The sequence below is a fragment of the Cynocephalus volans genome, chromosome 9 (genome assembly GCF_027409185.1).
Source record: "Cynocephalus volans isolate mCynVol1 chromosome 9, mCynVol1.pri, whole genome shotgun sequence".
Taxonomy (NCBI): Eukaryota; Metazoa; Chordata; class Mammalia; order Dermoptera; family Cynocephalidae; genus Cynocephalus; species Cynocephalus volans.
The window spans coordinates 12257588-12401766 of record NC_084468.1 but is presented as its reverse complement, the minus strand read 5'-3'; the positions used below and the strand labels follow the sequence as shown (position 1 = coordinate 12401766).

Below are 144179 nucleotides of genomic sequence, written 5' to 3'. Positions count from 1 at the left end.
TCCTGAAACAGAAATAAGTATTGTAAGTATAATAGAGGATATCATTATGTGAGGATAACATGATTTATTATTTATAAAAATCCAAATGAATCAAACAAAATGCTATTAGAATTAATAAGAGTTATAATTAAAGAGGCCAGAGAGAAGATTAGTATATAAAAATCAGTGGCATTCCTCTAAATCAGCAATTACTAGTTCAAAAACATAAGAAAAACATAAATCAAATGCATAATGTCAGGTATTATAAAATATCAAACAATAATTTTGACCAAAAAAAGAGTGCATGCACACGTGTTTGTATGTTTGTACATCTCTACCAAAACACGAATATGATTTGAATAAAAATCACCCTATTCCTAACCAGGAGTAGAAAAGGGCTTGGAGTATTAACCCAATGGGGACATAATGGAGGTCTTCCTTCCTATTGGATACCAACGTCAACAGAAGAATAGCTGTCAGAAACTGGGCCATTAATCTCAGGTAGTGTCCCCACTAGTGATAAAGGAAGAATATTCTAGGGATGCTAACAGACATGACATGGTATTGTGTAATAAAGAATTTGTCTGGTCTTCCTCCAGTGTTCCTGGCACAAATCTTTCAAAACCCTTGTAATTTCTCAAATGTTAAAAATGTATTTGTTATTCACGACTCCCTTGGACCACACCTGAGTTTATGATAATGAGATAACTCATGTTAGGCCCCTAGATAGCTTCAGGATGGAGTTTGGTCACCAGAAAGACCGGCCACATGGTCAAAGGGCTGGGACCTTGAGCCAGCCTGACCTCTAGGGAGGAGACATGGGGATAGAGTTTGAGTTAATCCTGTAGCCAGCGATGCAATCAATTAGGCCTATGAAATGAAACCCCAATAAAATTGCTGGACACCAAAGTTTGTTGGAGCTTCCTGGTTGGTGAATATGTCAACATGCCTGGAAGGTGAGGTGTCCTGATTCCATGGGGAGAGAGCACAGCAGCTCTGCGTTCAGGACTCTCCCAGATCTTGCCCTGTGTATCTCTTCGTTTGGCTGTTTTTGAGTTGCATCCTTTATAATAAAACTATAATTATAAGTATAGATCCTTCCTGAGTTCTATAAGACATTCTAGCAAATTATCAAGCCAGAAGTTGTTGTGGAAACCCCTGAAATATAACCAGTGTATCAGAAGTGCAGGTGGCCTGGGAACTTTACTTTCAGCTGGTGTCTGAAGTGAGAACAGTGTTGTTGGGGGCTGTGTCCTTTGACTTGTGGGGTTTGCACTAATTCTGGGCGATTAGTGCCAGAATTGAATTGCAGCAGTACACCAGCTAGTGTCAGAATAGATGGAAAACATCTTTCCTTAAGCAAATAATTGTGTTTATTTGCCTATTGGGCAGTTTTAAATTACTATATCTCCTAGCCTTTAATAGCAGCTCACACTCTCTTATCTGAAGCCCTTTGGGCCAGATTTTTTGGGGGATTTAAATTTTTTAGAAAGTTCTTCTGTAAGACCCTTGACAGAGTCTGGGCAGCACCTCATAATCAATCACTAATATTTTTACAGGGATACATATGAAAATTGATACTAAAATCAATAAAGACCATAAGTAGCCTCATTTTGGTTCATGTCATGTGTTGGCACCATGTGAGTTAAGTAAAGCATTGGTTTCAGAGCTTTCCAGATTTCAGAATTATTGACAAGGAATTGAGAATCTCTGTATAAATATATGCTGTTAGTCTTCTGGATAGCAATCTGGCATGCACTGCACACTCATTTCGCCAGAGAACATGTTTTTGTTTTTGCTTTTCCAGAGGACAGACAATAATAGTGGGGAAAAAAACCCACAAAGTTTGAAAAGTGTAGAACCAGAATTAATCTCTGGTAAATTCTTTCAATCTTTTTATGTAAAATTGCCAATAGACAATTTGGTGCTTATCAATGCCAGTCAAAATAGAAAGTTTTTCCAAGTAGTATATGTGATAATGCAGCATATACAATTACAATCCTGAAGGGAATCACACTAGTATCAGAATCACTGCACCTGTAAAGCACAAACTTGTAATAATGCCTTTGCTAGGCAGAAATTACAAAATGGCCCCCCGAGATTCCCAGCACTGGTCTACACACACCTCTCTCCAGTTATTCAATTAAAAAATAATCTGGGTACTGCTATAAAGGGATTTTGCAAGTATTATTGTACTCTCAAATCCATTAACTTTAAAATATGGAGACTATACATAAGGAGGAGTAAGGGCTGTATTAAAGGTATGAGCTGTGTAAAACTGGGAATTTTCTCTGGCTGGTTGCAGAAGAGAATGACATAGAGACGCACCCCAGCTGGCTTGGAAAAAAAAGCAGACATTCATGTTGTGAACTTCCTGTTGGGGCCACATGACAAGGAACTGCAGGCAGCTTCTAGACACTGATAGTAGTTTGGGGATAATAGCCAGAACAAAAACGGGAACCTTAGTACCACAGCTGCAAAGAAATGAAATCTGTCAACAACCAGTAAAATTAGTGAGCTTGGAAAAGACTCTGGATCGCAAATGAGAATGGCAATCCTGGCTGACACCCTGAATTCCTGCTTGATGAGACCCTAAGCAGAGACTCCAGCTACACTGTGTCTGGACTTTAGACCTACATAAATTGTAAGGTCATAAATTTGTGTTGTTTTAAGCTGCTAAGTTTGTGGTAATTTGTTATATACAGCAATAGAAAACTACTACAGGCCAGTGAGTGCACCTGCACGAGAAGTCACATGCCTTATGCAGCATGCACAGATCTGATATGTCCCGCCCTGATGCAATGGGCATTCCAGATGAAACCGCACTAAGAACTGCCGTCAACGAAGTGAAGCAGTCTAAAGACACAGTGTTCCAGTGAGAAAAGTCCTAGACAAGTTGATCAATAAGTCAGTGTGCATCATACAACAGTAATTTGATTACATATACTTGTGTAATTTAATAACATGCCTTGAATTACTTTTGCATATGCCCTAAATTTGTCTATTCTTCAGAATTATTGGTTAGACGAATTCAAAAGTATATGATAGGTAGGCAGGACAGATAACTAAAATGTTGTGTTATTTTTGTAGAGTTTGTGATATTTGTGGTCATTTGAGATTTTTAAAATATATAATTTGCCACATTTTTTATCATTTTAAATGAATATTCTTCCACACATAATTTGTATTAGATGTTTCGTATTCTTTGTTTTTTAAAGAAGGTCCCCCAAATAGCACCGAGGTTCAGTACCTGCAAAACCAGGACACCCGAGTAAGATAAACTATAATTTTGTTTCCCAAAATACAATTTGAAAAAATCTTGGGGGGCCGAGCCCGTGGCGCACTTGGTAGAGTGCTGCGCTGGCAGCGCGGCGACGCTCCCGCCGCGGGTTCGGATCCTATATAGGACTGACCGGTGCACTCACTGGCTGAGTGCTGGTCACGAAAAAACGACAAAAAAAAAAAAGAAAAAAAGAAAAAAAAAAGAAAAAATCTTGGGGAGGCCATTATTACTCAGTCAATACTCTCCCTCCTGCCTTCCTCTTTCTCCAATTTTATTCTTTCTTTTTTAATTGAAACTTAATCGATTATACATATTTGTGGGGTACAGAGTTGAACATCGGTATTTAGGTACAATACATGATGATCAAATCAGGATCATTACTATATTCATCATTATAAAACATACTCATTTGTTGTGTTCATTAACCAATTTCTCCTTCCCTCCCCCCTTTCCCACCTCTAGTAACCACAGTCTCCAGTTTTATTCTGACTTTCACTCTCGTAGTGCTCAGTGAAGCTGGCCATGCCCCAGCCCTGTAATGTAGCTGCTGATTTGCCAAAACCAATTGGCAATCCCTTCCCCTTACCACTGATTGGAGAAAGCCTCTGTCACATGATGTCAACCTGGCCAATGAGATGTATGGGAAGGTCTGCTGGAGAACTTTGGGGAAGAGCCTTTCTACTTAATTAAAAAAAAAAAAAATACTTGAAAGAGGAACTGACCTGTGTGGCTCTGGAAGTTGTGACAGTATGCCATGAGGGCACGAGCTGGGGCTGAAGCAACTATCTGGCTGACTTTACAACAACATAAATTGTGAGATCACAAATTTGTGTTTTAAGCCAACACAAAAAGTATGGTCCAGATAGAAAAACACAGCCTTGCAGGTATTATGAAGCTGGTGAGCTAAACCTGGAAAAGTCCTGCCTCGGGATTTCCTGTTGGTAAGGGCACAAATCACTGCTCATGGGTTAGGCTACTTCATTATTAGATGTTCTGTTACTTGGAGCAGAAAGCCTCAAGATATAGTGAAGATGCCTGAAACAGAGACAATGTGGCTTCCTGAGGCTCCCGCAGTGAGATGCCAACGCATGTGATCATGTGACTTCACTCTGGAGAAGGGTTTACTAGTGTGAACAGGACAACCTGACTTATTTAATACAAGTCACATTGAAATCCCAAAGGGAATTTTTGTTTAGAATATTGACAAAATGATTCAAATGACTACAAATTCACCTAGAAACATAAGCAGAAAAAACAATTAAACATTTCTGAGAATAAAAATATATTGCTATGACCAGCCCTACAAAACATTAAAATACATAAAGCTATAATAGATAACTGACTGTGGCCCATGTGCAAGTATATATGCTCAGTTAATAAAAATGAAGAGCTCAGAACAGACCCAATGACCCCCTAGCAATAGAAGAAATGCAAATTAAAATAATATATGCTGTTTCATTTAATCATAAAATTTAAAAAATAATTCCATACCCATAGTACTCATCAGTGTGTGTGATGGATGCTCCCATATTCTGCTGTAGGGAACATAAATTGGAAGGACATTTCTGGAAAACTGGAAGTTTGTAGCAAGAGACAAGTAAATCTGTATGCTATGATGCAATTATTCCACTTTAACAGTAAATTCTAAGGAAATAATGCTAAATAAGGAAAACACTTTATTCACACAGATGTTTATTACTGTAATAATGAAAAATGGAAACTAATTAGATTTGTAATATGCAGGGGGTATTTAAGTCAATTACCGCACATATGCTCTCTTCTTGTGCACATATTAAAAATGATGGTTGTTAAAGCCAAACACCTATAATTCAATGTGAAAAAATGATAACATAAAATTATATACAGTATAATTACATATTGAAAAACAACACGAATGGTATATGTAGGGATATGCTGGAAGAAAATGCAACAAAATATGAACAATAGTTGGATTGAGATAGTGGAATTACCTTTTATTTTTCTTTTTGTAACTTTCCAAATTTCTATAAAGTGCTACATTTATATTGAATAATTTAAAAACTCAAAGTAATTGACTTTAAAAATGTAAAAGGTGTTATATCAGTCAGGCTTCTCCAGAGAAACAAAACCAATAGAATCATCAACAAGCAAATGCTTATTGAAAAAATTCATTTGCTCTTCCCCTTAATCCTATAAGCATTATTAGGTGTATTTAAAGTATTTGGAAATGGGTACTCAAAAGGAGTAAATGAATTTTCTGAGTTCTTTCAGCTAGTAAACCCTAATGATTACAGGTCTGACAGGCTTGGGTCTCAATCCCATACATGACGCCAGCTTTGTGAGACCCTAGGATTGTTACTCCACCTCTCTGTGCCTCAGTTTACACATCTGTGGAATGGGGTTAATGACCTGCCCCATGGAGTTGCTCTGAGGATTAAATGTGATTACAAGCAGAGCTTATGTTACTATTATTAGAGCTGAGGTTAAACCCCAGGCCTTCTGGCTCTAAGTCAGTGTACTGTTCTTCATACTTATCTGATTTCTTATAAAATTATACCTCTACACAAAATCAAATAAACACTGTCATCTGACATTTAATAGGAGCCAATTTCTCCCAACCACCTGGTGCATAAAAGACTCTGCTCATAACCAAAAATAGCCAGGAACTTCTTTCTTTTTCCGAAGGACCTTTGTTTGGTAGAGACATCCTGGTGAGTGTGGAGCAGCCTTGCCCAAGGAAAGAACATACCATCATTCTGTTTATCCTCAATGGGCTGGTCTTTCTGCTTCTTCCAAGTCCTGTTTCCCTGAGGGTGTCATATGTCTCCTCAAAATGGACCATTGCCACCTAGAGAACAATGTGCCAAATATTGAACAAAGGCTCTGTTTAGATTTTGCCACTGGAGAGCTGAAACCAAGGGTCAGATTCTGTTTTGGGTTTCTCCATGTTGCACATATTTTTGAGGAATGGAGACTGCAAACCTGTCCTCACCCAACCCCCTGCCATACACGACAGCTCTGTTTTGAAACTTCTATTCCTCTCCAGGTAGAGCTTTCTGCTGACTGAGGGAACTTCTCCGTTAGTGGTATTCTCAGTTAGGAAACACATTTCTTCCAAAACATTTGAGTGCATTTCAATAATGATTACTCCCAACACCCCACAGAGGGAGGGTGCTTCCATTTTATCAGTAGAAACTGATGCTTTGAATTAGAATTGGAAGACTTGCTAAAGACCATCCTGTGAATCTCTTTTCTGATGCTTTAGAATACTTAATCATATTACTGCCAAGTGGTGACCTTGGATTGCCTTTAATCTGCAAGCTAACTATTCCAAACAACTTCATTTTATTAGAAAGATCTTTATACACAAACTAGATGGACACATCACTTTCTTATAAAGATCTTTATATTTCACTGAATTACAATATTAGTATGATCGGTACAGCCATTTTGCCCAGAAGAACATGTCATGTTAACCAAAATTTATTTATTTAGTCCTAAGTTAGGAGGTAATAAACTTTTGGGGAGTATTCTAGTATTTTCTATTTGCCCCTCAAGATCCACTCTTAGCCCTCCTGTACCCTAATCTGACTGCACATGCTGACTATTATGGATTCCATTAATGGCCACCTGTGTCTTCTGACTTTTCGTTGGTTTCAGTGAGGTGGGGACATGTCTTATCCTGGATTCCCTCAAAAGCAGAGTCCAAGAATAGGATTTATGTTTAGGTAGCTTATTTGAGAAGTAATCATGGGGAGCAGGAGTGAAGAAATAAGGGAGGAAGCAAAGCCAATATGAGGATCTATTGCCTAGCTGGCTACTGCAGTGAGCAACTAGTGTTCAATCTTGACAAGTCAATAGTTCTAGAAAAAAACAGAGTATGACTCAGCATTTTCTACCAGAAGGGTAAAAGTGAGATGCAATTAACCATTGTCTCCAGCCCACATTACTTCAAGATTGCCCCTAGAGCTATTAACTGCCCCCGCATTTCTGTGTTTCTCATGGATGAGTGCTGAGCAGGCTGTCACAGGCGTCAGAGAAGACCTGGGGGGTGGGGAGGGGAAGGAGACGGCAAAAAAGCGGGATGACAAGGATGCACATGCATTGAGGCACTCTCAGCCTGAAGCAGGTCGAAACCTACACAGACTTGTTCACCAGCTATATCTGGAATTAGAGGTGAGGATGAGGGTACGTGAGTTGCTGTACAAGAGGCCACATATACTGTGTATTTATTCCCTTGAGCTCCTCTTTGCAGTCACCACTGGTTATTTGTGTTACATTACCTAAGGCCACAGCTTCTATTGGGTGGTCTGCAAAACTGGGATAAGAGCCACCCAATTTCTGGCTCAGAAACTGCATCTCGGAATGACTCATCAAGTACAAACCTGAGGTGCCAAAACAAAACCTGGTTCTGGACTGGGGAATCTAATACCCCAAGGAGTAGCAAATTATAAAACCAGTAGACCCAGAAGGCTAAGCATCATGACTGGAAAAAAAATCATAAGAAATTTTATTCAAGATGAATCTAAATACAAAAATTACAAAGTATGTAATTGTAAACAATTGTGAAACAATTGTCAGGAAAGATTGCCTACAAACTCAGCAAACAGGAGAATTTATTGCTGAGAAACTAACTATTAGAGCCATCTTCTAAAAAGGACTTTAAGTGATATGAATCAAATCCTCAAAACAGTAAAGGACGACATGCTATGCATAAAGAACAAGAAATTATAAAGTAAAACCAGCAGATATGAACCAAGAACAGAAGGATTTGGAGGATGTATCTTTTTACTTTTTAATTAAACTTTTTATTTTAGAAGAGTTTTAGACTTACAGAATTATTGGGAAGGCAGTACAAACTCCACAACCAGTTTTCTTTGTTATTAACATTTTACCTTAGTGAGATACCTCTGTTGTAATTAATGAACCAATATTAATACATCATTATTAAGTAAAGATAATACTTATTCAGATCTCCTCAGTTTGTTCCTAATGTCCTTTTTCTATTGCTGAATACTGTCCAAGATGCCACATTTTATTTATCACTCATGTCTCCTTAGTCTCCTTTCGGTTGTTACAATTTCTCAGGCTTTTAATTTTTTTGCTGATCTTGGTAGTTTTGAAAGGTACTAGTCAAGCATTTTGTGGGCTGCCCCCTCAATTGGGGTTTTCTGATGTTTTTCTCAGGCTTAGGCCAAGGTAATATATCTTGAAGAAGAAAACCACAGAGGTGAAGTGCCACTTTCATCACATCATATCAAAGATATGTATTATCAATGTGCTTTACAGAACTATATTTTTTAATGACCCAAGAGAAATTCTGGAAGTGAAAAAATATAGTAAGTGAAAAACTCAGTCTTCCTAGAAGGGATAAAGACAGTAGAAAAACAGATAATTAGTGAATTAGAAGGTAGTACTGAAAACGTCATACAGAATACAGCATGAGGAGACCAAAAAATGGAAAAGACAAAATAAGGGACATATCTGATAAGCTCACCCAGTTGTTAAGGGAAGTTCTAAAAACACAGAATAGAGGAAATGGCAGAAAGACAATATCTGAAGAGACAATAGCTGAGTCATGATTTGAAGAAAGACATGAGCCCTTGGTTAAAAAGGACAAACTAGTTCTGGTAATTTGGACCATCCCTCCTATTAAAAAAACTAGGCAAATTGGACAAAATATGTTTATTTTAAAAATTGCTTGGAAGCATTGGAGAGCTACTAAGGCAGTGATGAATTATGAGGCCAAGATCTAGGAAATCCAAATAACTGTACTGGTGCAGGCATTTGAGGCCACATTTTTTTTTTGTTGTTGTTGTTGTTGTTTTATTTGTTTGTTTGTTTGTTTGCAGTTGCCTGATGATTTTGGAAGAGGCAGCTGCAAGACCAATAAGCTAAGCAACACTTTTGATAGTTTAGTGGGATGAGAAGGACAAATATGCAAATGAATGAAAGTGCCAGAATCCAACCTTGAGTAAACCAGAAGTATGTAGGTCCTTTAAGAGACAGCAGTCACTTAATTTGGACTAAGGTGGTCCCAGACTGTTAGTGCCCTAGCTGTCTGCTAAAATAAACATTAATATTCCCTAGGGAAAAGTAAAATTATCATAAGACTCATATGATTTGTACAAATTTTTGTACATAATATCATTCTTGGTCCATTCAGGTTGCTATAACAAATTTCCATAGACTGGATGACTTACAAACAACAGGAATTTATTTCTTGCAGTTCTGGAGGGTGGGAAGTCTAAGATCAATATGTCCAGTGATTCGGTATCTGGTCAGGGCCCAATTTCTGCTTCATGGATGGCATCTTCTTCTGTATCCTCGTATGATCGAAGAGACTAGCTAGCTCTCTGGGGTTTCTTTCACAAGGACACTGATCTCATTCATGAGGGTGGAGCCCTCATGACCTAATCACTTCTTAGAAGGTGCCACCTCCTAATACCATCACCTTGGGGATTAGATTTTCAACATGCGAATTTTGAGGGAACACACACATTCAGTCCATAACAATATCTGGCATATCATAAAAAATAATGAGATATGTAAGGAAACAGGAAAACATGAAAGGAAACCCCAACATACCAAAGGAAAAATAAACATTCCCACAGGGGATTCCAGATAATATAGTTATTAGAGGTTTTCAAATAAGTAAACTTAATATGTTTAAGGAAAAAAATGAGATTGAGAATTTTGGCAGAGAATTGGCAACTATAAAAATAATAAAATAATTCTAGAAGAATCAGTCAAAAATTAATTAAGAAGTAGATTTGAATGACATGATTAACATAGTTAATCAACTGAAAAAATTAAAATATTTACTCAACAATGAATAAACATGTTTTTTTCAAATAAATGCTTCAAATAAACATGAAACATTTACATGCTTTCACCATATACTAAGCCATAGAACAAGTCTCAAAAAGTTTTTTTTTTTTTTTTTTTTAAACAGGAGGTGGGGGGGGGGAGGGAGAGAGAGAATTTATTTTTATTTATTTATTTATTTTTTTTTCCGTGACCGGCGCTCAGCCAGGGAGTGCACGGGTCATTCTTATATAGGATCCGAACCCGCGGCGGCGGGAGCGTCGCCGCGCTGCTAGCGCAGCACGCTACCGAGTGCGCCACGGGCTCAGCCCTCAAAAAGTTTTAAATAGGAAATTATACTATGTATTCTTTGATCCCACTACAATTAAACTAGAAATCAACCATAATAAGTTAACAGTTAAAAGGTTCTTATATAAAATTATAAATTTCACCTCTAAATAAAATACATTCAAGGGAGAATCAAAGAAGAAATTATAATAAAAGTTAGAAGATATTTTATCTGAATGACAATGAATGTAATACATATTAAAACTAAAATAAATTACATTACAGCAAGGCTTAAAGGGAAATTTGTAGCTTTATATTCATATAGGAGAAAAGACAAGAGACTCAATATCAATGAGCTAAGCATCCATCTAAAAAAGTTAGGTTAAAACAAAGTTATTTATTTGAAATAAACTCAACTAAATTCTAAAGGAGAAAAAATAAAGATAAGAGCAGAAATTAATGAAGTATAAAACAAGAATATTATAGAGAGCCTTAACACAGAAAATGATTGGATCTCTTAAAAAAATTTTTAAAAATTGATAAATTTCAGATTACGCTGACACAAAAAAGAGAGAGATGCGTTAGTCTGCTCAGGCTGCCAAAACAAAATAACACAGACTGGGTAGCTTAAACAACAGAAATTATTTCTTCACAGTCCTGGAGGTTGGAAGTCTAAGACCAAGGTGCCACCAGGGTTAGTTCCCTGTGAGGCCTCTCTCCTTGGCTTGGCTTGCAGATGGTGCCATCTCACTGTGACTTCACATGGTCTTTTCTCTGTGCAGAGAGAACATTTTCCAAATGTTTAAGAAATTAAAAACAGTTTTATGCAGTCTCTTCCAGAAAATACAAGAGGAGGGAATAATGTAAATTTATTTTTTTGAAGCTACTATTACCATGATACTAAAACCAAAATAAAAACAAAAAAGAAAACTACAACCTATTATCTCTCATAAATATAGATGTAAAAATTCTGAACAAATGTTACAAATAGAATTTAGCAGTATATAAATGGAATTATATGCCATGACCAAGTGGTGTTTCTTGCAGGTATGCAACGTTGGTTCAGCATTCAAAAATCAATCAATATAATCCTTCATACGAACATTCTACCGAGGAAAACCACATGATTATATAAATTGTTGACGAAAAGGTTTTTGACGAAATTCAACAATCATTAATAAAACCTCTCAGGTAAGGAGGAATAGGGGGGAACTTCCTCAGCTTGATAAAGAGCCTCTAGGGAAAAAAAAAAAAAAAAAAAAAAAAAAAAAACCCTAGTTATTTAATAGTAAAAGATTGAATGATTTTCCTCTAAGATCAGGGGCAAGGCAGGTATGTCCATTCTCACCACTGTTATACAACATAATGGTGGAATTTCTATCCAGTGCAATAAGGCAGGAAAAGGAATTAGAAGGCATATAGATTAGAAAGGAAGAAATAAGACTGCAGATGGCATAACTGTTCATGTGAAACTATCCCAAGAAAGCTACAAAACAGCTCCTACAACTAATAGGTGAGTTCAGCAATGTCACAGAGTCCAAAGGTAAACATACAAGGTTAACATACAGCTAAACATACAAAGATAACATACAGGTAAACCTACAAAGGTAACATACAGGTACATATACAAAGATCAACTTCATTTCTATGTACTAGTAATTGACACATGAACACCAAGATAAAAAGTAAAATATGATTTACAACCATTCATTTTAAAAAAGAGAAAAACTTAGGTCTAAATCTAATAAAACACATACAGGACTTGTAAGCTGAAAATTACAAAATGCTGATAAAAGAAACCAAAGAAGATATAAAAATATGGACAGGCATATTATGTTCATGGAGTAGAAGACTCAAATAGTAAAATGTTACTTTCCCTCAATTTGATATACAGGTATAACATGATTCCTTTCAAATTCCAGCAAGATGTTTTATAGATATAGACAAGATTATTCTAAAATATATTTGGAAAAACAAAGGAACTAGAATAGCTAAAACAATTTTGAAGAAAAGGATAAAGTGAGTTGAAACTGTATATTGATTTCAAGACTGATTATATAGCTACAGTAAACAAAACAGTGAGGTATTTGCAGAGGGATAGACATATAGACAAATGGAACAGAATAGAGAACCCAGAAATATATTCACACCCATATGCCCAAGTGATTATTTTACCAAGGTGCAAAAGTAATTCAGTAGAGGAAGGATAGTTTTTTAACAAATGGTGCTGGAGCAATTAGACATTCATAGGAAGAAAAGAGAATGAGGAGGAGGAAAATTACCTGAACCTAAATGTCACACTTTATACAAAAATTATTGCAAAATAGATCACAGATTTACATGTAAAATGCAAATAATAAACTTTTTTAAAAAATAGGAAAAAATCTTCAGGATCTAGAGTTCAACAAAGAGTTCTTATACATGGCACCAAAAGCACAATCTGCAAAAGGAAAAGTAGATGAATTTGACTTTATTGAAGTTAGAAACTTTTGCTCTGTGAAAGACCTTCTTAAGCAGATGAAAAGACAAGTTACAGAGTGGGAGAAAATATTTGCAAACTGTATATCCTACAAAGGACTAGTATAAAGAATATATAAATAAATCTCAAAACGTAACAATAAAAAAGATAAATAATACAATTAGAAAATGGGCAAAAGACATGAAGAGACATTTTACCACAAGGATAAACAGATGGCATATAAGTACATGGAAATATGTTCAAAACCATTAGCCATCAGGTATATATTATTTGCATTTGAATTATATATTATATATTTATATATATATATATAATGTTATATATTAATATATTCAAATGCAAATGATATACTGATATATTCTTACACACCTATCAAAATGGCTAAAATAAAATATGGTTGCAACATCAAATGCTGGTGAATAGGGGGAAAAACTTCATCATTCATGTATTGCTGGTGGAAACGTAAAATGAAATACCTACTCTGAGAAACAGTTTGGAAATTAAAAAAAAAAAAAACATGCAACTACTATACAATCTAGCAATTAAACTCCTGGGCATTTATCTCAGAGAAAGGATGACTTATGTTCATACAAAAATCTGTACACATATGTAAATCGCATCTTTATTTGTAATAGCCCAAACCTGGAAACACCCAGACATATTCTTCAATAGGCAAATGGTTTAACAAACTGTGCATGTCTGTATTATGTAATACTATGAAGCAATATAAAAGGAATATATTATTGACACAAGCAACAACCTTGACGAATCTTCAGAGAATTGTGCTGAGTAAAAAAGCTAATCCCGCGAGGTTACATACTGTATGATTTTATTTATATAACATTCTTGAAATGACACAGTTATAGGAACGGAGAACAGATTAGTGATTTCCAGGGCTTAAGGAGGAGGTGGGAGTGGGAGAAAAATAGTTTTGGCTATAAAAGGGCACTGTGCAAGATACTGGTGGTGATGGAACTGTTTTGTATCTTGACTGTATTAATATCCTAGTTGTGATATAGTATTCCAGTTTTATATTCCAAGATGTTGCCATTGGGGAAAATTGGGTAGAGAGTGCATGAACTCTCTTTGTATTATTTTTTACAAACTGCATGTATACTTACAATTATCTCAAAATAAAAAGTTTTAATAAAAAAAAAATAGGGCTGAAAAGGTTTATGCCTGTGCAGCAGTCTAATTAATGACTCTTCCCATTTCTGTTGAAGAGTGTAATTTTACTCTTGCTCTTGCTCCAGTTTCTGTTGCCCAGGAGAAAGCACATATGAAACAACACAACCTATGTTATATTGGTATCATTTCCCTGTTTACAATGGTGTGTGACTGGCCTAATATCTAATTCAAATGTTAGTGTTCAGTTACAGAATGCATGTGAATGTACAGGTCAGTGCATGGCACACAAAAGGGGCTCCATGATCACTTGCTGAACTGATGTATGAATGAAGGGTTGAATGAAGCTACTCTCAACCATTAAGATCTTACAGTGAATTTGTTTATTAAGTCAGCTCTTTTGCAAAATGAGTTCTAGCATTTTAGAGCTGTGTGAAAATCTTGCACAAGTTACTTAAACTCTCTATTCTTTCGTGGCCTCATCTATTTTTTTTTTTTTTTTTTGGTAATGGAAGTAAAGTGCTTAGCATAGTATCTGTCATAGAGTGTTTCAGTAATTCAGCAAGCTATTTATTAATACCATCATCACCATATATACAGGCAACCCCAGCAGGGATACCTTTGAGAGGAAGGTGGAAGTCCATGTTTCTATTGGATACGTACCCAAAGGAAACGAAATCAATATACCAAAGAGACATCTGCACTTCCATGTTCATTGCAACACTATTCACAATAGCATGGAGATGGAATCAACCTAAATGCCTATCAAAGGATGAATAAAAATAACTGTGGTATATGTACTCAATGGACTACCATTCAGCTATAAAAATAATGATATCCTATCATTCTCAGCAACATGGATGGAACTGGAACCCACCATGTTAAGTGAGGTAAGTTAGGCACAGAAAGACAAATACTGCTTGCCACTCATATGTGGAAACTAAAAAAAAAAAAAAATTAAAAAATTAAAAGTGGTTCTTATAGAAGTAGAAAGTAGGGGGTAGGGGGAAGAACTCGAAGTGGTGGACTAATGGGTACAAAACTATGCTCTCTACCCTAAGTGAATCATTGTGCCATATATGCATGCATTGAAACAATATACTGTACCCCAAAATAAGTACAAGAAAATGTTAAAATAAAAAGAAAAGAAAAAGAAATAAAAAGAAAAAAGGAAAGGAAGGTGGAGGAAGTGTGGATGTGATAGGCTGCCAGTAGGGTGGGCAGAATGAGTTTGGGGAGAGGGACATGACGGAAAGAAAGTCACAGCAAGAACTGGGGTATGAAGAAAAAGAGCCAGGAGATGTTGATAAGGAATTAAATTGCAGTCTTGGTAGTTTGTATGTGTCCAGAAATTTATCCATTTCCTCTAAATTTTCAAATTTGTTTGTGAATAGTTGTTTATAATAGTCTCTAATGACTTTGTATTTCTGTGGTGTTGGTTGTAATGTCTCCTTTTTCATTTCTGATTTTTGCTATTTGAGTCTTCTCTCTTCTTTTGGTTAGTATGGCTAATACTTTGTCTATATTGTTTAACTTCTCAAACAACAAACTTTTTGTTTCACTGATCTTTTGTATCATATTTTCGGTCTCTATTTCATTTAGTTCTGCTCTGATTCTAGTTATTTCTTTCCATCTACTAACTTTGGGATTGGATTGTTCTTGTTTTTCTAGTTCTTTGAGGTGTAATGTTAAGCTGTTTTTTTGAAGTTTTCCTATATACTTTATACTGCTTTTGCTGTATCCCATAGGTTTTTGTATGATGTGTCATTACTATCATTACTTTCAAGAAATTTTTTTATTTCCTGTCTGATTTTTTCCTTGACCCATAGGCCATTCAGGAGCATGCTGTTTAATTTCCATGTATTTGTATGGTTTCCAAAGTTTTGTTTGTTATTGATTTCTAGTTTTAATATACTGTGGTCTGAGAAGATGCTTGAAATGATTTCAATTTCTTAAAATTTATTGAGACTTGATTTGTGACCAAGTGTGTGGTCTATACAAACTATAAGACTTAAATAAAAAAATTGAACAGACCAATAACAAGCAATCAAATTGAAGCAGTAATCAGAAATCTTCCAATGAAGAAAAGCCCAAGACCAGATGGCTTCACTGCTGAATTCTACCGAAGAATTCAGGATTTAATACCAATTATTTCCAAACTATCCCCCAAAAGTTGAGACAGTGGCCATTTTCCCAAATTCATTCTATGAGGTCAGCATCACTCTGATACCAAAATCAGACAAAGATAAAACAATAAAAGAAAACTACAAGTCAATATCCTCGAAGAACATAGGCGTGAAAATCTTCAACAAAATATTTGTAAATAGAATACAACAGCACATCACAAAGATGGTACATCATGATCATGTGGGATTCATCCCAGGAATGCAAGGATGTTTGAACATACACAAATCAATAAATGTAATACACCACATCAGTAAAATCAAGAACAAAAATTATATGATCATCTCACTAGATGCAGAAAAAGCATTTGACAAATTTCAACATTGCTTCACGATAAAGACTCTCAACAAATTAGGTATAGAAGGAAGGTATCTCAACATACAAAATATATATATGACAAACCATCACCAATATCATGCTGAACAGGAACAAGACATGTATGTCCACTCTCACCACTCCTATTTAACATAGTATTAGTAGTACTTGCCAGAGCAATTAGACAAGAGAAAGAAATAAAGGGCATCCAAGTAGGAAAAGATGAAATTGAATTGTCCCTTTTTGCAGATGACATGCTCCCATGTATAGAAAACCTAAGAGAATCTACCAAAAATTCTTAGAGCTGGTAAACAAATTCAGTGAGGTTGCAGGATACAAAAATCAATATTCAAAAGAAATCAAGAAACCAAGCCTGTTTACAATAGTCACCAAAAAAAAAAAATACGTAGGAATTAGTTTAAACAAGGAGGTGAAAGATCTCTGCCATAAGAACTACAAATCACTGCTGAAAGAAATTAAAGACAACACTGAAAGATGGAAAGACATTCCATGCTCTTGGATTGGAAGAAACAGCATAGTGAAAATGTCCATACTACTCAAAGCAATTTACAGATTCAATGCAATCCCCATCAAAATACCAATGACATTCTTCACAGAAACATAAAAAACAATCCTAACATTCATATGGAACAACAAAAGACCCCAAATAGCCAAAGCAATCCTGGGCAAAAAAATAAATAAATAAATAAAACTGAAGGCATTACACTTCCTAACTTCAAATTATACTACAAAGGTATAGTATCCAAAACAGCATGGAACTGGCATAAACATAGACATGTGGACCAATGCAACAAAATAGAGAACCCAGAAATCAAACCACATATTTATAACCAACTGATCTTCGACAAGGGCACCAAGAACATAAAGTGGAGGAAGGAAAACCTCTTCAATAAATAGTGCCAGGCAAACTGGACATCCATATGTAGAAGAATGATAACCAAAATCAACTCAAAATGGATTAAAGACTTAATCCTAAATGACCACTGATGGATGACTGAATAAGGAAACTATGGTATGTATACACAACGGAATACTACCCAGCCATAAAAAAGAAGGAAATTCTGCTATTTGCAGCAACATGGATGAGCCTGGAGAAAATTATGCCAAGTGAAACAACCCAGGTACAGAAAGAGAAATACCGCATGTCTTCACTCATAAGAAGAAGCTGAATTCTTAAATAAACAAACAATAGAGAGAGAGAAAGAAAGAAAGAAAACAACAGTCACAATAATACATTGAACTCTTAGGAGAGAACAAGACTGTGGTCACTAGAGGTGGAAAGAGGGAGGGGAGGAGGCGAGGGAGAAGAGGTAATAAGAAATTGGCTAATGGACACGAAGAATGATTACATATCGCAAAGATGAATAAGCTACCTATCCTGATTGGACGATCACACATGGTACACACTATTGATAGTCAACTTTGTACCCCACAAATATGTGTAATCAATTACCCTTCAACAAAAAATAAATTGGCGGAAAAAAGGGATTCCATTGCCTTTCTGTTTCTGTTCAGCAGTGATTAGTTTTGTTTCTAATCCAGGAATTTGATTGGTGTTTCTTTCTCCCCTGCAGTCCATTTGAATAGAAAAATTGCTTGTTTTGATTCTTCCTTTGTTTAATTCAACTTGTTCAGTAAATATTCAGTGAGTACCTATGATGTGTCTGGCACTGTTCTATGTACTTTGTCCCAGAGTCATATTATTTGGAATTTAGAGGTTTGTATTTAAATTTCCACCTTCAACACATGGTCCCATTGATGACAGAAGATTTGAAGGCTAATGCAATAAAGTGGAGGCAGGAGAAACAGCATCCTCATCTGAAAAATGGGCAAAAGTATCATCTCCCCCAAAAGGTTGATATGAGAATTAACTCGCCTAGTCTTATAAAGTTCTTAGGGTTTCTGACACATATTGTACCCCCAATAAATGCTCTTCCAATAATTGGCAAATCCTGGACCATGTCTAAGCCTCAAATCCAGCCTTGCACAGGTGCCTGTGACTGCCACACATCCATCTCTTTCTCTCCTTTCTAGATTTATATATTTAGTTTAGCATCAGATTTGGATTCAGGTCTTATTTCCATGCCATCTGAGGTTTGTGAACTTGCAGATGTATTTTACATCTTTAGGCTCAGCTTCCTCATCTTGTGGGAAGTATTATTAGTACGATGTGGTGCTTAGAAACATGGTCCCTGGAGTCAGCCAGATCTGGGCTCTAAAGCCCATTATCCGTGTGACCCTGAGCAGGTAACCTTATCTCCATGTGCCTCAGTATCATCACGTGCAAAGTGGGAATAATAATAGTACTTATCGCACAGACCTGTTATCGGGATACATGATATATTGTATGTAAGGCCTTGTGCACAATAAGCACTCAGTAATCCCCTTTCTCCTCCTTCTCTTCCCCTCCTCCTTATATGTAAAATGCTTAGTACTGTGCCTGGCACTCAACTGAGGACAGCTGTTATTATTACATTTCTTGTTTCCAGGAGCAATATAAATGATATGTGAATATAAAAAAATAAAATCTGTAAATGATTAAAGAGAAGGATTTATTTCTGCTGCATTTCCAGGTTATATGAAAATTGCCTTCCCCCTAATACTCTGAGAGCTTAAATGAGAATGACTGCATGGAATTTATTTCAGGATCCCCAGGGCATTTGCTATGGTGTTCAGGAAAGCATAAAATGCGATCTATTGGAGAAAGGGAGAAGGGAAGAACTATGAAAAACAGGAGGAAATTCTGAAGCTTCAAATCATTCCAGGTGTGCCCCCCCCCACACACACTTATACATGCCCAAACAAATTAGAAAACCCATTAATCCTGTGAAAACCGTTCTTCATACACTTCATTTACCTATAGTTAGATGATTTGAGTTAGAAAATGCCAACATACACACCACCTTTCATTGCAACAATTATGGTGTAAGGTGAAATAGTATGAGATGGTAGCTCATTGGGTCTTTTTATACCCAACGCTGGCATTGTTTAGCATTGTTTAGCATTGCTGAGTCGTGGAGAGATGGGCTCACATGTAGCCACCACCAATGCCTCAAGTTCATGCAATGACATTGTGAGGCCAACTTGAAATAAGAGGCGAGTGAGTCTCCCTAAACATTCTGGACCCTGTTTTCAGGAGACAACTAAAATATAGAGAACTTTCTAATTCCTTACAGAACAGGGGAGTGTCTTGAAGGAACTGTGTGTGAATTATCCTCTGTTCTGCAATAATGTAGCATAGTTAGCAAATCTCATAATAAAAACGTGCATATAGATGTAATTACTACCATGGGAAGGGGAAATAGTGTACTAAAGCTTTTCAGATTTCCAATAACAAGGTTGTTTTTTTCGCCTGTAGGAATTTTATTAATAAGAATATTTTTCTAGATAAAAAAACATAGCTATAAAATTTAAACATGATTGAACAAATCTGATTCCATCTTTTTCTAAATAAACTTTTTTCTTTTCTTTCTTTTCTTATGTAATGTTTTAAAAATTTTTTATTGTGATAAAATATATATAATAAAAGGGTGCCATTTTGAGCATTTCTGAACATTCTAATGTGTGGAATTAATTACATTCATGATGCTATGTGACCACCACCTCTATATAATTCCAAAACTTTTTGGTCATCCTAAACATAAACTCTGTACCCATTAAGCAATAACTTCACATTATTCCTTCCCCCAGTTTTTGGTAATCTTTAATCTACTTCTGTCTCTGATTTTTTTTCTTTTTAATTTATTTTTTCTTAATTGGCACATGATAATCTTATATACTTATGGAGCACGATGTGATATTTGATACAGTGTGCAATGATTGTTTCAGGGTATTTAGCATATCCATCACCTCAAACATTTGAAACCTCTTTGTGTTGGGAGCATTCAAAATCCTCTCAACTAGCTACTTGAAGTTTTATGGTAATTTGTTGTTGACGGTAGTCTCTTTGAATTGCTGTAGAACACTAGATCATATTCTTACCATCTCTCTATAATTTTGTATACATTGACCACCCTCTCTCCATTTCCCCTCTTCCCTAATCACTTTCCTTTTTCTGTTACTGCCAAAATTTATTACACAGTCTAATCACTTGTATTTATTTACTTAGCAATTGTCTAACAAAACTTCCTACTACAGAGTAGGAAGGCACAGCCAGGCAGTGTTCTAAATGTTGGAGCTGTGATGTGAATAAGACAGAAGAGAGTTCTGACTTCAAGAGTCTTCCACTCTAGTGGAAGAGACAGATGAGATACATATAAGCCATCAAATAAATACAATAATTACAGATTGTCATATGTTATGAACAAACTAGATAAGACACTGAGACTAAGATTAATAGGAGAGACTCACTTCAGTACTCATGAGCAGGAAAAGCCTCAAGGACTTTGAGATCTGAAGACTGAGAAAAGACACGGGAGGGAGCTTTATAGGCAGAGGGAACACACAGGCAAAGGCTGTAAGGAGGAAAAAGCTCGACAGGGTCTTGGGTAACTCAGAGATATCGCAATAAAACAACTACACTGCACGAGAAGCAGCACTTTCCTTCATGACCAAACTGCCTGACTGCACGTTAACCAATAGCAGCTTGCATAATGCAAAATGGATCTCCTAACTAGTATATCACATTGTATCTAATTCAGATTATGAAAGGTCACACTGTAGGAGAAATGCTTGCACCATTTTGAGTAGTGACATCATTAGGGGCTACAAGGGTTTCAATTTTTCAGGAAACATGATGGCATTTCAAAAATGCACTGGAGTGCGTTTACATGGTTTGGGGCACAGGCAAGCACTCAACAGAGAGATGGGGCTCCCATCCTGGCTCATCCACCAGTGAGCCTTGGGACCTCAAATCAGGCATTTCCCCTTCCTGGAACTCAGTTTCCCTCTCAACTGAAATAATTGGGAAAGTTGCTTTAAATAAGTAAGAGCTATGATCTACTCATATTTCCTTCTAATCTGTTGACGATTTCACATCTGTCACCAATGGAAGGAAGGAAAGAAAGTAGAATAGAAGGAAGGAAAAAAGGAAGAAGCGAAAGAAATGAAAGAAAGAAAGAAAAGGAAGAAAGCAGACTTTGTATTCAGATTTGAAATTCCAGCATGAGTGAGAAAAGAGGTAATGTATGTAAAGTTTTAGCACAGTGTTAAGTGTTTAATAAATGATAGATATTAATCATTACTTAAAAGAATGTTTTGATGACAAATGTATAGTAGGGACACCTGTCTACTTGCTGGTTCCACCCCTCTTCCACAATTCCTAGAGATGAATACCTATTATCTGAATCAAAATTCTCTGATGGTCAGCAATAATGGTTCTCAATACAACCAAGAAATGCCAACTATAATTCATGAATTCTAAGTTTTCTATCCCTTGTTATTCTATTGAACACTCATCTAGATGCTTCTCTGAAGAAATTTTACAGATGTATTTAAAGTCTCATGTCAATTGACCTTACAATACAGAGATTATCCAGGTGGGCCTGACTCAATCAGCAAGGCCAATTAAAAGCAGAGAGCTTTCTCTGGCTGGAGCCAGAAAAGGAAGTCAGTTTCCAAACTTGAGAAGGAGTCAACACACTGTGGCTGGCTTTGAATATGGGGGAGGCAATGTTAGCAGGAATGTGATCAGCTCTAAGAGCTAAGAGAGACTCCCTGACAACAGGCAGCAAGACACAGATACTGCAGAGTTACAACCACAAGAAACTGGATTCTGCCTAAACATTAATGAGCTTGGATGCAGATTCTTTCTGACAGTCTTCACATAAGAGTTTAACCTGGCAGACACCTTGATTTTAGCCATATGACATCCTTAGCAGAGAATCCAGCCATGTTTGCCCAGACTTGTGACCTACAGAATTGTGAGCTAATAAATGAGAATTGTTTTAGGTCACTAAATTCTTGGTAATTTGTTACACAGTAATAGAAAACTTATACAGCAGATATTTGAAGAAAACAACATGAAGACACCAAACTCAAATAACATCCAAAGAAACAGTTAATACAACAAACAGAATAAAGGTTTTAAAAGCTATAATTAATTCCTTCAGTAATTTTTAAAAATTGTGATAAGAACATTTAACATATTTACCCTCTTAAATTTTTAAGTGTACAACATTGTTAACTATAGGCATGATGTTACACAGCAGATCCCTAGAAATTATTCATCTTGCAAAACTGAAACTTTTTACCCATTTCACTGCAACTCCCCAATTTCTCCCTTCCCCCAGCCCCTGGAACCCACCATTCTATTCTGCTTCTGTGAGTCTAATTTTAGAAAACTCATATAAGCATTTGTCCTTGTGTGACTGGCTTATTTCACTTAGCAAAATGCCCCAACATTCATCCATGTTATTACATAAAGAAGGATTTTCTTCCTCTTGAAGACTAAATAATTTTTCACTGTGTGTATATATATATATATATATATATATATATATATATATATATATATCACATTTTGTTTGTAGTATTTGTCTGGCTTTGGTATCAGGGTAATTAATAAAAATAAGTTTGGAAGTGTTCCCTTTCTTTCAATTTTTTGGAAGAGTTTGTGAAGGACTAGCATTAATTATGCTTTGAATGTTTCTTAGAATTCACCAGTGAAGCCATATGGTTCCAGGCTTTTCTTTGTTGGAAAGTTTTTAATTACTAATTTAGTCTCCTTATGAGTTCTAGGTATGTTCAGATTTTCTATTTCTCTATTATACAGTCTTGATAAGTTGAATGTTTCTATGAATTTATCCATTTCTTCTAGGTTATTCAATTTGTTGTGTAAGTATTCATATTAGTCACTTGTAATGCTTCGTATTTCTATGGCATTAGTTGTAATGTCTCCTCTCTCATTTCTTAGTTTACTTGAGTCTTCTTTTTTCTTAGTCTAGCTGTAGGTTTGTCAATTTTGTTGATCTTTTCCAAAGTCCAACTCAGTTTTGTTAATTTTTTATTGGTTTTCTATTTTCAATTCTGTTTATTTTTGCTCTAATCTTTGTTATTTCCTTTCTTTTTCTAACTCTGGGTTAGTTTGTTCTCTTTCTAGTTCCTTTAAGTATAAAGTTAGGTTGTTTATTTGAGAACTTCTTTGTTAATGTAGGTGTTTATTGCTATAAACTTCTCTTTTAGTACTTCTTTTGCTATATCTCATAGATTTTGGTAAGTAGCATTTGTATTTTGATTTGTCTCAAGACATTTTCTAATTTTCTTTTTGATTTCTTCTTTGATCATTGGTTGTTCAGAAATGTAGTGTTTAAATTCCACATATTTGTGAATTTTTCACTTTCCCTCTGCTATTGATTTCTAGTTTCATTTCATTGTAGTCAGACAAAATAATTCATATAAGTTTAATCTTCTTAAATTTGTTAAGACTTGTGCAACCAAACACGTAATCAATCTTGTGCTTGAGAAGAATGTGTATTATGCTGCTGTTCAGTGGAATATTCTATATATGCCTGTTAGGTTCATATGGTCAACAGCATTGTTCAAATCTGCTGTTTCCTTACTAATTTTCTGCATGGATTGTCTATCCATTGTTGAAAGTGAAGTATGGAAGTATTCTACTATTGCTATATTACTATATATTTCTCCCTTCAGTTCTGTTGATGTTTGCTTTGTATATTTAAGTGATACTGTTGTCGGGCAAATACATGCTTAGAATTGTTATATCTTCCTCATGAATCAATGCTTTGTCATTATATAATGTCCTTCTCTTTGTCCCTGGTGACTGCTTTTGACTTTAAGTCTATTTCTGTCTGATGTAAGTCTAGACACCCCTGCTCTCTTTTGGTTAACATTTGCATAAAATATCTTTTTTCATCCCTTTACTTTCAGCCTATGTCTATCCTTTAATCTAAAGTGAGTCTCTTATAAAAAGCATAGAGTTAGATCTTATATTTTTTATTCATTTCCATTCATTTTTATCCATTCATCCTTTTATGATTGGATAATTGAATCCATTTACACTTAAAGTAATTATTTATAGGGAAGAACTTACTAATGCCATTTTGTTGTTTTCTGTCTCTCTTGCAGTTTTTGTGTTCTTTTCTTTTCTTGCTCTTTTTCTTTGTGTTTGTTAATTATTTGTATTGATATGTTCTGATTACTTTTTTTCTTTTGAGTATCTTCTATAGGTATTTTTTTGTGATTATCATGAGACTTACATAAAACATTTATAGTTATAATAGGCTATTTTAAGCTGTTAACAACTTAACTTTAATTGCATACAAATACTCTACAGTTTTACTTCTCTCCCCCACACTTTGTTATTGAAGTCACAATTTACATCTTTTTATATTGTTTACCATTAACATATTTTTATAGTTATAGTTATTTTTACTAATTATGTCTTTTAATTTTTATACTAGAATTAAAACTGATTTACCCACCACTAGTAATATAACAGTATTTTCTATTTGTATATATGTTTATTTTTAGCAGTAAGTTTTGTACTTTCATATGCTTTTGGATAGCTGTTATGCATCCTTTTATTTCAATTTAACAACTCCCTTTAACATTTCTTGTAAGGCAAGTCTAGTGTTGATAAACTCCCTCAGGTTTTGCTTCTCTGGGGAAGTCTTTATCTCTCATTCATATTTGGAAAACAATATTGCTGGTTATAGAATTCTTGGTTGGGTGGTTTTTTTGTTTTTGTTTTTGTTTTTTCCCAGAACTGAATATATCATCTCACTCCTTTCTGGCCTATAGTATTTTTGCTGGTTGCCTTGTATGTGACAAGTTGTGTTTCTCTTGCTCTTTTCAAAAATCTCTCTCTTTGATTTTTGAAAAATTGATTACAATGTGTCTCAGTGTCAATTTCTTTGGGTTTATTTCATTTGGGATCCATTTGGCTACTTAGATCTGGATGCCCATTTCTTTCCCCAGATTTGGAAAATTTTTAGCCATTATTCTTTGAGTAAATTTTTTATCCAGTTTGCTGCTTTTGGAACTCTAGCAGTGTGTACATTATTCTGGGTGATGGTGTCCCATAAATCCCTTAAGCTTTCTGCACTCTTTTATTCTTTTGTTGTTGTTGTTGCTCTGACTAATTTTCAATAATCTATCTTCAAGTTCACTAATTTTTTCTCTTGCTTGACCTAGTCTGATCTTGAACTCCAATAAAACTTTCAGTTCAAATATTGCATTCTTCTGCTCAAAGATTTCTGCTTGGTAATTTTCTTATATTTCTATATCTTTATCTTAATTCTCACTTTTTTCATCATGCATTATTCTCCTAACCTCATTGCCCATCTTTATGACAATTACTTTGAATTCTCTATTAGTAAGTAATATATCTTAATTTCATTAGAGCTACATTCTGAAGATTTATCTTATTCCTTTGTTTGGGACATATTTTTCTGTTTTCTTCTCTTGTTATGACTTTTTGTGTTGGTATCTGTGATTTAGATAAAACAGCCAACTTTATCTGTCCTCATGGAATGGCCAAATGCAGGAAAATCCTGACCAATCAGCCTGGAAAGAAATGCTGGGGGCCTCTCAACCCTTCATGCTCGTCTAAACTTCCACTTTTGTTCGTGATGGTTCCCAGCCATCTACAGTATTCTGAGTCTCATCAGTACTCTGCAACAGGTGAGAAAAGCCAGTCCCTCTGGAAAAACCTGTAAAATCTGGACTTTTGGATGTATAGTCCAACTCTTTCTTTTCCTTGAGGAAAATCTGGGATCTGAGCTTTTTCACCGGCTGGCTCTATGCTGACCCATGGAGAAAAGGCTATGGTGACTGCTTGCATGCTAGTTTAAACCACTGTTGTTATTCTCATTGGCCTTTAAACTTCTAGAGTATGCTAGATCCCATAAGCACTCTGAGACAGGCAAGACAGAAGCTAGTCCCTTGGGCATCCCTTGGGAAATTCTGAACATTAGACATGCAACCCAGCTCTTTCCCTCCTCAGGGAGAAGCTGGGAGCTGGGGGTTTCCTTCCTATTTTATGAAGCTGTGCCTGGGGCAGGGGTTGTGGTGAGAGGGTGTCACATATTTTTCTACCAGCTATGATGTGGCTGATTTTCCACTTGCCCATTGTGTAGGAGCTTTCTAACTAGTTTCCTGATTTCTTACAAAGGGAAATTGTCCATGTATTTTTGTTGAATCTGTTTGTTTGGGGGAGAAAGAGTATCCGGGGATTTTTACTACTCCATTCTGCTGATGTCATTCCCATAAGAAAAAACTCCTTCAGTCAAATTAAAAAAGAATGTTTACCAAAAAAGATAGGGGGTGTGGAGGGGGGAAGAAAAGTGGTAGTCTAATAGATACAAAGATATGCTATCTGGGGGCTTTTCAAGATGGCGGCGGCTGCGGCGGTTGGCGCGGAGTAGCTGAGGTGGAAAAGGCGGCCACTGGGACTCAGGCAGCCGGAAAACTTGTGGTCCTTCCTCTCGCCATCTCTTAAGGGAGGACTGCTGCTGCTGACCGGTCGTGGGGGGTGACCGCCACTTTGCCCCCGGCAGGAGAGGCTGCCTCATTTACAGACAACAGCTTTAAAGTGTAGAGCAGGAAAAAAACTGTTTCTTAGCTGCAAAAGTGAGTCTCGAAACAGGGAACACGGCGCCAGGGCTGCTGTGGATGCAGCCAGGATCCCGGAGGCCGGGGCCGCGCTGAAGGCGGCCAGCTGCCCTACTCAGAATTCGAGGTTTCAGGCCGGCATTAAAGAAGATTCCTGGGAGCGCCCGAGCCGCGCCGCGACTGAACAGCCCGAGGCGGCAGCCGCCGAGAACTGGGAAAGGCGGCAAACCAGAGACAGAGAGCGAGCGCCCGACCTGGCACAGCACTGTGAGTGATCCCTGGCACAGCTCTGTTCGGGGGGTGGATGCCCAAGCGGCCCCCGCCTGCACCACCAGCCCACTCACCGCCGGTGCTGCCTCCATTTTCCCAGGTGCGGGCAGCTCCGCCCTGCTCGGCCATCACTGAGCCCTCCCACTTGCTGGCCTGGCGCCAGGCTTTCCGGAGCTTGCAGACCGGCCTTGGCTCCCACTCCCTCCGCGGTTCTCTGGCGGGGCTGGTGGCGGAGGGCGTCCCGGGCCAGTTTCGGGAGGGCAAGGAAGTACGGGCGGGCCGACTGTCACTCCACCATACCCTGGACTCCGGCCCCAGGTAAACTCCCTGTTACTGGGAGGCAGATACCATCTGTGCGGCCACCAGTTTGGAAAAAAGCCTAATGAATTTCTGGTTGGGAATAGTGTGGTAGGAGAGTTCCCAGGTCCGCTTGAACCTGCCGGAGACCAGGCTGCAGGTGGGCGCTAGACTCGGTTTATACTGGGGGGATACAAAAGTGAACAAGACCCGAGAAAGATCTACATAGTGCCACAAAGGCACCCAGAGAGACTGGTCGTCTGTGCCCAGCAGAAACCTGGTAGACTTCCTGGGCGGGGCGGTACCGAGCAGGGTCTTGAAGGCCCAGCTGTTAGACGAGGGGTGCAGAAGACACGCCCCAGCCCAGCACAGTGTGCACAGAGTGGGGAGACGTGCGGCCAGGGAGGCGGAGACTCGACAAGAACCACACACCCGGTGGGGTCGCTACTGCACGATCTAACAGCCTGGGCCAGAGCACACGGAACAGGGAGAAGTCCTGCACAGGAAGTGAAAGCTCAACAGAGATCACACACCCTGTGGTACGTGACCCACCAGCCCAGCAGAGTCCAAGCTGACCAGAAAGGTGGCTCCCCGGAGAAGCCCAAGACCCGAGGCAACCACACACACAAGGCACTAGAGGCCAACTGAGCAGTCACGAGGGAGCCATACGAAATTGGCAACCACAGCAACATCCTAGTTAGTCATTAGTCTCAAACCGGTGGACTGTGAAACCCCCAGCCACAATGAATAAACACCAAAAAAAAGATACCAGAAATACAAAAAAATCAAGAAAGTACACCACCAAAAGTTAATAAATCTCAAACTCTAGATCCTATAGAACAAGAAGCCCTTGAAATGACTGACAAGGAATTTCGAGTGATACTGAAATTGAATGAGATACAAGAAACTGAATGAGATACAAGAAAACTCAGCTAGACATCATGATGAAATGAGGAAAAGTATACAGGATCTGAAAGAGGAAATGTACAAGGAAATCAATGTCCTGAAAAAAAATGTAGCAGAACTTGCTGAACTGAGGAAGTTATTCAACGAAATAAAAAACACAACGGAGAGTTTAACCAGCAGGCTTGTCGAAGTTGAAGAGAGAACCTCTGAACTTGAAGATGGGCTGTTTGAAATAACACAATCAGACAAAAAGAAAGAAAAAAGAATCAAGGACATTGAAGAAAATCTGAGAGAGATATCAGACAACCATAAGCGATCAAATATCCGAGTCATGGGTATTCCAGAAGGGGAGGAAAATGGAGATTCCATTGAAAACATATTCAACAAAATAGTGGCAGAAAACTTCCCAGGTATAGGAAAAATCACAGATCTTCAGATCCAGGAAGCTCAACGATCTCCAAACATATTCAACCGAAAAAGGCCTTCTCCAAGACATGTCATAGTCAAATTGGCAAAACTCAGAGACAAAGAGAGAATCTTAAAAGCTGCAAGAGAGAAGCGTCAAATCACCTATAAGGGAGCCCCAATCAGGTTAACATCAGACTTTTCATCACAAACCCTAAAAGCTAGAAAGGAATGGGATGATATTTTCAAAATACTAAAAGACAGAGATTGCCAGCCAAGAATACTCTACCCTGCAAGGCTATCCTTCCAAAATGAGGGGCAAATAGTATATTTCTCAGACAAACAAAAACTGCAGGAGTTCACTACCACAAGACCACCCTTACAAGAAATCCTCAAGGGAGTACTGGGTTTGGTTCCTGAAAAATAACTACCACTGCCATAAAAACCCAAGAAAAATCTAAACCCGCTAGTATAATAAAAATGGCATTCATGAAGAGAAAACAAGCTAACAAAAACACTATCTACAACCTAAGGAACCAACAAACACAGAAAACAAACAGTAAATCAGAAAGCAAGGAACAAAAGACACTTAAGACAACCAAGCAACCAATAAAATGCTAGGAATAAATCAACACCTTTCAATAACAACTCTTAATGTAAAAGGCTTAAATTCCCCAATTAAAAGACACAGACTGGCTGACTGGATCAAAAAGCAGGACCCAACTATATGCTATCTACAAGAGACCCACCTCACCCATAAAGATTCACACAGATTAAGAGTGAAAGGATGGAAAAAGATTTACCATGCAAACAGAAAAGAAAAACGAGCTGGAGTAGCTATTCTTATATCTGACAAAATAGACTTTAAACTAAAAACCATAAAAAGAGACAATGAGGGACACTACTTAATGATAAAAGGACTGATCCATCAAGAAGACATAACAATCATAAATATGTATGCACCCAATGTTGGAGCAGCCAGATTTATAAAACAAACTCTATTAGACCTAAAGAAGGAAATAGACACTAATACCATAATAGCAGGGGACCTGAACTCCCCACTGTCAATATTAGACAGATCATCTAGGCAAAGAATCAGTAGAGAAATACAAGATCTAAACAAGACTCTAGACCAATTGGAATTGGCAGATATCTACAGAACATTCCACCCAACAACCTCAGAATATTCATTCTTCTCATCAGCACATGGATCATTCTCCAGGATAGATCACATATTAGGTCACAAATCAAGTCTCAATAAATTCAAAAAAAATTGGAATTATCCCATGTATCTTTTCAGACCACAATGGATTAAAACTAGAAATTAATAACAAACGAACCTCTGGAATCTATACAAACACATGGAAATTAAACAGCATTCTACTTAATGACATATGGGTCCAAGAAGAAATCAAGCAGGAAATCAAAAAATTTATTGAAACTAATGAAAACAATGATACATCATACCAAAACCTGTGGGATACTGCAAAAGCAGTATTGAGGGGAAAATTTATTGCATTAAACGCTCACTTCAGAAGAATAGAAAGATGGCAAGTGAACAACCTAACACTTCACCTTAAAGAACTAGAAAAACAAGAACAATCCAAACCTAAAGTTAGCAGACGGAAAGAAATCATTAAGATCAGAGCAGAACTGAATGAAATTGAAAACCAAAAAACAATTCAAAAGATCAACGAATCAAAAAGTTGGTTTTTTGAAAAGATAAATAAAATTGACAAACCATTAGCATGGCTAACAAAAAAAAGAAGAGAGAAGACTCAAATAACAAAAATTAGAAATGAAAAAGGCGATATTACAACTGATTCATCTGAAATACAAGGAATCATTCGAGACTACTACAAACAACTATACGCCAACAAATTTGAAAATCTGGAGGAAATGGATAAATTTCTGGACACACACAAGCTCCCAAAACTGAACCGTGAAGACGTAGAAAATTTGAACAGACCAATAACAATAAAGGAGATTGAAGCTGTTATCAGACGGCTCCCAACAAAGAAAAGCCCAGGACCAGATGGATTCACAGCAGAATTTTACCAAACATTCAAACAGGAATTGACACCGATTCTTTACAAACTATTCCAAAAGATTGAAACGGACGCAAATCTCCCAAACTCATTCTATGAAGCAAACATCATCCTGATACCAAAACCAGGTAAAGATATAACCAAAAAAGAAAACTACAGGCCAATATCCCTGATGAATATAGATGCAAAAATCCTCACTAAATTACTAGCAAACAGAATACAGCAACACATACGAAAAATTATTCATCACGATCAAGTGGGATTCATCCCAGGGATGCAAGGTTGGTTCAACATACGCAAATCAATAAATGTGATACACCATATTAATAAACTCAAACACAAGGACCATATGATCATCTCTATAGATGCTGAAAAAGCATTTGGTAAAGTTCAGCACTCATTCATGACAAAGACCCTCTATAAGTTAGGTATAGAGGGAATGTATCTCAACATAATTAAAGCCATATATGCCAAACCCACAGCCAATATCATCCTGAATGGGGAAAAGCTGAAAGCTTTTCCTTTAAGAACAGGAACTAGACAAGGATGCCCACTCTCACCACTACTGTTCAACATAGTGTTGGAAGTACTAGCCAGAGCAATCAGAGAAGAGAAGGAAATAAAGGGCATCCAGATTGGAAAAGATGAAGTCAAACTGTCCCTGTTTGCAGATGACATGATCCTATATATCGAACAGCCTAAAACCTCTACAAAAAAACTGCTAGAATTGATAAATGATTTCAGCACAGTAGCAGGATACAAAATCAACACTCAAAAATCAGTAGCATTTCTTTTCTCCAATAGTGAACATGGAGAAAGAGAAATCAAGAAAGCCTGCCCATTTACAATAGACACCAAAAAAATAAAATACTTAGGAATTGAGTTAACCAAGGAGGTGAAAAATCTCTATAATGAGAACTACAAAACACTGCTGAGAGAAATTAGAGAGGATACAAGAAGATGGAAAGATATCCCATGCTCTTGGATTGGAAGAATCAACATAGTGAAAATGTCCATACTACCCAAAGTCATATACAAATTCAATGCAATCCCCATCAAAATTCCAAAGACATTTTTCTCAGAAATGGAAAAAACTATCCAGACATTTATATGGAACAATAAAAGACCACGCATAGCCAAAGCAATGCTGAGCAAAAAAAATAAAGCTGGAGGCATAACACTACCTGACTTTAAGCTATACTACAAAGCTATAATAACCAAAACAGTATGGTACTGGCATAAAAACAGACACACTGACCAATGGAATAGAATAGAGAATCCAGAAATCAACCCACACACTTACTGTCAGCTGATCTTTGACAAAGGCATCAAGCCTATTCAGTGGCGAAGGGACTGCCTCTTCAGCAAATGGTGCTGGGACAACTGGATATCCATATGCAGGAGAATGAAACTTGATCCATACCTCTCGCCGTATACTAAAATCAACTCAAAATGGATTAAGGATTTAAATATACACCCTGAAACAATAAAACTTCTTAAAGAAAACATAGGAGAAACACTTCAGGAAATAGGACTGGGCATAGACTTCATGAATACGACCCCAAAAGCACGGGCAACCAAAGGAAAAATAAACAAATGGGATTATATCAAACTAAAAAGCTTCTGCACAGCAAAAGAAACAATTAAAAGAGTTAAAAGACAACCAACAGAGTGGGAGAAAATATTTGCAAAATATACATCTGACAAAGGATTAATATCCAGAATATATAAGGAACTCAAACAACTGTACAAGAAGAAAACAAGCAACCCAATTAAAAAATGGGCAAAAGAGCTAAGTAGGCATTTCTCTAAGGAAGATATCCAAATGGCCAACAGACATATGAAAAAATGCTCAACATCACTCAGCATCCGGGAAATGCAAATCAAAACCACATTGAGATACCATCTAACCCCAGTTAGGATGGCTAAAATCCAAAAGACTATGAACGATAAATGCTGGCAAGGCTGCGGAGAAAAAGGAACTCTCATACATTGTTGGTGGGACTGCAAAATGGTGCAGCCTCTATGGAAAATGGTATGGAGGTTCCTCAAACAATTGCAGATAGATCTACCATACGACCCAGCTATCCCACTGTTGGGAATATACCCAGAAGAATGGAAATCATCAAGTCGAAGGTATACCTGTTTCCCAATGTTCATCGCAGCCCTCTTTACAATAGCCAAGAGTTGGAACCAGCCCAAGTGCCCATCATCGGATGAGTGGATACGGAAAATGTGGTACATCTACACAATGGAATACTACTCAGCTATAAAAACGAATGAAATACTGCCATTTGCAACAACATGGATGGACCTTGAGAGAATTATATTAAGTGAAACAAGTCAGGCACAGAAAGAGAAATACCACATGTTCTCACTTATTGGTGGGAGCTAAAAATTAATATATAAATTCACACACACACACACACACACGCACACAAACCGGGGAGGGGGGGAAGAAGATATAACAACCACAATTATTTGAAGTTGATATGACAAGCAAACAGAAAGGACATTGTTTGGGGGGAGGGGGGGAGGGAGAAGGGAGGGAGGTTTTGGTGATGGGGAGTAATAATCAGCCACAATGTATATCGACAAAATAAAATTTAAAAAAAAAAAAAACAAAACAAAGATATGCTATCTACCATGAGTAAGTCAAACAGTCTATTCCTGTTTGCAGATGACATGATACTATATATAGAAAAACCTAAAGACTCTAGAAAAACAAACAAACAAACAAACAAAAAACCTCTTAGACCTGACCTGATAAATGATTTTGATAAAGCTGCAGGATACAAAATTAACACACAAAAATGAGCAGCATTTTTATACTCTGATAACAAACTGTCAGAAAAAATAATCAAGAATGCAAGCCCATGTACAATAGTCACAAATAAAATAAAATATCTAGCAGTCAATTTAACCAAGAAGGTGAAGATCTCTACAACATGAACTACCAATCACTGCTTAAAGCAATTAAAGAGGACACAAAAAGATAGAAAGACATTCTATGCTCTTGGATTGCAGGAATTAACATTGTGAGCATGTCCATACTACCCAAAATGATCTATAGATTCAATGCAATCCCTATCAAAATACCAACAATATTCTTCACAGAAATAGAAAAAACAATCCTAACATTCATATGGAACAACAAAAGAGCCCAAATAACCAACATAATTGGGAGTAAAAAAAATAAAGCCGGAGGTGTAACACTCTCTGACTTCAAATTATACTACAAAGATATAATAACCAAAACAACATGGTACTAGCATAAAAATAGACACTCAGACCAATGAAAAAGAATAGAGAACCCAGAAACCAACTCACATACTTACAGCCAACTGATCTTTGACAAAGGCAGTAAGAACATACATTGGGGAAAAGACTACCTCTTCAATAACTGGTGCTGGGAAAAATGGACATCCTTATACAGAAGAATGAAACTAGACTTGTACCATATACCAAAATCAACTCAAAATGAATTAAGGACTTAAATATACGACTTGAAACTATAAAGCTCCTAAAAGAAAACATAGGGGAAACACTTCAGGAAATAGGAGTGTGCAAAGGCTTTATGAATATGACCCCAAAAACACAGGGAACAAAGGAAAAAAATAAACCAATGGGATTATATTAAACTAAAAAGCTTCTGCACGGCAAAATAAACAATTAACAGAGTGAAAAGACAACCTACAGAATGGGAGAAAATATTTCCAAACTATGCTCTGACAAGGGATTATTATCCAAAGTATACAAGGAACTCAAACAAGTTAACAGTGAAAAAACAACCCAATTAAAATGTGTAAAGGAGCTAAATAGGCATTTCTCAAAGGAAGATATACAAATGGCCAACAGACACATGAAAATAATGCTCAAGTTCATTAAGCATCAGGGAAGTGCAAATCAAGACCACACTGAGATCATCTCATCCTAGTTAGACTGACCGTTATCAAAAAGTCTGAGAATAACAAATGCTGGCAAGGATGTGTAGAAAGGGGAACTCTCCTACACTGTGAGACTGTAAATTAGTGCAGCTCTAATGGAAAATAATATGGAGGTTCTTCAAGTAACTAAAGATAGAACTGCCATAAGATCCAGCAATCCTGCTGCTGGGTATATAGCCAAAGGAATGGAAATCATCATCTTGAAGGGATACTTGAACTCCCATGTTTACTGTAGCTTTATTTACAATGGCTGAGAATTGGAACCAATCTAAATGTCCATCAATAGATGAGTGGATAAGGAAAATGTGGTGTATATACACAATGGAATACTACTCTGCCATAAAAAAAATGAAATCTTGCCATTTGTAGCAACATGGATGCTCTTAGAGATAATTATGTTAGGTGAAATAAGCCAGGCTCAGAAAGAAAAACACTGCATGTTCTCATTCATAAGCTGGAGCTAAAATAAATTAAAGAAAAAAAGAAAGATACAACAATCACAAGAATTCACTGAACTTTCAAAAGGAAAGAACTGAACTGAGACCACCAGAGGTGGGGGTGGGGGTGGGGTGGTGGCAAGAGCTGGTAAAGGGCCACAAAAAATGATTGTGTAATGTTGGATATACTAATTATCCTGATCTGAGCAACACATATTGCAGACTGGTATGGATATTTAATGCTGTACCCAAAGAAATACACAATTAATTATGTTTCAATTTTAAAAAAATAAGCAAAACTTTAGAAAATGTAATTTTTAAAAAAATGGACAATGCATAATAATAACATTAGAAAATAATTGGATGATTATCACAACTTTTTAAATAGTAAGAAGACATTATATACAACACTGTATTAACATACTGTAATATTTAGATCAAATGGATGATTTTCCAGGACAAAATACATGAAAAAATGAATTCAATAAGTAGAAAATCTGATGTGACCAATAACTCTAGAAGAAATGTAAAAGGTAATCAAAGACCTACTTCTACACAGATACAAACGTAGTTTACTTTGGTGGTGAGTTGTACTTAACCTTATATGACCCACATTTAATATAAAACACACAATAAAAACTGTCTTTCAGATCTATCAAAACCCAAATATTAAGATGTTTAAGGGGGGGGGAAAAAACCAAGATCCCATTCACAATAGCAACAGCACCATAAAATATCTAGAAATAAATCTAGCCAGAGTATGTAAGACCTCCATAAAGAAAACTACAAATCTTTCCTGAGCAGCATAAAAAACTGAAAAATTGGAGCATATGACATGTTCCTGGATGGAAAGATTAAATATTGAGAAGATGTCAATTCTTGTGGAATATACTAAAAAGCATATGTACTTCACAGCGCCTGGTTTTCCAAAGCCTTAGAGTTTCAAATATTGACCTTGCAAAGACAGGAAGTTTTCCCCAGGCTAATGAGTCTTTGTTGAAAGATAAGATTTGTGGCACAGCAGGTTGCTGGCTCAAAGACAGACTAGTTACTGATTGTTATGTAAAGATACTGAGAAATTGCTGTAAGATCACTTAATTGTCTAATGGAATGTCATCTGACTTGTTTCACTGAAAGTTACCAGCCTATATTGTTAAACTATAACCCCACCTTTGTTCTCTAACTGTAACTTCCTAGTCTGGAAAATAAATGCAGGAAGAGAACCCCAGTTTGGTGTTAATTTCCCAAGGAAGGGATCCTTCTCACTGGAGGGTCCCAGGGAAGTTAACCACTTCGGGGCTTCTCACTGCTCAGAAGAGATGGGCTTTGAGTAATCCTTTGCATCTCCATCACCCAGGGGAAGTGGGGTAACAAATCCGTGGAGGGCAAAGCAGCACAAAGCAACAAATTCTATTCACATTGATACATAAATTTTATATTATCTCAATCAGCATCAAAACCAGAATTTTTATGAAACTTGACATGCTGAATCCAAAGTTCATCTGGAAGAGGCACTGCACAAAAACAACCAACTTTTGTAACACAGAAGAGAAACAATAGGACTTGCCCTACCCAATCACAGAACACAGTATAAAGCTACAGAAATGGCATTATATGCTTAGAGAAAAAGGAAACAGAACAACGGAATAATATTTTCCTTACTAAATATTGTTAAGCATTACAAGAAAACTAAAGATGATGTTTGGGAATTCCGCATGGTTAACCTTACATCAGGTTTCCTGTAGGCTCAAGAAAACTATGGAGTACAGCTACCTGTGTTGGAGCACTTGCAACATAACTGTGACACATGCAAGGAATAAAAATCTTCCTACACTGCCAGAATGGAGTAAAGAAGACCTGAACTTCATCAAAGTTAGAGAAACACAATCCTATTCGAAGTCCGCCTCATCTGTTCAGAGAATAGCACATAGGTTGTTGATAAAGAATGGATAAGTAGATTACATTTGCATTTGTTTCCTTTTTGTCTTTGTTTCATTTTGCTTTTGGCTTTTGGTCACTGCAATTCTGTTAGATGGGGCCTGTGTGCAAGGAGTGAGCACAGATTAGGAACTGGGGATGGTGAAGCAGGGCAGGAAAGAGAACAGAGCAGATGAAGTGAAAGTACAGCTATAGTAGCTTTTCACACTGAGTCTTGGGTGGGATAAAGAAATATAGCCTTTATAAACCCCAAAATACAGTGTTCTGCATGCTGTTGCTCATTCAAAACTGACTGCAACATGTAGGCTTCGCAGCTACTGCTGACTTGACTGTTGCTTTGAAGGGCTGAGTGCTGACATTGACTCCCTGCCCTCCACATCCATACAGGACACATTCTTTTTGGGTACATTGTTTTCTGTTGGTCTTCTGAAAGACTGATGAGATGGAAGTGTTCAAGTAGACCTGGGGCTGCTTTCAAATCAGAAGCAGTTGTTAAATGACAAGTGTTTTTAGCTGTTGTTCTTTTGAGAATGCAAGGTGAACAGTAATCAAACTGTGTGGTATGATGTGAGGATAGATATATAGATCAATGGATCAGAATAGAGAGTCCAAAAGTAGATCCCCAGTTATATGTTCAATCGATTTTCAACAAAGGTGTCAAGGTAATTCAATTTGAAAAAATAGTCTTCTCAACTAACAGTACTAGACCAGCAGAGTGCCTGTATAAAAAAAATTAACCTCAAACCTACTTCTCATTATACACAAACAGTAACTCTACATTGATTATAAACATAGATGTAAGCACTAAAACTACTAAGTTCTTGACGATGGCATAGGAGAAAATCTTTGTGATACTGCATTATGCAAAGATTTCTTGAACAGAACATCCAAAACTGAAACTCTAAGAGAAACAATGATAAAATATATTTTATCAAGATTAGAAATAATTGCTCTTTGAAGAACATGGTTAAGATAACAAGAATGCATGCCATAGACAGGAAGAAAAATTTTGCTAAACTTAAATTCCACGAAGGGCTTGTATTCAGAATACGTGAAAAACAGTTATGACAAACCAAAAAGACAATGTAGGTTTAAAAAAAACCACAAAAAACTAGACAGAAGATTTGAAGAGATACTTCACAGAAGAAGATATCAGAATGACCAATAAGCACATAAAAAGATGCTTAACTTTGCTAGTGGTCAATAAAATGTAAATTACAACCATGATGAGGTGCAACTTCACACTGACTAGAATAACCACAGTAAAAAAGACAGATGACAGCAAAGGTTGGTGAGAATGTAAAGCAATTGGAAGTCACTCATACATTGTTAGTGCCAAATGGCATAGTCACTTTGGAAATCAGCATGGCAATACCTTATATGGTTAAACATACATTTATATGACTCAGCAATTGCACTTTTATTATTTATCCAAGAGAAATACAAACATATGTTCTCACAAAAATATGTGGACATTGCTCATAATAGCCCCAAACTGGAAGAAACCCAAATGTCAATCAGCTGATGAGTGGGTAGACAAATGGTGTACCATGGAATACAAATCAGTAATAAAAAAGTAATGACATGTCAGTACATGAAACAACATGGATAAATCTCAAAAATTTTATTTTAAGTGAAAAAATTAAAAACAAAATATTATGTATTGTATTTTTCCAGTTATATGGAAGTCTAGAAAAGGCAAAACTATAGTCAGAAAAAGAAGAGTAGTGTTTGCTTGAGGCCAGAGGTGGGGTCAGGGAAGAGGATCAAGTATAAACAGCACAAAGGAATGATTGAGTGAGGGAACTCCCCTGTATCTGGATTCTACAATCAAGTGGTGGTCACATGATTATATACAATTACCGAAATTCATCAAGGTATACCTTTAAAACTTGTGAATTTTATAATACATTCATAAACAATAAGGAAGAAAAAGAATACATGAGCTAATGTTTACTAGGAAAATTAACATCCTCAAGGAAAAAGAGATCAAATACTAAGATACAAAATAGTATATGAAAAGAAAAAAATATAGGAAATATAACAGAAAGCAGCAAGATGATTCTGGTTGTTTTACCTTCCTGGGCTATTTGCAAACCAAACTGGCTGACAGCACAGCTGTTGCATGATCCTGTGTGCACTGGGTGGTTTGTTCTCCAGTAGACGAGGTTAAAATATTGGCCCTTCCAAAGTTAATATTAATTATTTACTTGCTTGGTGCATACTCTTTACAGTGATTATTTAACAGGAGATAGCATTTAGCTGTATCACTGCGAATATAAATACACATTTCTTTAAAGGTTGAGGTCAAGAAAAGACATAGACAAGATCAGGAAGACCAAGAAGTTGGTCTTTGGTGATGTATTGTACATGAAATTGTTCAAGTTTACCAATTTTTAATGGGTTTCTTATTCATTTATCGATTGGTTAATCCCAATGGTTATATCAAATATTTCACATGATTGACAATAATAATAAAAGGCCTAACCGAGATATTTTAATCCTTGAAATGCATGACTGTAGATTATTTTCTGTGACATGTACCTTTGAATGGGCCTAGCTTGGTACTGGATGCTACTTATAAAATGGTGAAAAGACATGCTGTCCACAGTCTAGAACAGGGATTGGCACACTTTTTGTATAAAATGCTAGATAGTAAACATTTTGGATTTTGAGGGGAAGGCAGTCTCAACTCAATTCTACTAGTGTAGCACGAAATTCATAACTGCTCAACTCTATAGTGTAGCATGAAAGCGTCATAGACAATACATACATCACTATATATCACAAGTGACATGAGAAAAAGGAAGAGGTTACTGTGCTGGAAAAAATGAGGTTCAAGGAAAGTAGCTCTTGATTTTAGGTAGGCAGAGGAAAAGAGGAGAAAAGGGGGTGACAAAGTTGAGTCTGTGCACAATGTATCTTTCTGATCTCTAATCATCAGGGAAGTCTACACGCATCAAGAAATGTTTGTGTTACATGGATTTCTTATGAAAAAACCAGTGGCTGAGCTCAGTGATGCACCCAGGTTAACATGTGGTTGACACCAAAGCAGCATAAATGGAGAAAATAGTAAGGAATCCCTGTCTGACATTGGGGTTACATGTATGTTTACCTGTGCTTAGGAGAAAGGACTAGAAGCCTATATGCCAATGTTAGTTACCTCTGGGGAATGATTTTGGGGGAGGCAGGTGGTACTTTCACTATTTCTAGATACTTTCTTTCACTATTCTTGATACATCTTTGATGTTAGAATATTTCACAATAAATACGTATTACTTCTATAAACTAAAAATAATATAGTGACAAAAAATGGTCTTCTCAAGGCATTTTCATTTGGGTTTGTCATCACTGGGGACAGCCCAAGATTTCTGATGATTCTGAGCACATTTCTAAAGAGATCATTTTAGTCAGAAATAAAAACTACACAAGATTGGGAAAAAATAAAAAGACTGACCAAACCTAGTATAGAACAGGATGTGGAGTATCACAGCTTACATAAATTTCTAGTGAGAGTACGAACTGGTACAACGACTTTGGAGAACGGATTGCATTACTTAGTACGTGGAAGATAGTTGTACTCTATGACCCAAGAAATCCACTCCTGGGTAACATACCGTATAAACCAGCACAAGTGAACACTAGGAAACAGAGGAATGTTTACAAAAGCATTGTTCACAATAGTCAAAAGTGGAAAATAATCCAGTGTCCACCAATAATATATTCAAACGTTAAATTCTATTAACAATGAAAATGAACTGTAGCTACTACAAACAATACGGATGTATCTTATTTAAAATAATGTTGAGCAAAATCAGAGATATGATTAAATACGGTTTTGATTCTACGAAGTTTAAAAACCACATTGTTTTAGGATTCACACTTGGCTGGTAAAACTATACTGGAATGCAAAAGGCAGGAGAGTGGTTGCTTCAGAAGTTGGGAAGGATGGTTAAAGAACAGATGGGACAAAGAGGTTTCTAGATCATGTCAATTTTCTATTTTTTTTTCATTGTGGTAAAATATGCATACAATGTACCATCCTAACCATTTTCAAGTGTACAGTTCAGTGAGTGCTGTGAGTGCATTAGGTGCATTCACACTGTTGTACAACCATCACTACCATCGATCTCCAGAACTTTCTACATCATCCCAAACGGAAGCTTTATACCAATCAAACAATACGACCCCATTCTCCACTTCTCCCAACCCCTGGCAACTGCCATTCTTTCTGTCTCTGTGAATTAAATTACTCTTATGAATTACATGATGGAATCATATAATTCGTCCTTCTGTAACTGGCTTATTTCCCTTAGTATAATGTCTTCAAGTTTCATCCATGTTGTAGCATGTCTCAGAATTTTCTGCCTTTCTAAGGCTAATTGATATTCTATTGTTTATATAAACCACATTTTGTTTATCCATTCATCCATTAATGGACACTTGGGTTGCTTCCACCTCTTGTTATTGTGAAAAATGCTGTCATGAACATGAGTGTACATATCTGTTTGAGTCCCTAATTGCAACAATTTACTATTTTTTGATAAGAGTTTTAAAATTACTCATAGTATGAATTGATGCTGGATTCATTTTCTATACGTGCATTATACTACACAAAAAGGTTTTAAAAAATCCTATAGCTCTGGGATTCAGTTACCATCGCAAATCTGATTTTGTTTTTGCATTTCTTCCTATGGTCCTCTCTCTCTTGTCCTCCCATTGAAGCAAGCACTATTTTCTTTTCCATCTTCCTTGTTAAAATAAACATGGCTAGTGAGGTATAAAACAAACACAAATGTGCACAGGTAATAATCATCAGCGAGAAGGATTATTCACAAAATGAACATGCTGGTTTGAGTGTGTGTGCATGCATGGGGTGTGTCTGAAACAAAACATGCAGTTATTTTAGGAGGCCAACAATGTCTAAAACTGAAAAGTGAAGAGCAGCAGTAAGTGTGATCTTCAGATATAAGAAGATAAGTGACATGATACTGTCAAAGTGCAAGAGTTAAACTTTGGTTGCCTCTCAGGAGTGGAAACTGCAGATGAGAAAGGGGTATGGAAGGGTTTACCTGCTTCATAATTTGTGTTGTCTTTTTAAATATTTTAAACACGTTACATTTAAATGCATATAAAATAATTTAATACATTTAAATACATATTACATACATTGCAACTTGAAAAAACAATTTAGCACCTATAATAAATTAGTCAACATCTATAATCTATCTTCCTCCACTCCACACAAGGCCATCACTTCAAATGTTCATCCAGGGCTTGCTTTGTTTTGTTTTAATCATCCTGAGTTTTAGTATTACCTTAATGTTGACATTTTAAATTACATTTCTACTATTTAGGACTTACTTCTAAATTGTGTTAAGCTTTTTAGCCACATTTTATCTCCTAATGATATATTAGACTGCTATCTTTACCCACGACAGTTATCTAGTATCCTATGTTTTCTTCTTTCCTGAATATTTTATTATTCCTTTTGGTGGAATAGATCTTCAAGTAATTCTTTCAAAAAGTTCGTGAGTGCTAAATTTTGAGTTCTTCTAATTCTTTGCTCATGAAAAAATTTTTTCAAGAAGATGAAAGATTACATCAGAAATTTCTTCCCTTTGCACTTGATACACATTTACTATGGTATATTTAATTTTTTATAGTATATTACAATGAATTTAAGTTAACCTGACTTTTCACCTTCAAGGCTATGAAATAGCTTAGGGACCAAGGATACTGTATAGTCAGTGTCACATAGTTAGTTGGTATTCTAAGTTTATTCTTTCTTAAATAACAAAGAGAAAGGGGAGCACGGGAAGATAAGTGATCTTTGTCAGTAGATGAGTGATGACACCGTGACATTTCTGTTAAGTCTTAAAAGACAGGCCAAAAGGTGGAGGCGGCTCTTTGGTTTTGTTATGGAAGGTGATTTGTTGGAGAAAGAAAACATAACATTCTAAATAGAAAAACGGCATCATCAGCCAAGATACAGTTGTGTGGAGAGACATGATTTTCTTGGGGGACGTGGGTGATGGTGGCAGGATGAAGGACTCACAAGGTCAAGATTAGCCCATTTAAGGTGTTTCCATGATGTCTTGTAAAATATAAATATTAAGTTTTACTCTCCTGGATACCTATGTCCTCATAGGTAAAACAAAGAATTTGACTATGATCAGTGATTTTTCAAAAGTTTTCTAAAAAAGCACTGGAATCGTCTTTTTCTCCCATCCCATGACTGCACACCAATTTTTAGGTAGAACTCCAACTTTGTTAAAACTAGAGCTGTTCTAGTTACATTAGGATGAGGAACCTAGATTCAAGTCTGCTTATTCTACATCTCCATCTCTCTACAAAGTAGACACTGAAGAACCCGCAGGCTGTGCAGAGAGCAAGAAAAGAGGGTATCTAAGGAAGTGTCATGGAAACTGTGCACAAAGCAATATGATTAACAGTTTCTCAGTTTTTTGAATGCAGAATCAATTTGGATATGGTAACACTATCAGTGATGACTATAATGCAGAAATTTCTATGGTATAGGGGGGCTAAGGGTGAGAGAAAGGAGGAGAAACAGATACAAAGGGTCTTTGGAGGTGAAATACTGAGCTAGATGGTCTCTAAGTCTCCCTCTCAATCCTTTTATTAAAATGAGTTAAGAGTTGCCTGGGATTCATAATATATTTATGTCACTAAGCTCTCTAAGTAAGTGTCAATGGATATTTTGATTGATTTGAACTGAAGAATAAGATTCCACAACTATGCCAATAACTTAATAGTTTATTAGTCAGTCAACAATATTACAAATATTTAAAAATTACTTAATATAAATAGTTGGCAGCAAACTATTCCATTACAGAGTTAAATTACCAGTACAACAGACAGACTGGAGATTTAGACACCTGGAAGATAACAATAAAATAAACTAAAATATTTAACAAAAAAAATTTAAGCTGAAGGCGTTTACCTAGTGTCCATAAAAGCATGGGTTCTCTTTTTATTTAGAAAAAAATAAAAAACGGCTTTAACACCCCATTAGGAATATAAAATAAAATCAACTGAAAATATTAATTTGCATATCAAAGAACCTTTTATAATTACAATCCAAACACTCCATAAACCACTTGTGCGATTCTATACAGAAACTGGGAATTAGAAACTAGTTGCTTTAATATTACAAAGATTTCAGCTCCAAAAATAATTCAACATAAAATAAACTTTAGCAATTAGTGTCATAAAATTATATATTTCCACATAAAAATACAAAATAATATTAATGACAAGAATATGAAAAATTATTCCAAGTATTTTACTACTATTAAAATAAAATAAAACCCAAAAAAACAAAATAGAAATATGCATGAAAAAAGTCTCTCCTTTTGTTAGCAAAACACTATCCAAAATAACTACAATCATTTACATCAGTACAAAGATTTCTGGATTTAAAAAATAGTTGCAATGACAAAAGGGGTATCTTTTCTGACAGTAAAAAATGACACTGTGGATAAAATCTGCAAAATATGCAATGAAAAAAATAAATTTGCATTAAAAAGGTTTACACTGTTATTTTTTTTTATACAAACATTAGAAACAGTATTGCACATCACAACACAGAATCGAGGTTAGTCAGCCTTCCAAAATGTGTTATATTCAAGTTTTGTAGCATCTTTGAGGAGAGGCTCTGTGCAGCCAGATGCAACAGGGATAAAATATCAAGTGTTTTCCATACACAAATATATAAATGCTAAATGTTTCCTTCTTAACAAAAAGTGTGGATTTTTAAAGTATTTTTTTTTCCTCCACAGTCATACTTTTGGGCAGCAATATGAATATTTAGGGAACATAAGTGAAGAAGCTTTTAAAATACAAAAATACAATCAAAATTAATAATTTTCTACAAAAATAGTAAAATAAATATGATCTGTAAATTAAAAAAAATTCCAATACAGTGTTTAACAGTTAGAAAACAACAATGCAGTACATAAAAGGCAAAAAAAAAAAAAAAAACAAAAAAAAACAAAAAACAAAAAAACAAAGAAAAAGAGGTAGGGGTGAGGTGGGAAAGGAACAAAATATTAAACTAATAAGCTTTAGTTGTAACAGAAACGAAGGTAAAACGAACCATACATTTCTGTCATTTTTACCCGTGGCAAAAAGGGTATTCTATTACATTTCCCTTCATTCCAAATATTTAATTCTGTTTAAGAAGGGAAAATGATTTAACATCTCCAATTATTTTCATCATATAATTTGTGTTCATTATTTAAATACATGAAAAGGCTCTTCAATTTTAAGCATTAAGCAGAAATTATGAAAATAAAGTTAAAAAATCTGCGAAATTAAATATCTGAATAATTAACATTGCAAAACTACTGATTTATTTTCTAAATTCCAAAAATTGAGGTATAGCAAAGGAGATGTCATTAGTCAAAAAAAGTGTGCCATAAAATAGCTGACTGTTGGAAAAATCTCTCACAGAGATATAAAAATAGTGCATAACAAATGTCAAAATGGATCAAGGTTTGGCAGGGTTAAGGTTAAAAAAGAATACTCCAAAAAATCTGGAGGATCATGGTTAAGTAACAAATAGGGAACACTGACAAATAAATTAGTAAAAAGCTCTTCTGAAAACAGCATCAACTTTAAACATTAAAAACTTGAACCACAACCACAATAAAACAGCAGAGTTAGACAGGAACCACATATTTTTACAGTACAAAAAAGCACACCATAGACAACCAATATCAAGATCAACACTTTGCTCACAGGAAGGATTGTCCCAAGGGTTTGCTTATAAGGCAACACCCTTGTAATTTTCTCTCTTTAGAGTCAAAAATCTTAGTTCTGCATTTAAAAAAAAATGTTTACCATTGTTGGGTGCTTTGCTTAAATTGAAGAGTAACTCTTACATTAAAATATAGGGGCTAGTTGCATTAAAAATACTCTAAAGAGAAAAAATATCATTAATGATATTCTAATAGTGTTCAGTACCAAGAGAAACTCATTAACTACTGCATGTTTCCATGCCACTTTTTCCAAAAAAAAAAAAACAAAACAAAAACTGCAAGCGAAGTCATTACCAAAATTCCTTCATCAAAATTTTTAAAAAAGCGATTCTTGACCATTAAGAACAACAAAGTTCCATGCAACAGTGACCCCAGTTTAGACAGAAGACCCCAATATACATAAGTCAAACATGTAAGCAAGTTTAAGCCAGATTTCACCATTGTTTTAAAAGTAATATTTAGTTTTATGCAACTAGCCATCTGTATATTTCTCCATCTCCATTTTGACTTTACTTAGGTTTACTAAAGTTTTGCATTCTTCTATAAAATTCATTTTTTAAAATATGGGTTTCTTATGGGTCTTACATTTGGTGACTGGTTAGCAGTGTGCTGGCCATCTTTGGTTTATAAAGAATGTCTTAATCACGAACTATCAAAGGGGCTAAAATCAACTTTCTTTACAATTCTTGTATTATTCTTTTATTCACTATACTATATCACTGCACATGAATCAGAACCGCACATCACAAAATTGCACAGGGTTTACAAATATTACATCCAGTCTGCATAAAATCGAATTCCACTACTGACCAGATCACAAAATGGCTGCACTCTCTAATCTAAAACTAATTTGCATATTGTACACATGTAGGACAATTTTTTTTACTTGAAGTCACAAAAATGCATGCAAGTTTGCTTTTTAAACAAATTATATAGTTTGTTCATGCTACCTAGATTCAAGAGAGCTTTTTGAACATTTGCAATACCTCACCTCTTGTTAGTTAATAATTCTAGTGCATGCATAAGGTGTATACAGGTAAGTAAACATGCATTTTTTTCACATTCTAAAACTATGGCAGTTTAGGCCATATTGTGCTGCCTGCATTTTGTCTGCAATGCAGTGTGTCTCTAACATTTTCAATCCCGTATTAATAGGTGGCATTTACACATAACACCTATATAGCAGCAAAGCTAATACAGCTTGTGATTAAAAATGTTTAAAAATAGCTAATAAATCAGATTATCTTGAGGTATTATTTCTTGCAAGTCAAAATGGAGAGCAAAAAAATCAACCCTAATTTTTAGTTTATGTATACACTGAAAATAGCAACAATAAAAATAAGCATTTGTAGCAGACATATTCCATCTTCACTATTATTTTGCTACCTTTGGTAAATCACTGGGGCAGATCTTGAAGTTAAAAACCCATGTTTAGAAATAAGTGCACGCTTCACCCACTATATAGCAGCAGACTGTGTTGCCCCTACGCAAAACATTCTCATATCTAATTTTAACTTTACATATAAAAATAAGTTGGAGAAAATACAAAAAAACATTTTATTTTAACATGAAAATATCACAAAAATTAGTAAGCCTGAGATGTAGGGTTTTGGTGAAAAACAAGAGGCTTGCAGTGTTTTGGCTGCTGATAAAGATGCACATATGGACAGCTGGGGTGAAAGCAGAAGAATGCACTTATTTCTTCTGCATGTCAGTATCTTCAGACACAGTAAGCCACATGCACCCTTTCTCTCCTTGTGGGATAGAGGCCCGTTTGCTATTCTTAGTTCCAGCGGAAGTGGATCTGACGTGGGCGATCGGCACCTTCCTTTACCAATGGCTTATGGAACTCACGTCCTGCACGAGAGTGGATATTTGCCCAACAAAACTCACAGTAATACTGCAGGCAAGTGACATTGGCACAAAAAAAGGGAGCAAATTTTCCACCACAGCGTGCGCCTTGGCATTCATCACACATCTGGTCATCTAGCACATATGGCTTTACCTCCACCTAGAAAAAAGAGAAGAAAAATGTCTCATTAGGGTCTGCTTCAGAAATCAAATTTAGAAATAATTTAAATGTTTGTATAGTGTTCTAGAGAAAAGGACCAGCACTAAAAGTTAAGTAGGCAGTTTCCCAGGAAAGTAGCTTTACCATATAGTAGATTGAAAAAAAAATTAAGTCATTTTGTTCCTGTGCTAATCATTTTATATATGATGCTTCATAATTGGCTGTGTGGTTAAATTAGGAGCACATAATTTGGTAATTTTAGTTTATGTTAATATTTTTTTTTCAGAGGACTATAAAGAAAATGTTCATATTTTCCAAAGGAAGAAAATACTTTTAAAAACTAAAAATCTGATTTGCAAAATATTCCACCCCTCACCTTTCTTAAAGTAACATCTCTGAAACACCTGTGTGCTGACATTTTCAGAGGTGTGGGTGACTGAGTGAAAAACAGAAGGGATATCAAATAGTCATGGGGGAACAAAGGATTTTTAGCCCTTTTTTCCCCATTCCAATACCACCTGTGAGATGGCAGAGCCATCACCCACCAATTACAGCAGTGCTTCTCTACTGTAGGTGAGAGACGTGCCCTTCTTGTATATAATTGGTACAGAAAAACCATAACTGTGGATAATCTCATGAATGGCATGTCTAAACTCCTGTGAATTTATAAGATATCAAGTAAAAGTCCCACTGTGAAGGCCTAACAGCAGAAAACCTCAGAATGGAATCAGCTTTGAATGATAAACCTCTCAACCTATTTCCACATTTCCAACGTGAGAATAATAAAATGTGCTCAGAGTTGTGAGGATTAAATTATGCACGTAAAAGCATAAGATAGTGCTTGGCACATGGTAAATATTCTGTAAATTAGTGTTAACTACTATTAGCTGCGATAGCCTTGCTTTCTTGCTTGTAATAACTTTATGAATGGAAGGTTACTTTCTCTGACTGAATAGCACCAGACAGCCTAGATCTCAGTCATTCCTTAGAAGAGGATAAGAAATTGAGTGTTTTGAAGGGCTGGACTTGAGATAAAGTACAGTTTCCCCAAGGTAAAAAATAATGAACTAACAATTTCTATTCTGAATGTATTCTATTGAAATACTTGCATGGTGCAGAAAATGAATATATAAGGATATTTTCTGCAGCCTTATTTGTAAGAACAACAATGACAACAAACTGGAAATGACTGAAAAGCTGATGAAAAGAAGTAAGACAAACATTTGATAGAAAGGTAATGAAATTACATTTTTATGTTTGTATTTCATTAATTATGGCTAAGATAAACATTTTATGTATATTGGCCATTGTGCTTTTCTGAATTGCTTGTTTGTTGCATATTTTCCTGCTGGAGTTTTTTTTTTTTAATTGATTTATAAGTTACCTTTGCCAGTTAAGGATTTTTAACCTATTTTTCATTGGCCTTTGATTTTTATAACAATATTTGACACAAATTCTAAAATTTTTATGCTCAATCTTTATCTCTTAACTTTTTCCTTTATGACTATGTGCAGCAGAGGCTGAAAACCAAAGAACTAAAGGAATTCTAAGGTCCACACAGTTCAAAAAGATTATGATGTATGTATGAATAAAAGCACAGCCCCTCCTTTTAGATACTTTTTTGGCCATGTTTTAAGCAGCTATGCAAACAAAGAAGCCACTCTGCATTTGTGAACTGTCGAACCTATCCTATACTTCTTTTCTAAATGAGATAGTTTGATAATTACTTTGATGACTACTTCTAGAGTCTATGGTCTACTCAATTAGTCCTAGTTAACTAGACTCCCTGTCCCCAAAATAGTCTAACATGCAAAAATCCTCAAAGAGGCTTTATTAAATGAAACTGCTACTATGGGAAAATAAGTAACCACTCAAATTATATTTACTATTTTAGATATAAAAAAATTCATTTATCCCATATTCTTAGTGTATATCAGCTGTACTATAAATGTAAACATCATTATTTTGGAATACTCCTTAGCTATGTATAGGAACTATCACAGATTTTAGTATGAAACAGATTTGTCAATGAATAACTGCATTTTGTTCACCCTGTTCTTCTATTTTAGATGGTAAATCAGTACTAGGAATTATTCAATAGGGTGGCTTTCAGTTATTATGCATAGGAGTTCTTAAGAGTTCTTATTATGATGACCTACGCACTAAATAGCAAATGTTTTAAAGTTTAGGTCAATTATTTTAGGGAAATACACATAATATATTTTTATCTTAGATTTTATGACAAGTGAAAATTAAAATTTACTCTGTGCCAAGTTCTACTCTAAGTGCTTGTACATATGTGAATTCATTTAATCCCTAAAATAACTGAAAGAGACATACTATTATTGTTTTACATTTTATAAGTGAGGAAAAAGAGGCATAGAGAGGGTTAATTTGCCTAGAATTACAGAGCAAATTGTGGAAATGGTATTCGATCCCAGGCAGTCTGGCTCCAGGTTACAAACTCTTAAAACAAGCTCTGCCTTCATGGTTAGGATATTTAGAAATCATTGGCTGATACAAAAATTTTGAAATGGCTTTAAAATAACATTTAGATTTTTTATATTATACCTAACATTTAAAGTATGTTTAAGAATCTTACATTTCAAGAACATTTTATTATAATAGCCTTTAACTCTAAGAGTTAATGGAGTATAAAAAAATAAATACTCAGTGTCTGAATTATATTGTTAACTCTTTAGGGTAGTAAGCTTTGGATTAGCACCTTATGATAGGACATAATGTGATTACCCAATATGCAACTTACGCGTTTATCAATATCACCATGCTGAAGTTGAACAAACCGAGCACTAATGGCAGCAATATAGCTCTGTTGATTGGAAAAAGCAACTCGCCCAGCACCTTTTGGGTATTTTAGCTCAGGATCCGTATCAATTCCCGCATAACAAACTCCACCATACAGCCGGTCCATGATCATAGCAAGTTCCACTTTGAAAGGAAAAGAAGTTTACAGCAAATGTGAGAAAAAACAGTAAATTAACAATTTTTAAGTACTTCTTTTTTTTAAAAAAAAGTAAAAGTCAATAGGAGACTAACATTTAACCAGGAGGAATATGATAGACAGGAGGCAGTTGTTCAAGGAGAGACTGGGATTAAGAAAGGCCCCCATCATTTTTATTTTTTTTAATAAAAAGTTAGACTCATCCCTACCACATCTACCCACTTACCAACACTAAACCCACTATCCACTCTGCCTTCTCTCCTGGTAATACAGATAAATAGTTCCAAGCTCTTCTCTAAATCCACTCTATTCACATGTATACTGTCTGTCTCCTAGACTGTTCTCACTATGGAAGAACACTGCTTCAGCAATTCTCCCCTTTTCCTTCTGTACCATTGCTTTTTTCCTCATACTGGATATTTCCCAAGTATACTGTAATGTGTACCATCTTTAAAAAAAAATTCTCATAACACTATTTCTCCTTCTCAGCTACTGCTTCATTTCTCTGTTCTTCTCTTTACAACGAAATTCCTAAAAAATTTTTCCTGTACTCCCCAATCCTTCTTCTCACATTCTTTGTTCAATACTTTACAATCAAGCTATTACCCCATGACTCTACTTTGATTGCTAAGTCAAGGTCACTTTCTCCATTACCAAGTCCAGTGATCAATCTGCCTGTAAGCAGCATTGAACATAGTCAATCCCCTCCTTCTCCATGAAATATTTTCTCCACCTGGCTTCCAGAATACATTATTCTACTAATTCCCCTCCTACATCACTGATAACTTATTAGTCTTCCTTGATAGTTCTTCCTGAACTCCTTCACTTTTCAATATCAGAGAACTGTAAGTTTCAGTTCTTACATTTCTATCTATACTCCAGGCTTTGGTGGTCTCATCCTGTGTCACGGCTTCAAATACTATGTACATGTATCACCAGTCTGGACCTCTCCTTGGGACTCATATATGCAGCTGTTTACTGAACAACTCATACTGATATTTAGCAGACACGGCAACACTGTGTTAAAAATGGAATTCATATCTTCCTCTAGCTCATTAAACCTGCTCCAGTGAGGTTTTTGCTGATCCAGTTAGTAAGTAACGGGAAGGATGAAGTTGCTCTGTCGAGATTCTTGGCTTCATCCTTTCTGTTTTCTTTCTCCCTATTGCACATGCAATCCTGTGAACTTGATTTTCAAAACATATCTAGAATCCGATCTTCCCACCTCCATCATTAACACCCTGTTTCGAGCTATCATTATTTTTCATCTGGTTCATGACAAAAGCCTTATCTCTCTGCTTTAGATCTCTGACTTTCCAGTTTATTTTAAAAACAGTAGCAAGAGTGATTCTCTTAAAAAATATACTAGATACCACATGGTTTATTTAAAATTTCTATTTGGGAACTGAATGATGCCACAAACTCATGTTCAAAACCAAGATCACAATATTCCCTCCCAACCGGCTCCTTCTCCAGTGTTCCTTATGTCTCAGTAAAATGTACCACTATCAATTTAGTGGCTTAAGATTGAAAGCTTTGATTCTGCTTTTGCATTTACCCCGTGCATATCTATGACATCTGTTCACTTTGCTCTTTCCCCTCTGCCACCATTCCTCTAATCCAAGCCTCCAGTGTCTGTTTCCTGGACTGCAATAACAGGCTCCTGAACTAGGCTACTCTCAGCCTGGCTCCCCAGCCAGTTGAGTCATTAGCTAAATTGATCCTTTACAACTGCAAATATGGTTGCATCTCCTTTGATTAAAAACTCTTCAGTGGTTTCCCCTTATCTGAGGATAAATATCAAATTAGCTTAGTATGTTCTGACTCCTATGTACTTTTTCAATTTCTTCCTGTGTCTCTCCCCTCACTCCTTGTATACCTAGTCAGCCATTCTGGGCTTTTTTCAGTCCCTCCAATGCACCCTGCTTCCCTCCACTCAAGACCTTTGAATACACTGTTCTCTTTAAAACACAGTCCTCCTCAACTCCCCTTCTTCCACTCCAATCCCACTGTTTTTGCTCAATCTTTATATGACAGCTCAAATACAAATATCCTTAAGATATCAGACTACATCACATCCCCTTGCTATATGTTCTTCTATTCCCCATGGTCTTTCCTTACAGTGGTCATCATGTTCTGTAAGTAATTACTTGTGTGAACAGTTCCTCAACACATACCTCCTAGACTGAAAGAGGATGCTCTTAGTGATAGAAATCATTAACATACTTCACAGGGTGCATGGTACCACATAACTTGCATATACAGTGGGCATTTATATCTGTAATTACGTTCTCATCTTTCAGTAGATTTCTGGTTCATGGTTATTGATAAACGGAAGTTTATCTCTCACTCATCTAAAATGCTGCTATAGTTAATGGTTAAAATACAGAAAAAGAAAAAAAACCCCACATCTCTTCTTAAGATACCAGAATTAACCCACATAAAACAAAAGACCCAAAATAAACTTAAGAAGTCAGAAGTATTTAAGTAGATTCTTCTTCTAGAGTCTACTAGGAGTTAGCTACTAATATCCACAGATAAGTGTCCACCTTTCTAGTTATTTGAGAGTTTCAATAAAGGTTTCAGAATTTTTCTCAGAATTCTGTAGTTAACAACTACTGGAGCATGAGGAATCTGCCCCTGCACCACCTAACAGTGTTACGTACACAATAGCTGTTAAATGTTTACTGAATTGACTAATTCATATTTAAATGATTTTTTTGAAAAACAAAGTTTAACATTCTACTTACCAGCCCTTAATGGTCTAGGAACACCACCGACAAAAATTGTTTTTCGGGGATCCAAAGGCTGAGAACCATCCATCACAAAATCACTATCACTTAAATTCCAAGGACGAATTTGAACCTATGAAGAAAATTATACTGGGTATTATTACCTTGGTAGTTTATGCTGTTTTTTGGGTTTTTTTTTTTTTGCCAGTTAATAGCAATCCCTTTACTGTTTAAAAATGTGTATAGTTGAATTTGGAAACAAATTACTGTTATAATTTTTGATCTAGGTACAATAAATCATCTGGATGTTTAAAAACTGAACCCTTAATATGATAGTTTTTTTTTTTTTATTAATTAACAATCATTTCAGGTCTGGTGGGTTAGTTTACTTGATAAGAGTGTGGTGTCAATAATACCAAGGTCAAGATTGGATCCCGTTACTGGCCAGCCACAAAAAAACAAAAAAACGAAAAAACAAAAAACAAAAACAAAAAATACTTTCAAAACAGATTTTGGAAAACTTGCATTTGTGCCTAAAGTTCACATGGTATTTACTTACTGGTTTGTCCTTGATAGTAGGGCTGGAAACACACAGATAGAGCTTTCCATCTTCTTCAATACAAGCATCAATTAGTGCCTGAACTGAGCTCTCTTCTTGAAAGAGAAGAAATGCATAGCCTGGAATAACCATTAAAAATAAGATAATATGTCAAGGTAAGTGATCTCACCCAAAATTTCAGTAGTTTAGAAAATACATGCTTTTGAAAAAGAAAAAAAAAATAACTCAAATAGGACTGGAACTATTATAACCTTCTACAGGAGAACACAATATACTGTGGAATACACACAAAAACAAATACTCAGTACAGCAGTTAGCTGCTTTATATATAGCATTTACTATCAGATACTGTACTATGAGCTTTTACACGAATTATCTCATTTGATTCTCACAAGTCTATGAAACACATTTTACAGAAGAAAAAACTGCGGTACCAAGAGGTTAAATTACTTCCCCAAAGTCAGTCTCATAGCAAGTAGTTGATTGAATAATTTCAAACCCAGGTTAGCCCCACAGACTCCCATGCCATTTTTAGTAGTATACTGTCTTCTTAAAGAACTTGGCAGAATTGACCAGTTGACTATATGAGGAGCTCAAGTTTCCTATAAATGCCTTCAGGATAATATAAATTCTAGAGCATACTTTTGAACTAAAGCACATTTGGAAAGGCCCAAGAAATTCCATAAGTAGAAGAAAAATTCCACTGTCCCCTGAAAACTTCCAAATTACAGTAAGAAAGCTACACTAGAGAGTTAGGAATGAAACATATTCCTTAAAGATGGGTCAAAACTTTTGAATTAAGTCTCAACGTAGATGAGAAATGGAACACTATTTTCCAAACTGTTTGGAGATTATGTTTGGACTTGGATCCAAGCTCTTGATTAGACTTCTACATCTTTGGGAAATAAGCCCTTCCTCCTTTCCTTGTGAACAAGCAGTTGTCAATCTTTACTCAAAAATCATGCAACTAGCAGGAAGAATAGACTTCATTATAAAAAGAAGGCTTCAAGATATATACTGCAAGTGTACTATTTTGTAATTATTTCCAGAAGCTTTGATAACTATTAGTGACCTAAAAATATCACTTACCTTAACAAAATTTCTATGCAAATAAATGTACGACATTATAATCTAGTCCCAATATGAAGCAAACATGAAGCAGGCCACGCATTTCTGTTCCATTACACAATGGGAAGTGTGAGGTCATGTTTTATTCAGAACTCAAAAAACAGTTTATTGTCAATGATGGATTTTATGCCACAAGTTCTGATGTGGCACAAAAGTACTGCATTTTAATAAAATCAAAATATCTAATTGCATAAGAAGTATCTGAAGACAGTTAATAGTAATCCTTTTATTTTTGATGCCTTCTTTTTATAATAAAGTCTATTCTTCCTGTTGGTTGCATGATTTTTGAGTAAAGATTGACAGCTGATTGTCAAACCAGCCTACACAAAATAGAAACTTCCAAAGGTAAGATTATTCAAGATTAAAAAACACATCTTAAGAATTTCTAATTGCTAGAAACATTTTAAATACACTTGAAAAAAATGAAAACTTGTTTTCTTTAAGGCTTTAATCAAGGATCTGAGAACTATAACTATTTTGTAATTATTAAGAGGATATAAGACCACTTTACTAAAATAGTATTTCAAATTCAATATTTTTAATGCTCCTTAATTTTTGTGATAATTTTTGATATTAATATTGCTTAATTAATTTTAAAATAATACTTTAAATTAAATACTTTAATATTGCTTAATTAATTTTTATTATTAGTAGTGAATGTTTGTATCACAAAAATTAATCAATCATATGGTAGGTAGATCATGACCTAGCTAATGCAAACCATTAAATATTAAAATACTCTTAACCAAAAATGTGCCATATAATAGTTTCTTTAGAATTTATAAAAGCAAGCTAATAATCACATATGGTGAATGTTATTCACTGCAAAGGAAACATACATACAAGTGTGGCTTAATATCTAAGGGCTAGAGTCACTGCTTTAATTACAAGTAGCTTCACCAACTTAATGTTTCTATACTAGTGTTTTCCAAACCATGGAAAAAGCTAAATTACAGAAATGAAAAAAACACTTGAAAAAACAAGGTTTGGTAATCCTGGTCTTTCGCCACGGTTACAATTAACTATAGTTGTACCAACAAAACTATGATTTGCCAGTGCTAACTTCTTTTTTTCAGTTTGAGAAAATAAACAAATACCACAAAAGCCACATGGACAGTGATGGCAACAGTAGCTATGAAGACAACTACTCTATTTCATTAGATTTGTTCCAGCCCACCTTTCTAGGCTTCGAGTATTCCATCCCCTTATATGAACTAGCAGCTCATACAAGAATGTGTATCTGTCCCCACCCAAACCGATTCTAATTCCTTTCTAAAATTATATTTCAATTCTTGTCTGGAACTCTGTTCAACTCCTTTTTTATCTACTTAAATTACATAGCACCTTTTAGATTTAATTTAAAACTTCTTAGTGAAGCTTTCCCCACTTACTAGAGGTCAAAGTAATTTCTCTATTCTATAGTATTTATTGTTGTTTACATTATTTATCGCACAATTATCAATCTGTGAATTACTAAGAATACAAGAATACAAATTTTCACAAAGGTGAATAAAGACTTAAAGACTACTGAAAGACACTAACATTAATAAAACAATGACATATTTGTAAAGTTGTAAAAATGTCATACTGCAGCTGTGAGTGCTGTGAAAGAGTGCTAGGAGATAGGACAGCAGGAAGAGTTGACTTCATTAGGTGGGTCCTCAAAGTTTTCTGTGAGCAACTGACACTTAAGCTGAGATACAAAAGATAAGGAGGCAACAGACTACCATACCTAAAAGCCCTGAGGCAGAGGAGAATAAGGGCAGTTTGTGAAAATGAAAGAGAACAAGAAGCAACAGTGGGAGAAGGAGTTAGAGAGATGGAAGGTCAGGCGGGGGGGGGGGGGCGTTTTTGGGTTTATTCTAACAATAAGAGAAGCCACTGAAGGGTTCTGTGCAGGGGAATAAGGGATAGCACCATCTGATGAGTTTTTAGAGACTGCTGTGGCTGGACTCTGGGAAAAAACTGGAGAGGACTAGAAATGTGGACAGATCGGAAGGATGGCTGCAGCAGTCCAAGCAATGAATGATGGTAGCCTAGGAAGGAACATTAGAAACAAACAGGCATTTTTACTGAACACTCAAAACAAACTTTATGGAAGGATAAGATAGTAAAACTATGGAAAAGGTAGCTTAAAACTAAGCTGACCAATGAACATCTCTATGTATATGAGCTAAATTTCTCTTTAAACCAAGGGGTTAGGACATCCCAGTCCAGTAAACTCCAAAATTGTATGAAAACTTAAGAGTATATGGAGAGGCCCATAGCATTAATCAGATTCTCATAGAGGCATGGGATCCAGAATCCCTATTTAAAAGATGTTCTTGATTCCATAAGTATAAAATCTAAAAGTATATTTTAAAAAAATCACTGTATTATTCCATTTCTCTAAAAAAACATGATCTAGTAATAGCTATTCTACAATTCTTAATGGTAGAAAGTGGAGATGGCCCATATAATTCATCACCAGAAATCTTTAGTTTTTGTGTGCCAATAACTTCTGTATCATGCTTCTCTTCACAGAGTCAAAATCAGATCATTTAAGAGATCTATTTAAGAGTCCTTTCTCCAGGCAATCAATTCACTCAACCATGAAAATAATAGTGCATTTTTTCCCCTAAAACTGTACTTCAATCACGTTCAAAGAAAAGTGTTAGTTTTTCAAACTCCCCCTTTCTTTTACTCACTTTGGAGAATCTGCCATTATCAATTCTGACTGATCGAATTAATGGTCAACTCTCCTTCTTTCCCCCTTCTCCTTGTCATTGTGAGCAGGGTATACTTCCCCTCCTCACAGATAGTGGTCTTGATCATGTGATTTGCACATGAACATCAGCACAATTTGTGATTCTTGTCCAGTGGTGATCAAACCACAGCATTATCCTAGCAATAAGTGACTAACACAACTAAATATCCTCCTTTGCATTTTACCTCTTTTATATAACTGGGGGTTAAAAAAAAGAACCCAACCAGTCACTTTCTCCTCTATCTAAAATTATTTATTCACCAACAGAGTATATACTGCTCTGCTGTTATCTACTGTTATCTGGAACACTTACATAAATCTTGTAATATTCAAACTATTCATAAATTTGTATTTCATAAAATATAAATTAATCACTTCACATAGATCTTAATTTCACTGAAAGACACTTTTTCATAAGTGCATAGCCAAGTTACTTAGAATGATGCGTTAGACAGAGAAAACAAACGTTTGCTGATCTGAGTCTATGAAATCATTATTGAATCATTACAGCGAAAGTACAAGTCTCATAATTTCTGACTGGCAAGTAAAACTAGAATAGTTCTCTGGACCATTCTGCCTCATTCAAACCTAGGTTACCAGTCTCTACAAATGACTCTATTAAACTTTATAGAGATGTGGTCATATTCTTTTCTAAAAGAAAAGAAAACACAAAGTAAGCAACTGATACTGTTTTTCATGAAACCTATTCCCTAGCAAATATTAACAATAAAAACTCTTACCTTTTGGTGGAAAATAGGACTTGCTTTCTGCTTTATGAGGCCAATCTACTACCAAAGGCCCGAATCTTCTGAAGCTAGCAGTTATTTCATCTTAAGAAAGTACAATGATATGCATTAGGAACTAGTTTTAATAATTCATTCTAAGAAATTCCATAATTTTAAGTTACTTTGAAGATTTAATATTTAAAAGTGACAAATACTCCAAGATAAACTAGACTATAAACACTGGGAATATGTCTAATACCCTTATTAAAATAATAAATTCATTTTTAAGCAGCACAGTAGCTAGGATAATCAGTTCCATGTGAGTTCAAAAATTTTATATAACATTGTATGGATACTAATGGCTTTATAGTACACCAAACCATAAACAGCAATGGCTTGAAAAAAATACCATTATATCAAGTTAAATAAAAAGATGTATTACTGCTTCACAAATAAAATCATGTTCTTGCATGAAAAACAGGTCTTCTGAAACATGACTGGAATAGCTTTAAATGCTGACAAAATATATAATCATCCCTCAGTAACTATGGTGGATTGGTTCTAGAATCTTCCCAGAGTACCAAAATCTTCAGATGCTCAAGTCCCTTAGGTAAAAAAGTGTAGTATTTCTATATAACCTATGCACTTCCTCCTATACACTTTAAATCATCTCTAGATTACTTATAATATCTAACACAATGTAAATGCCAGATAAATAGCTGTTAAACTATGTATTATTTATTTGTACTATTTTTTTATTGTTGTACTGTTATTTTTTCCAAATATTTTCAATCTGCAGTTGGTTAAACCTGCTGATGTGGAACCCGCTGATATGAAGATCTGGCTATACTAGGGTCTGACACATGTCAGATAGTTTCACTGAAACCCACATAATAGGTAAAATTCAATGATATGTTCTAAGTTATTTCATTACATGGAAATCTATCCTACTCATTAATACTTAGAATAATTTTGTGGATATTGGAATCATAACTGAAAGATTTCCCAGAATGTAGCAATACCCTATCAATTAGTTGTGAATGAATTTCAGTATTCTTAATCTTTATCTTGAATTACTTTTCCTTTTTTGTTATTGCACACGATCATTTTCACATCTGTTTATTAATCTTTGTATAGCCTGAATTTCCTATTTATTTTCTATTTCCATTTCCCTTTTGGGTTCTATAGCCTCTTTCTTACCTATTTCTTTTTTTTTTCTTTTTTCTTTTTTGTGACCGGTAAGGGGATCGCAACCCTTGGCTTGGTGTGGCCTGCACCGTGCTCAGCCAGTGAGCACACCAGCAATCCCTATATAGGATCTGAACCCGGGGCTGGAGCGCCGCTGTGCTTCCAGCGCCGCACTCTTTCAAGTGAGCCACGGGGTCGGCCCTTTCTTACCTATTTCTAAGAGCTCATTTATCCTTAAAGAAATTGAACATTTGATTGTCATGCACTGCAGACACAGTTTCACAGTTGGTTCCATTTATTTCATTGTGTGTGTTATGGTCATACAAAAAGTTTTAAGTGTTATATATTCAAATATGTTCTATACCTTAAAAAAATAAGTGGAATATGATCTAGGGCACATAAAAAAATCTTATTTATAAAAAATGCTCACAGTAACAATATGAATTATAAGATATAAAAGAAAAAAAAACTTTAAAAATGTATTCATTCAATAACCAATTACATATTTCAACAGGTGACAAAATATTTTAACAGAGATGACTATCCTTTCTAACTCTGAAAATCTCTAAGAGGTAAAAAAAAAAAAAAAAAAAGAAAAAAAATTCCATACCCCTACTCATATTATAGTTCATGTTTTTGTTTTGGTTATTATTTAAGCTCTATCACTACCTTACCTTCGTCAATATCTGGAGGAAGACCACCAACAAAAACTTTTCGAGAGAAGCGTTCTATTCGCTCTCCATTTTGATGAGCTGAATAACATGTGGGTGAATTTAAAACACCAACTTGATCATTGTGACCATCATCCAGCAAGCCATCATCTATTGGAAAAAGTGAAGAACGACCTAAAATATAAGAAGAAATATAAATTGAATCTCAGATCTAATAAAATGATAAAACCATGTATAAAAATACGACAAACTCAAAGGCTTAAAAAATGAAGGTGACCCAAGTATAAAAAAAAAAAAATAAGGGAAATTCAGATAGTACATGGTTTTAATTACCTGAATTCAAGAGAAAGGCAGTCTGAAGAATGGCTTAGAAATAAATACAGTCATATGACAACAATTACACTGCAAAAGAAATACTAAATCACTTCAATTTGTTATGGACAACAGCAAGAACCTGATGTACGGAGACAGACTGGATGTGTAACAGGAGAAACCTTTTAGAAACTGGTGGCAGAAAGGAAATGATACAGACTAAATAGATAAGAGAACATAATAGAAAAAAACTACTTGCAGACTACAGTAAGTAAAGACAAAGGCAACAAGTAATACATGTACAGAAGGTCTTGAACTAATTTAATACATGTGTGCCAATTACATGAAATGACAGACAGTGCCTCTGCACATGTGCAAAACAGAAAAAGACATCCCGTCTAGGACTTTAGTCCCCACTTGAGCCCATCCTTCAGGAGTGCACCCTTGATTAGGGCGCATCCTATACAATTCTCTGAAGCAATCCTGATGCTAGATACTCTACAGGAATAAAAAATTAAATAAATAAAATGATTTAATAAAATATAGTCCCTCACTGCCATAGGAATGTACATTTAGAAAAGAACTATAGGTGTAATTACAGTATATATCCATAAGAAAGCTTCAAAGTGTTTCAGAGGAAGTATGCTGGAGGAAAGGAGTTTCCTGGCTAAAAGAAGGATAATTGCTTAAATCTCCAAGTTAAATTAGATAATATTTGTGGTAAGAAGGGAAAGGTAGTGGGGCTTACTGAGGGCATAAAGAGGGTAGGATATTTATAGGTAGAAATATTTGCAGAAACATGGTTTTGAGTAAATTTTCCAAGTGGAAGGAGAAACATAAGAAAAAGTAGGAAAAAATAAAATTATTTAAGAAAAAGGGAGTAGTCAAGGTTGGCTGAAACATGATGGAAACAAAGAGAGTAAAAGCTAGCAAAGCCCTTTGAGACTAGCCAGAGTACTTAGCCTTACATACCAGGATAAGGAGACATTCTTAAATAAAAGGTGGTTAAAAAAAAAAAAAAAATCAGCTGGATACAACGTTCAAGCAAGATGATAACTTTGGTGCTTTAGGAAGGCTGATCTTAGCAAATATGGTAAGGTGGTTGGAAATGAGATCAGAAGCTGTGCAAAAACTCCACGAAAGATGAAGGATGGTAAAAAGTATATGGAAAACAAAATAGGGAAAAAGAATGGAGGATGAGGAACCAAAGGAAGGTGTTAGAAAATGATAAGAACCATTAGCTGAATAGGCCAGAAAGACCAGAAACTGATACAGGAGGAGAAGTTAAGCATTAGTTATGTAAAATTTCACAGGCTGCTGGTATGTTCAGAAGCAAAAATGTATGGTAAGAGGTTGTCAGTGGAGTGGGAAAAAGAAGTCAGTCATACTTTCCAGAAAATCAACTCCACAGGGGTGATAGCTTAAGGTTCTTTGTAATATTAATGATAAAAACTCCAGAGAACAATGATGAGATAGTTCCTTGGGAAACTTATAAGAAGTGGTGGAACATTCAAAGAGCTAAGGAAAGGAGTGGTAAGAAAAGTAAGAAGGAAGCAAAAATATAACTGTGACAGAAGCATCAAAGAAAACTAATATAATGAAAGAAAAGAAAGAGCAATAAACTAACAATGTGAGATGTTAAGATAATGATTTCAAAAACTGACGAATGTGTTTGAATCATGATATTTGAAGGTAGCAGTTCAGTAAAGTTGGGTGAGAGTCATATTGCATGTAGCTAGAATTTTGTAAAGCACAGACATAAAATAAAGACTATTTCTTAGAAATGTATTAGAGAAAAAAAAAGAGAACAAGCATGTGGACAGGTTGTTTTCCTTTCAAGATTAAGTGAAGAATATTTTTTTGGATAAGGAAACACTGCATACAATCTATACCATATGCCTTAATATATTAATAAATACTTAACATAAAATGTCATTAGTATGTTATCATCTCGAAAAATATGACAATGACAAAAGTGATATAAATAAAGATAATCAGAAATGTAACAGCCTGCACAGAACAGGTTGGGAACAAGAAGGAGGGGGTCACATGCCTATGACAATAAGCTAGTTAGCTAAATGTTGGGTATAAGAATTTAAAGTTTAAAAGACACAACAACAGGGACAAAGACCAAATTTGGTACAGGAAACAGGAATTATCCTACAGATTCAAATTCAGTTTAAATAAGATGTTCTGAAAGATACCTATGTTTACTGAGCGAGCAACTTTGTGAATATTAAATTTAACTTTCCTAATGCCTTTGTTATGAGAAATAGAGACCAATGAAAAACAAATGCTAATATTCTTCATGAACAATGGAAAGAAAGCTCTTCAACATGAAATTATTTTTACTCAATAAAATGACTTTCATCTATCCCATTAAAAATAATATTAACTGTGAATAACTGGTTCAATTTTTAATGTTTGACGTTAAGTGAATAATTTTATATTTTAAAAGGAATAAAATGAGATAGAGAAATAACATGCATACTAAGCAGTTTTTAAAGGGAAAAAAAATGACAAATCCAAATTCTATATTTGAGATGTGCCAATACTCTTAAAACTATTTTAAAGTGTCCTAACACATATACAAACTTGGCAGTCCTATAAATACAATAAACAAAAACTTTTACCTTGAGAAAAATATAGATCATAAATATTCAGGGTCTAGATAAAAATACTGTATGCAGTAACAAAGGAAATCAATATATGCAATGCCAGAAAGGTAACATAAAAATGACGAACTTTGTTAATCATAATACTATGACTATACTTATATTATAAATACATTGTAATAACTGTACCCTATTATAAAATATACTAATATTCTAACTATAATAAAGTATTACAGTTAGCATAACTATTAAACAATCTATAATCTATACATCCATAATCTATTAACCAAAGTTCAGCTGAACAAAGGTTAAGAACATTTCACATACTAACAAGAATCTTCACTGCTGGAAAATAATAACCTCTTTCTTCCGAGAAGCCACAAAAGCTATAGATTTAAATACTAATTTAAAAGAGGAGTTAACTGAATATATATCATTAACAAAAATATCACTTTTTCACCTTGCCAATTATCCTTTTGCATATCCCAAATTAATATCACTATAAAAGAACCACTAAATAAATTGTCTACCATGTACAGTATATTTTAAACATGTTTTCTAAAAATGATACATACACATATTTTCATGTTCTTATACCTGAATGATGAAAATACAAAACAAATTCTGTGGGATGCAGCAAAAGCCATGCTTAGAGGAAAATTTATAGTTTTAAGTGCATATTAGAAAACAAAAAAATGTTTAAATCACTTTAGTTTCTGCCACAAAAAGCTGGAAAAATAGCAAATTAAGTACAAAGACAGTAGGATGAAGGAAATTAAAAATGAAAATCGATGACAGAAAACAGAGAAACATCAAGAGAAAATCAATAAAGCCAAAAGTTGGTTCTTTGAAAATTTATAAAATCAATACACCCCTAGGCAAAGTTCATTAAGAAAAAAAGAAAACTCAAGTATGAAAAAGGGAACATCAATCAACACAGAATTTATAGATATTAAAAGGGAATATTATGAAAAACTTTGTTAATAAGTTCAACAACTAGAAAAACAAATCCCCTGAAATACATAATCTTTCAACACTCACATTAAGAAAAATAAAATCTAAATAGTTCTGTATCTGTTAAAGAAATTATAACCGTAACTTAAAAAAAGAAGTGAAAATAAAACAAAAAACCCTCCGAACAAAGAAAACTCTAGGTTTAGATGACTTTACTGGCGAATGAGTCAGACTTTTGAAGAAGAAATTGAGTAATTTTACACAAACTCTTTCGGGCAATATAGGACGAAGAAACACATCCTAACTAGTTTTTACAGCCCTGAAACTAAAACCCAACAAGAGCATTACAAGAAAACTATATACCAATATCCCTCATAAACACAGACACAAAAATCCTAAAGAATGTACTGGCAGAGTGAATCCAGAAATATATAAAAATGGAAAATACATCATGATTAAGTAGAGTTCACCCAAGGAATTTAAGGTTGATTTGTCATTTGAAAATCAATTACTGTAATTCACCACATTAACAGGAACCACATAGAAACACCATACAATCATTTCCATATTTCTAGATGTAGGAAATTATCTGATAAAGTTCAACAGCCATTCATGATTAAAAAAAAAAAAAAACAACTCTCAGCAAATTAGGAACAGGAGAAAATTTCCTCAGTTGTATAAAGAGCATTAAAAAACCAGAGTTAAATTCTTTAATGATAAACTATCAAGTGTTTCCTAAGGTTTGAAAGGATGTTCACTCTACTTCTACTCAACATTGTAATGGAGGTAGAGCCCTTATAAAAAGATTAGAAAAATAAAGTAAAAAATATTGACAAGAAAAAAAAGTAAAACTGTATTTGCTATTAACATGATTCATTGTACAAGCAAAATTCAAAGGAATCAAACTACTAGAAATAAGTGCATTTAGCTAGGGCAGAAATGTAAATTTACAAAAAAGTCAGTATTTCTAAATGCTAGTAATAAACAATTGGAAAAAGTTTAAAATACAGGTTGAGAATCCCTAATTTGAAAATCAGAAACCAAAAATGTTCCAAAATCTGAAATTTTTTGAGCACTGACATGACCCTCAGAGGAAATGCTCATTGGAGCATTTCAGATTTTGGATTTTCAGATTAAGGATACTCAATGGTATGTATTCTTCAAATATTCCAAAATCTGAAAAAATCTGAAATTCAAATCACTTCTGGTCTCAAGGATTTTAGAGGAATACTCAACCTGTATTACCATTTTCACCTTGTCAAAAACCACCAAATACCTACAAATAAATTTAACAAAAGATACGCAAGACTTGAGAGAAATGTTAAAAGACTGAATAAACTGATAAAGAAAACATGTCACACCTAAATTTTCTCCAAATCTATAGATTTAATACAATCCCATTCAAAAATCACAGCACACTGTTTCTAGAAATTCATAAGCTTGTTCTAAAATTCATGATAAATCAAAGGACTCAGAATAGATGAGAAAAGCACACCAAAAAAACCCCCAAATAACAAAAATGAAAGATTTACACTGCCAGATTTCAAGACTAACTACTTAGCTATAGACTGTAAAACTGATGTTAGCTTAGATAAGCAGATAAATGGAATAGTGTAGAAAGAGATCCACACATATACAGTCACTTGATATTTTTCAAAGGCACCCACACAGTTCATTGTGAAAAAGAAAATCTTTTCAATAAAGGAATATCCAGTTGGAGGGGGAAAAAACCGACTTTGATCCCTAACTCATACCATACACAAAAATAAATCCAAGAAGAATCATACACTTAAAAGTGAAAGCTTAAACGACAAAGCTTCTAGAATTTCTTCATGACCTTGTAGGTAGGCAATAATTTCTAAAAGGCACTAATGATGAAAGAAAACAGCTGGACATCCATCAAAATTAAAATTTTTACTATTTATAAAAAGATATTGTTAATAAAGTGGAATGACACCAGCACACTAAAAAATAGGACAAAATATATAAGGAACTTCCATAAATGTAGAAAAACAACCCAATTAAAAATGGGCTAAAGACTTGCACTAGCACTTTACAAAATATAATGGAATGGGTCATAAGCATGAAAAGGCGTTTCAATATCTTCCTTAATCATAAGGAATATGCAAATTAGAACCACAATGAGATACTAGTTATACACCTATCAGAATGGATAACATGAAAAAGCCAACAATCCAAAGTCAGTCTTGGGCTGACTAGTTAGCTCAGTTGGAGTGTAGTTTAGTAACACCAAAGTCAAGGGTTTGAATCCCTTTGCTGGCTAGCTGCCAAAAAAAAAAAAAAAAGTTAAAAAAAAAAACAAAAAACAGGCAAAGCCAGTCTCATACACTATTGGGGTGTAAAATTGAAAAAGTATATGGCTGTTTCTAATAAACACACTTATTCTATGAACCAGCAATTCAACTCTTGGTTATACATTCTAGAGTAATGAGTATTTATGGCAACACACACACACAAAAGGATACAGAAATGTTCATGGCCGCTTTTTTCATAACAAGGCCCAAAAGAAAATTCAAACATTTACCAACAAGAAAATGGATAAACAAATTGTGGTATATTCATACAATAAAATTCTATTCACTAATCAAAAAAAAAATAACAGATAAGAATTTTCATGAAATTCTATTCGCCAATCAAAAAGAAATAACTGATAGAAATTACTGATAAGAATTTCCCTTCTATACAATTTATGCACAAAGAAACACTCATCTTACAATTTCCCTTTAACTTCAGACTGAAATTTACAAATATCTAAAAGCAATTACTTATAAAATTAAACTTTTCTTTTAAAAGAAGAGATGATTGCTCCTAAGGCTCTTACCACAAGAATTAGAAGTGTTTTTATTTCTCCAGAAAAATCTTAAAGGTGTGACTTCCCTGCTGTTAAAACCAGTAACAGAGAAACTCTATCAATTTGCAAACTCTATAGCCAAAAGAATTTTAAATTGCAATTAGAGTTGCACTGTTTGAGGTAGTAGTGGTTTTCTTTTGTTTGTTTTTCTATTTTAGGATTAGCATCACTTGATCTTGACACCAAACAGTTCATTTATATTCTCTGGATAGTTATTAGAAAATAAATCCAACTCAAAATTTTTGACCCTACCACAAGACAACAAGGATGAGGTGTTACACAAAAATGCTACTCCAGTCATCCTAACTTAAACTATACACACACACACTTGCATATATAAGGTTACTTCAAAAAAATTCATGGAATAATAGAATCAAAAGATAATATGAATCTTTCCATGAACTTTTTGAAGTCCCCTCATATGTAATATGCATGTGTATCATACATACACACACATATATGCATATGCATGTATATAAGAGGATTTCAAAATGTTCATGGAAAAATGAAATTAAAAGATAATAAAAATATAAAGTTTATTTCTCACATAAGCTTGATTCATCAAGTTCAAGGAACTTTTGTAAGTGATGATAGTAGCCATTTAGTCATTCCCTGAAGAATGAGGGTCCTAGGAATTTAACTGTGTCAATGCAGTCTTTTTTACTTTATTAACTGAAGAAAAATGGGTTCCCTTTAAGAACTTTTTATGGTTAAGAAACAAAAAGAAGTCAAAAGGAACCAAATAAAGACTGTAAGAGGAACGCCTAATAATTTCCCATCAAAACTCTTGCAAAATTGCCCTTGTTTGATGAGAGGAATGAGCAGGGCCATTGTCATGGTGGAGAATGACTTTCTGGTGAAGCTTTCCTGGGCTTTCTTTCTGCTAAAGCTTTGGCTAAGTTTCTTAAAACAGTCTCATAATTAGATGTTAACATTCTTTGGCCCTCCCAGATGGTCAAAAAGTAAAATGCTGTGAGCATCCCAAAGAACTGTTGCCATGTCCTTTTGCTTTGACTAGACCACTTCTACCTCTTGGTAGCCATAGGTCTTTTTTTTTTTCTGTTTTGTTTTTTGTTTTTTGGCAGCTGGCTGGTAGGGGGATCTGAACTCTTGACTTTGGTGTTATAAGGCTGTACTGTAATCAGTGGTAGCCATGGCTTTGATTGTGCTTTGTTTTCAGGATCATACTGGTACAGCCATGTTTCATCACCTGTTATAATTCTTTAAAAAAAATGCTTCAGGTTCTTGACCCCATTTCTTTAAAGTTTCCACTGAAAGTTCTGCTCTTGCCTGCAGTTGATCTGGGTGCAACAGTTTTGGCAACCATTGAGTTGAAAGTTTCTTCTACTGTAATTTTTCAGTTAGAATTGTGTAATTCAAACCTGTTGAGATGTCTATGGTATTGGCTATTGTTTCTGCTGTTAATCACTGTTCCTCTTCAATTAGGGCACAAACAAGATTAATATTTTTTTTGCAAATTGATGTAGATGGTCTGCTGATGCAGACTTCATCTTCAAAGTTTTCTCGTACCTTCTTAAAACCATTTGTAAACTGGTAGCTGATTTCTTTGGGGCACTGTCCCCACTAACTTTTTGTAAGCACCACTGATTTCACCATTCTTTCACCCAAGCTTCACCAGAAATTTGATGATTGTTCTTGTTTCATTTTTGGCAGAATTCATGATACTGTGATAGGGATTCTTTTCAAACTGATGTCTTATGTTTCTTAGTCCCTCAAACTAGATCCTGTTTAGAAATGTTATAACAAGTTAATATGAGTTTAGTTTGCTGCAAAAATTTTTTGAAATCTGTGCATAGTTTTCCTATAATACATATTTTTGAAGACCCCTTTGTACTAAGCATAGATACACACATATAAATGAAAGGCAAATTAAAGTTTTGTAATAAGAAAGGGTACAAGTAGAAAATATGAGAATTTAGGGCCAGAGAAGATTATAAGCAGACTGAAGTGAGATTCTAAGGGTTCTTCAAAAGTGGATTTACAAAGAATAAGATAGTTTTGGACAGAAAAGGGGAGAGGAGAAAAAAAAGTAGAAACAAAAAGCTTCCTAGATAGAAGATATTTGCTTGAGCAAAAGCACAGAAACATTCTAAAGGCCATATTCAGGTAAAATACAGAAAACAGAAGATATTTTTAACTATATACTCAAAGACCTTACCTACAAATGCAAGTAAAATAGTTTACATTAAGTTAGCACCTAAAATGTGCAGTATAATTTTAAAGGTAAAATAGTCACAATAAAGATTACAAATGGAAGTAGCAACAAGAGATGTAAAAGCAAAAAAAAAAAAATAATAAAATAAAATAAGGCAAAGGCTGTCCAATCATACTGCCAATGACAGAGTCTGAGGTGGCCTCTATGTTGTCAGAGCCCTTTAACAGGTCACCAGAGCTTTCTAACATACAGGCATCATTCCTATAATATGAGTAAAAATATACATTTCTCCAAAAACAAAAAATAAAGATTTTTGTAGTGAGAAATACAGCAACCACCACAAATAGGAGTCTCGTTTGTGACAGCTAATCATGATTCAAATTACTCATTTCAATATTTTAATAAAAAGGATTAGAAAATACATCAGAACTTCCTATATTCATATAAAAACTGCTGTTGTATACTCGTACAATACAATAATAAAGATTACATGAGCATTCTAAATTGGAGGAGCTATAGTTTAAATTATGCTTATGCTTATGCTTATGTGACAAACTGATGGCTATCCTCCAATACCTGGTTTCCATGTATGTATAGGTGTATGTGTAGCACACATGTATGCATGTTAGAGAAGTTGTATGCAACTACTAACTATGACATGGAAGGCTACACTAGTACACCCAAACATTAAAATTATACTTGACTTTCCAGGTTTAACTTTATTCTGGAATTCCAGGATAATACATTTCCCAGCATATCAACAAGAAGAGGCAGAAGAGGAAAGGAAAATGTTTGTACAAAATTAGTCAATTTATAGCCTAAGTCTGAGCATGGTTCTTTGATCTCAATGTCCTGTCCTGTAATTTTATCTACTGAACATTGTTATAAAAATAAAAAAACAAACATAAAACAAACTATATAAATTAAGGGTTACCATGAATATTCTTCCTATCTTCTAAGATGTTAGCAGTCACTATTGGGTAGATAACAGTCACTATTGGGTAGATAACCCACGAGTATGATGGCATAATTTTTATTTAATATGCAAGAATTAAAAAAAAAACTATCAAGATAACAAAAGTAGAGTTGGGATTTATCTCTCTTGAGCACCGCCAGTTTAATCAGATAGACTTACTGACGAGTTATGCTCCTCCAAAAAACAGAGAAAGACGCTATAAGGTACACCTATCACTTAAAAATATTTTTCCCCAATAATAGGTTCGTCCCTTTTTCATAGAAGACAAGCGAGACATTTAACTTAAAAAAAAAAAAAATTATAACCTAGTACCCTACGTGAATTTGTAAATTTAATTTCTAAAAATAATATGCTTACCTTAAGTTCACTAAAATTTTCTTTCCTTTAAAAAATGGTATGGCTGAGTACAGGTATAGAGCAGGTACAGTTAGTCTCTTTAAGGAAGGAGGGGAGTTTCAGCAAATTTTTTCTTTAAAGAGGCAGATAGTAAAAGTAAATATTTTAGGCTTTACCAGCCACACATTCTCTGTTCCAGCTACTCAACTCTGCCATCAATGTAGCTCTGAAGCAGCCAGCCAAAAGTACATAACGAGCAAATAATGACTGTGTTCCAACAAAACTCTGTCATAAAAATAGGCTTAGCCTATAGGCCATAGTTTGCTGACCCTTGTATTAAAATATTACCCTGGCCTTTTTTTTCCCCCCATGCTCAGCCAGTGAGCGCACCGGCCATCCCTATATAGGATCCAAACCCGCGGCCTTGGCGCTAACAGCACCGCACTCACCCGAGTGAGCCACGGGGCCGGCCCTACCCTGGCTTTTTTTCGTGCTTTAGAGATCTTGCCTATTCTCTGACAGTTAATGAAATTATTTATCAAAGACGAGGATTTTAGCCTTGATGTAATCATAAAAATAAAAGTGGTAGTGGTGGTATTACGGGGTGTACTCTTTATTTCTATTATTCGAAATATTATATATATTTTTATTCCTTCTGGAATACAGCAGCTCAGCTCTTTAATCCTTTATTAAATGGGCAGACCCTGATATAGAAATATTTTCAGTTGAGAGACAGAGCTTAATTTACACTTCACATCTCCCTTTACAATCCCGACCCACCCTGCTCCAACCCCGGACCAATGTGTTCATTCTCTGAATGGAATGATAGAAATACTGAATAAAGAAATACAAAAGAGAGGTAGTTTTCCATTTATTAAAGTCAGCTCCCCATGTGAATCTTCCTTTTTCCTAATGCTGCCCCCAGCTCTGAGGCAGAAGATCTTTTTATTAATATCTGGAGTCAGCTTGATATAAAGTTCTTATTGACATTATTAAAAAATTTAAATATATAAATTCTTTCTTGTAGTAATTTGGTTTGGTCAAGTGGGAAGTCTTTTAAATGAAAACAGCTACTCTGTGTTCCGACTGAAAGGTGAGTCAAAGGTGGAATGTAACATAAAAATCCAGATCTTCCTAAACTAAGTCTCCAAAAGTTAAAATGCCTTATAAAAATAATACTGTTTACCCACCACTGCATTGGTGAAAGGACCGTGACTTATTTTTGGCAAAATTATATCAAGTCAGTGTGACACATTCCACATGAACAAAATATATGATATGAGACTCATTTTTTAATAAAGAAAAATGACTAAATAAATAAATAGTCATTTCTTTGATGGAATCAAATCAAAATCATGAAGCTCGTAAACTTGGTGGTTAAAAGGTCTGAGATTGATATTATATCTACTATAGAATGGGTAAAAAAAATGAGTAGAAAATAGGAAGAGAGCCAGGAGACTATTTCTAGCCCTTTTCTGATCGTCCCTTTGTATGCAGGATGTTTAAAAAATATTTTATTACTTTGTGTCAAAATACTTTCAAATTCAAATAAAATCTCTCAGAGCTATTTCTGACTACCAAAACCAAAATTGTAAAAGCAGACTCCTTCTATTATTCACAGACCAACTAAAAAAATTACTAATGCCATATAAACTGAGAGAAAAATTTGGGCTTATCACCCCTTATACTAAGCCAAACAAGTGTGACAACTGTCAGTTCTGTCCTAGAGGACACTTTTCCCAGAAGCCTTAAAACGATGTGAGAGTCTTCCTTCTTCCAACACTGGGAGGCAGTTCTTAAGTAGAACAACTCTTCATGGCTCCCAGGGTATAGAGACATATAGGAATGTTAGGAAGTTCCTATCTAAAAGCAGGAAAATAAATTTTTGCTTTTCTTAATATCATAATCAGAATCTTTAAATACTTAACTGAGATAAAAGAACATAAATAACAACATGATTTCCTGATACCTTGTTCCTAAGAACTTCCTACATCATGATATTTATAATGGAGTAAGCCAAATTAGACTAAACATAAGTCACTAAAAATCGCTCTGCATTTTCAAAAATACCTAAAAGTCAAAGATTGGTAAGTGGTTGTTTTCAAGAGAACTGAAGCTCCATATTAAAATAGCATAGTGAAGTAAGCTAGTCCACAGATCTGAAAATAGGTATTAAAATTTTAAACTTTCCCCCTCTCTTCTTAGCTTGCTAATAGCAGTCCTTAAAGTTATTCAGCTTCAGTTCTCTAAGTCTTCAGCTTCTATCTCCTCCAATTTTTTAGTTAGAAAGCCAAAAAGCCAAAAGATTTGGTCGAGCATTTAAAGGAATCCGATTCCAAAAATGAAGTTAAATTCAAACAATATAAAATATAACACTGGAAATACCACTTAAGAATATAAAACACTAGTTTTGGTTGTCAGTGGTGGCAAATGGATTTGCTTGTTTGTTTTCAAAGTACATACATTCATGACTAGATGAAAAGAAATTGAAGCACTGGCACATGTATGTAAAATTTATCAAAGGCACTATTACTACTTTCCATCTCCCGCCCCTAAAGGAGGATATTAGAGGTCAGGAAAAACCCTTTTTATTTAACGTGACATTTACAACAAACCGAACTATATATCATGATTACTGCTCACTTAGAGGAAAATATAGTATTGTAAAGTTACTTTTGCTTCCTCTCATCCCATCTACTTTTTTCCCCTCTCAATTTCTGCACATGTAAAAGTTTTAGCGAAGAAAAAGTTAGCTGCTTTCCTGGGGAGTTCAATAATAGTCCTGGATCACAAGTCCTAGTCTTTTCCTTAGGCTATCATACAAGAACCTTAAGGGGAATACCACTGTGAGGAAGGAAAAGGGAAAGGAGTAGGTGTGAATGTAGGTCTGTGGTGGGGGTGGGGGTGTGGGTATGTGTGACAGAGAGAGAGAGAGCAAAAGATTCTTAGAAGACAGAGAAACATTAGGAACGTGATTCCTATAATCAGTGTTAACAATAATCTATTTGGTATATGTGTGATTTTCAACTGGGTCAAACATAAACCATAGATAAGATAGTCAGTTATAGATTTAGAAAGTAGAAAAATCATATTGCATGCCACTTTAATATTTATTAAACATATTTTTGAAGTGGACAAACTATAAACAGCAGCTTTATTTTAAAAGATATAGAAATAACTTTTTAAATAATAGTTAAAATCTGGATAGTTTAAAAGGAAAACATTTATTAAATAGCCATAATTAGTATAAAAATATGCTTTAAAGGTTAATAAAGTTAGAATTCAAAACTTTGGGAAGTGGTCAAATCAAAATACAATTTTGTGAGTTTTCAGACATTGCATAAAATATCTAAAATAATTACAACATTGATCAGTAAAACCCCATTAGAAACAATTATACCATAGCAAACAGAAATGAATTACCTCGTCTTCGCCCATAACTCCTTGCTGCATGTAAACAAAGGACAAATTGTAAAATGTCAGAACTAAAAGTAAGCCCACATATACAAATATTTGTGATATGAAAAGCTATGTGGGCATCTGGAAATTAGTGCTACTTTGTTTTAAGAGCTATGGTAATGTCACTATATAACATATGCATGATGTTTTACCATTTACAAAGCATTTTCATCGCATATATATATATATATCTCACCTGAACCATATAAAATTCTGTGAAATTAATAGAAAATATACTATTCTTATTCATGTTAAAATTTACAAATTAATATTTGTTTCATCTGATCATAATAGGAATATACAACACTTTACAGTTAAACAATTAATGAAAACAATTTGAATTAAATTCTTATTTTTTTACTTATTATAAAGAGTGATAAGGCATATATCGTCCAACAAATAGCTATGCAAATCCAATCCACATTATACCAAGCCCTGCACAGAAGCAGTACTGAAAGACACAAATGACTAAAATAAACCACTATTAAACTGCTATTATCAAACCTGTACAGCTTAGAGAGAGAGTAAGAAATCAATCCATGTTCAGACTTGCATAGAGTAATGATTAATATACTATATAGCTCATGATTTTTTCTACTAAGTGTTTATATGTCTACCTCTGGTGTAAGAGGGATTTAGATACAAATTACTATTAATATCATCATGGATAATAGTATATATGTTAAATGCTGTAAAAGTATAAAGTATAAAGGCATTTCAATCTATATTTTTATCAGTTTACATAATTCCTGTGGGAAAAAATATAAGAAACTATCAATTTGATAAAATCCACGACCTGTTTTTAAATAACTCCAACCCACAAATCTGAGTACACAATGAGCATTTTTAACCTGAAATTAATATATAAAGCCAAGGCAGTACCAAAAAACCGTCAAAATTAAGATCTTAATTAATATTCATAGGGTTTTTTTTTTTTAGGCCTGGGAAAAATTCAACATTGAATAGCTCTCAAATCAAAATATGTCTTAAAAATTGTCAGAAATGTAGTCTCCCCCAAAGAATAAAACTTATAGATCAAAAGAAAGCATTTCACATCATTAAATATATTCTTAGAGATGTTTTTAATTTTATACTAAGAATTTGATAAAAAGAAGTGTGCCTATGAGATGAGAATATAGCATTAGTTCCTGTATAACAAAAGTAGAGAGGACAAACTTATCAACTCTTAGTCATTTACAATAAGCCGATAAATAAGGCTTACATCAGAGTTATATATATATATATATATATATATATATATATATAAAACTAATTTCATTTGCATCTCTGTCATTCTAGTGTTTTTACCTAGCTATATAATCTTCCACACATTTAACTTGTCCAATTACCTCAAAGCCTGGCAGATTTATTTCACAGCTTACCTGGTCTATATATTAGTTTAGGGTAAGGGTAGGAGTGGAAGTAGCATTTAGAACTATGTTGTCTAGGTCTTTTAAGACTCATAAAGGCCTTAAAAAAAAGCCTTGAAGTGATGGGAGATCAACTGTGGAAAATCAGACTAATAAAAGGAATTTTAATAGAACTATCAAGAATAGGCTGAAAAGAGTGAATTCTCTGAAGTCTTAATAGTTGTATTAAGCCTGGTAATAGTCAATAGGCCACCAAATATTTCACAGCACGAATATCAGGAGTTGGGGTTCCTGCTTATCCCTAGTCAAGGCCTAAAGGTATTAATCCAGTCTAAGTTTATTTTGGGCAATTTCATTCGTGGGTGTAGAGGGTGGAAGATTTATAAAGCAAATGAAACTATTTGCAACAAGTTTAAAGTCAGATAACAAATAATGATAGTCACAATGTGACACGTAATTCTTGACCTACTGAGAAAATTAATGGCATCATGACCAGTTTATATTCTTAGCTATTACGTTCTTAGTTGAGGCTATTCAACGCTAAAATAGTGAAAATATGTATAAACACAGTATCCTTTCATTCCTAGGCACGAACATAATTGTTTAGAAAATTTCTCCAGCTATCTCATACCTGAGGAATTTTAGAATCCTGTAAAGAGCTATTCTACTTATTTTTTGGACAACTCTCAGATTCCAAGTCTCTGAATTACCAAAAATAGCACTGACTGCAGATGAAGCTAAACATGTGAAACATTTCTGATTCTCTATCATGGAAATAACTAATCTGTACACCACACTAAGCAATGGTGTGTGTACTCACTTTCCTACAATGTTTCTATGTGAATTGCTGGAGTATGTTCCACTATAACTGAATCAGAATTACAGATACACCCAGAGTAAGAAAAGAAAATCATTAAGTTTCTATTACATTTTTAAAAAGACTTCTTCAAACAATGTGCAACTCCAAACTCATTTAGAATATGATTTAGAGAAAAAAAGGAAAACCCATAAAAATTGGATTAACATTAAATCTCAAGTACATATACTTTATAAAGCATTATAAAAATATAACCTCATTTCTACAAAAATGAGGAATTGACTATACATATACGCACATGTATATTAAAAATATATTGGTCTGTGTGTGTTTCTGTGTGTGTATTTATTTAAAGATAAGAAGACTCAGAAAAGCCTGAAGACAGACCTCTCCTACACAAGCGACTTTACAATTTGATCCTGGGTTCCCAATAATTTTATTCAGGTTCTAACCCATGGCTACAAAAAAAAAAAAAAAAAAAAAAAAAAGAAACAGGATAATTCTAACATTCTGATTAGAGTTTTTGTGCACTTATGCATTGGCTGTCAGCCACAGTTGTGGTAGCTGAATTATTGCAGTTGGAGGAAGGAACAGGCAAACATACCAAATCAGTGGGATTACAGGTTAAAGTTCTCTGAGTGAGAAACTAAAGAAATTCGTATTTCAACTCAATAAAGCCAAAACTAAGGAGAGAATTACACCCCCAAATCACAATCCTTTTCAAGATCCAAAAGAAATCTGCCTTTATTTACTCACTTCTACCAGCACAAAAAGTGATGGTTACCCAAGTTTCCTATTTTCATGACTTAATATAGTATATTTAGAGCATCTGCCTTCAAAAATACAACTTCATTACTGAGTAAATTTTCTTAACTCAAAGATACACATACCTTCTTTCCTCAAAAAGTGCAGCAAGCTCTTAATCACATACATGGCTAGATGTAGGTAATCACAGCAAATTTAAATTTCAAACTAGCTTGCTAATATCATCCCCCCTCCCATACCTCTGCTCTATTTGCTCCCCTTTGACACGCCATATGTATTAATAAAAACGTAAGCTAGTTTCCTCAGGAGAACGGGTGTGTGTGTGGGGGGAGAGTACAGTGCAATCTAAAGAGAATTAAATACTTGAATGACACATCATTATGTATGGTTTCTTATTACTATGGAAAACAGAGGGTGCTTTGGTTTGTTTGTTTTATTGTTTTACTAATGAGAATAAAAGGTGTGAGATTTATACATTCAGAAATATAAACATTCGAGCGGTCATTATAACTTCAGGTAGTACTTAACCATTGGTTTTTAGACAATCTATACATTCTTATATAATGCTTCTGGATGCAAAATGTGTATTCTTCTACAATATTTGAATTATTTAATAGTGGTAGTCTCCAAAAGTCAATTCAATTTGATTTCAACTTGATCTGAGGAACACAGTCTGTTCAGAAGTAGGAGCCTACTGGCAGTTATATTTATATGACATTTTTTATTGTTCAAATTTTTTAAAATCTATATAACAACTTCAGGAGATATGCAAATATGGCATTATAGCTTTTTTATACATATCTGAATTAACAGAGGCTCAGAGTTAAGGATTTGCCAGAGACACTTCATATTTTTACCTGTTTTGATCAACTTCCTGACTTTTTATTCTATTCTGTTTATCCTTTACTTGAAGCAATATTTAAAAGTTTAGCCATGACTGCTAATTAACTATTAAGGTAGAATCACAAAGCCTTCCAATATTTTCCATATCTAATAACTATATTATTATTTATATATTATTTTTTAATTAAAGAGATTCAAACCTAGCGCCACTGCAGGTAACATCACAGACTTGTCAGTTCTGTATTTTCTAAGCAATGTTCTTTAATTCCAACAATCATGCATTTAATTTAATGTGTATCTGTGAACCATCAGAAATCATCCTGGGCACTTTAAGGAGCTAGGGCATCACACTTTAAAAAACACTGCCTCAGAGAGTTATTTTGCTTTTTTTTTTTTTTTTTTTAATTTGGCCCAAATTTTGTCCTACATAGCTTCTACAAAGTGGTGCTAGTTTGGTTTTCCACAACAATATAAAACAAGCCTTCTTTGTTTACTACATATAATATCTTTCAAACAGCTGAAAATATCAGTTATGTCTTCTCTCAATTTTATATTCTCCAAAGTAAACACATCCAACTCCATCTACTCATAGGACATGATTTTTACTCTTTCAAAGTCATTTTTGTCACTGTTCATGATCATCCACTACCACAGTAACATTTACTCTCAGGAGCTGTTCTAAAATACTTTACGTGAAGGAATTCACTCACTTTTCACAACAGTCCCCCTGAGGAAAGCAGTATGCTCTCTCTCTGTTAGACATGAAGAAACTGAGTCAAAGTGAAGTTAGGTAGGAAGCTGTACGTTACACATATAGAAAAAGCAAATTTGGGTTTAAACCCAGATAATCTGCCTTCATTGCTTGTGGTACCAACCACTATGAACTATTGCTAAATCACTACAAAAAAAACCCAAAAAACAAAAAACTGATAGTAATAAATTTTGCAAGTCAACAATATTAGATATATTTTTTGGTTAAGTACTAAAACTTACTTAAACAATTGCTTAATAGGGTTAATTCCATAAGATACTTAAAAAAACTTTAATAATTTAAAAAGATCTGTGTACTATGAGGTATCACTATTTCAGAGACTTGTACTAAAAATCACTGAATTCCGTATATTTCCTAGGGAGACAATGTGCTAAGAAATATAGTTTAGTTACATGTACTTAAAAAATAGCTCAAGAAACTTTCTTCTTACTTTTTAGTGCCCTCTTCTTTGCCTAGTTCTTTATTCAATAACTTTGATGTCTACTAATTTTATTTAAATCCTTAATATTAAATGCTTCTTTACCCCACAAATATACCCAATATTATGTGATTCTTCCCTCACTTCTTAACCAATGATCCCAAGTAAAAAAAAAAAAAAAAAAAAGGTTCTCTTTGGATCAAATTGTCTCTCTTCCCAAGCTAAACATACTTTAAAAATATTTATTTTTGAGTGTACAAATTACACATGATATTTTTGAGACATGTATATATATTGTGCAATGATCAAATTGGGGTAATTAGCATATCTATTATCTTAAACATTTATCACATTTCTTTGTGATGAGAACATTAAAAAAAAACTCTCTTCTGTTTTTGAAATATACAATACAATATTGTTAACTCTAGTCATCCTATTATGCAATTGAACACCAAAACCTATTCCTCATTATCTGTGGCTTTGTGTGCCTTGACCAATCTCTCACCATTGCCTTCTCTTCCTCCTTGAGCTAAACACATTTTGATGCCCTAGTTTCATTATCTTTTATTCTCCCCTAGTCTCTTGTCAGAGAAAGTTCAGAATTTCCAGGACAACTTCCTGTACTGAGTATGCATTGTAGCCCCAAATAGCAGACTATTAAGAGTGACCACATAATTTTTAAAAAAAGTGGATTTATCCACAAAATGCAACTCTTGCACAGGATAAAATATTCTAGTGTTTACTATGTGATAAAACACTTTTCAACCTAACATCTAGATTATTTATTATAAAGGCTTTTGGCAACTGACAAAATCTTTGATTAGTTTAATAATTTTAAGTGTAACCAAGACTGTAAGTTGCAAAAACACTATGGCTACTAAGCTCTTTGCTTACACATACATAACTGACATATTTTATTGAGATTACATATACTTCTGGATCATCCTAGCTCACTACCCATTCAGTAATCTAAGAACATCTATTAATGATCTAACAAATTTTCTCATAGAGAACTTTCTTTTAAATGTACTTTGAGTATGTAAAACATACGCAAATTCAAAGTTTTCAACAGAATTGCTTTTTCAGAAGTTAAAATAGAAATGTGAGTGATCTTTATTTACCACATAGAATGTTAAAAAGAAAAATATTTAAGGAAGTCAGATCAACACAAATAATTTGTTGTTACCTAATACTACCATTATTTCATAAATCAAGCAAAGGGAATAATAAAAATTACAAGCTATTTTTCAGTTTTGTACACTCAATTTCAACAGCATAAATTTTACTCATACATTTAGAGTCAGAGACCAGCTACTCAAATGATACATTTTTTCCCTCTTACATGGTAGAAAAAAAGTTGAATGAAGAAGTCCTTCGATGCAATTTCTACTACCGTTCTAGTCAAAGTCTATGTAATTCCCTAAACTGATAAATGTGGTCTACTGGACGATTGTAAGGTCTGGCCTAGACATGGCTTCAGCCTACAGTGTTCAGTTTGGCCCCAGAAGTACCTTGACAATTTCACCCCTAACTATCCTAAAGATCCTCAATAATTAGATAACCCCATGCTTAGACTAGGCTGGCATGTGGTGGACAACTCAATACATAACAATCAAATGCTGAATCAATCAATCACCTCACCTAATGCTCTGCTTCTTCAATTTTTCTCTCGTTACAAAATTTTATCTACTCTGACAATCTCTCAAGTGGTCTAGACTTTATTTCTACCTTTCTGCTACTATAGTCTTTATTTAGTATTAGTTCACATGGTCTAGGTTTACATTGGTCTTATTTTCAGCTTTTGTTCCCAACTTCATTGACAAATTATTTCAATAAAGCTTTAATTGAAATAGAAGATTCAAGCCACTCTAATTATATTATTATATTTTTAAATTAAATACTATTTCTATTACTATTTCCCTCTCCCCACCCAACTGCTGATTTAAAAATACTTTTGCAAGGAGTATTTTAATCCTCCATCCCTACTTCCACAATCACAGATGCACTGAGTACTGTGCCTCTGCCTCTGTGAATACATTAATGTTTGTCCAACAGAAAGAAAAAAAAACTTTAATGAAAATTTGTTTTCCTACCCCTGGTGAACTTCACTATGTAAAATTTCTAGTTAGAATACATTAAGTTAGTGTGGCCACCATATTTATAGAACCACCAGTATATTCCCTAGTTAAACATAAACACAAATGCTATCTATACTAAGTAACAAATTCTATGCACTTTGCAAACATTATCTCATTTAATTCTCCTAATAAACCTTGAGATTTTATTCCCATTTCACAGATGGGAAAACTAATGTCATAGTTACTTGCCCAAGGTTAAAAGTAAATATTCAAAGTAGGACTGCCTCCAATGTCTGTGATCACTGAATTGTATCATGCTCTCATAAACATACTTCAATGACTGCTTTGCCAACCAGAACACGCCATGATTCCTAATTCTGCTGTTTGTACAGGAATAATTGTAGCTTTTATAATTATAATACGATTAAATTATATGTATGGGGGAGGTTCAGAGAAACAAATTTAATCATTTTTATTTATATAAATCAACTGGAAACAAAATATTTTTATTAAACTTACCGTTTAACATCAACAGATTGTCAGTTCCTGGATGTGGATAGCTCAACCGACCTTTAAAAAGACAGGAAAGGGGAGTTTGAGGAATAATTATTAGAAAAGCAAAAAAAAAAAAAAAAAAAAAAAAAGATGAGGGCAACATAAGAAAGAAATATTGAGCACAGTATATTTCTTAAGAACTAAGAAACTAATGTTTAACTAAGGTATATTAACTAAAATTATCTTTGAGAGTTGAAAACTAACCAAAGGCAGTTAACCTTGGTTCCTAGTTCATAAAATCACAATGTGATTTGGGAGAAATGCCAATAGAATAAAGCTTATTTGCTTGTTGAAATGTAGAATCAATGTAGATACCCTGGTCTTACAAACTTAATATGGGATGTGAATTTTTAAAAATCTTTTCAAAAGTGTAATTTTCTCTACAGATCTTTTTTGCCAAAAATAAAACTTGAAGAAAAGGAATTAATATATCTAAATCAAAAACAAATAAAATGCTAAAATAAAAAATAAGCAGAAAAAACTCATCACAGCTTACCATTTAAATCAATGTGGTTTTATACAGTTGTATTTAAGTAAAGAAGTTTAATAAAAGCATCTGAAATGTATTACTACAAATGTTACTGGAAACTTGTTCAAAGTTTACAAATGATTTAAAAATAAAAATATGCAAAATAAAAATATTAAAGCCTGTGATCACAGTAGCATAGTATTTCCTCTGAGTCATTCTTCATTCAAGAATTTTGCATTTAGTAAATGCAGAAGGGACAGCAGTTCTACATACTCCTCTGGAGAAGGAAAAATGGTGGGCATGAAACGTACTGTGGTATATGTAGTGTTTTCACATTATAACACTTGTTTGATTAAATGCCAACAGCAAGGATGACTATTATTGTTAGACCATTAAAATATAAGATTTTTCTCTAATGCCTGAATCTCTGATAGACTATTAGAAAGGCACACTAAAATCCATTTAGAAATTTGCTAAAAATTAAATGTCTAAGATTGCATTTTAGCAATTTTCAGCACAGTCCCTTTAAAAAGACACTATTGATAGCACTGACACCAGAGGGTGACGAATAAATGTGACATGATTAGTAAAGAGTACAGATTAGCTGCATCTACTTTTACTACCTCAGCAAGTACTCTACACTTTAAGGGCCCTTTGGTTTATCCAAATATCTCCATACAAGACAGAGATTGTCTGCTAGCTCTTCTGTCATGAAGTAGAAGAATATGATCATCTACTAATGCAAGAGTAAGTGGTAAAGATAATTCAATTTTGACATAAAAAAAATATATATATGAGATAGATAGATAGATATACAAATAGCTATACATACACACATTCCATCTGAGCTCTAATGTAACAACGGTACGTTTTGACTTCAGACAACACAGGTAAGCCAAGTAAGCGTTACTATCCTTCAAAAAGACAATTTGCCACCTCTTATTTACTCCTGAGTTTCATGCAGCATGACAATAGTTAACTGAATAACCTCTTAAACAAAGTTGTCATACTCTAAAAACCCAAATAGGCTTATTGTTATGATACTTTAGTATGGAGTGAGAAACAGGAAAACATGTACAGGAGATATAAGATAGAAAGAGTTAGGAAGCACAGCTTGCCTAAACTGGATTTCAATAATACTGAACATTACTTTGAAATATAATAGCTTATGCTGGAAATATTCTTATTTCTAAACATCTTGTTACAGATGACCAAATTTAGAGAACAATTTAAGGGCATGAAAAAAAATACCGTCGTTTCTGACGTGAAACTTAAAATAAAAACTCCCACAGAAGTGGCAACCTGTACTGCTGTTCAGTACAACAAGTTAATTAATTCTTCTATGTTGACAATGTGTAGGATGCAAAAGATACAAACATGAGTAAGACACACTGCTTATAATGTGGTAGCGCAGACATACACAAATATACAATTTCAATAAAATCTGCCAGGTGCTAAAAGAATTATGAACAGTATACTATACTAAAAAACACAAAGGAGCATTTAACCAAACCCAGGGATTCAGGAAAAAACTTCCTGGAAAAATAAATTAAGCAAAGCCTTAATCCTGAAGCCTAGCTCCACTTTGAAAGACACTCAGCTTTTAACTGCCATATAATTATTCTCTAATAGGTTCACTGTTCACTTTATTTATCCCAAGATACACCGCTAATAGTCTTTTGACATCTTGGCTCTGAACAGATTTAAAAGACATAAAAGACAGATAACTACGTGCAAATGAGCATATATTTGCAAATATGTTCTAAAAATATTATAGCTCCCCCACACAGGAAAGTCTCTCACGGTAACTAATAAAATACTCCAAAATAAAGTAAGCAAATTTAGAATCATTTTTAAGTTATCCAATCACTTTTCTTCTACCATAGTGAAAATATTAATACGTTTTTACAAGTTAACTTTTACAGTTATGTTTTACTTAAGATATTATTAAAACTGCTTTCACTAAGAACCTGCCAGTTGATAGTAATAACTAACAACAGAAGGATAAGATAAACACAGTTTGGATCCATGAAAATCACCATACCACTCCAGCAGTGCTAATGTTTCTGTAAAAGAAACTGACTTCTATCTTATTTAAGCCATTTATGAGTTTCCTGTTGTCCCAAACCTAAGCTTACAAATAAAGTCCTTTAGTAAGAAATTTGCGCAAACTGAATTTTAGGTAACCAGGTGATTGCTTATTTATTATTGTGAAAATATGATAAAGTGTAATAATTTCATAATGTTTTAATATTTCTATAGATAATGGATGTGTATGAGGGTACTTGAAAAAATTCATGAAAAAATAGAATTAAAAAATAATAAGCATCTTTCCATGAACAATTACCTTAAGATACTATGAAATTTAAAATAAATAATTTTAAAAAATATATGTATTTTTAGTATAAGTGAATAACTAGAGGGGCTACAGTATCTTAAAAATTGTCATCTTAGTCTATTATCATTTTAAATAATAACTGTATAAACATACATATAAGCCTTAGTTCATGTTAGCTATTTTAAATGTATATCTGAGCAACTAAAAACACTAAGAAATATGACAATTGCACACAACTTATCACATGTATAGACAAATTACCAGATTACAATTAGAACAAATATCTGAGCTCTCATCATCTGCCATTCTAACTATACTGGCCCCTTTGCTGTTCCTCAAACATGCAAGGCATAGTCCCATTTCTACTTCTTTTTTCTGCTTGAAATGCATTTGCTCAGATATGACCAAAGCTCGTACCCCTCACTTCACTCAGGGCTTTGAGAAGTGGCATTACAGATCATCCTGCCTAACACAGCAGCTTCTTTCTTTATCCCCGTGATACTATATTTTTTCTTCATAGTACCGATTACCTAACATTTTCTTATTGTCTTTATATTTCTTTAAAACAGAAGATCCAGGAGCACAGAATTTTGTCTCTTTTATTTTTCTACTTCTGACATCTAGCCTAGCACATAATAGGCTCGTGAATATTTGTTAAACAGATTAATAAAATATCGTATTCCATTATGTGAAACACGGACTCAATCAAAAGCACAGATACCTTAATATGTATTTTTATGTGGGGCATAGGAAGGACCTTTTCTAAGTAAATGGAAAAATCACAGAACAAGACTTTATTTCAGCTCATTTCTAAATCCTTTAAGTATTGGGAGCAGTGGAGGCAATACTGCAAAAGTACTACTTTTTGCTCTTTGCCAAGATAAATTTTTCCTTTCTCTACAACTATTTTCTTTTCTTTCATGAATACATACAAAAAACTGAACTCCAAAGCCCCAATATTCACAGTTAATGAGTCAACCAATTCCTCTTAAGTGATGAGAAAATTGCTAAGGAGCAATGCCACATATTCTGCCAACTCTTAAGAGAAAATAAACATTTAAATCAAATATTAGAATAATAAAGAGCTTGAGTTAAATTAACATTAGACCAATTAAAAAAGAGTATGGTGAAGTGATTAAAAGCACAAACTCAAGAGCTTCCAAGTTATACTACTCACTAGCTGTTGAAGCTTGGACAATATTAAGAATAAGCCATAGTCACTCAATTGTAAAATAAGGGTAAATATCTGCCTCTTAGCTGTGCCAATCAAATAAGGTAATACATACGTGTAGAGCCCTCATAACAGTGCTTAGCATGTATCAAGTGCTCAATAAATAATATGTATGATTTTATACATTTTATATATATATATACACACATATATACGTGTGTGTGTGTGTAATATATATACATATATATATTACACACACGTCCTCAATTGAAGACATATAATACTTCTTCATGATGTGCTTTAAATAAAGCATTGCTCCCACTGGTTTGATGAATTCTTCAAATTTTTTTTTATCATCTACATTTAACTTCTAAATCCAATTAGGGTAAAAAAAAAAAAAGTTTATTCATATAAAGTCTGGTAAAATCCACTTAGAATGTGGTCATTACCAACCTTGAATAACTCCAATCTCAGCTCAGATCCAAGGGGCAGGACAGTCATTCCTGACCTCACTCCCAAATCTCAATGCATGCCTCACAAAGCCTAAGAATAAGATCATACAAATGTAGAAAAGACCCTTAGATCCAAAATACCAGATCCTAAGAAAACAAAAGAATCATTCTATACCTACATCTAATAAAAGCCATCAATCAACTTTAGATTGAATTGAAGTTAATCTAGTTAACTCACTCTTTAAGTCAGCATCCTATTATAAATTTTCACCTAACAATATTAACCAATTTTAAGACTTGCACTAAGAAACACCATGGAACACAGAATACCAAAAAGTTTTGTTTCAAGTAAATTATAATCACAAAAGACAACAACAAAAGACTAAAGTTAAATCATTAATCATCTGATAAGATAATGTATTATATAGTTATTACAATAAAACTGGTAGTAATTAAGACATATGCAAGTAACATTAAAACCAAGTTAAACTAATGATGACAAAACTTTTCATTGTAAAATAGTTTTAAATGAAAATAATGCTGATAACTATTAAGAATAACTAATGGGCAATCAAACATTGCCAGTTAAACTTAAAAATAAGTTGGCAGTGTATGTTTAGAGCCTCAAAAACAAACATGTTAAGTTTATTCTATGGAAAGGAACACAGAAAAAGCTCACTGAAATTTATTTAAAAATTTAAAATGCCTAAATATTCAACTGAAGGGAATGGTTATACAAATAATTTTATGTGCATTGATACAATATATAATCATTTTTAAAAGTTCTAAATAAATATTTATCTAGAAAAATATAAGTTAGTATGAAAAAATGTCTACTCATCCAACCAATAATGTACTGAGCCACTCCCATTTGCTTGGCATTATGACAGATGCTGATGCAAGGTAAAGCAAAAACAGATATGGTCATGGCCCGTATAACAAAGTCTCATGTAAAAGATACATATTAAAAAATAAAAGTAATAATGACAAACTCCTAATGTAAAATAAATGAGAAAAGTGCTTTGATTAAAAATAAATGATTCTCTAAGAATGTTTAACACGAAGTAATCTACTTTTAACAGGGGTGCAAGGGAGTCTTCATTGAGGAAGTAGAAGTTGACTAGGGATTACAGACATTCGACTGAACATGTAAGACGGAATACATGTGCTCACAACTGTTGCTCTCGGAACCCCCTAAAATGACAGTTAAGTTTTAAAGAGGCATAACCCTATTAGGACATAGAGAATGGAACAGGATCATAGATTAACGTCGACAAATTTTTGGAAGCTATTAATGTAAATGGTTGAGTGGTAACTGACTTTGCAGATCAGAAATCACTGAGAACACAAACCTAAGCCAGTGTGTGTAGAGAGAAGGCCATCAGGAAACAAGACTTTTACTGTAGTAGACACCTGGATAGGTTCAGAAATAAGAAGCTCTGGTTATCACTGATGGTAGATGTATGGTAGAACGAAAGATAGGAAGGTTGGTGATTGCTTGTTAGTTTTTGAAAGAACCAGGGAGAGGCATACAGCCCCCTCTTTAGCTCTTTGAAGAAGGCTAGCAGCTAGGCCTACAGCTCCTAGACAGAAGACTGACAGATGTACATGCAGGTCCATTTCCCAGACTGAAAGAAAAGATCTACATAGACTTTATGAAGGAATCATCTGATTAGCTTATAGGAATCATCAGTAGTTAGTGAAACCAACTACGTACATAGAGCTTCCAATCCCCATTTTTGTGTCTTACCTTTAAACATGAATGAACAGTAAAGGATCATAAGATATTTGATGAAAGACTCCAACATGAGAAAAAAAAAAAAAAGGAAGAACATAATTAAATAGAAAAGAACATAACTAAATAGAAATAAAGATGATACAAGGAACCGGAGAAATAATTTTCAAACACTATAATATCCTCCAGAGAAATAAGATCAAACAAGAATAAAACAGCATAATAGGAAAGTTCTGAAAATATTTTTTACAGAGGGTGATACAGTTTAGATATGTTTGTCCTCCCAAAGCTCCTGTTGAAATATGATCTCCAACATAGCAGTGTTGGGAGGTGTTTGGGTCATAGGGACAGATCCCTCATGAACAAATTAAAGCCCTCCCTTGGGGAGGGGAGAGTGAGCTCTCCTAGGAACGGATTAGTTCCCACAAGAGCTGGTTGTTAAAAGAAACCTGAGACCTCTCTCCTCTCTCTCTGTCTCTTTTGCTTCCTCTCCTTATACCCACTGGCTGCCCTGCCACTTTCTGCCATGAGCTGAAGCAGCCTGAGGCCTGCTGCCCAGACTCATGAGCCAAAAAACCTCTTTTCTTTATAAATTATCCAGTCTCAGGTATTCTGTGATAGCAACACAAAAATGGACTAACACAGAGAGTCTTAAAAATTAGTCAGCAAAAAGTTTTTAAATTAAGATCTCAAAAGAGGGATTGGAAAATGAGAGGAGGAAATCTCTTCAAAAGCAAACCAAAAGATAAAACAACGAAAACTAGAAAAGAAAAGCAGGTAAGTATAAGAGGTATAACTTTTGAAGAACAGCAATTCCAAAAAGAAGTAATATAAAAAATGGAAAGGAGGAAATTATCCAAAAAATAATTCCCCAAATTTCTAAGAACTGAAGAAATGAGTCCCTGAATTAAAAGAGTCCAGTGATGTGCAGTTCAATAAATAAAAGAAATGAAGGAAGAAAGGCAGGTACGTGTGCACACATGTACTCTAAGACCCACACTTCATTATCATGACATTTCAGAACCACCTTCATGAAAAGATCCTAAAAGCTTCCAGAAAAAAAACAACAAAAAAATTAAAAACACAAAACAAGGCAATCATTCAAATGAACAGGTTTCAAAATAGCATCATACTTATAGCAACCCTGGAAGTTAAAGAATAATGAAAGCAATGCCTTTAATATTCTAGATCATTAATATATAATTCCATATTGGCCTATCATTTTAAATAGGTAGAATAAATATATTTTTATTTGTTTTTGTTTTTTTGCCTTTTTCGTGACCGGCACTCAGCCAGTGAGTGCACCGGCCATTCCTATATAGGATCCGAACCCGCGGCGGGATCGTCGCTGCGCTCCCAGCGCCGCACTCTCCCGGTGCGCCACGGGCTCGGCCCCTAAATATATTTTTATACAGGGTCTCAAAAGTTATATCCATCTGCAGCAAGTTACTGTAAGACTGGCCTAACAAAAAAAAAGGTGTAAACCATTAAGGAAAAGACACAAAGACCAGAACATGCACTCCACAGGAAAAAGGAATTCTCAGGATTATTGAATTCCAAAGTGACAGCTATGAAGGGCTACAAGAATGAATGAAAAAAAAATCAATCTGGATGATTATTTGATGTGTTTACCTCTGTTGAAAGAAACTTTACAGTTCTATGGATAAACTGGGGGATGAATTAGTGATAAGCACTTAGAAAACTAACGCAAACAAACCAAAAAAGACAATTATTAATTCCAGGAAAAACAAAGTTATGTGAAAAAGAAAATGTTATATTATACTACAAAACATATAAGGTTCATTTATGAATATTATTTGCATTATTTCAGTAATATAAAACCTGATTTAAACAAAAGTGGTTTTATAATTTTTTTGAGAGGATATGTCATAGCAGGGTATGAACACATAATGCTTACAATGCGGGAAACATAGAAGCAAAAGCATATTACTTACAAATAACTACATGAAGAATTAGTAAAAAAAATAAGTACAAAGTGGCATCTCTAAGGAAGAAGAATCAGAGGTAGACAGAGAGATGAAGAAAAAGACTTCTATTTTTTTGTTATATAAGCTGTATGGCACTAGTTAACTTTTCAATTTATGCACAAATATTTTTTAAACTAACTTTTTAAAAAGTTAACAAATTGGAGGGAAGATGAATATTTGAACATTGCAAATATTTTGAGTCTATACACGGAAAAAGAAAAGATTGAAAAAAATTATACCCTAAAATACCAATCATACTTAGTTTGTGGGACTACTCAAGATTTTAAAACTTGTTTTTTTCAAGTGTTTCCAAATTTTCTTTTATGAATAAATGCTATTTTTTATAATAAGAAAACAAACATTTTTAAAAGGATAAAATGTTATACAGGTTGAGCATTCCTCATCCAAAAATCCAAAATCCAAAATGCTCCAAAATCCAAAACTTTTTTGAGTGCAATATGATACCACCAGTGAAAAATTCCACACCTGACCTCATGTGTTTCATGCACAAAATTATTTAAACTATTGTATAAAATTACCTTCAGCCTATGTATATAAAATATATATGAAACATAAATGAATTCTGTGTTTACACTTGGGTCCCCCCGCCAGATACTATCATTACGTATATGCAAATATCCCCAAATCCAAAAAAATACAAAACCTGAAACACTTCTGATCCTAAGCATTTTGGATAAAGGATATTCAATCTGTACTTTGGAGAAAAAAACCTTCAAAAAATATTCTCAGATACTCCTTCAAATACTACAAGCAATTAAAATTCATAGGCCTACTCATCACAAGTACTTGCTGTTATCACTGGAAGTTATATATAAGAAGCATCCTTTTTGTTGCTTTATTTTCCACTTAAAAATAAGTTATAAACATTTAAAATCATAAAAAGATGCGTTGTGGTGAATAACAGACCTTCAGTATGTTCTGAACACATAAAACTGATTTTAAGAAGAATTGTTATAGTTTCTGTCTGACAGGTCTTAGTTTTTAAAACAGAAATTGCAGTCTGTCATAATTCAAATCATTTATGAAAATATTCAAAGATGCTTGGAAGAAATAATGGCTCAACTATGTTGTGAAATTTAATAATACAGTTGCTAATAATGACAACTATCTGAAAGGAAATTAAAATAATACTTAAAAATCTCTACCCATGATACTATATTTCGAATAAGTTTTCTAAATCAAGGATATTTACAACCACACTTTCATAATTTCCTTTTCAATCTGTGGATATTCCCACCAATAACAAAAGTTAAACTCTTGTAAATTGTACTTTCATTATGACAAACTTTATTCTGAGTAGTCGGAGGGTGAAGTATTAAGGTTCCATGAATATTACAAGAGTGATCATTTCTTAAAGTCAGAATATATTTAATAAAATGTCTGTCCCTTTTATATGAATATAATTTATTCCAAAGTTAGTAATAATTTTTTTCTTCTTATCAAAGGCCTGTGGTCTGTAAGAAAAAGCAAAAATCAAAAGAGTAAAGGGAAAAGAATATATAAATTCTACATAATCCTTTTTAAAATAAAGGAAAACATTGTATTTAAAAACTAAAACAGTACAAAGCAATACCTCAACTATCTTTTTAAAAAAGACATTTTAATACATGACAGTCTTATTTTTTTTTGGCAATAGTAAAATTATGACTCCAGGAAACACATGTAGCTGAAGAAAAAGTAAACTCAGTTTTGAGAAATGTATCCCTTTCTCTGGTCAGAGAGAAGAAAGTAGGGCTGTGTAAAAGGGGTCGACTTAACTGCTTTGGCATGTACTCGTACATCACTGGCATTCATTTAAGTTTGTAATTTGCTGCACTTTAGTAAATGCCATTAAACTTTCACAGTTTTTCCTAGATCTTTCTGCTATTGCTCTCCTGTAACAGTTCTCCCAGTGTGCTTTTTACACAGCATGCGAAACACAAGCTCTGGGAGTGGGCCCTAAACCCTGCATGATCAACATGCTCTCCGATTCTGAGAAACTCTGTCCAGCTCAAAAGTCCTTAAGTTATAAAATGTAAGTTCTCACATGACAGACTTTTAGAAATTCATAGAAGTTATTTTGTGACACTGAACTTCAATCTTATATTAAGGCCAGCTGAAGAGAAACAGAGAAAAGTGGATGAAAAGAAGCAAGAATTTGTCTGGTGCTACTACAACCACTTTGCATCTTACAGGAGTAATTTCTTATTTTCTCAGGGATTATATTCCCTAAAATAAGCACAGCTTCTTACTTCAAGAGTCTAAAAAATAGGAGTTTAGTGATCAAGTAATAAAAATGATGCTAGATATATAAAAACACATAGTAAATAAAAGGTTTTAAGGACATTCACTTCGAAACATTTGTTGACATAAAATCACATTCTAAATCCTTTTTCCTGAATTCAGTTTAATTATTCAGAGAACATTGGTAAAGGCATTATAACCTGCTGAGACAGATCTTCCCAAGAACTGTTATATAAACTGTATTTCTTCCAACAGTTTTCAAATCAACTTCTATGAGCTGAAATTAAATTTTTTTGTTTGTCCTTATACTTTGGGGAGGGTTATAAGCAATTTTTTGGCAAAAATACTTACATAGTAAGATCTTTTTACAAACTGTTGGGTGCAGACAGTGAAGAGAGCTTAACAATAATCACTGTCTTTTTCTTCTGTTTAAATGGGAATGAACTGACCTACGCATACATAAAAATATCATAGATTATTTAAAATGGGTACGCAAATACGAATTGCAAAATTACAAAACTGTACTTGGCAGCAAAGCATGATCTGCATTAACCATTAAAAGAATTCATGCTTGTCCTTCCTTTGAAAAGCAAAATATTTGCCAAGTATCAAGACAGTCATCAGAAAATAGGATGTTAGTGGAGAGAAACTACTGCAGAATAAAAAAAAGCAGATCGGTCAGTGCCACTCATGCAAAGGAAAGCATATAACTTGTGTTGGTGTTGAAGATCCAGACCAAAGGACAGTGTTAACTAAGCTGTGTTGCACCCAGAACTAGCCTTCCAATGTGACAATCTCTTCCATGCTTTTGCTGGGTCCCTTGTCTAGTTGACAATTTCCCCCCAGTAGTTTTCCATCATTGTGCTGCTAAGGCCTCAGTTCTCAGCTTCCTTTATTCCACACCTAAATTAGGCACTTCCTTCCACTAACAATCTCTTTAAGCACCTTATAATCTTCCTCCACAGTATTTCAAACACCATGTAGTTGCATGTATACTGTGTTTGTGTAAGGTCTGTATCTCCATTCCACAAGAGCAGAGAACACATTTTTTTCACACAATGTACAGCCAGTGTCTAGGACACCATCTGGTGCAAAAGTAGGCACACTTAGTGGAATAAAATAAAGTATGTTTAGAGTTCTATCCTTGGTTGCCATCATTTCACATCTGTACAGCTCCAACAAGACTAGACCCTTTCCACCTGCTAAGCTAGACCATAAAAAACTTAACATTAAACAATAAATGCTCCCTACTGACCTGTAAAAACCACTGGGAAGGAGGAAACGGCAATAAGCTGTAGTGAAGTATTTTGGGCGTAAGTGAGGATGAGAGGGTGCTTTTGTCAGTACAATTACTCCGTTCTCAGCCTGGCTAGTAGCTTGCCTCTTTCTTTGCATTCTAGAGATCTGCTTAACTGCTTTTCCTCCTATTGACACTAACCCTCACCTTGACTTGAATGAAAATTTACAGCTTTGCTTTTCACCTCTGTGAAAAGGTGAGAGCCAGCCTCCATGATGACCTCCACTGACCCTTGCCTCCTAGTATCCACATCTCTTGAGTAGTGAACCCCTCCCAAATTGAGCAGAGTTTACCTATGTAGCTACCAGATGTTGTGGAAATGATGGTGAGAGATCTCAGAAGTAAGGTCATAGAAGACACTGGAGCATTTGCCTTGAGCTTCATTACTCACTCTGGGGGATACCAGCAACCATGTTGTGAGTAAACCTCACCCTTATGTAGAGGTCCATGTGGCAATAAACTCAGTTCTTCTGCCAACAGCCACACTAACTTGCCAGCCAGGTGAGTGAGCCATCTTGGAATAGGATAGTCTAGCCCCAGTCCAACCTTCAGATGTCTGCAGGCCCAGCAATATCTTGACTACTACCTTATGAGAAATCCTTGGCCAAAACTAACCAGTTAAACTCTTCCCAAATTCTAACCCACAGAAACTGTGCTTATTGAGTAATAAATGTTTACCGTTGTTTTAAGCTGCTAAATTTGGGGGTCATTTGTTATTCAGCAATAGATAACTAATATAACCTCCGATCACTCAAGTTCTGACAGTTTTCTAAAAATTTTTAGATTTTACTAATATAAACAAGGAATTAATTTAAAAAATTTATCCTCCAACTCCCTCCTCCTTTTTCTTCTCCTATAAGGAAGACAAAGAAAAATGGCTGTTTTTTTAAAAAAACTTTTTGAAAGCATAAGATTCATTTTGTTTTGGGGGGATAAAAGATTTTTTTTGTATTAAGTAGAGGACAAGATTTTCTGAAAGGGATGAGAAGATGGAATAGAGGCTGAAGTGCTGTCCTATAGATTAGGAATGCAAAGAAAGGGGAAAAAAACTTGGGAGTTAACCCCAGTTGGTTTCTTCCATCAGCAACCATCTTGCTTTAATAGATTCTACTGAGGTCCAGCCCAAAGAAAAAGTGTAATGATCAGAGTATGGGGAGCAAGAAAATATACAATATGATATCCTAGGAGGCAGTGGACTTTGTACTAGTAAGAAAAGGAAGAAAAAACTTTAAGTGGCAGCACCTGGGTATCAAGATAATTTTGAATAGGTATATAATGAAAATCTGCAAAAGTATCAGCCTTATTTCTTTATTCTATGTAGAGAAGTTTTCTCAAATGTTTTTTCTTCCTTTTCCTCTTTTTTTATTCCCTACCATAACACGTGAAACATAAAATACCACAATTATAAACAGATTTGTCACTATGATAATTCCTAAAGGTGGTGGGGCCCATGTTTTTCCTTTCCCACAGCCAAAGATAATTTTTCTAATAAAAGAATTTTAAATCGCTTTTTAAAAATTATTATTAAATTCCTCTTAGCCATATGCAAGATCTTCTCTCTAGGTTTCACTCTACCTTTACTATAACTCAGACTAGAAAAAGAGAAAAACTGACTATTTTCTCCAATATTTTCATAAAATGACTTTATCTTGTATTAGAATTTCTAGGAGTTTTCCTTACAGAGAAGTCAAGGAGTTAAACAGAGGGATATTCTTCTTAATCATAAGCTGCTAGCTTCTCTTCTTCAATGGTGAATCGAAGACAAACAATACTGGAACTGTCAGCTTAACACTGAAAATGAACAAGACTTCCATACACAAATACTCCAAAAAAAAAAAAAAAAAAACCCACAAGAAAACTAAGCTAAATTTTGGTAGGGAAAAAAAAAAAAAAAAAACCAAACCCAAAGTATAACTTTATTAGCTTATGTGGGAAATTACCATTGGCCCACTTCATCAATAATCACTAACAACTCTTCAGCTTCTCAAGCTCCTTAAAATAAAGAAATTAGAAAAACAAGGAAACTCTTTTATACAACCAAAATCCAGAAACAGAATGAAATGGTTAGATAAATGATCGGTATTATCAACTTAACCCCACACCACTGTCTTGTTGCCAACACCCAAGTTCAAGAGTTTCTAGGATAAATCTTGTAAGAAAAATTTTACTTGGCTTTATAGAACTAAAAATGTAGAAAATTTACAAAGTAATCCATGACTTTGATTCAATGAGAGATCTGAGCCAGAACCAAATAGGTAAGTGGCTCCTGAATTCCTGACCCACAGACTACGTGAGGTATATAAGGGTACTTCAAAAAGTTCATGGAAAAATAGAGTTAAAAGATAATACACATTTTTCTATAAAATTTTTGAAGTACCTTCATAAGTATTTATTGTTGTTTTAAAGCTGCTATGTTTTGGCATAATTTATTAAGTAGCAACAGATACCACGTTATCTCTCATCAGTCCAGTTCACACAGTTTGCTAGATTTTCTCCATTAATATAAAGGGCAATGAGATATATTGTACAAAGAAATGTAAAAAAATTGCTAACTTTTTTTTCATTTTACACAAATGAAAACAGATATGTTAATGGAATTTCTTCAGATATCATTAACAATTACTGAAGACTGCTACTGTAAGATCAGTTTGATGATTATTTTTCCTAATTTCCCCCAACTTTTATGAAGAGCTATTCTTCACCTCAGAGAAGCTAATATAAAAGATTCCTCTTTAAAAAATCCTTTGATATGACAGTAGAAGAAAAATAAGGAAGTTAGTAAACCTAGGAAAATTCTAGGTTGGAATCACTGCAAATTGTGAATGTAAGTATTCTAAGACATTTTAAAAAATATTTCTGTTCTTGACTGAATTCTAGAGAAGTGCCTACAGTACACTTCTAGATCCATTCTTCATTCTAGGTGAACTGCAGTATATCTCTAAATAGTGAATTTTTCTTAAATTGTAAGTCAAGGGAGATGGGTTCACATTAAGCAATAAAAAAGTATGATGTTTCATTAAAAACAAAAATTCTTATTAATAAATATATAATAGAATTTTACAGTTGAAATAGTTGTTACTGCACTTTTCATATAAAACTGTTAAGATAAGCAGATAGACTGGTGTATGATATAAAAAATATTTTTTAAAAAATGTTTTTTCACCTACCCTTGAGAGGGTCATGCTCTGCTCTCATAATATCAATCAAGGAATTTTCCAAAGAGTGCATGTTCAAACTGTCATACATTCTACTTCGATCCTGGAAGAGAAGAAAAAAGAAAGACTTATAATCTATGCAGTTTTTTCAAAAAGCAATTATAAAAATATTATCTAAATTCTCTTACATAAAATACGGCATCTGATTAATATAATATTACTAATCAATTTGGTTCCCAAGAAAATACCAATAACTACGGATCTCATGGGCTATGATGTCTCTTGTATCGGAGGACAAAGTTTTCAATATATTTATCACCAAAATCTTATACTAATTTCATTGACATATTAAAGCAATACAGTAAAATAATTTCTGTTGTTATCATTCTCTATAAAGACTTCTGAAATGTTATACAAGCAGAAAACATTTTTAGATTTTATTTAACTTCTAAACTTTTCTCACATATCTATGAAGAAAGACACTGGAACTCGGAGAATAAATATTTGGAGGAAAAATTAATTCCATGATTGCACCATTCTTTAAACATCTACCAAACATTTTGTTATTTGACTTAGTAGTCTGAATTTCATAGTAAAGCCTACATAAGCATCTTATACAGCAAAATTCAAAAGCATGAGATACTAAAGTCAGAACAAAGACTAATGCCTATAATATTAATATTCAAATCTCACTCTCCAAAGTGCTCTCATATTTGTCTCTGCATTACTAAGCCCTCCCTTCCCCCTTTCCCCTGCACACAAGGCGTGTAGGGGAAGGAAGGGCAAAAGCACACTCATCTCACTAAGTTTCCTACTTCACCAAGACTCAGAACGAAGTCTTTTGTGTTGTCAGAAGTCTTGTTTGCTCAATGTTCAATCGCCCCACTTGGTTACTAAAGGGTATTTTATTCCTTAATGCCCATGAATTTATATTGTATTCTGCTAAACACATACTCAACGTACATGAAAAAAATATACAGAAATACTACAACAGGCTCTGGCCCATGCCCTCCAAATAGCCCTGTAGCTTTTCCCCACAAAACATCAGTGCCATCCTCCACCCATTTAAGTGTGTGCATGTGTTTGTGCATATGTGTGTATGCCCACACACTCATGCAAGTGTAGGTATATGTGGGGTAGGCAGGATAGGCCATTTTAAACTCTAAAAATGAATACTACAGAAAATGGAAAAGGAAGAATCAGAAAATTAAGTGGAAAAAAAAAAGTCCCCTTATAAATCATAATAAAGCATTTCTTAACTTGGGTCCATGAGTTTCAAGAGAGACCAGAAGTCTCTTGAGATTATATACAACACACTGTACATGGGTGTACTGTATACATAATTCTTTTTTCAGAAGAAATGGTTTATAGCTTTCGTCAGTTTTCCAAAAGGGTTCACAATCCAGAGAAGATCCAGAATCAGTTCTTTAGAAAGCTGAAGAAAAATATAAGACACTTCCCTAAGAATATGTTCATTTATTTACTCTAAATGATGTTAGAGTGGTAAGCTTTATAAAGCTAGGGGACTAGAGTAAACTAGATAAGTTGCTGCCAAGGAATTAAAAGGGTGAAAAGTAACATTGAATGATGGAAATAATGCTAGACTGGAAGCTCTTATTTCAGCTTTATCACCAATTAAGTACTCAGTATCCCTTAGTGATTTTTACTCAAAGACCCCTGAGGTCTAACACAACCATCAATAGCAACTGTCTACTAGAACAATGACCTTGATTAGTGAAGGAGGCAGAGACAACTAAGCAGTTATATAGTGGTTCCCAAACTTGAATGTGCTTCAAAATCATTTAGATAGCCTAGTTAAACACACAGATTGCTGGGACATATCAACAGAGTTTGATTCAGCAGGTTTGGAGTAGCACCTGAGTATCTGTACTTCTAATAAGTTCCCAGGTGATACTGATTCTGCTAGCCTGAAGACCACACTTTAAGAAGCACTGAATTTCTCGATCTTATAAGTCGCTAAATCTTTTTAGACTCTGGTTCCAGCTTCTAGAATATACAATAATCATGTCAAAAACTACACAATGCCTAAAGTTCACTTTAAAAAATTATAGAAAAGAAAAACATTCAAAATAGTATACGATAAATGAAATTAAACTGGAATAGAGAAGAGGATGGCCCTCAGGCAAAAGCGACATACAATTTCAGGAATCCATCCAAACATTTCCATCTGTGTTTCTACTATACTACGTTCATAACTAATGTGTTGATTTTCCTGTCTCTCCTTCTAAACTTCTAGGTTAATTAAGGTTAGGGAACTTCTAATTATGAATATAGCTAGCGCTCAAACGTCTTTTGAATGAATACGACTTTATCTCTATCATAAACCTTTGTAAAAATATGTAAGTTGAGTTCTGTGACGACAAAGACTTTTTAAATATTAATTATAAAGGACTATAATGCCTTTACAAAATCCTCTTTAGAACATGAAGTCAAATGCTAATTGACTAAACTGAGAAAAGCATCAGATATTAACGTGGCCTTGCTATCAACCTGAATTTCCAACCATCCAATGGAAGATTAGGTACTATTCAAAGTTCTAAGATGTATTTAAAATAGAATTATAAAATATAAACTGTCATGATAAAAATTCATGTTCACATAATTAAGCAAAAAACCCTCAGAAGGTATGCTGTATCACATAGGTTCTAAGAGTATATTATATTTTAAAAACTTTATATCCTAATAACTAAATTCTTGTGAAGAAAATGTGTTATAGTTCAGAGCTATCTTTCCAGGCTGATAATTTTGAACAGAATCAACCTATGCCTCATCTTCAGCTAATCTATGGCCTTAACTAATGGTGACTATTAACACCACCCAAATGATATTCCTCAAGCAACTTTCTTTTTCTGAGGAGGTGGGAGAAGGAGTGCAGCCACCTGCATTGCAGGGAGTGTGATTGTGCTCTAACACACAGTAAAATTATTGAAGAAACTCTATATACACTGTCAATGTGTCATGGACAATATAAAGGTATGACAGAAAAAATCCTTAAGCAAGCTATTCATATAAATATGTGACCACAATATATCAACTGAGAGTTGTTACTCAAAAAAGTTGCATGTATTAATAATTTCGGCTCGAATGCCTATATCCAACTAAAACAGTGAGATGCTGACTTACAGGGTTCCTTATCTTCCTTTTTATATCAAGTCTTTGATCATGATTCAAACTCCTACTTTAGGAAAGAAAACTGCAAAGCTGTTTTAAAACTATTAGTTTAGTTGTTCTTTGTTACGCATCAGCTGCATCCCACGTGATTTTTAAAGCAACAAACACAAAACAACCATGAGCAAGCAAAGAGCTCATGACATCTCAAAATTGTTTCTTGAATTTAATGAAATCTATAGGCTCATGTGCAAAAGATACAGATAAATCCATTAAGTAAATTATACAGATTAAAATATGACTTCTGAAAACCAGAAACAAATCTGGTTATAAAACAAATATACTCATGCATACTTCTGAAATAGGGAAGTAGAAAAATTTGTGTTCATGCAAAGTGCCGTTGGTTTAAAAACTAAATAGAAGTCCTGAGGCAATTTTAAAGTAGCCATGAACACACCAATATTGATCAGTCTTAATAAATATGGAAAGCCATAGTGAAGTGAACTTACATTTATTACTACTTGGTTATTTGAAAAAAGCAAAGATACTTCACAAAAAGAATCTCTATGAGGAAAAGTTTATCCCCTATTTCAACCTATTTTAAAATATGAAAACTATCTGGTAAAGAATCAACTAAATGGGCTTTCAGAAATTGAAATTACAGAATCACACAATAACAGAAAAAAAAATGTTAGAATACATTGGTGGAAAAAATATAACCTCTTTATTCTAATATTTATCTTACTGATTTTCATAAACACATACATTTGCCACAAATACTTATGGAAGCTTCAATAAGGTCTTAGAAAGGTTGAAAACCAAAGAAAGTAAGAAAGTAATCCTAATCTTGAAAATGATGAACTTGAAAAAGATTACAAACACTGAAAAATAACTAAGGAGGTCAATGTACAATACTAGAATTAGTGCAACAAAAGGAATTAATTGTGAGGGAACTTTTTGATGGGATATTATTTTTTTGCTTTGATATATTCAAAACCCTGTTTTATTTCAGAAGAAGTGGTCCAGTAGAACATTTTCCTCTCGAAAACAAAGTACTATCCCAAAGAAAAAGATGGATTATAGAAAAACCCTACATTCTCATATTTAATGATATACCAGAAGCTTGAACATGTATTCTTCTGACGAAGTAGAAAGATCAGCTTTTCCTATACTTTCAATGTTTGTGTAAAGTTCTCTAATTTTTACTTCAGAAAATTTAAAGAAAAAAGCAAGTTGTGTTAATATTGTCTTCAATTTTAAATACTGACTATATCTTCCTGATTACACAATGTTATTACTCCACATTGAATTATCAGCAGATGATGTGCTACTCTGTTTTACTAAATAACATGGCACTCAATCTCATAAACCCTCATATCATTCTCTAGTTGTTCCACATAGATACCCCTTATTTATCCAACTGGATTTTTACATTCTCATAGGCAAAGAACAGTATTTTTCCTCCCTATATCCCAAGTTTAATTGAAATACATATAAACAATGAAAACACATTTCTTAAAATTTTTTTATTTATTCTGCATCTCAAAAAGTGCTGACAGCCATTCTGAAAAAAAAAGTTTCGAAAATTTTAAAAGGCCAAAAGCAGCCAAAGTTATGCTAGTACCCACAAGAATTAAAGAAAATGGAAAAACAAGTTGAAAATATTTCAAGTACAAATAAAGAACTGAACACAGGATAAGAAACATAAAAAAAATACATCCATTACCTAAGCATGTATACGAGAGGTATAACAATTTGATGACTACCAATGTCCCCAGAGTTCATCTGGTTTAAGAACCTCAATTTAAAGAATGCTTTATTAGATGAAATATTGGACTTGGCCTGCTACTATGTACTGTTTTTTGAGTAAGATGAAGAGACTCAAAAACTATATTTTTCTGAGAGCCATCTCCAAGTTACTGTTTATTGCATTATAATAACAGCCTGGATATTAAAGATGGGTGGAAAATATCTTCAATTAATTCAATGTAGTTTATGTTACGTTCTCAAGCACTGCAAGCAGAGATTCTGTAACAACAAAAATCTATTGATAATAATTGATAATCACCCAACTAGGGGACAGGCCAACAACACACATTTATAGGCTTCACATGGTGTATTACAGTTGCATGACATTGCTTTGTTTACAGTGAACTGTTAATAGCTAATAGCGTTTTACACCCACCCCCTTTGGCTGGCCAACATGGGGATCCAAACCCATGACCTTGGTGTTTAAGACTATAGTCTACACAGCTGAGCTAACCGGCCAGCCCTAACAGCATTTTAAAGTAAAGCAATTCTTAGCCTTAAGGAAATTAATAGAGATATCTAACAATTATTTTAAAGTTAGAAATATGCATAACAATTTCATTTGCTTTTAAAAATTTATAAATTGAAGCTTTTCCATAAAAAGCTTATTTAAAATAAAGAAATGTCAACCCACAAAATTTTACATAAAAATAAATCAGTCTACAAAACTATTTCTTTCCACTTATTGAATTCAATTACATGTTCAGCTCTTAGTATAGGTAAGTCCTGAAGTATCCAAGTATAAGAATTAAGAGAATTAATGTATAAGAACTAAGAGAATTAAGACTTCAGTTCTATAACTGAGTATATTCTAGGCCTAATCAGCTTGAGAATAAAAGAAATAAAAAGTTAAATGCTTGAAAATAATATATTTGTTAACAAACACTTGCTAATATTAAAATGTTATGTATGATGACAAAAGGTAAAAAAATGAAAATAATCTCCCCAGATTTAAGTGATTAAGTATTTTGTATAATTTCAATTTTGTCAAATAGTGAGGAAGTACCCAATGCTTTAAGATACCAATTCCAGTTTATAGCTGCTGCTGTATTTTTAAGAACCTCAACTTCAAATACCTCAACCTTTTATGGAAAGATGGAAACAGAACAAATAATGTTCAAAACAAACAGAAGAACACAATGACACTGCTTTTGACACTAGTTGTAAGGTGATAATCTACCTCCGCTGCCTTAGACCAATACCTTAGACCTTTCCCCCCAAGAAACCAAGATGCTTATATTCTATAAATAAAGGTGAGCGGGTACCGGAGCAGGAGCAAGGAGGAAAAAAAAAATGGCCAAAACATCAGAGAAAGTATGAATGGGCTGAAAAGGCCTCACATGACCTCGTTCAATGTCCTTCTTTTATAGATAAAGAAACTAATAACCAGAGAGATGAATTCAATGACATAAGGATTGTAAGAAAAAGAGGAAGAAGATTCAGGTTTCAGACTTCCTTTCCTTCCAGTTCAATTTACTTTCTGTTACCTCTTTTCTTTTTCTTTTTTTTTTTTTTCACCATTCTCTTCAACTTCAGCACATTACATCTCTGTACAAGAGTCAAAGGGAATGCCATACCTCAGCAGTTTACCAAAAATTTACTTTAAGCACCAAATCCTTTTTCCTAAAATGAAGGTACCCCAAACTCCAGATTATAAAACCTGTAAAAGCAGAGTAGTTTTTAATGAAGTCTAAGTGGGAGGGCTGGAGCCCTTGTCCTGTAGCAGTCCCAGAGCTCAGGTTGAAAACTTCCCTTCTGTTGTCACCTCTAGTATTCCTCTAACTGTAAACTCCCAATAAGCTAATTTCTCAACAGCTGCACCCACCCCCATGGACCTTTTAGGCCAGCTAATTTGTCATCTTTCTTCTCCATGGATACAAATCTCTCAGACACGTATCCTATGGCTTTTTCCCACATATACACTTAGAATAATTATGTCCCTTCCTCTAAAAACATTTCTCTTGCCACCTTCGAAATAATTACAATAATTTTACTCTCCTAACATACCATCTCCTAGGTATTTATGTATTCAATTTGAACAATATAAAAGTGCTACCATAAAAAAGTCACTAATATGGCCTAACTGGGCAAGAGTGGAGAAAGCAGTAGAAATAGATGCTAGCTAACTTATATTAGCAAGAAAATAAATTGCTAATTACGTGAGATAACTATTTCTAAGTGGAGATCCTGGCAGAACTATTTTAGTAAATAGGTAGGACTTGTCTAAAACAACTGCTAATGGTTGATTATCAAAGAAGTTAGTGCTAACTCTCTAGATTAGTATGCTATTTACAAATGTATTATTAAACAGTCCTTACTTGTATAATCATCTCATGCTGATAAATTAACCAAGGAAAAGCCTTAGCTAAGAATAACATAGCTTCATTCACATAACTCACACTATGTCCCGTCTTTGCTCATTCAAACTTGGGCTCTATAAGAAAGAATTCTCCTAAATAAGGACTGAGTTTTCTATATCCTGTAATAATTCTCATCACTTGGTATTCAGTATGCATTCAAGTTCAGTCTGCAGGAAGAAAAATAGCATTTTGCAACCATAAAGGGCTTGATGGTAATGTGATTAAGACTAATTTCCCAGCTTCTTGACTCAGGGTTTCTCCATTGAAAACTGAATATTCGGAAGACAGGATATAAAAGCAGTAACAAAATTCAGGACGGAGAAATACTATACCATAATGTTTAACATACAAGCAAAAAAAAAAAAAAAAAAAGACAGAGCTTTTTGAAAAATATATTTCAGGACAAATGTTATAGATTTCATGATAAAAATTTACTAAACAGTTCTGTAAAACATTGATGAAATATAAGGCTGATTGTTAAGTAAATATATGGTTTTGTACTTAATTGCAAATAACTCTAAAAGGTGATAAAATCTGTTTAGTTTGACTGATGTTTAAAGTCAGGTGCTCTTGGGTATATAATTAATTCCTTTTTCCAAAAATAAATTTATTGTGTTTTGGAAATCTAAAATGATTATGAATTACTTTTAAATTTGAAAATGAAATTTCATTTCATATCAAATAGTTTAAATCAGGTGATCCTTAAATTTCTTTAATGCCCTCTGAAACAGGCTTAAATAAGTATAATTGGAAAAGTAAATTATAAATCCTACTCATATATACTTAACTCCTAGCCAAAATCCTGAAAAATATACACTGTGCAGCCTACCTGGTCTATTCTGGATGTTCCGGCTGCAGTGCACCAACTATCTTGGAGTGAATCTGAGCCCCAAGCTGGCAACTGCAAACTAGATCTCACCTTCAATAGCATAGAAGTTTTCATCAGAAATGAGCAGTTTTCTTCCCCAGACCCACCCAAAATAAAAAAGAAAGAAAACAAAAACAATCAGAGTTCTATCTTAAATCTTCATTCCATCCTCTAAAGATTTTAGGGGGAAAAAAAAAAAACAAACTCCTAAGGGAACTAAACAATATAGTGAAAGGCCTGAAAAAAAAAAAATGTCTGATCACCATAAATATTAGGCCACATTTCGAAAAAATAGTCACTGGACCAGTGAAGACAAATTTGAATTAGATGCAAAAAGCCCTAATATTATTCTACCACAATCATAGCTGTACCAAGTATATTTTAATATATATATACAGCTGATCATGGTCAAATCTATGAATAATTAAAATTACTGAAAACTTTAGACTAACTATATTACAGTAGAAGCAAGTTTTGGTGGCATATTAATTAACAAATTAAGGCATCCTTAAGGAATGGCCAATTAAAAGCTTCAATATATATATTTAAGAGATATAACAGGTTTTTCTACATTTCATGTAGCTTATTTTCCATTGAGGGTTTATAGAGTTTTTCACGTTCTCAAATTTTTCTCTGTACAGATATTTTACCCTTTGATAATTAAATATATGCTTAAAGACTAGAACTTTAAATCTAGTTTTAATTTTATCATACTGCTACTATCTAATACCACCACCACCCAACTTATTTTGAAAGATTAATATCAGAATATAAGGCTATTTACATACCATTCTTACCTGTAAGGGTAAGAGTGTATTACTATTGTTGTCTGTTCTGAACACATTATCTTCAATCCAAGATTTTGGAGTCAGTGATGGAGTAGAGCGAGTAAATTTCGGTGGTGCTATGACATTACCAGAAAACGGTTTCTTCAATGGAGATATCTGATTCATAGTTCCTGGAATTCCCATGTTTCCAGTTCTACGATGATCTCTGCCATGCACTGCTCCCCAGGACATACTTCCAGTGCCCCAGCCACTGCTCTGATGGTTGCTCCAAGGAGATTGTTTCAGAAGAGGCTGAAGAAAACACATCTATTTAAATTACAGGCATTTAAAGAGTTTATAATTCAAGTTTTAGACCTGAGCTAAGAATTTATATGATCTTAAAACAAAAGAAAGATATAAAGGCAACAGAATATATCTTAAGTAGTCTACAAAAAATAATGGTCTTGAGAGCTTGCTATATGAAATCAAATTTACTTAGTGCTGGGCAAGTTTTCATCCTCTTGTTTATTATAAATATGATAATATGAAGCTTATGCTTCACAACAATTACTAAAATAAAACCATGCAGTTACTTTTTTTCCTTCAGACAGAAGCATATACATGACAAATGTGAAAAAAAATATATAGATATGAACTTTTAAAAATTGAAATTAACATTGAAGGTCCTTAAAGTTATAACCTACATTGTGATCTTAAAGCAGTCACATTCTGCTAAACACACAACTAAAAATATAGTCTTTATTAACTAAAATATCCCAATGACGTAAGTGGAATATTTAGACTTTAGGTTTCAAAACAAGTTATACCACGACAAAAGTGGATAATGATAACATTTGGTCACTTTCTTGCACGAATTAAAAATGCCTGTTGGGATAGAGACAGTATAGGAAATATGTCATTTTTTGCATTGTTTATTCAACTTGTAAGGTATTTTATTACAGTTTTAGTATAGTTTCTTTTAAAGTGTTTTTTTTTGTTTTGCTTTTATTTCACTTAATTACCTATGAACTGTTAAGCAATTGTCTGATGTTACCCATAGGTGGATCCACTGAGATATACTGCCAATAAACAACTATATGTTTTGATTATTCTAGCAGAGATTTTAGTATACATCTCCATTCAAGTCGCCATTAAGTTTGTTCATTTTCAAAAGTAAATCATATTCTAATCTAGAACCTATGGCAAGGTAAGTTAAGTCATCAAATAATGGAAAACCCATCAAAAGTATGTAATTGTAGTTTTTTTTTTTTGAAGAGGTATTAATTGCTAGGAATTCTATTGTCAGTAAGCTTATTCTTTAGTAAGTTTGTGCTTAGATTTAGCCAAAGGAAGTATAGACAATGCAGTTACTAAAAATCAATACATAGATATGGTACTCTTAAAATTAAACCTGTTGTCACAAGACAATTTCTGACGTACAGTACCTATTTTTCTAAAGTTTTAAATGTTAATATAATCATGAGTATATACTACTCTTTCCCCTTCCCCATACTTCAAAAACATAACTAAAGGGCCATGGACAAACCACTCCATTCTTGAGGGCCTTACTTTCCTTACTAAATGATTCAGCGTTCAAAGTTCACTTCCAGTGATCTAAAATTCCATATGAAAGCTGTGTGACTTTTTACAATCCATGACGAGACCCATCTTTTGTCCAAAAGCAGGCTACAGTTAGATAAGGATCATGGTATATATTCATCTAATGTTTCATATCATGTCTTAGAACGTAAAATTAACTATAATTTTCTGTGGCAAGTTTCCAGTTAAAAAACCCCCCCAAAAAACCAAAACCAAAAACGAAGACCCTAAGACGCAAAAGACAGTTGCTCAACAGTACGTAAATTTTGGAAAAGCAGATTATCTCAAAATTCCTTATTTTCAATCCTTACAGGCCACATTCTGTTTCTCTGGGAGCAATGCAATGATTCAACAAAAACTGTTAACTGTTACTTTGGATAATTTAGATAGTATTCAGTTTTTAAAAGGTTAACCCTTGACAACTTTGACCAACGTAAAAAATTAAGAGTTAAGTAAACACTGGGTCAGGTCAAATTTTGCTTCTCTGTCAATCCTTCATTATAAAAATGAACTTCCACAGAATGATCACTGTAATAAGAGCTGACTACATTAAAAACAACAAAACGCTCTTCCAATATCAACAAACCAACCGAGCAGTCCCCCCAGCAATTGCACTGAGGAGAAAACAAACAAGACCTTGAATCAGAAAGGACCCTGATAAACAAAAACCCCGCCCAGGGTTAGTTCATAAAATTGCCCACTTAAAATACACACAGCTCATTAATTCTCTCACAGAAGATCAAGGCCACCAAAACACGTACCAAAGCCAACGAGGAAACACTAAGCCCAGATTCAAGATTAGTTTTGTCTTAAAATCCTCAACACATTACACACACGCGCGCGCGCACACACACACACACGAACACGAACTAAACCATCGTGGGCATCTCCGGTGGGACCGACGAGACGAGACATTACCCACAGTCTCTCATTTCAGGCCATCTGACAGCTGAGGACGCGGCCACGCAGGAGGAGCCAGGGCCGCCGGCAGAGCGCGGCGCGGCGGCAGGTTGCTCCGGCTGGCGGGCGTTGGAAGCGGCCCGACGGCCCGCCCGCCTGGCCGCTGCGGCTTCCCGGCGGGATCCCCGGCCGGCCAATGGAGAAGGCAACAAACTCGACAAAAAAAAGCCTTTCCGCCCGTTCCCTCATTGGACGGCGGCGCAGAGTCACGGGCTCCCCGCACGCACCGTCGCCGGCATCATTCTCCTGCCAAGTTCGCTTCCCACGGCCGCTCCTCCGAGGCCCCCGCCCGGTCCTCGCCGTGCCTACCCGGGGCGGGGGTCCAGGACAGCGACCCTTCAGGCTAGGGGCGCCCGGGGTTCTCGGGGGCGCCCGCTACGAGGGCCGGGAATGGACGCTGCTCCTGCCCTCGGCCCCCGGCTCCAACCCCCAGCGCCACACCGGGGCGTTCGAGGGGGCGCCCGGGCGACGGCTTCCAGCGCGATCCCGCTTCCTGAGCTCCGCAGCCCACGGTGGCCACTGCCCGCCCGCCTCACCGGGACTGGGGTCGCGGCTCCTGTCCCCCTGATCTGCCGTCTCAGTCCCACTCTCGCTTGGGCGAACGACCCTAGTCGCCACTTCCCGGGCCACTCCCGGCCGCCGTCCCGGTCCCTGCCCGCGGTCTCCCGGCCCCGCGTACCTGGTGGTGGTTGTAAGAGTTCCTCTGCTGGAGGAAAGCGGCGGCCGCCGCCTGGTGCTGCTGCTGGAGCTGCGGGCTGACGGGCGACCTCCGGCTCTGCGGCTGCTGCGGCGCCGCGGGCGGCGGGGGCTGCTGCTGAGGTAAATTCATGGCGGGCGGCGGCGGCGGGGGTACGGCGGTCGCCGAGAAGGGGCCGCCGAAGCCGCCACCGCCACCGCCGCCGCTCGCCGGCACGCTTAGCCCCGCGCAGCCGTGCGGCGACACGGGTGAGAAGCTCGGGAAGAAGGCCGGGTTCATGGACGACGGCAGCCCGGGGTAGAAACCGTTCTCCGAGTCGGGGCTGGGCGGCGGCATGGCGCTGAGCGAGCCGCCGCCGCCGCCACTGCCCGGGGTGGCTGCCGACGAGCCGGGCGGCTGCGGCTGGGGCGGCTGCTGGGGCGGAGGCGGCGGCTGCTGCTGGGGCGGCGGCGGCGGCTGCTGGGGCTGGGGAGGCGGCGACGCGGTCTGCACCGACCAGGGGGTGCCGAAGCCGGGCAGCGGCGGCGGCGACGCGGAGCCGCCTCCCCCTCCGCCTCCGGGGGGCACCCCGCCCCCACCGCCGCCGCCGCCGCCGCCGCCGGGGTGCGGAAGGTCCGGGCTCTGCAGGCTGCTGAAGGCGCCCGCGCCGAGCGCCCCGCCGGGCAGGAGGTTACTGGGACTGTTGAGCAGAGGGTGGTTGGGGGACTCCATGGAGCCCGGCGAGGGGTTTACCGGCGGCGTCGAGGGGGCCAAGCCCGCATTGGGGGGCTCGGCGGCGCTGCCCTCGCCCGCGGCCGGGGTCTTGTGAGGGCTGCTCGCGCCTCCGTGGCGGCGCCGAGGGGCTGCGGGCGGCGAGGGCGGGAGCTGCGGGACCGGGGGCAGGTCGGCCGGGCGCTGCCGCGGGGCGAAGTCCTGCGGCGGGAGGTGCTGCGGGTGCGGGAGGCTGAACGGCGGCGGCTGCGGCTGTTGGCGCTTGGCGAGCTGCGCCGGCTGGAGGAACTGGCCGGGCGGCGGCGGTGGCGGCGGGCTGAACCGTCCGGGGCAGTGGAGCGGCGGCGGCTGCTTCGAGTCCAGAGGGTGGGGAAGGTGGGGAGGGCTGAACTCTTTCCTCTGCTGGCTGCTCAGCTGCTGCTGCTGCCGCTTACTGAAGTCCTGCGGGGAGGAGGTGCGGCAGCAGCAGGAGGAGGCGGAGGAGGAGGAGGGGTGGTGCAGACTCGGTTTGAAGTCCTGGGAGGGGAGGAGGTGGGTCACACCCGCGTTCGTGCCGCCGCCGCCGCCGCCGCCGCCGCCGGGGTGGTGGTTGGGGAGTTTCTCCGCGGCCGCCGCCCCCGAGAGCGGCCGCGCCGGCTGCTGTGTCAGCCTTAGCCGCGGCTCATCCTGCATGCTCTGCTGATGCGCCAGGAACGGGGAGGAAGAGGAAGCGGCGGCGGCCGAGCTGCCCGCGCCGCCGCCGAGGGGGATGGACAAGGGGGAGGCGGCCTCGGAGAAGCCGGTGACAGGCAACGGCAGCGGCGAGAGCGGGCCGAAGGGCGTGGCGGAGGGCAGCGGGGCGGCGGCCGCGCCGGGCTCCCCGGCGTAGGGACCGTACGCCCCGCCGCTCAACAGGGGCCCGGGAAGGCTGTTTCGGAGCGGGGCGGGCTGCAGTACCCCAAATCCGAAGTCCCTCATTTAGGAGGCCGGCGGCAGCGGGAGGAGACGCGCCCCGTCCTGTGCCCCGCCTGGGAAGCCGCCGGGGCTGGGGCGGCGCGGCCGTGGTGGAAGGAGAGGGGAAAGTCAGTGAGAGAGGGACACTGTGACTGAGGCGGGGGGGGGGGCACCAGCCTGGGCTCCGCTGACCCTCGCGGCGATCACCGCCGCCTCCCGAGACCCGCTCCGGGGCCGCCGCCTCCCCGTCGTCCTCGCCGCTTAAGAACCCCGGAACGTGCGTCAGCGCCACCTCACAATCGCACCGCCCCCCGCGGTGCGTCCCGGCACGCGCGGGCGCGAGGCCGCCCCGCCCCCGCCCCGCCCATCATTAATATGCGGGCTGGGCCGGGGGCGCGCGGGCGCTCGCGGGGGCGCTCGCGGGCGGCGCGTGGCCTTGGGCCCCTTCCGCGCCTGGGGAAAAGGAAAGGCCGGTTGGGGCGGGGGGCGGCCGGCTAACAGGGGTCTCGAGCACCCGGCTCGCGCGCATGAGAGCGGGCACGCGCGTGCGGCGGGGACGGTTCCTGGGCAACGGCACCTCCCCCGCGCGGGGTCCGCGCAAAGCCTGCGCTCGGTCGCACGCGCCCCCCGCCTTACGCCGCCCCGCCTCCTTCCTGTCACCTTCGTCCTGCCCTCGGTCACGTGGGGCCGGGCCGCACCGACTTGGGCTTCTCAGGGCGGGGCTGGCCCGCAGGGTAAACTGAGGCCGGGAAGGCTGACTGGCACCTGCGCTGTGCGAGCCGGAGACCCCCAAGCTCAACGAGGGACCCCGGCCCTGTCCTGGGGTTGTGTCACAACTCACTTTTGAGGGCTCTGCCTGCTGTAAGATCGCTGAGTGCTTAGCCCAGCACCTCTGCCCAGGGCGTCCCCTACTTGGAGCCGTCCCTGTCGCCCTAGAAAGCGCCTTGTGGGTTTGTTTCTGTTTTTAGCAACCTGTGCGGCGTGCTGTCACCCACCTTCCTACAGTCGCCTGAAGGTGCTTCATGTAGGATCAACACGAAGCATTGAAGCCCCGTCTGTATACCCAACATTTACACTTCAGTAACGAGGAACGACGTTTCTGGAACAGGACACGGCTCCGTGTGGTTATTGACACACAGATATGCAGAGAACGGGCTCCGAGGCGAGCTGCCATGGTAACCCTGGGCCGGCTCCAAGTCTTGCTGTTTCATAAACGCATTTGAGGTGCTATCGTCAGGACTACGGTCGTGTGGGACTCCTCCCTGTCACATTTATTCCGGCATCCCCGCCCCTTCCACCCCCTCCAGAGACGCTAAACATTTCCGAGCTTTATGAATTTTCAAGGGAGAAAGATTTCTCACATCAGGGGAAAAGGGAGCTACTGACTCAGCAGCAGACTTGTTGAGGCTTGCAAAATGGAAGGGGAGAGAGCTTTCCACGGTGGAGCTCTCTTTAGAAGTGTTAAAAGAGGAACTAATCCTGTGTATTTCCTTTCCTATAGAAACATTTTACATAGATAGAAAAAAAAACCTGAGGGTCTAGATAAAGAATAATAGAGTGATCCATACTACATAAGATATGAATTTCATGTTCCTATTTTGCAATTTTAACTGTTTTTTTTTTTTCCTGACAGAAGTGAAACTACTGAAAGAATCCTAGAATATAGACTCTAATCCCAAAAGCAATAGAAGGTGGATTCAAACTTTACTTGATTTTCGTTTACAAGTGGGCTAAGATTAAATATTTAATGTTATAAATTAGCATACTGTTACTGATAAAAGCAGTGTCTACATTTTTGAGTCCTCATTCTGTATTAGTTAAACTTGATTTCCACTTCTGTTCAGTGTTTCAAAGTTCTATGAATTAGAGTAAACGCAGTAGAAAGAGAACAGCATTGCAAGGGGAAAATATGTTTCATTTATAATGTTTATGTGTAATATCCCGTCTAATGAACTAAGTTTCATATTGCCTTTACAATAAAGAGAAAGTACTTTTAAAAAAACTCATAAGTGGTTCAGAAATTGGTCAAGTGAATAGAAAATGTGTTTGAGTTAATAATCTCAAAATCATTTTTAACAATCAGGCAAAATATAGAACTAGAGAAGTACTTTTATTATTCTGAATTACAGTGTCTGGAAAATAACCCAAGCTCATTAAAATTAAAAATATAAATGGCTATTTTCACAGCACCTATTGACATACTCTTAAATATTATCCATTGATATATTTTACAGGGAAAAACTGCTTCAATAACTAAGGCATATAACATCTTACAATGTATAAATTTTTTTCTAAGTAAAATTGTATCCGATTGCTATCATCTGCAGGTCCCACAACAAATCTTGTAAAAGGAAGAAAATATAGGCATAAATCTTAGCTCGGTCATCCATTAAAACTGCAGTTTGTGCAGTGTGAGGAGAGCATATATTTAAAAGTTAAATGGTGACTTTCTGGGCTACAATTTGAAAAGCAAGATTTGTTAGGGCTCTGACACTGATTCTGTTTTAGAGGATTTAGAGCTCTCCGAAATGGGGAAAAGCCATCAAGTTTGATGTTATGTAAAAAGGTCAAATTTCGTATTATGTACACCAAATTCCAAATCGTAATTGCTAGACTCTCTACTCACTAACATCTCAGAGAGTGTTGTAAGGGCCTCATTTTACATAGAGATGAAAATTACATTCTGACATCCATAACTTTTAAGCTAGTGAACTTCCCTCTCATCACTGAACATATTCAAACAGAAAGGTTTCCGATAGTGGGGGTGAGGGGAAGGGGCAGTGTGTGGTAGGAGGAGCTGTGGCCCTCTAGCAGGTTCCATGCCAAGATCTTATGAATCTGTATTAAGATATTTTTTTACATGAAAATATGTTAATTTTATTATTATTAACTAGGACCCTAACTTTTTATTTGACAACCCCTTATTCATTTACTCCCTCCTTCCAGGACAAATGTTTTTAAACATTTTTACTACAACCCAGTGCACATGAAAATGCACACACACTCATGCAAATGAAATAAAGCTTTTATTAAACAATTTGTATTCTTAATACATGCGACAAACTCCATTTTTAAATTGTATTTACTTTTTTAAAATTACCAAGTTGATTTCAAATCACGTTGATTTCAAATCACAAAGTTTTAAGACCCACGATTAGGTCATGAGCTGAAATTTAAAGCGACTGTTCCAGAAGACCATTTCACACATTCTGCTCTATCTTAAAACTTCTCCTCACACCTCTCCTGTCCTCACTCTCAGCTGCTGATCTGGCTGCTGAGAAAATAGAAGCAGTCACAGGAAAACTTCCACAGTCCCTCTGCATCTGTCCCTGTGCACCTCACCTTCCCTCCTGCTTCAGTGGATGGCCCATCCGTGCTCCTGTCTGAGCCCAGACTCTCCACTGGCACCCAGATCCTACCCCCCATCTACTCAGGTCAGGGCTCCAACAGTTCTCCCTCTTTCTCTGTCATCACCACCTCTTTCCTCACTTGGGAACATTTCTACATATACAAAAACATGCTTGTTCCCATCTTTGAAAAACAAAAATAAAATTTCTTGACCTCTTATTCTTCCCCTTTAGCTACTGCCCCCTTTTTCTACTTTTACCTCTCCTGGACAACTGCCTATTTGAACCTCCAAGTGCATGTCTCATAGACGCCTCCAATTCAACATGTCCAAAATTGAACTCCCTGCTTCATTAATCCCTGTCTCTGTGAAACTCCATTGTTTTAGTTGCTCAGCCAGAAACCTTGGAGTCATCCTTGACTTCTCTCTCTCTTGTGTCATATCTAAGCCATCAGCATGTGCTGCTTGTCCTACCTTTCAATTACGTCCAGAATCCAGCTGCTTCTCACCACTCCCACCAGGAGCAACCTGGTCCAGGCCACCATTCTCTCTCCCCTGGTTTGTAGCTCTCACCTCCTCACTAGTCTCCCAGCTTCTGGTCTTGTGTCTCTAGAATCTTTGCTCAACATAGCAGTCAGAATGGTTCTTTCAAATGGAAGACAGATCATCTCAACTCCTCTAATTACTTATATTTTCTCAGAATAAAAGTCAAAACATTTTCTGTAACCAAAGGTTCTTCACGACTGCCTCTGCCCCTACTCACCCCTCTGATAGCTTCCACCCCTCAGTGGGACACATTTCTCTAACACACCAGGCCAAGTCAGCCTCAGGGCCTTTGCCCTTGCAATTCCCACTGCCTGGAATAATTGTCCCCTAAGTACCAACAGTGCTCACTCCATCCTTTTCACCTCTCTCTCTCAGTCTCTGCTCAAGCTCGTTTTCTCCGTGATGTCTTCTCTGACCACCGTTGTTAAATAGAAACCCCCATCTCCTCCATTCCAGCCTCCCTGTTCCTCATAAGCTGTTTGATATTTTCCATCTGACTCACTCTGTACTGAAATTATCTGTTCTCCCCAGACAATCACAGGCCCCATGAGGGAAGGTACATTGCCTGTTTTGTTCCCTAACACAACCTCAGTATCTGATGAGGCCTGGGATGCAGTAGGCATCCAAACATGGTCAAATGCATGCCCTGAATGAAACAAACAAACAAACAAAAACAACAACAACAAAAACTGTTGAATGAATGAATAGCAGTTTCAGGAAACAATAGCTGTAACACAGTAGTAATATGAGAGTCAGCTTATCAATTGCTCACTTGCTGGCAGGAGCTACCCAAACAACACACAGATGTTCCTAGGACTGCATAAGCAAGCAGATAAGTCATAATTCTGCATAATTCTAGGCAGATAAGTCATCCCGGGATTTTAAAACTAGGGAATAGAGAAAACCGGACTCGAAGGAGCAAGATTCCTGTCTCGAGAACCTGGAGTTCAGACTCCAGACTCCAGGAACTGGGATATTGAGGAAAGAGATTGAAACACACAGGTTCAATACAGGAACTTGAGAAAAGAGAGGGAGAAAGTAGAAATTAAGGTCCATACTGACCCTGTGCAATTTCAGGGTGCTTTATTGATGCAGTTCCCCAGGGTAGCACCATCCTCTAGAGCTTCTGGTTCTTCCACTCTTCTAAACCTTCATGATTTCCTCTGTCACTTGCTTTCTCTTTAAATATGCATTACATGTTGGAGTTCCTTGGGCTTATATTCTTGGTCCTCTTCTCTACTTCTAGGGGGACTTGTCTTCTACCACATTTTCAAACATCATCTATTTGCTAATGTCTTCCAAAACCATCTCTCTAACCTCGAGGTCAAAGTCACATTTTCAACTGCTGATCAAACAGTTTGATCTTGGTGTCCCTCAGACACATCAATTCATTGTGTCCATACCTGTACTTACCATCTTCTCCCAAACCTGCTTCTTCTCTTTAGCTCCTTGTCTGGGCTGATGTCATCACACAACCAGTTTCTCAAGCTGGAAACATGAGTCATCCTCTATCTCCCTCTCTCTCACCCTCCAAACACAACTGGCCACCATACCCTGTCAATTCTACTGCAGCAATGTTGCTCAAATGTAGTCCCTTCAGTCCATCTCCATTACCCATGTCTTAGCTCTGAATCTTTTCTCTATTCAGCTCTATTGCACAGCCTCTTAGCTGGCCTCCCTACTTGTTCATCTTCTGCATCTCTTCTTTTTAATTATCTCAAAAAACAACTATAATTCTGTACATGGTCCTTGTCAGTAACCATCTACCTAGCTTCCCCTCTAACAAATTCAAACTTGCCAGTAGATAGGACCCTTCAGAACTTATTTGCACCTTGCCTGTTTACCTTTATCTCCTGTCACTCCCCATGTTACTTGATCTTTGAATCAGCCATCTCATTTCACTACTCTGTGCTTTTGTACATGGTATGTCTGCTTCCTGGAATACCCTTCACCTCTTTTCACCTAGCTAATGCCTTCTTATCTTTCAGGACCCAGATCAATGCCATAGTCTTTCTTGGATCTCCCTGGACAGTGAGTTGAGCCCTCTTCTGTGCTCTAATGACATGGTCATAATGATATTTTTTTATTATTATAATACATGTCACATGTCACATGTCATCTGTTTCCTTGGCTACCTGCCCTTTTAAACTCTGAGTTGCTATAGCTCATAGACTCTTCTTTATGTATCTGTGCATTCCCATTGCCTGTCACAGTTCCTGGAACATAAGTGCCCTATGACTATTTGTTGCTTAGTAATTGTCCCATGAATGCAATAGAAGGAAAGATGAAAGGAAGAAAAGGAGAAAAAGAAAGAAGGAAGGGAGGAAAGAAAGAGGCAGTTTCCGAGGCACACTTATGAGGAGATGTGCTGTTTTGTGGAGAACTGTGGCATTATTGACATATGTTTGCTGGAGAAAAAATAAAATGAACACATTAAAACAACAACAAAAAAACTTATTCCCTTTTTAATATTTTCCTTGACAATACTAAACTAAAAGCTCTATTCTGGTTATTAAATTTCCATTCTTGTTATTATGTCTCTCAAGGATGAAGTTACTGACAAAGGAAAATATCTAAAATATTCCCCTGATGGCAAAGTGTAGCCCTGAAGTACAATTAAAGGCCTTCACAGCTGATGTCACCCTTTGTGGGGCCTGAGAGATTTATCATCCAACTCCAATATCTCCATCTAGAAGAGAAGCCTTCATCCTGTCCAGTAATTCCTGCCATGATGCTCACTGGACACTTAAGTAGACTGACTTACTGCTGTATTGCTGCTTGTCTTCTATCTTTAAGGCCTAGTCAACTCAATAAAAGTATACATCTTTGGAGGCAGTAGCTATGCCTTATATAGTCCTTTATTTCCTAGCTCTTATTGATTCATTTATGTAACCAGAAACTATTTGTTAAGTGCCTGCAACACGGTAGGCACTGTACTAGGAACTGGGGATATAGTCATGAACAGAACACAAAACACATACATTATTCTGTACAAATCATAGAGGCTGTAAATGAATGTTGTTGTTGATACTAGTAATGATCATTCCCAACCCTAATAGTCTAGACAGAGTCATAAACGGTAAGATTCTAGGCTGAAACTGACCTAGTAAATTGGAATCATACTTGCTGCAACATAGCCTGCTGGGCTGGCCATGGGTGGAGCCCTGTGATGAATAAGGAATATAGAGGTAAGACAAATTCAGCAGGAAGGCAGAAAAAATTGAACACCAAAACGCATTGTAATCCTAGCTTGAAATGGGATTTCTGTTTGTTATCTCTTTTTCTTGTCACCATATACATTGTTAATAGATAAAGAAAATAATATTCCTGTTTCACAGTTGGAAAACCAAAGCCCAGAAACAAATTAACTTGCTTCAGGTAGTTTGCATAGCCTGGGCTTAATGCCTCCATCTCCCCATTTCCCAGTCTCCGTTAGTTGACCCTTGGGCTAGCACTGGAGGCAGAGGCAAAGAGAGGGCTGCTGCTCAGCAAGTATCTGAACAAAACAGCCACAGTGACAGGCCCTTAAAAACAATGGTTGTATATTTATCTTAAGGACTTGAAATCAGTATGTCATAGAGATATTTGCACTCTCATGTTCATTGATGCTTTATTTACAATATAGCCAAGTTACGGAATCAACCTAAGTGTTCATCAATGGATGAATGGATAAAGGAAATGTGGCGTATATACACAGTGGAATATTCTTCAGCCTTAAAAAAAAGAGAGAGAAAAAATTCTGTCATTTGCAACAATATGGAATAACTTGGAGGAGGAGGACATTATGTTAAGAGAAATAAGCCAGGCATAGAAAGACAAATACTGCATTTTCCCACTTACTTATATGTGGAACATAAAACTGTCGAATTCATAGAATTATGGAGTAGAGACTTCCGGTCAAGATGGGGGAATAGACAGTCCCCAGCATCACTCTCTCCCACAAATCAATGAATTTGCAACTATAAAAAAGCAACAACAGCCAAGCTGGGGCTGCTAGAGCTTAGGGGAAGAGGAGGAGAGACCTACAGAGTGCATAAAGGTGGGAGAAGCCACAATGAGAGAAAGAAAAAAAAATGCTTAGACCATTTTGAATCTCAGCCACTTCCAGGCTGGAGCTGCTGAGCACATGGAGCAGGAGCTGGCAAAAAGCCACGGCTGTACCTTTCAGATGAAGTTGCCTGGAGGCAGCGGGGGAGTAGATGGCCTTGGTGGCTGCCAGGCCAGCAAGACCACTAATAGGGTTCCCGTGGACCCACATAAGAGCAAGGAGCCACAACTGAAAAAAATGGAGCCACTCATTGGCTAGTGAGTCATCACAAGGGACTGGATCATGGCCCATCCTATGGGAAGTGTTTGGAGCACTGGCGGTGGGGGAGACAGCCCCACTGGGCAAACACTGGGGCACAGCAAGACAGCTGATCTGCCCTCCAATCAGTGTAGGACTACCCAGAGAAGACTAGTCAGGAATATAGAATTGCATGGGGTGCAGTTTGATGTAAAGACTCTGGCCCAGATCAGAGTTTCTACACAATCCAAGTGCATCGGATCTCATCAGATCGAGAAGTACCTGTAAAGCCAACCATTAAAACTTGAGCTGCACATAAAGCTTCCCCCAGAGAATCAGCAGCAAAGCAGCAGTTTAGCTCAACCACAGAGCTCAAGTACTGGTCCCCACAGGAAGTTCCCCTATTTTAAAAGTAAGCAAAGGACAACAAATTAGTCCCAGCATAGAGTTTAAGTGGTGGGAACAGCAAATAATCCAAGACAGAACTGAAAGAAAAAACAAAGTACCCACAACCAGAAACAAAGTTTGATAGTAACTAGTAAAGGTCTCATGTCACCAAAGAACATCTATAACACCTAGAAGGACCAGAAGTCCCCTGGGCTACCGAAGCCAGAAAGGGGGGAGAGCTGGGGGCCTCAGCAATGCCCCCTGACACTCACAACTGGTCCCAAGGGTGGGGGCCGAGGGCCTCAGCCACACACCCCACACACGCCGCAACCACCCAGCAACGACCACTGAGCTGCAGCAGGAAGTGCCCCAGGCTCTCCCAAGCCGGGGTTGGGGGCAGCCTCGGGCCTTGGTCACATCCCCCGACATGAGCAACCAGCCCAGCAATGACCACTGAGCCGCTGCAGGAAGCACCCTGGTCTCCCCGTGGGAGTGAGAGGGGTGCCACAGGCCTCAACCCCATCCCTCCCCCTTCTTCCTTCTTCCATCACATTTCCTCCCCCTTTCCCTTCTCCCTCTCCCTCCCAACTGTTCTGCAACAACATCATAGAATGTAAAAAAATAATATTAATAAAATAAAATGAAAAAAAAATAGAGTAGAATGGTGTTTACCAGAGGCTGTGGAGTGAGGGGAATGGAAATATGTTGGTTGAAGGATACAAAGTTCAGTTCGACAGGAGGAATAAATAAGTATTTAAGGTGATGATTATGTTAATTAGCTTGAGTCAATCATTTCACACTGTATACATATATCACGACATCATTGTGTATCCCATAATTCTATACAATTATCATTTAGCAAAAAAATAAATTACAAACAAAAACAAAAACAAAAGAATGGTTGCCACTTCTACCAAAAGATAAGGATAATCCTTCAAGCCTTCACAGTAACAACCAACTAAATGAATAAAAATTCATACCCTACAAAAATTACAGACATTCCACAAATGTGCTTGCTTCTTTTTCTCCTATCCTATAAGAAGAATGAGGCCTGGCAGTGTATATTGGATGTATTGTGTTCAATTCTTATTTTTTGTATTACAGAAAGCTAACCTTTCCAACTGATAAATTATTCTATGCAGAGAAAAGTGAAGATGCATTTTGACTGAATAAAATATTTAGATTTTATGTAGATGAAGTCTTGCATCTATCCATTTTTATCTTAATATTTTAAGAATCTTAGAGAAAAGATAAAAATTTTTAAATGTTTATTTTGGAAACTACAACTGTTCAGTTACAATGGAAAATCATGAAGCTCATTCAGTAACAGGCATTAACACCAGCCTTTGTGCAAGGACTGATGAAGTGTAAAGACAGTGGAGAAAGAGCATTCTGAGAAAGTGGAATGTTACATTTCAGTCCAGGTTAGTGGGTCATCCTCACTGCTATCTACTCACTTTTACTGTCTACTTTTTGCATGGTACTCTAGAGAGGACTATAGGACTTTATGTCATCTTACATCCAACATTCATGTATAAGTGTAAATAATTGTACAAAATTTGGAGAACATAATTTATAACAATAAGAAAAAAAAAAAGACCTCAACTTTTAATTAAAAAATTACAAACAAACCTGTATAAAAAAAATCTTTAGGAGATTTTTGTAAGGACATGAAAAATAATATGTATGAAAATACCAATGTTTTTAGGTCCATGGTTGATCCATATGTATCTCACATCAAGAGACAGGGAGGAGTGGCATGGTGGACACCCCAGGGCTACGGAGTCAGAGACCTGGCATTTAGTCCAACTCCCTCTTTTACTGTTTAACTTTGGCAATTAAACTTTGGGAACCTCAGTATTCTCATCTGTAAAGGTAGCAACAACCATCATCTGTGAAGTGGGGGTTGTCGTGAAGATGATTAGCAATATTTTAAATAGACAGTCTTCTATCATGTTTGACATTTTTTGACACAGAATAGATGTTTAAACAAAAGAAAGAACAAAAAGCTTTGGTTATCAGCTGCCATGCAGCTTAACATAGAGAATAGGCTAGAAAGCCAGCTAGAAGAACACAGCAGTAGTCCTGGGGATAACAAAAACAAAAACAAAACAAAAAAATTTCCAAACCACATGCAAATGGATAATGGTAATGGCAGTCAAATCCCTGATTATCAATAATGGAAGGATAATTCCAAATAAAAAAATGAAAAAGAAAAGGCTAAATTTGTCCTAAGTTTGAAAAGGAAAAAATAAAAAATTCTGAAAGTTAAATGTTAAACATATTCAATGACTACATAATCCCTCTGAGGAAGACTAGTGATGTAAGTAGGGCAAACTCCGATTTTAAGGACAGAGCTGAACTCTAGTACGAGTTCCAACACCTACACAGTGGGATGAATTAACATGGGCAGGTTAACTATTCTCAGTCTCAGTTTTCTCCTTTGATAAATAACATATGGAAATAACATAGGGAAATACACTTAATGCTTTTAGAGTACTAATCTTCAAACTAGGATACATCTAGACTATGGTGGTCCAATAGAAATATAATACAGCCACAAATGCAAGCTGCATATGTAATGTGATTTTTTTTAGTAGCCACATTTAAAAAAGTAAAAAGAAGCAAAATAAATTAGCTTGAGTTATATATTTTATTTAACTCAATACATGCAAAATACTATTATTTCATCATGTAATCAATGTAAAAGTTATTACTGCTTTACTGTTTTTTCCACATCTATTAAGATGATTGTGGGTTTTGTGGCTTATTCTATTAATATGGTGTATTACATTGATTTATTTTCAGATTCTAAACTAAATTTGCATTCCTGGAATAAGTCCCACTTGGTCATGATGTATAATACCTTTTATATGCTTTTGGATTGGGATTACTAGTATTTTGTTAAGAATATTTCTATCTATATTCATAGGAGATTTTGATCCGCAGTTATCTTTTGTTGTTGTTTTCTGGTTTTGGTATCAGAGCAATTAATACTGGTCTCATGGAATTAATTAGGTAGTTTTCCTTTCTCTGGAAATTTTTTTTGTAAGAGTGTGTGAAAGATTGAAATTAATTGTTTTTTAAGTGTGTATGGTAGAATTTACCAGTGAGGCCATCTGGGCCTGGGCTTTTCTTTGTGGAGGGTTTTTAAATTGCTAATTCAACCTCTTTACTTGTTATTAGACTATTCAGATTTTATATTTCTTCTGATTTCAGTTTCAATTGTTTGTGTTTATTTGGGAATTTGTTCATTTCATCTAGGTTTTCTACTTTGTTGGCATACAATTGTTTGTAATATTGTTTTATAATCCTTTTTATTTCTGTGAGGTCGGTATTGAGATCCCCTATTTTATTCCTGATTTTAGTGATTTGAGTTCTCTCTTTTTTTCTTGTTCAGCCTAGCTTAGTGTTTATCAATTTTGTTAATTTTTTCAAAGAACAAACTTTTGGTTTCATTGATGTTTGCTATTTCATTTATATATGCTCCAATCTTTAGTATTTTCTTTCTTCTGCTTACTTTGGTTTTAGTTTGTTCTTCTTTTGCTAGTTTCTTAAGGTAAAACTTTGTTATTAATTTGAAATCTTTCTCCTTTTTATAAATAAGCATTACAGCTATAAATTCCCCTCTGATCACTGCCTTAGCTGCATTTAATGTTTTGGTATTATGATTTTTTTTCATTTATCTCAGATTATTTTGTTATTTGCCTTGTGATTTCTTTTTTGAACCATTTGTTATTTAGGAGAGTTTTGATTAATTTTCATGTATTTGTGAATTTCTCAAAATTTTTTATGTTTTGAGTTTTTATTTCATTCCATTGTGGTCAAATAACATACTTTATGTGATTTAAAAGATTTCAAATTTATTAGGGTTTGCTTAATGGCTTCCTAATATATGTTCTATTATAGAGAATTTTCCTCGTACATTTGAAAAGAATGCATGTTCTTCTGTTGTTGATTAGAGTGTTTTACAAATATGTCACATCTAGTTGATTTAAAGTGCTGCTCAAGTCATATTTCTTTTTGATCTTCTCGCTAGCTGTTTTATTCATTACTGAAAGTGGGTTACTGACATTTTCTAATATTGTTGTTGAATGTATTTCTCCCTTTAATTTATATGTTTACTTTATGTTTTTGGAAGCTCTGTTGTTAGATAGTTTTATGTTTATAATTGTTTCATTTTCTTTATAGATTGACACTTTTTTGTCTCTAGCAACAAGTGTGGTCTTAATGTCTATTTTGTCTGATACTAGTTTAGATACTCCAACTCTCTTTTGGATACTGTCAGTATGGTATACAATTTTCTCTCCTTTTACTTTCAATTTACTTGTATTTTTTAGTCTAGTGTATTTCTTGTAGATGGTATATAATTGCATCATGTTTGCCATTCTCTGTCTTTTGATTGGAGAGAGATACACATTCTTATTAGAGGAATGATATAGTCATTATTTCATAAACTGTGTATTCATTGCTATATTACAAATTAGTTACTGATAATTAACATATTAATATATCTTCTTTTTGTAATTAATGAAAATGGATTAGTTATTTGTATTAGATATCTATTATTTTAATTTTAACTTCTGTTCTTAATCTGTTTTACAGGACTTATTTTGTAACCTATTTCTCAATGTTTTTATATTTCTTGCAATGCATATTGACACATTTATTTGAATTAAAAAAATAAAACAGGATTTTTCTGGAAGAAGGTGCAATTTGGCTTACTGGTTTGCCAATCAGATATTTGGTGTATGTTTTCCATAAATTGAGTTAATATGAAGCTCCACAGTTTGATTTCATATATGTGAATAAAATCTGAGGGAAAAGTATAATGTAAATATGAGTTCTAAAAGAAAAAGGAAAGATCTAAAATTTTCAAATTTTAAAAAAGAAATTTTTCATTTTTTTTGAATGATCATGGGTATCAATTTATTATAATATTTAGATTTCATTGGATACATTTACAAATGAAATAGTAATTATTTAAAGTGATGATATTAATATATACTAAAAATTACATCATTTGCAACAATTTCAACTTCTGATAATACATATAGTATACATATAAGTATATACTTAGATGACTTACAGTGTACAAAACACTTGAAAGTGTTCAAATACACAGGCTATTTTTAAAATATGCAAAACTAAAGTCAACTAAAAATGGATTAAAGAATTAAATATACACCCCAAAACAATAAAACTGCTTAAAGAAAACATAGGAGAAACACTTCAGGAAGTAGGCCTGGGCACAGACTTCATGAATACGATCCCCAAATCACGGGCAACCAAAGGAAAAATAAACAAATGGGATTATATCGAACTAAAAAGCTTCTGCACAGGAAAAGAAACAATTAACAGAGTTAAAAGACAACCAACAGAGTGGGAGAAAATATTTGTAAAATATACATCTGACAAAGGATTAATATCCAGAATATACAAGGAACTGAAACAACTTTACAAGAAAAAAACAAGCAACCCAATTAAAAAATGGGCAAAAGAGCTAAGTAGGCATTTCTCTAAGGAAGATATACAAATGGCCAACAAATAGATGAAAAAATGCTCAACATCACTCAGCATTTGGGAAATGCAAATCAAAACCACACTGAGATACCATGTAACCCCAGTTAGGATGGCTAAAATCCAAAAGACTCTGAACGATAAATGCTGGCGAGGTTGCGGAGAAAAAGGAACTCTCATACATTGTTGGTGGGACTGCAAAATGGTGCAGCCTCTATGGAAAATGGTATGGAGGTTCCTCAAACAATTGCAGATAGATCTACCATATGACCCAGCTATTCCACTGCTGGGAATATACCCAGAGGAATGGAAATCACCAAGTCGAAGGTATACCTGTTCCCCAATGTTCATCACAGCACTCTTTACAATAGCTGAGTTGGAATCAGCCCAAATGTCCATCATTAGATGAGTGGATACAGAAAATGTGGTATATCTACACAATGGAATACTACTCAGCTATAAAAAAGAATGAAATACTGCCATTTGCAACGACATGGATGGACCTAGAGAGAATTATATTAAGTGAAACAAGTCAGGCACAGAAAGAGAAATATCACTTGTTCTCACTTATTTGTGGGAGCTAAAAATAAATAAATAAGTACACAAAAAAACCGGGGGCGGGGGAGAGGGAAGAAGACATAACAATTACAATTTCTTGAAGTTGATACACAGGAGAACAGAAAGGACATTGTTGGGAGGGAGGGGTGAGAGGGAGGAGGGAGGGAGGTTTCGGTAATTGGCCACAATGATCAACCACATTGTATGTTGACAAAATAAAATAAAATTTGGAAGAAAAAAAAAAAAGAAAGGGAAAAAAGTATGCAAAATTTTAAGGGAACAAGTCGGAGGATTAAATTAGAGAATAAAGTCACTCCAAATTCACAATCTCTGGTTGCCTTATTTACTGCTATATTTCCAGTGTCAATCACACCCCAGTGATTGAATGACTTAATTAATGAATGAAATAAATGTCTTGAATAATATCATTACAAATTACATATTTGCTGCCTAAAGGAAGGATGACTCTAGAGACAGATTTTCCCTATATAGGTTAGGTAATTATCAGTTGGCAGATAGAGAGAGCGGGGCCTTGATGGAAATAGAGAAAGAACAAAATTAATATGATACCTACAATCTTGGCTTAAGAAGACAGTCCTGGGTGGCTAATTTTACTTTTGTCAGGCCCAAGAAAATGGAATAAAGATAAGGACCTAGACTTAAGAGAGCTCAACAAAGTATAAATATACATACATATCAATTTCCTTGAATCCTACAAGAATTTCTTGGACATTTACTTCTCATCAGGCACTCTGTTAGGCATTGGGCATGCAAAGATAAAAAAGACAGGGCATATGAACAATATACTTGAACAAAGAAGTCTGAGGAAGCAGGATAAATATTATAAAAGCAGAGTATTATGTCATAGGTTGAACCATTTGAAATTGCCATTTGACTATTTTTGACCTACCAAGAATGATTATTTCATATGGTTCAACCTACCTGGTACATGTAAATCCAGGTGAGAGGACAATAAATCCTGAGGGATTTACTAATCAGGGAAAATAATATGCAGTTGGTGGCATTCAAGCTGGGCACTGAAGGATGAGGAAAGTAAGTGGATGGATAAGTGGCAGATAGGGCACTGGAGGTAGCAGAATCAATGAGATCACAAGTGGAGAGGAATTGGAAAGTGCAGGTGTGTTCTGGGATGATACATGGGATTTTCTTTGTGTTGAGATCTGGGAAGTGTGGATATAAGACGGAGGCTGAGACTTATGTTAAGAGCTCTGTAGGCCCAAGAAGACACTACTGAGTAGGCAATGACAAGCCACCAAAGGTTTTCCTAAAGGGAGTATTGTGAACAGATGCAAATTTTAGAAGAACTCAGGAGCTAAATGGGGAATTGGTGGTGGCGAGGGAGGTTGAGGCTGGAGGCAATGAGACTCTTAGGAAGCTCCTGCAATCATCAAGTTGAAGGCAGTTGATGCATATAAGGGTTGAGAGGTGAGGCATTATGTTTCTCCAGCAGTGTTAGCATGGTTTTGCCAATGATTAGGTTAGAGTGGCTAGTTGGAACAGGCACAACTTCAGGGAGTGGAAGAGAGAAAGCTATGTGGACATCCCGTTTTGAGCTATGGGTCTTAGTTGTATTGGTGCACAGTTGATAGCTGAAGCTGAAAAATGGATGTGATTATCAGGGAAATTTACCTAGGGAGAGTTAGGGCAAAAGAACAAAGGAAAGGGTTAGGAACAAATCTGCATACACTTTACCACATTTTGTCTTCGCCATAGCATTACCTAGTATCTACCTTTCACAAGTCTGTGAGAGCCCCAAAGGAAGGAATTAGATCTTATCCATTCTTTGGCATCTTCCAAACTTTCACATCCTCAAGAGGTAGCCACTTAAGAAATGCTTGCTGGATCATATCTTACCTTTTATGGAATGCTTTCTAGGTTCTAGCCATTGCTCTAAGTGCCACACAAGTGCTGTTCCATTTCATGCTATATCATAATAGCTCTATGAGTTAATACCATTAGCTCCATTTTACAGATGAGGAAACTGAAGCATCAACTTGTTCAAGGACACAATTAGTGAGTGGGAGCCTGGATTTAAACTCAGGCAGTCTGACACCAGAGGTCACTGGGTGCCTGACTTCTATGCTGTGGAATGTGTGGAGTCTGAGTGACAGCTGTTTAGTACATTGCAGTTTAGAATTGCTTTCATAGACAATTATAATATTCTCAAAGTAACTTTGTGACATGGAGGGGAGGTGGTCAGTGTTATTATTCATGTTTGATTGGTAAATGAAACATGAATGAAAATGTAAATGAAAGCCAAAGTTAAGTAAATTCACGAAGACACACAGCTAGTTAGTGACAAAACCAGGCAAAACTACCATCTTCTGAGTGATAGCCCTGTGTTGTGTTCACTTGGTGTTGTTCCCTGTGAGTCCAGTTGTCTGCCCTATTGCTCAACAAGATAGAAAGTCTGGGCTGGTGGCTGGGGGACGAATCTGGAGAGATGGACTGTGGAAAAGGCAGGAAATCCTTTTGACTAGCAAGACACACTTCCTTCAGGGACTTAGGATCTTTGTCCTGGTAAGGCCGCAAGATGTCTTGCCAAACTGTCTTGTGAATTCTAACATAGTCTCTTTTACTAAGAATCAAGAATGATTGAAATTTAACCACAACCCATGTGTAAAAAATGATTGGTTTGTTGAGTTTAAATGTAAACAGAAGATAATCTATTAACTCGTTGTTTATTCATCCTTGTTGGGGACATAACCTGTAGTCTTTCCTTAGGCATAAATAACATCAGGGATCCTTGCACAGTCTAAAGGCCTCAGCCTCTTCAGAGCCATCTGTAGTTCATCTACCAAGGAGGATAAGATTTGCCTTCTTAATGGAAGAAAGGAAACAAGAATGATGGATTCTGAATTTCTATAGGCATATGTTTAACCTAATCCCCTACCACACATAGACTTTTCTTTGATGGCTAGTCTCCTTAGACAGGAGAGATTCACAAGAGATTTCAAAGGAACTGAACATGAGATTGATAATAATCTTTATACTTGTGTTCAGCTCATTCCAGTTTAAAAAAAAAAAAATGTCCCAGGACATCCGACAGATACTGCCTTGTTTGAAATTTATGAATGTTAGGTAAGGTTGTCTTGCCATTTCTCTGCCATTGCACAAGATTGGTTAGCTTGCCAAGTTTCACCATTGCTAATGTGGACTCTGAAGCAACAAATACCACAGAGGATTCATAGAAGAGAAATCTCGTATTTTGTAAGTTAAGTATGGACTTGTTTATTTATACAGAAGGTAGAAATATATTCTCTATGTGGCCAATATATTTAGTCCCTTAACTTCTAAAATAAGCAATGTTATAGGAATTAAAACAGAGATACCTACACTCTTCCTGTGGAAGGAAGGAAGGAAGGAAACTGAGAAATTCTTGACTATAATATTAACTATTAACATTTGTAATATTAATTCTTATGTTATATGTTTACCACAATAAAAAAATGGAAAAATATTAACTATTAAAATTTATAATATAGAATATTAATATTTATTGACTTCTATGCAAAAGGCATTATTCTGAACATTTAATCTGCTCTACAACTGCATGGTGAGTAATAGTATTGTTCTCACTTCACAGGCAAGCAAACTGAGGCACAGAGGTGTTAGGCAGCTTGCCTAAAGCCACAGAGCTGATAGTGGAGCCAGTGTCCCAGAGCTCTTGCTCTTAGTTCACTGTGCTAAAATTGTTGTGGATCTCATGATTTTTGTGTCCATTAAACTGGAAAAGACTTCCAAGAAATGGCGGCAGTTTAGGAGGTATTTGAAAGATGGGAGTAATTTAGAACAATGGAAAGCTAGGGAACTTACAATGTTGAGAACGAACTCTTTCTGTGTAGCTTTGAGGAGCTCTTCTACATGTCTCAGACCTTTGAGTCTCATTGATATCTGAAGCAGTGTCTCTCTGTGCAGCAGAGAGGTGAATGATGGTGCATTAGGCTTATGAGAAGCTGGCTGCTGAGGGCTAGGATGGTTTTGCTGTTGATCTTATTGGAACCAGGGACCGTAGATACCCACTTGATACATTCATGCCCATTGGTGGCATCCCTCCTCTGGGCCAAACACTGTGCCAATGGACACCACTCCTTTTTTACCCCCCCTCCCTCTCTCCCTACCTTCTTTCCATTCTCTAAGTCAATGAAATTAGTTAAATGAGCTAGTCTCTGTGCCAGGTGCTGATAAGTAAATAAATTAGACAAATGTTCCTGGCCTTTAAGGAGACCCAGTCATGGTTTTAAAATGGCCATCTTTTCATGGTATAAAGCAGGTACAAAAGAAGGAATTGTTACTTCAACCTGGGGCATTCGGAAAGGCTTCAATGGAAGAGGCCAGGACTTTAGCTGAGTCTTCCAAGATGGGTAGGTTGGGGGTGAGATGCACAGAGAGCTTTCCAAAAAGAGGGATCAGCAAGAGCCGCAAAGGGTTGGAGGAGGCAAATAGTAGGTCGTGTTGGGGAAAGTGAAGAGAGGATTGCCTGGGTGGAGCGGGAGTGCGATCCGAGGCTGTTCGAACACGGCTGGAGAAGTAGGCAAGGGCCAGGTGAGACAAAGAGAGTGATTCTTCACTGAAAATCCACTTTCATGACCTAAGCCCAACACAGCACCTATATATAGTAACCCTGCTTTGAAAAGTCCCTGTAGTTCATCAGGTAATATCTGAGCTTCTGGGCTTCAGGGATACTGGATACTTTACTAACTCATTTCACTGTGTCTTATACAGGTCCTTGCAAGATTAACACATTGTCTTCTATGATGAGAGATAGCTAATACAAACTGACATCAGTTTGATCTTTCATATATAGCCAAAATAATGCTGTTTTCCACAAACACCCCAGAACTTTTGTACAGCATCTGATTTTCATTTCTAATTTAATGCACACATATGTTACTGAGATTCAATATTATTGACAAGCAATATTTCATTTCAAATATTTCCATCAAGTTTTTCTTTAAAAAAATAAATATCTATAGTGCCTGCTATGTGCAAAGCATTATTCTAAGCATTTCAGAAACAGTAAATCATCTGACACTCTAACAGTGCAATGCGCAGAAGGCACGTTTATTATTCCTATTTTATAAATGAGGAAACAGTAGTTCAGTAACTTGTCCAAAGTTACAGAGCTATCCTTACCATCCAGCTGCCAAAAAACAAAAATGAACAACCCAGAGTTACAAAGAGTGAATGGTAGAGCTGGGAACTGAGCAGAAGAACATACTCCAGAGACTTTAGGCTGTCTTTATTCTTTATCATCATTTATCTCCTCTTATGATTTACTTGTTTTTCAAACTAATTACTAGACAGATTTTGAATTTCTTTTGACCCCTTGTTTAATTGGCTTTACAATATATTATATAAATGTTTACATATATGCAAATATTAAATGCCCGTATATTATACATGATATTTTTTATAGATCAGTAGCTCTTAACCTTGGATACACAATAAAATCACATAGGGAGCTTTTAAAAAAGGTTTTCCCATCTCCATAGATTCTGATTTAATTTGTTGCATTGAAGTTTGGACATCAATGTTTTAAAAACTCTCCAGATGATTCTAATATTCATCTGGGGTTGAGAACCAGTGATACAGGTGTTCTTTTATTGATTACTTCAGGCACTATGATACGAACTTTATACACATTATTGTCATTTCACTTGACAGCCTAGGTTGATAAGTTATAATTATTTGTGTTTTACAGATGAGGAAATTGAGGAAACAGGAAGTTATATAATTTGTCCAAGTTCACACAGCTGGTAAATAGCAGAGACAAGATGTATGGGGTGAAACATTTTCTTAGCCATAACCACCATGCAAACTACAACGTGAAAACTATTAATCTACTGTGTCATAAATTAATTTATCAGCATTCTGGAATATATTTATTTTACCGGTAGGTGCTAAGATTCTTCAAATCTAAATAACCAGTTTTCGATTCAGTTTTTAAAAAATATCTTTTAAACCAAATTATACATATATATTTCTATTATATACAACACAATATATCTTTTATATTGTAATATATTTTTATGTATGTCATGCATTTGTTATATTAGACTTTTCTCTTCATCTTTTGAATACTAAAAACATTTTAAAGTTTCCAAATACATGAATAGTTTATAAAGACTACTGGCTGTTTTCTGTTTCTATTGAGAAGAAAATGATAGATAAATAATCTATCATTAGTAGAAAAGACAGGATCTACAGGGAAGAATGTCCTGATTATGAGCAGCATCTAACAGCTAACACTTTTTGAGCACATGTTTGCTATGTGCCAAGTGAAGTGTCTGCTACTTTCCATGCGGTATTTCATTTAATATATTCAAGGCATTAGCTCATCTCATCTCGTCTCTATATTTAAAACTTGCACATTTACATCTCTAGCTTAGGACTCCCTCCTGAGGAATGGACTGATTATTCAAATGCCTACGTGATATCTCCACTTGAATGTTTCATAAGTATCTCAAATGTAACATGTCCAAAATGAAGCTGTTTTCCTCCATGTTTTCCCTTCCTTCAGTCTAACTCATCTCAGTAAATGGCTCTCCCATCTATCCAGTTGCTTCAAGACACACAGCTAAGACTCATTCTTGATTCTTTTTCCTTATCTTTCAAAATGGTCTTGTTGGTTCTATCTCCAAAGTGTATCTCAACTCCTTCCACTTCTCTCCATTTTCACTACCACCACTGAAGTCCCGTTCATCATCACTTTTTGAAAGGACCCTTACGATCACCTCCTAACTGGTCTCCTTGTTTTCACTCCTGCCTTCTTATAATACATTCTCCACCCAGAAGCCATGTTGCCTCCAGGTCACCCTTCATTTGCTTAAAATCTTTCAATGGTTTCCTTGCCTTGGCCTTGCATGTTCTTGCATGTGCTACCATCAACTCATACCACTGAACCCCTCACCCACTATGCTCAGCCACACTGGTTCTTTCAGTTCTTCAAATACTCCATGCTTTTCTCTGACTTAGAGTCTCTGTGCCTGATGATTCCTTAGCCCAGCTGACTCTTCTCTCAACTGCATGACTAGCTCCCCATCTTTCAAGTCTTGTCTAAAATTTATTTTCTCCTAGAGACCTTCATGGACCATCTATTCCAAAGTACCCCCCTTTTCAGACATCTTTCATTTCATTTATAGTACTAATACTCATCTGTAAGATTTAATTTATTCATTTATTTTATTGTCTGTTAATTTCAGTTGAATGTAAGATCCATGTTAGACTCATATCGGCCTTATTTTCACCTATCCACAGCTAGTTCCTTAGCCTGTAGCACAGAATATGCTCACAGAATATATTTTAGTTCTATATTAAAAGAATATAAATGTCATGAATCATTGATATGCAATGAAAACATAGCAATCTCTTCCCGAGATTTTGAGAAAAAGCTAGACTAGTGGTTTCTAAACTATTTTATGCAGTAATAAAATAAGAGGAAAAAAAGTAAGAGCCAAATTGTGTTGCCAAGATTCTGTTATTGTAGTTAAGTCTATTTATAAACAACAAAAAAAGCCACATTTTCATTTTACCAGACAGAATGGTAGAGAGCTGAAGGCATTCTGGGCCAAAGACTGATTTATAAATTTATAAAGGCACAGAAATGGAAATCGTATGGCTTTGAGCAAAGTCAGTGATTGTGGTTGGGAAAAAGTGACCAATAAAGAGTTCAAAGGAATTGATGGGTTTAGATGATGCAGAGTCTTATGTACGATGTATATTAGTCTGGTTTTTGTTGCATATAACAGAATTCCTGAAACTGGGTAATGTATAAAGAAAAGAGGTTTGTTTCTTACAGTTGTGGAGGCCTGGAAGTCCACAGTCTAGGGAGCATATTGTGAGGGCCTTCTTCTGGGTTAGAACTCTCTACAGGGTCCAGTGGCAACCTGGGTATCACATGGTAAGAGAAAGGCCTGGGCAAGAGAGTCTCCCTTCTCACTCTCTCTCCTTATAAAGCCATCAGAACCACACCAAAACGACCCATTACTCCATGACTGGATCCATCCATTCACAAGGGCACGGTCCTCACAATCTAATCAATTCTTAAAGACCCCACCTTTCAAATACCGTAGTTGAATTTCCCACCCTCTTAGCACTATTACAATGGGGGTCAAGCTTTAGTGAGTTTTAGGGGGATATTCAATCCACATCATTATGCAAAAGAGTTTGGATTTTTTCCTATGTAGAGAGGGGAGCTCTATAGAATAAAAGGACTTTCAACAGGAAAATGATGTGGTCCAATTTGCATTTAAAAATTATTATTGTGTGGCTAGTGTGGCAAATGGCTTGGAAAGAGATGAGACACAAAACAGGGAATCCAGTTAGAAGATTATTACAGCAACCTAAAAGCAAGATGGTGGGTCAGGCTTTAAGTAAAGAAATGGCATTGAGAAACAGGCCTTTGCTATTAGTTCTTCTTGGAATAATTTCTGTGAGGCTCTAATAGAGTATTGTTTCCAGTTTTGGCTTATGTCCTCTACCTATGGGCTTTAGAATAAATTTCTGTATTATTCATCAGTTGGCTTCATGCTTACCTCTTTTTCATGAATATATTGTAAAGAAAACCATGAAACTATAGAACATTCATTGTGAGAATTAAAAGAAGAAATGGATATGGAAGCACTTTGCAAAGTTCTATATAAATGGGAGCTATTTTTATTACCAGTAACTCAATTTAGTTTACCAAGGAAAAAAGTCACTTTTCATCACATAAGCTCCTATAAGCAAACTCCCCAGGAAAAATGAATCATTCTTATACCATAGCACTTTTTCATATTTCTATCATAACTCCTCCATTAATTATAAATTGTTTATGCATTGATTTTTTTCTCATAGTATATAAGTCCTTTGGAGGCAGAGACAAAGTCTTATGAATCTTTGCAACCTGGTTTGTGGTAGACAGTACATGCTCAGCAAATGTTAATCGCATGCATGAATGAATAATTAGTTCATAGGAAAAGATACAGGCAGGTAGCAGGGAGCTGGTATAGACTGCAAAGGTAAAATAAATAATAAGCAAACATATTAAAGTAAAAAGATTCAGTGTGATTAATGATCATATATTTTATTTTAGTCTAGAAGATACGTATAAATTTACTATACTGCCAAAATACTATATCAACTTGCTCTTACTAAAATTAAAGATTCTGTAATACCGATAATTAAAAATCCTTTTTCAGTATTCTATTCATTTATCTATTCATTCAGAAAATCTCTTTTTAATGCCTGACAAGTAAAAAGCACTGTGCTATGGGTTTTAAATAAGACATGTTCCTGTTCTCATGAAGATTGCTATCCAGTAGAAGGAGGAAGGGCCTGCTCCATGCCAAACACTGTCCTGGAATTTTGGACACTTTACTGAGTATTTTGTATATTCATAACAACCTTGTGAGGTAAGCATTATTATACCTATTTTACAAATAAGAATCCCAAGTTAAGAGACATTTATTCATTTAGCTGAGATCACAGAGTTAGGAAGGGGCCAAGGTGGGTCAATTAAAAACAGGGAAGAGCATCAAGATTTATTTTTTATTTCAGGATCCGGATCCTCTTGCAGTCATTCAAATTAACACATAGTAAGGGGATTTCAACAAGGAAAGATGTATAAAATTATAATGAATTATAATGATACAATCTCCATCATCATGAAGTTTTTGGTTTGGTAGAAAGGTTTAGAAAAATGAACACAATTATAAGGTGGAATCTTAATCAAAGATGATCAGATCTTTTGGGCAAATGGCCTTCAGGAACTGAGCAGCATCAGTATGTGGTATGAAATGTGTCCTAAGTTTGGAGGGGTCAGAAGGCCAATGTTTGGGACCTCACTCTGGCACAGCCTTATAACAGCAAGATCACGGATTTGGATTCTTGTATTGGCCAGCCCCCACCCCCCAACCCCCAAAGAAGACCTCACTCCAGTTCTTTTTCTTTTAGTTGTGTGACTGTAGGAAAGACACTGAAATTTCTGTATCTCACTGCCCTAATTTGCTAACTATGAGGAATAATAATAGGAGATGTTTCTACCTTATTTTAAAATTAATGAGTTAAAGTATGGGAAAGCAGTTTCTAAAATGCAGTACAAATTTATGACTAAGAAAGCCAATTTCATTGTAAGATGTTTTTGGTATAAGAGCCATCAAATAAGAGAAAGCATAGAGCAATGACTTATAAATTTTTATCACTAGTGTATAGCGTGGCGCCCATTACATAGTAGGTGCTTAATAAATACTTATTGAGCTTAACTCCTGAGTGGTTGAAACTAGAGGAAATTAAATCCTCTCTCCTCCAGGTAATGGGGAGACATATTGCACCCTACTGCTTGTGACCTTTTTAATACACCAAGCAGTTCTCGATAAGTATTAGTTAAAATTTAAAATGCCATTTAAATTGGGTTTCTTTTATTTGTTCATTTGGTTGTTTGAGGTATATGTTTTTACATATACATATGTATAGAGATGTATATGACTGTGTGTGTGTGTGTGTGTGTGTGTGTGTGTGTGTGCATGTATAAAAGAATATAATTGGGAGTTGAACTTCTCGTATAGTTTGGTTTTGTTAAGTATCTGTTCCTCTTTACAGGTGAGTGTTTGCAGCATGAGCATAATTGGGGTCTAAGGTAGTACTATATATTCTCCACGGATATTTATATTTCAACAGGTATGATAAACATAAGCTAAGGGGATAAAGCTTAAGCCTAGTAATGCTATGTACTAGCCAGAGGGAAGATTTATTTGAGGAAGGCTGGCTTACCTAGCACTATCAAACAACATATACGTAGACAGTTATCTATCTGCCTACCAAGAATAGCCTTTAACTTGGATGCGTGGCTAGACATGTACATACCTTTGCTAGGGATCTGACCAACACCAACTACAAATCTTAATCTTGTATGTAATCACAATGTTAATTTTAGTAAACATTATAGAAAGTCTTTTTTCTAGCTTTAACATTTTATTTAATGCCACTTAAAAGTGTTGTCATAATAAAATGTTATTAAAAAATAAATGTTCAGAACTCTGCTTTCGTGGAAATGGAGTAGATAATTTCCCCCTATTCCTCCAACTAAGTAGAACTAATAACCTTGGACATTATATACTAAACAAACATAGAAAGTCTGAAAGGTGGAGAGAAGAGGGAAAAGTGTCTAGGAACCTGGGAACCCATGGAACAGTAAGGTGGTGAGGTATTTGCTTTTCTTTTTGCCTTATATATCCCAGAATTGGAGCTGAAGAAACTAGAACCCTGTAAATGCTAACAGGTGCCAACAAAAAAAGACTCTACAAAAGCCTACTCTCTGTAACCAAAGGGCTAGGAAAAGGGCAGTCTAGCATCACAGAAAACTTTAAACAGTAACTATTCTACTCCCCCCAAACACTATGGAAAAAATTGTGGGTCCTGCCCTCCCTATCTCAGCCAAGATCAGGTGGGTAACCTAGAACTCCACACTTGCCACACTGTAACAAAGTGTTTCCCCTGCCACATCTCCACCTCTGGATAGTGTCAGAGAAGACGGAGCAGAGAGCTAGGACTTCCATTACTACTGAAAAGGTACGAAGCCTTCCAATCTATCCACAGTGTCAATGGAGAACATGTTTGAAACCTGGACTTTCACCTGCAGCCTGCAGCAATGAGGTCCCACTCCCTCTCCCCTCTGGACTGATGTCACAGAATACCTAGTGGTCTGGATTTTTACCTATGTCCAGTGTTAATGAGGACAACCCTGTGATGATATTGGAGGAAATGTGCGGGGCAGTAATGAGTCACTCTTGCCCCTCTCATCCAGGATGGTATCAGGGGAGGCCCAGTGAGGAGCTGGAATTCCCACTTCCTCTCAGCTGTGATGCAGTCCCCTGCCTTCCCCAGTTATCAAAAGGTGCCAAGTGAGGACACTGGACTTTTACCTCCACCTAGCAACAATGAGGCAACATTCCCCTCTTCTGCTGCCAAAGTGATATTATAGAAAGCCAGCAAAAGCAGAAAGTTCAAATAAAATGCGGAGTTGATAAAATACCCAAAATGTCCTGGTTCCAGGAAAAAATCATTCATCACACCAAGAACAAGAAAAATTTCACTTGAATGAATAAAGACAATAAATGCTAACACCAAGATGATGGATATGTTAAAATTTGAAAAGTTTTCAGACATTATTTGTCAGCTTTGCCCTCTTTTCCTTTTCTAGTCTGTTTACATCAATGTTAGAGCTTTTATTTTAGTCATACAGGTCCACGAGTCTCTCTCTCTCTCTCTCTCAGTCTATCTTCTCTCTGCTGTTCAGACTGGGTAGTATTTATCATTCTTTCCTTCAGTGAACAGATTGTTTTTTCTATATTCTCCATTCAGCTGAAAACATTTTAATGCAGCTATTACAAAAAATGCTTCCATGAGCAATTACAACTTGCTTGAAACAAATGAAAGAATAGAAAGTCTCAGCAAAGAAACAGAAGCTATAAAGAAACCCAAATTTTAGGACATGAATGTCAGCTCTCATAATTCTTACTCAACATAATGCTGAAGTTTTTCTAGCTGTTTCAGTTAAGGCAAGAAAAGGAAATAAAAGTCATACAGATAAGAAAGGAATAAATAAAATTTTCTATTTGCAGATTACATGATTTTCTACATGTAAAATATAAAAGAATCTATAAAAATAAGAGTAAGTTCAGAAAAATCACAAAATACAAGATAAACAAAATCAACTGTATTTCTATATGCTAGCAATGAACATAAAAACCCAACTTTAAAATATAATACCATTTATGAAAAAATTAAACACTTAGATGTAAATATAACAAATATGTACAGGACTTACATGCTGAAAACTACCAAATACTGATGAAAGAAATCAAAGATCTAAATAAATGAAGAGGCATACTATGTTCATGGGTGAGAAGATGCAACATAGTCAAAATGTCTATTCTCCCCGAACTGATTTATAGATTTAATTAAATTTCTATCAGAATCTCAGCAATATTTTTTTTGTTGGTATATCCAAGTTTATTTGAAAATTAACACAGAAGGACAAGGGAACCAGAACAGCTAAAACAATTGTGAAAACAAAGAGTGAAGTGTAAGGAGTTACTCTACCCAAGTTTAAGACTTACACAGCTATATTAACCAAGACTGCATGTTATTGGTAGAGGGATAGACATATAGATTAATAGAATAGAATCAATAATTAGTTCTAAGTAGACCACACAAATATGCCCAAGTTATTTTTTGACAAAGGTGAAAAAGCAATTCAAAAAAGGCATGATAACCTTTTCAACAAATGATTCTAGAGCAATGTAATCTTTAGGCAAAAAAAATAACTTCAACCTAAAAGTCATACATTATAAAAAATTAATTCAAAACAGAAAAAGAAAAAGAATAAGAATAAAAGGAAAAGAATTAATTCAAAATGCATCATGGATTTAAACATAAAACATAAAACTGTTAATCTTTTAGAAAAGAACATAGGAGAAAATCTTTGTGACCTAGGGTGAAGGGTTCTTAGATATAACACTAAAAGCACAATTCATAAAAGAAGTGGATAAGTTGGGCTTCACCAAAATTAAAAACTTTTGCTTTGAGAATGACAGTGCTAAGAGAATTAAAAGACAAAATATAGGCTTGGAGAAAATATTTACAAACTGTCTAGAATATATAAGGAATTCTCAAAACTCAAAACCAAAAGAAAAAAAAGAAACACAAATGCCCAAACAACCTGATTACCAAGTGGGCAAAAGGCATGAATAGACATTTCACCAGAGAGATTAAGTAGATGGTCAATGAGCACATGAAAATATTTTCAACATCATTAACCACTTGGGAAATGCAAATTCAAGTCATGATGAGCTATCACTACACACCTGTCAGAATGGCTTAAATAAAAAATACTGACAATGCCAAATGTTGTCTAGAATGTGGAGAAACTGGATATCTTGCATGTTGTTGCAAGTGGGTGTGTAAAACCATATGGTCACTCTTGAAAACAGTTCAGCAACTTCTTTATAAACTAAACATGCAACTACTGTATAATCCAGAAATTCCACTCTGGGGCATTTATCTCAGGGAAATGAAAACTTATATTCACACAAATCTGTACATGAATGTTCCTTTATTTATAATAGACATCTGGGATGTTTCCAGTTTTGCCTTTCAATAGGTGAATGGTTAAACCAACTATGGTACATACATATATTTATTCAGCATCTATTTGATGGCAGGACTCTACCAGGTGCTTAAACTCATTTGTGGCTGAAATCTTGGAAGGTAAATAATTATTATCCTTGTTTTGTAGATTAGCTAATAGAGGTTTAGAGAATTTAAATGGCTTACCCAAGGTCATTCAGGGCAAAGATTAGAATTTTCAACCTGAGTTTGTGATATTCCAAAGCTCATTTACTTTCTACTGCAGGAGGCTGCCACGGAAATTAGGTGATGGACTATATTTGTTTGCTATTCTTTGTAATGCGGAAGGATAATGGTGTTATATCTTGTCTAAGGATTGCTTCTGTCAGCAGACCTTCAGCACAAAGTGATTGCCTAAGAACAGACTTCTCTTCTCAGTAGTCCACATCCATTGCCTTTACCTAGGCATCTGCAAAGTTATGTCATGGCATTTGATGAGTCTCATTTCTCCAGGAAAAAGGATGGGCTCTAACAAACATCCCTCTCTTGACTCATTTCATCAGGTAACAGAACTAATGCTTGTTCTTTATCATAATTAGGTTTGCAAACTAATTTGTGAAGTCTAAAACCCTCAGTGTCCCACAGAGCTGCCTGTTTTGCAATGTGTTTCCCTGTCTTCAAAAGTCAACTAAAACACAACTGTCGATGCTCACAATTAATGAGCAGGCGTGGCTGAAAAAGTTCATGCATCATCACACTTCGGAGCCAGGAGGAATTACTCAATTAGAATAATCACTCATTTCATAGAGAGGCAGAGTAACTTAACCAAGTCACACATATGTGTTTAAAATTAAAGCATGAGTCTTAGATTTCTCCTGAGGCTTAGATCTGGGAGTTACCAGCACTTCTTTCTATGCTCCATACTTTGAGCTCCATTTGCTATTTGTTCCAGGTTTTAAAAAAGCAACTCCTGTTTTGTGAATGTACCATCAACAAAATATCTAATTATTTATTTTAAAAACAAAACTTCAAGGTCCTTGAACCTAGAAGGAATGGCAGATGCAAAGTAAAAGGGAAGTGTAAAATCTTATGATTAGATGATTCTAGAAACTGCAAACATGATGTAGTTGGAAAAGCCCAAGAATCAGAACCAGCACTCCTGGGTTAGGTGACTTGCTGTGCAATCTAAGTAGGTCTGTGTCCTTAGCCATGCCTCTTAACTTTGATTCCTTCAACAAACTCTTATTTGGTTTTTATTTTATACCTTGTGTCTTGCTTGCCTCTGGAGATTCAGTGGGGATCAAAGTATGATAATGCCTGCAATTACCTAACTCACAGTGTTGCTGCATGAGAGAAATGAGATAGTAGATATCAAAGCTCTTTGACAAGCGTTCAATCCATAAAAATTAGACATAACCTGACACTGTTTTTGATTCCAAGTGTATATGATATCACAAATGGAGCTTTGAAGATATTGAAAACTCCTGAGCATAAACAAAAATACATTTATATTGTGATATTGCAACATCTAGAAGTTGAAGCTGGACAGAATACTTAATAATAAGCACTTGTTATGCGCCAATCACTTGCTTTTTTTTTTTTTTTTTTTTTTTTTTGTCTTTTTTGTGACCAGCCGCACCACACCGGCCATCCCTGCACTCTCCCGAGTGCGCCACGGGATCGGCCCGCTAATCACTTGCTTATCACCTCTATTTTCCACTCAAATGTAAACGCAGAAAACTTTTTCCTTTTTTTCTTCAGTATTAGTCTAGCTCTTAGAACAGTTCAGGGTACATAATATGCGTCAAATATTTGATGAATAAATAAGTTAATTAATTCCTCTTTGTATATATATGTTTATGTTTAAGACAAATGGCTAGAAGTAGAATTAGTGGACATACAATTATATATATGTAAAATCTTGATAGATACTGCTAAATACCTTTTCCAATTGATTATACCAATTTATCTTTTAATTAATTAATTAAAAAGGATATTGAATGTCTGTGTGTTTTAATCCCTTTTGTATCTGGCTAGCATATTTTTCTTCTGGGAATAGTGTTCCCTCCTTTTGGGAATTATACCTTCTCTCATTCTTCTGCTGGGCACTGCCAAGTTAATATGAATCCAACTTCTGATGTAGTGGATTGGATAAACAGTCGGTCTAGACTCAAGCAGGGTCAATCACAGGACTCCGTCTCTCAGGTCATCAATTATCAGTCCAGGGGTGCTCATTGGATCTAATAAGGTCCAGGGAATGCCTTCCTTAGGATTTTTGGATCTGGGGAACTTGTGATTTGAATCAGTCATTTTCTGAAGGTTGGAGCTGTAAGGCATAAAACTTTTAATTTGTTGGTTGCCATACTTTCCACCAAACGGAGAAAGCAAGTTGGCACCAAGAGAGAAGCGCAAAGTCAACATTCAGAGAAGAGTCTGCAGGATAAGTCGAAATGCAATGTGAGCGCCTGATTCCCAGTGTTCCTGCAGTTAAATAACATAAGCAATTCTGAGATTCAGTAAATACCCCAATTTCTTTATAAGGATAATAGCAAATAGTAATAATTTACTTTTTCCCCCCTTAAGTTAGTTCAAGTTGACTTAAGCAAAAGGTAATTCAAGTTCCAAGAATAGTTGACTCCCGCATATATGCAACCAAGTCATAATAGTGAAGCATAATAGGGCAGAGACCTTTACTCAGTGTCTGAATGTTCTTTCCAGCAACACGTGAAAGTACCTATTTTCCCATATATTTGTCTGTAAGGCATGTTATCAATATCTAAACTGTTTTGTCCATATAGTGGGGAAAAACAAGGAAATCATCTTACTGTTTTAGTTTGTGTTCCTTAAGAGCCAGCTGAGAGTGTTTTCAGATCTTTATTGGCAATTTGTATTTCTCCTTTGAATAGCTGATATATAATATTTGGTTACTTTTCTGTGGGGCTGTGTTTTTCCTATTTGAAGAAACTCTTTAAATAAAGTGGATTTTAATTCTGTGTTAGTTATATTCATTGCAACTATTTTTTTCTGGTCTGTTATATACTTTTTAAGAATTTTGTTTATGCTATGTTTTACCATGTAGAGGTTAATAATTTTTGTGTACCCAGAACTATCATACTTTTCTTTCATGGTTTCTGGGTTTTTTGTTTTTTGTTTTACTTGTTAAGGAGGATTTATCTTCCTTCCAAATTATTTTTAAAAATCTAAATTTCTTTTTACACGTCTAAGTTTATTCTCTACATTTTATTTTATGTTACTCCAATCACTGAACTTTGCCCTTTGCATATATAATTTAATTTATACTTTGCAAGATAAGTATTGTTATCTCTATTTTTCAGATTATGACAAGGAAAATGAGGTTCAGAAAGTTGTCCAGGTCATACACGGTAACTGCTGAGATTCTGACAGCAAAGATGAACCTTTTTCAACTTTTCAATGCCATCTCTGCAAAATGTTGATGAGAAACAGGGTAATGCGCAATTACTGGCATTTATCTTTCTTTAAAATCAATTCAATTTCTTTAATTCATTCCCATAGTGATCTGAGTTGGCTAATATTGCAAATTAATATAACAAAATAGACACTTATTGTGTATGAGACCTTGTGTTAGTACAAACTATAGTCTAAATGCACTCTGTGCTCAATATGTCCTTGATTAAAAAGTGGATGAATGAATAAATAATAGGGACTAGGGGTGGCAAGGATCACACTGACCTCATCTAGACTGGGAGAGCCCAAGTTAAATTAAAGCCAAACTTCGAAGTAAGATGAGGAAAAAGCAGGCTGTCTGGTGTGTGCAGCAGCCCTGTTAAGACAGAGATGGCTGTCTGGAGGTCCCAGCTAATCACTGTTCTTCCCATAATCATTATTTGTGCCTCACTCTTCTGAATACCCCAAGAACCTTCACACAGCTCTATAGCACTTTTGTCCTTGTCAGTTTCTCCTGGTGGACTGTATACCCCTAAGCCTCAGCACTACATCTTTTGTTCTATGCCCTCGTTCCCTGCCAGTGCCAGGGACAGAAGAGATGTGGTCAACACACAGGCCAGAGGGCCAGCTGGGACTGTTGAGCTTTGAAATGTGGTCTGTGATCTAATTTCAAGATGATAAATTTAGAAAGGTGCCTTATTGTTTATGCTTTTCAAAGAAGTCTAGATATTATCATTTTGGTGGCTTAAAAGCAGTGCCAACTTTCTAAACAGCAATCTTCTGTTCAATAACTTAGGTAATTCAAGTTCCAAGAATAGGTATATTTTCTGTGGAACCCAATAAAGTTATTTGCTTTTTGAATGAAGGAAATATGGCCTCTAAATAATACATACACACACACACATATACCTATACACACATACATATACTGTGTGTACATATATGTACTATTCCTGGATTGGCCTTCATACAAAAGAAGGTTACCCAGTACTGGAGTCCATACTCAGTAAATGACTAATCTAGGAAAGGTTCAATGTATCATTCTCCAGGTACATTCAACCAGCAATGCACCAACTTTCTCTAGGGGTAGATCCCACCAGAGGGCCGCCACTGACCTCAGATGCTTCCTCCTGAATGGTCCCCAAGAGCACTAAGGTGTGCAGTAATGACTGCCAGGTGCCCACCTCCCAGCAGTGGTCTTTAAATGATGGCCTAGCAATAGAGTGGACGTCACATTGTATGTGCATTTCACCCAC

General features: G+C 35.8%; 1 protein-coding gene across 6 annotated transcripts; it reads right to left on the bottom strand.

The window, feature by feature from the left end:
• Positions 1-47375: 47375 nt before the first annotated feature.
• CPEB2 (cytoplasmic polyadenylation element binding protein 2) lies at positions 47376-110749 on the bottom strand. Of its 6 annotated transcripts, XM_063107858.1 has the most exons (12): positions 109064-110749; positions 105856-106137; positions 105020-105109; positions 96905-96995; positions 82008-82058; positions 74390-74413; positions 60729-60899; positions 58882-58971; positions 54268-54386; positions 53727-53841; positions 50782-50963; positions 47376-48014 (listed from the first exon to the last, which is right to left on the bottom strand). In XM_063107858.1, the coding sequence occupies exons 1-12, from the start codon at positions 110747-110749 to the stop codon at positions 47787-47789; spliced, it is 3129 nt and encodes a 1042-aa protein (XP_062963928.1). In that variant the 3' UTR covers positions 47376-47786. The 6 variants fall into 6 exon arrangements, with proteins under 6 accessions (XP_062963928.1, XP_062963931.1, XP_062963929.1 ...); XM_063107861.1 differs by lacking the exon at positions 105020-105109 and having other exon boundaries at positions 105847-106137; XM_063107859.1 differs by lacking the exon at positions 74390-74413.
• Positions 110750-144179: the final 33430 nt, after the last annotated feature.

Excerpts from the sequence above, each read along its gene's own strand:
- CPEB2 (XM_063107858.1), bottom strand. The coding sequence starts at position 110,749 with ATGAGGGACTTCGGATTTGGGGTACTGCAGCCCGCCCCGCTCCGAAAC. Across the intron at positions 96,996-105,019 it reads GAACATCCAGAATAGACCAG|GATCGAAGTAGAATGTATGA; the intron begins GTAGGCTGCACA and ends CTTCTCTTCCAG. Across the intron at positions 50,964-53,726 it reads TCCTAGACCATTAAGGGCTG|TGGAACTTGCTATGATCATG; the intron begins GTAAGTAGAATG and ends TTCCTTTCAAAG.